Genomic DNA, 144179 nt, shown 5'->3' with positions numbered 1-144179 from the left:
TTGTGGAGGAGCTACATGTTGTGAGTAGACTCAGATAAGGTACCATGCTACTTGATATTGCAAAATATATGTTGTTATTGAGTAGGCTGCCACGAGTACTAGATGCCTGTGCCACACTCTAGTACAATCCTGAGTTCTACTATTGGTTTTTATCCTCACGAAGTGACATGGATCCATAAATGTGTACATAAATAAACAATGAGTTTTGTGACTGTGTATAGATAATACAAAAAAGAAAAAGAAAAAGAAGTCAACACACACACAAGCAATGATAATCAAGCGTAGGTGATATGCATCAAAGTCAACACCATGGGATTCAGATAAGTGATGCCTATTTGAGATGCACATTTTCATTATAGCTAAAACATATGACTTGCATGTACTCTCACAAGTTGTCAAGTGGATACAAGATGACACAAGTCTCTGTACAAAAGTGTTCAATGTCCAAGTTACCAAAAGACCACCAACCCCACAAATAGCCATTACTAAAAAAGCAACAGAAATACCAAGAACAAAGAGCCATGACGGAAGCCCCACTGTTAGAAGAGAAAATCACCCTTGCAGAAAGGCCACATTGCATTGTAGCATGGCCCAAAGCATAGTCATTGGGGCTACTCTCTCTTTCTTGGCCAAACTCTACATTTGGCTCACTATAGTTGCTACCTCAATTGTACCAATATCTCACATGTTACAAAGAGGTTTGCAAAATCTTAAGTGTATCTCTCCATCTCAACAACTGTTCCTCTAGCATCGAGGCTAATAACACAATCATCCTTGTAATATCCATTTTTCATTGCCTTTGGATCTTGACATTTCTTAGTCCAAAGGTTGATATCCTCAATGTATTGCATTGGTTATATTCATTTTATCCCAAAAAAAAAGAAGAAAAAGAAGAAGAGAAAACAAAAAGAAAAGAAAAGAAAAAAGCACTCATGATCACAACACAGCACCTAGGGGCCCTCAAATTAGGTACATCCAATGACCTTGGTCGGCTGGCTCTGTTCCTAATCCCCTAGCCCTTTTACATATCCCCCACAATTGTTCAAGGCACATCAAGGGTAGGACATACCTAGGGAGCTCATACATGTCACCTTGAACCATTTTCACAATTTTTTTCGCACTCTATCTCAGTGCCATTGCAATCAACAGTGGTAAGCAAGGCATGGAAGACCATGGAAAGTGCATTGTACTCTTCAACCACTACAAGTAGCCACGAGATACCAAAGCTAATGCATCAATGAGCTCAATTATGCTACATTGTGTTGTCAAAATCATAAATGATGTCTCGAGAAGCCTTCAAGTGTACTTCTCCTCAACATCGATAATTTTTTTCACTCCATCGAACCCTTGCTTCATCCATCCATTGCTACAAGGAACCAAACTAGTAGTCTTCTAACTATGTAATATCTAAGTATGCACGTGCACTCACATAATATCTGCACCACAATCTATACATAGTTTGGGTCCTCAAGTGAGCACAATACTCTCAGCTTGCTTAGAGTTCACGACCTATCTCCCAAACTAATCAAACTACATCTTGTGCACGATATGAAGACTAGCACTATCCCTAGGGAGAGACCACGCATGAGAGGTTTTCAATTGCAGCTATTGCAGAATCCAACGAAAGTACCGTTAGCTCTTCATCAACACTTAGCTCTGAATTCTTATCCTTTATCATCCTGCAAGCCCACCAAAGAAGTCGCATGTCATGGAATCCCTAGAACATTAATACATGTGCCAACTCATGCGTGCAACTCCCAACAAAAAGTGCACTCGTCTAGGAGAAAGGCACACAAGAAAAAGTGCAAGTCAATACTTTTGTAAATGAGTGCAAGGCACACCATGATTTATTTTAAGAGCATCGAGCTCTCACCCGTGCAGATTGTAAAAGTACATGGGTGGTAGGAAGGGAGGCAATGTTAACCCATGGTGCTAAAAAGTCCTAAATCAAGGAGAAAGGCACACAAGAAAAAGTGCAAGTCAATACTTTTGTAAAAGAGCACAAGGCACACCATGATTTATTTTAAGAGCATCGATCTCTCACCTGTGCAAATTGTAAAAGTAGATGGGCGGTAGGAAGGAAGCTAGGAAGATAGGAGGACAATGGGAAAAAGGGCCTAGGGCCACGGCCGGCCATGTGAAAAAGGGGATAAGGGGCCCAAAAGGGATTTAGGGCTTTGTATATAAAGTTGAAAATGGAATGACAAGCTCATTCTTGTGTGTGGCCAAAAGTAGCTCTCCTCCTCCTCCTCCTTCTCTTCTTCTTCTTCTTCTTCTTCTTGTTGCTTTCTTGAGCTTGTGCTTGAGAGAGGGAGTGAGTGTGTGAGGGTGAGGGACCGTGGTGGAGAAGCTCTCTATCTTCTCATCTCTTCTTCTCTTCTCTTCTCTTCTCTTGTCCTACTCGTGGCAATGGAGCTTGGAGTATGGAGCTTTCTTGAAACTTGCACTTGGTTCATGGAGCTATCAGAGTGCTCGGGAGAGGAGGCAACTCGATTGGGCATGGAGGTATGCTCACTACACTCGTAGAGATGGATAGCGCATCGGCTATGTGAGAGGTAGCTATTAGTGCTTGGCTTAGAACACTTGAACAATAAGTGGTCTGTGGGTCTTGGCGGTTGAGCTTGAGCTCGCCCATACAACAACATGAGTGCTAATGCTTGGATAAGATGGATAGGGTGGGTAGGGTTGGGGAATGGAATACACTTGGAAATTAATCCAAGAGTGCCCAATATGCATACAAAAAGTGTGGATCCAAATGTGGGCATGGGCATGGTAACCACATGAGGAGCCCATAGTGGAGAGATAAGAACACGTGGAGTAGAGGACAAGAATCCCTGTGTAGGAGTGACTCTTAAAAGTGTGATACCTCCTAGTCAATCCATGCCTAGTCTCCCATATGAAAATAATAAAATGATGCACTTGGGAGAACTAACTTTAATATGGCCATTGTTTTGGTATTAGTACTAACATGAGACCAATAGTTTTTATTTTTTGGTGTCAACTTTTGGTTCATTCTAGTTCCCCCATCCCCCCCCAACCCTCACCCCCTAGTAGTGAATAACTTCCTAGCTAGATATTAGTACTATTGAGTTTTCAAGTATATGTGTGTTTAAATGAAAAGTATTATTTTGTATGTATAGGGTGGGTACTTTATTTAGGTTTAGATGGTACTATGGCATCCTTGCACCATTCATAAAATTGAGGTTGTATAAGCATCATGCCATCAATGTTTGTAGCCCAATAATAACCACCGTCAAAGGAGCATATAGGAGAACATATCACCACAAAGAGAAGAAGAGACTGAGAGAGAAAGCAAAAAATTCAAACCCTATTAAGGAGCCAAAAAGTGAAAAAAGAAACAAAGGGAAAACAATAATCTAAGCTCATCATCATTCTTAAGAGAGTTAGAGAAGGGGAAGATACAGGAGTGATGAATGACAATTGGAGTTGCCAAAAAGAGATCAAGAAAAGAGTGGAAGATACTAGAGGCTCAGATGAAGTAGAGCCAAGAAGAGCATGAGAGAGCAATTTAGTAGGCATCACAGATCTTAGCAGAAAAAGGACACAGATTCAAGGGAAGGAAAAAATAATAAAAGAGTCACAATCATTTGAGTCAATAACTCTTCATGAGCTAATGTTAACCCTAACACGAAGAAAGCAAAATGAAGTAAAAAAAACGTAGGGCAAAGGCGGAAAAAAGGTAGCCCGACTGAAGAAAGAAGAGGAGAAACGGCCAAAAGTGCAGGAGCAACCTTAAAAAGTCCAAGGCAATTGCAAAAGGGGAAAGGTGCATTTTAAAATACAAAGGCACACCCTGAAATCTTGTAAAAGAGTGCAAGGCGGTGGAAAATCCGGAAAGCTAAAACAGAAGACAAGGACAAAGGCCAAGGCAAAGAGAAACGGAAGACAAAGGCGCACAAGGAAAAGCGCAAGTCAAAACTTTTGTAAAAGAGCGCAAGCGCATCATGGTTTAATTCAAAGAGTGCCGGGCTCTCACCTGCGTGCAATTTGTAAATGTAGACGGGCGGTGGAAAGGAAGCTAGGAAGATAGAAGGACAATGGGAAAAAGGGCCTAGGCTACAGCGGGCCATGTAAAAAAGGGAAAAAGGGGATGATCACCTAAGGGATTTTAGGTTTTGTATATAAACTTGAAAAGTGAATGAGAAGCTCATTCTTGTGTGTGGCCAAAAGTAGCTCTCCTCTTCTTCTTCTTCTTCTTCTTCTTACTTGCTTGAGCTTGTGCTTGAGAGAGGGAGTGTGAGAGTATGAGGGTGAGGGACCGTGGGGTGGAGAAGCTCTCCAACCCACTCGGACCCTGAAATTCAGACCAGTTGGGCCGAGTGTAAATTTCTATCAACTTCTCAGAAATTTGACCTGACTCGAGCTCAGCAGCACAAATTGTTGAAAGTCCTTCTGATGCTCAAAACTTGATTCTGGCACATGGAATAGACGAAATTGTAGGGAGCAGCCGCTTAGCAGCTTGAAGTAGGTAGCAGCGAGACCTAGAGACCTAGATGCAAAATGCTAAGCAACTAAAATTTGATTGGCCAAAAACAAACAAGGCAACATATTAGAAAAACCATGAACCTCGAAATTGACCCCAAAGGCTACGTAGAGCTAAAGGCACATCATAGACCAATCACTGGGTTGAAACTTAGAACATTAGTCCAAAATTTGGCTAAACGGTCCTCCAAATTGTGCATGGTGCTTATCGTAACAGCCCTGCGGGCCAGGGGGGACTGCCCCCCCGGACCCCCGCAGAGGGGGCTCTGCCCCCTCTGCACCTCCCCCAAGTAGGTTGGAGAGAAAACGCGCGCTGTGACAGGTCCCCCAAATTAGACCTTAGCGTAGTAATGGCTCTACAAGAACATGGATCCTCACTAGCAAAAGAGCAACTAAGAGCCCATACCCGAATTGAGAGAGACAGAGACCCTAGAACCTCAATGGGCTAGTCTAGCCAACAAGGGCAAGGAGGCCACACTGCAAAAACACATACGTGTTGCATTTCGAACTACATCTAGTCAAGGTGGAGGGCAACAACATCAGGCTACGATAGCCAAAATGACTAGATATGACAGTCATGACAATAGATGCTCCTTGAATAGCCCTGCATTGATGAGCCAAGACATCAGTGGAGAATCCACATGTGGTCGTGCAGTTGGGGACTTAAGGGCATTTGTTAGAAGGCTTAAATTTACAAGCCAAGACCTGGAAGATAAAGACATAGCACCACCTGCTTATCTTAGGGTCAAACTCACTGCGAAAAGAGAGCATACTATCGATGCTCTGATTGATGAAGGAGCAGATTTTAATGTCTTGACCTATGAGGCATGGACCCTACTAGGCCAACCAGAGCTGACACAAACCAATGCAATTCTTAGCCCTTATGGGGGACCTCCACAAGCACTCATAGGGAAGTGTTATATCCTTGCAACAATTGAAACTGAAAGCTTGCTTATTCTATTTCATGTTCCTCCAAACAGTGCTAAATATAGTAAGGAAACCCTCCTGGGAAGACCCTTCAAAAGGGTGACCAAATGTGAGGCTGACTATATAGCACAGAGGATACACCTGACACTACCTGGTGTGAGGATAGCCACAACCTTTAGTAAGGGTGACCTCATCGAACCTCGAGGGAAAGGCAAGGAAGGTGCTGACGTAACAGTCAAGCCTACTATCGAGAGTAAGGACTTGTTGGAAGAGCTGATACAAGCACAGGTCGAACAATGAGAACCAGTGAGTGAGGCCACGCTTGAAACAAGAAGGTCAAGAGACAATGCCAAGGAAGGGCTTTGGACTTACAAATATCATAGAAGACCCCAAAAGAAGCCCAAGCCTTATAGACGAAGGCATCGATGGAAGGTCAGCACAATGCCGCGATGGATATCTAAAGCGTTGCTACGTGCTCAAGGGTATTATGCAGGTAACCGATGGATGTGGATACCAAAATCCCCTGCTATGCATCAAAAGCAACGAAGAACAGGAGAAAATCTAAGAGAAACTCTAGGTCTCGAGGCAAGAGACCTGACATGAGTGTTCAAAAGAAAGAGCCTCAACCTAGCATGCTTACTAAGCAGATGCCATATGTAGCCATTGAGCGTGCACAAAAGCCATTAGTGCCCAAAGAGCCTTTGGCTTTCCAAGAGGATAACATGCATCATAGGCACAACATTGCTCATGGCAAGGCTGATCTCTCGACAAAGAAAATGGCACAATTGTCTAATAGCCTCGAGCAAATAATTCAACCAATGCCAAGTCCACCTAAGAGTCCTAGATCTCCTACATCCTCTTTTTTCGAACGGACACAGGAAGCACAATAGCGGTCGTCAATGGCGGCTGTTCACTCCCAATCTCTATCTCCATCAAGGCTTCCAAATGTCCAAGAGGCAGGACACAACACCACTCTTAAGTCTCAACCTAAGGATATGCCCGTGCAATCCACCGTGGCTAGCTCAACTGATACTCGATCTACGCAAGTGAATGCTCTAAGGGCAACAAAAGACACGACCACTTCCAATTGCCCTAAGGACTTGACACCGCAATCCACCAATAGTAGCAAGTCCACTGAACTAGCTGCTAGTACTTCAAATCAAGGATCACAGCAGCCACAACCCTTGGTCATGACAATGCCCCTTGTGGAACATGTCCTTAGTAGTTTACCTGTGGAGGAGGTGTCGCAACCAACTTCATTAACAACTCCAGCACTTCCAAAGCACCTAAAGCCTAGGCTGGAGGAGTTAACCACATGGGAATTGGTTGAAGAGCTAGACTCTCCCACAAGGGAGATAGTTGTACACTCATAACCTGGCGAGGCTAATTAGCAGGCCACGGTTGTGTCCCATGAGGACACACTAGAGAAAGGAAATGTTGAGGCCCAACCCAACACATCAACGGTTGATCTAGTCTAGGGTCTTGAGTTGTTGGGAGATGCACCTTCACTGACCAGGAAAAAGAGGAGGAAACAACAAAAAAAAACAACAGTTGCAGGTGGTTGTGGACCCCAAGAACATTGAGACAAAGAGCATTGGAGATCTGATGAATAAAGCATCGAGTCCATCCACCAATGAACCCATCGATGCCTCTCCTAATAGCGGTGAAACCTCAGACACATCCGTGTGCTCTGAAAAATCAAAGCAGTAGTTACCATCAATGGCTGCTTGCAATCCTCAATCCACCGACAATGGAACTTGCATTGACCAATCAAGAGTGGATATAACACTTTCACAACAAGGTGACAAGCCTATACCAGTCACATCCAAGGAGAACCATGACGCAATAACAAAGCCTCAAGAGACACATGGAAACCCCAAGGGCATAAGAAATCCTAGCATTAGCCAAACTTGCGCATTTAGACCTAAGCCCCCAGCTATGCTAAAACCCAGGCAAACTCCTAGAACCTTGCATGAGATAGCAACCGAGCAAGCCCTCATTGAACATAGAAGTGTCACAGAATGCTTAACTGAGTTGGATGCTAAGCTCAAAGTGTTCACACATGTCTATGTCCTGACAGACATGCGCGCATTTCCTAAAGAGCAGCTCGAAGAATACTTGCCATTTCCCTTATTTTGGGAAGAGCAAGAACATCTTGACGAGCACTATAATAGGCTCTTGTATGAATGCATGTGACTCATCTTTGGTGAGGAAGCCGACGAACTGTGCTTAACTATCACATTCAATGATGCGCTCTGCCAACCAAATCTCTTAGAGATAGAGCAACTAAAGTGACTATCAGAGGGCCAAAGTCAATTTGAACAGCATTGGTGTGAGAACCGTGTTGCAATGGCCGAACTAGGAGCCCAGATCATGACAGTCTTAGAGGAGCGATTGGCAAAATGGTGGTCTCAAAGAGACCCAACCTATATGGCACCAACTTCCCTTCAAGTGCTGACTGCCATTTGGGGTACGGACTTAGTTAAACCTAGCCAAGAGCACGCTCTGTTTGATAAGGTTCTCACTGAGGAGGAGTTACATGTTGCCAGTAGACTCGGACAAGGTTCCATGCTACTCGATGTTAAAAATAACTCTCGATATTGAGTAAGTTGCCACGAGTGCTGGATGCGTGTGCCACGCTCTAGTACAATCCAGTGTTCTACAATTGGCTTTTATCCTCATGAAGTGACATGGATTCATGGATATGTATGTAAATAAACAATGGCTTTTGTGACCCTGTATAGACACTATCAACACACATAAGCAATAATAGTCAAGCACAGGGAGAAGAGTTGGGGTCAAAAGGCTAATCTCATCTGGTCCTCCTCTCACCACATATTTAGAACTTGCGTGACCATTTCCACCTCCGGGCTGAGGGCATGCACCCCTCATTGCCACCATGGGAATCCCTGACCAACATCTCTGATGGTGTAGGCAGGGTTCAGTCCCTTTCTATACACCTTTTCCTTTCCAGTCTATCCTTTCGAGGATGAGCCTTGCCCCAATCCATGACCACCAGTCCACGTAACTCAGCGTGAGCCAAGATCTGCTAATGGCTGGAGGCTAAATGAACATCATCACAGGGGCCATCCCTCTACAACAAGCACTGCATGTCTCACCCCTCCTCTTCTTGTCATATGCGCTTGATAACCCACACTATAATCCTTTCCATGCGAACGGTTTTATTCCATATCAAAGCCTAACCCTTGATCGCATCTTGCAGGTCCCCCTACGAGGAAAACATGGAGAACCTAGGGCAGCTGGCTTGCAAAGATGTTCTCCGCTATCGACGGGAACATGCAGCACATGCCTCTCCGCCGGTGCGCTACGTGCCCACCCTCAAAAGGTATGCAAAAAAACGAGGTCCCAAGCGACACTGCCCTGGACGTAGGCTGAAGAATCCCCGCGCCAGGGGAGTAGAAGCTCAAAGAAGCACACAAGATGTGGCAACACTAGTCACGCAAACCCCCAACGGATGCTCGGGCAGCAGGTGCTCAAAGGCTGAAAGGGCTGCTTGAGACAAGGAAGAATTCGATGCCTTGTTCAAAAGCATCTTGAAAATGGTCGCGGCCAGAGACTACACCCTTCACTTCTCGGCCGACATCTTCCCTGCCCAACCACATAGGAGCCCCTCACCAGCAGAGCCTCAGTCGCCTAACCACCCGGACTCACCTTGCCTTGTGCAAATCCAGTAGCCCCTACTATACGCAAGCAGCTTAACAAGTCACCCCACCATAACTTTTTGTCTTTTGATGATTTAAGGGGTAGGCTCCCCACTTGTATACACTTCCTTTGCTTATGGTTAATATATGCCACACCTTCAACAAGCACTGAAATAGGCATTGCAATCAGCATCATAGCATTTTGAAAAGTTATATCTTGACATGATTGCATTTGTTCATTGTACTTGACGCATGTGACTTGCATATACTCTCATGAAGTGACAAGTGGATGCAGGATGATACAGGTCTTCGTGCAAACGTGTTCAACGCCCAAATCACCGCAAGACCACCAACCGCACAAAGAACCGCAACAAAGCCACGCTGCCGAATGCAAAAAATCACCCTTGCGAGTGCCCACATCACACGAACCAAAGCATAGTCATGGGCTAGGCTCTCTTCTTGGGTCAAGCTCTACAGTGAGCTCACTCAATCGTACCAACATCGCAATCACGACTTCTCTAACAATGGGGCTAGGGCACAATCATCACTGTCATGTCCATTTCTTGAGCCCTCAAAGCTTGACATTTCCCATAGCCTCAACATATTGCAATCGTTGTACTCAGGCAAGTCAAAAAAAAAAAATCAAAACAAAAGAACGAAAAGATAAGAAGCACCCACGATCACAGCACCGCACCTAGGGGTCCTCAAATTAGGTGCGTCCAGTGACCTTGATTGGCTGGCTCCGTCCTTAGTCCCCTAGCCCCCTAGCATCCCCCACAATAGTTCAGGGCACATCAAGGGCTAGACAAACCTAAGGAGCTTGTCTCACCTATGGTTAGGCCTGTCACCATGACCCATTCACACAATTCCCTCTTGCACTCTGCCTTAATACCATTGCAATCAATTGTGGTAAGCACTGCATGAATGGCCATGAATAGTACACTGTCCTCATCGCACAAGCCCAATGTCTACCAGCTACCGATAGTGCCGTATCCCTGTGTTCTATTCTGTTACGTCATGCAATCACAATGCACAGGATGTCACATACACCTTCACGTGTACTTCTTCCCACCATGGACGACTTTGCTTCATCCACCCGTCGTTATGAGAAACCAGCCCGTGGTCTTCTACCTACGTAATATCTAAGTATGCACGAGGACGCACATAATATTTGCACCGAAGTATATACACAGTTTGGGTCCTCAAGTGCAGGATAATAATCTCAGCTTGCTTAGAGTTCGACCTGTCTCCCAAACTAATTGAACTATGTCTTGTGCACGATAAAGAAGACTAGCACTACCACTAGGGAGAAATCACCTATGAGAGGTTTTCAATTGCAGGTATTGAAGAATCCAATGAGGGTGTCATTCGCTCTTCATCAACACTCAACTCTGAATTCCTATCCATATCACCCTGTAAGCCTGCCATTGTACTCCATCAGTGCAACCCCCCCAAAGAACAGCCCTACCACCAACTCCCATTGCCCTACCACCTACCACTTAACCCACCAACGTGCCCCCAATGACCTTCCTCCCCACCACTACCAACACTCAGCCATGGCAACCACAGACATCCTTGCCACCCACATCTTCGGTGCATGCTAAACGCCTGCTACCTACGACGGTGAGTGCCATGGGACTGGCACTTGTCTAGGAGGGGGGTAATGTTAACCCCGACATGAAAAAAGTGAAATGAAATAAAAAAAGACGCAGGGCAAAGGCGAAAAAAAGGTAGCTCGACTGAAGAAAGAAGAGGAGAAAAGGACAAAAGCGCAGGAGCAACCTTAAAAAGTCCAAGGCAAATGCAAAAGGGGAAAGGTACATTTTAAAATACAAAGGCACACCTTGAAATCTTGTAAAAGAGTGCCAGGCGGTGGAAAATCCGGAAAGCTAAAACAGAAGACAAGGACAAAGGCCAAGGCAAAGAGAAACGGAAGACAAAGGCGCACAAGGAAAAGCGCAAGTCAAAACTTTTGTAAAAGAGTGCAAGCGATTTGTAAATGTAGACGGGAGGTGGAAAGGAAGCTAGGAAGATAGAAGGACAATGGGAAAAAGGGCCTAGGCTACAGCCGGCCATGTAAAAAAGGGGAAAAGGGGATGACCACCCATGGGATTTTAGGTTTTGTATATAAACTTGAAAAGTGAATGAGAAGCTCATTCTTGTGTGTGGCCAAAAGTAGCTCTCCTCTTCTTCTTCTTCTTCTCCTTCTTCTTCTTCTTCTTCTTCTTGCTTGCTTGCTTGAGCTTGTGCTTGAGAGAGGGAGTGTGAGAGTGTGAGGGTGAGGGACCGTGGGGTGGAGAAGCTGTCCATATTCCCCTCTCTTCTTCTCTTCTCTTCTCTTGCTCGTGGTGATGGAGCTTGGAGCGTGGAGCTTGAGGATGGAGCTTGCTTGAAGCTTGCACTTGGATTGTGGAGCTACTGGAGTGCGCAGGAGAGGAGGTAACTCGAATGGCATGGAGGTAAGCTCAATACACCCATAGATATGGATGGCGCATCGGCTATGTGAGAGGTAGCCATTAGTGCTCGACTTGGAACGCTTGAAACAATAAGCGGTCCGTGGGTCTTAGCGGTTGAGCGAAAGCTCCCACAACTAGTGAGTCAATTAGGAAGCATGAAGGTACAAATGGATGAGTTCACAAAGGCAAGAGAAACCACAACAATAAGTTAAGAAAATAGACCATGTCTAAAAGAATTGTCCAAGAGCACCCATGTATCACCTATAGGAGGCCAGAGTGCAACAAGTAGAGTGGGAGCTCAGGAGGGGTTGTGTGAAGAGCTTCAGAGGGACAAGGTTGAAACCATAGCAATAAGGCAAGATCTTCAAAAGAGATTGGATGACTCAAGAAGCATATAGGAAGTTTGTGGTTGTGTTTGAAGACCAAGTGCAGGAGCTCCAAACTCAAATTAAGGAAAAAGACTTAGAGTTATAGGAGAAGTACTTTGAGCTCTGATAAAAAGATGAAGCACTCAAGATCAAGGAGAAAGACATGGAAAAGCTGTGCATGTAGCTACTTGACATGAACTAGAAGCTGACATAGACTTCTCTCAAGTTAGCTCAAGAAATAGCTAAAATAAACTTACATGAAAAACACACAAAAGAACATCAGCTGGCATTAGGCTAGTGAAAGACTGCATGTGCAAGATTACAAGAAGCAATCAATAATAGTTTGATAGGGGCTATTGGCCAAGTGGAAAGAAAAACACAAAGATTATATGAAACAACCCTGATGAAGATGTCCAACAACCTAGTTGGAACACTAAAAGCTAGCATAAGGTGCGATTGGAAGCTTATAAGAATGGCCAAGTAGTAGGAGCTATTTTGAGAAGTGGAATTGATGGCATGTGGCCCACATATAGAAGACTTTGAAGAACTCAAGGCTGATCTACTAGGGTTGATCTCAAATACCTTATAGAGCATGGAGAAAATCAAGGAGATCAATCTTATGAACAAGAAATCGACCAAGAAGGCCTACTCCACAACTTAAGGAAGAAGGGATATGAGGAGCATGAATTGAAGGCCACATGTCTCATATAACCTAGCACACCCCTATTAACTTCTTGCATCACTCTAGAGCCACCCACAACCATGATGCCCTCTAATGACATGCCAGAGCTACAAGAATTCGAAAAAGGGGGGTTAGAAGAGGACTTGATAGAGGAAGAGGAAGACCCAGAGAAAAAGGAGTCTTACACAACTATGATTGAAACCTTGAGACCTCAATTGCAAAAGGTAACAGAGCATCCCATTCCCCCTGAGCTTCTATCACAAGAAGAGGAAGAGAATCCAAAAGTGAGTGTGCATAGATACTAGGAGAGGCATGAATCAAGCACTATATAATGTTTAATTTTAAAGTTAATGCAGAAAGCATGTTCAAAAGGAGGCTACTTCCCTCTCGTATAGTATGACTGCTCGTACAAATAGCTAAAGATATCACGATGAAGTGGCTAGATCCCTTCGACCTCATAGTCTATTAAAAATTCGACGGAGCATAAGGAAGTAGGGGTAGATACTTAAAGTTGAAGCCCAAACAAGCATAGCCAAGTTTATCAAAATGGTGCTATCCTATCTTGGAAAGCAACAAAAGGGCTTGGAAAGGCTTTTGTTCTCTGAGAAGAATATCATGCAGATATTTCCAACATTAGAATAACCCACACAACCAAAATCTAGATATTCCAACCTATAGATCTAGTGCTCTCCTTTGGCTATTTTATAAGAGAAATTACCAACGGCCTTGATCTCTCCTTCATCACCACTTGCAATTATCTCAAATTCCTCACAAGGCTTCTACAACAATTAGTGTTATCCTATGGAGACGGGCAACTACCACTACTCTTTGATATAAACACATGCATTAATCGAGTGGCAATGGTCTAGATGGTTTGCCTTTACTCTCAAGCTCTACTATTGCTAACATTCTGTATACAATTACTAGAAGATACAGTGGACAATAGGCTTGTCATGTGTACACACCCCTTCTACTTGGAGTTATCACTTCAAGTATGCCAATCAACTAAGAAATATATTCTCAGCACAAGGGATGTCTTCAATGGATGTCTTCAATGTATACACATGCTAGTCCATGAGGAATGTGTCTTTTCTCATTTAGTCACTTGTATTTTGTTCATTTATTGTATCCAAAAATATGAAAAAAACAAGAAAAAAGAAAAAAAAGAAAAAAAAAAGAAAATAGAATATCACATTGTATCCTCACTGCACCTAGGCCAACTCCCTAGCCCACTCCCCCACATTATAGCACCAAGGCACATCAAAGGCATGATATCTTGGGCATGCTTGGACAACCTATCACCTTGAGAATAGCACAACAACACCACTTCTCACCAACTAGGTCCTCAAGTGTGGGACAACATTCCAAATTTACTTGGGATCATATCTAACTCCTAGTTCCACATGCATGCACACAAATCATTGCACAAGTAAAGTAGACACACCTTGTCGGGAAAGCACAAGTAGCTCAATAGGTACAATGGGGCCCTCAAGTCCCATCAACATCAAAGGCCTACAACCATAATGATACCTCGAGCACTGCCAACTGTTACTTCTTCCCTCTTTAAGAAAACCTACCAAGCATTAAGTATTTCAACGTCACCTTTATGAGCTTCTTAGTTCCTTTGCATCACCACACCATCCTTCCTCAACCACAAGATCTCTTAGCATTCATACTAAAGTCTCTTGCCAACAAGAGCAATATGATACCTCTGGCGCGAGTGCCATGGGACTAACACTCATGTAAGAGGGGGGATAATATTAACTACAATGAGAAAAAGACCTATAATTTTTTAAAGAAATATGTTTTTGTAAAATTTATTCTATTATTTTGCTAAGAATTGGGTTTCCTCTTATGCAAATCACAATAATCTAGGTTATATGCAAGCCTGGTGAGGGTATCCAATTCATTTCATTGAACCATAAGGATGCACAAGTATGATGTAAGGTTGCTAAGCAAGGGGTGTCTATTAAAGCAATTGGCAATGCGAAGCTCCTCTTCAATCAAGATCTATCTAGTAGCGGGTGATGAAGCAACTCTTTGGATGTGTTGAGTTTGCGGGCCTCAAGGATAGATCATAAGGATGTTGAATCACATTATGTTGAAAAAATACTCAGCAAATTGACTACACAATGCTGCTCAATTAATGTGAAAAGATGGTTGCCTTTAGTGGCCATTTTGCACTATTGGTACCAATTAAGTGTAAAGTGATTGGATGAGGTACACTATTGCTTAGTTTCTTCTAACTTGGAGGGCCTTGAAGCCTTATTGAGGTTGCATGGATGGGAAGAATGCAGCACTTTTGTAGTTGGCGTTCAGATAGTTCACAAGAAAGTTGCTATTAGATAGGAATGCTCCTTGATATAGGCACTTATGGGTATCAACATCAACTAGATTGAGATCTATCATAGCGAAAAGCTTTGAGAAGGTGCCAAATGTAGAGTCTAGCTACAAGTCAATGTGTATTAGGTTTGCTAGGCTAAATCTTCTACCATTTCATAGATGGAGTGGCAACACCCACTCTTCATTAGATAGAAAAGGGAAGTGGCTTGTGATCCATTGACTCTAAGGGGAGGTGTACTGAGTTCATGCTGCATGATGGGTAGATCAATTAGAGGTAGCTCATATACAATTCTTTTGTGAGGTGCTTAGTTATCAGCTAGGTTTATGGTTTCTAGTGTCATGGGGGTCTCAAGGAGGACCAAGGGGGTCTCAAGGGTTTTTTGAGGTCAATAAACCATGATAGGCCTAGTGTCCTTTTGGGTACCAATGGTGGTCAATGGTTTATGTAGTGCTTAGTGCAATGGGCTTTATAGCTTTGATGAGGAGGCGATTTTGGCATTATCGATTTGTAACATTTTTATGAGACATAGTGGTGACATGGAGGTATTTTCACCACACTATGCCACACAGTAGTGACATGGTGGTGATGTGGGGTTCTTGATTCTACCATACTATCCTAGCAAACCAATCTCACTGAAGTGATCCTCTTCTCACAGCTATGAATTGCACAAGTTCTAATATGGCCTATGAGCACCAATGCTCAATTGTCTCAAACTCAACAAAATTCCCAATCCACTTCTCATGCAAAATCCAAACCTTTGAATACCATTGCTAGTTCTAGACAAACATGTAGCAAGTGTCATCTTAACCATCACATAGCATGACTAATACCTTGTTGGGTTCCCAAGGCCCTCATATGTGCTATGGTTCCTAATTTTATGAGACATAGTGTGTGACTTAGGGCAAGGAAATGGTTCCTGATGGCTTGAGCACATTTGCATGGTTTGCTTAGGAAGCTAGAGGTATGTACAACCTTAATATATCCTTAAGCTCATAGGAGGGCCTCCGGAACCCAACAAGATATTCTTCATGCTATGTGATGGTTAAGATGACACTTACCACATGTTTCTATAGAACTAGCAATGGTCTTCAAATGTTTGGATTTTGCATGAGAAGCGGATTGGGGATTTTGCTAAGTTTGAGACAATTGAGCATCGGTGCTTGTAGGCTATTAGTTTAGAACTTGTGCAGTAAGTAGCTATGAGAAGAGGGTTGCTTCAATGAGATTGGATTGCTATGATAGTATGGTAGAAGTACTAGTTGGGGTGGGATATAGAGTTAGTCCCCTAGGGCTACTGGCTGAGATGACTTTGGCACTAGGAAAATTTAAGTGAATGCACTTGTTGGTGTAGTTGACATGGAAGTCGATGATGAATTTGAATGAGCGTCTAAACATGATCAATTCTAGCCCCTTCTCTACTCATTAGAATATAGAAGGAGATTGTTATGGCCTTGATTTCTACAATCAATTGTACTTTACACGTGCCCAGTAATGAATAAGGTTGGCCTCCATAGGATTGTAGTTTTGCTTTAATGGGTTGCAATGTTGGCCGACCTAGTTTTTGCGAGTAACAATACGAAGGGCTGTTGTAGTTAGTACCTTTGTCAATAAGCACATCAACAATGATTTCCTTAGTGATAGTCAACTGGATGCAAAGGTAAGCAAGTGGAATACAAATGTCACCCTTCAATCCTAAGTCATTGACTATGGCTACTCCAACATTGAAGTTTCTAGGGGGAAGACATGTAAGTTGTATGCGTTGCTCCATTTGTTCATAACAAGTTTGCTTGATCGCTGTGATGGATTGCATGGGAAAATTGATATTCCTTCATGGGAGACTCGTGTAAGTAATGCCATGGAGGGTAGTAGTGTTTAATATGACTTCTGTTGAAGTGAGCAATGCTTTGCCCATCCAAGGTTTCTAACTTAAGTTTCTGTTTATGGCCTTTGACTGAGTATACCAACACAATGTCACCTTTCTCAAAGGATTGCTCCTTAATATGTTTATCAAACTAGGCCTTTTCTTGAGCTTTCTCAAAAAAAGTAGGGGATGAATTGCAAGTAACGTTGTTTCAACCAAGCGTTCTAGTTATGTAACGCATTCATTCCAAGCTTTTATACCTTCCCAGCATTCATGTGCTACGGCACAGAGACTTGGAATGGGGAACTCGATTGGCATAGCCATGTCATCCTGTAAGTCAATTTGAAGGGTGTTTTGCATGTTGTTGTTTTATACACTATGGAATAAGCCCAAAGTGTAGCCATGAACTTATTATCCCAATCTGATAAAAAAGTTGAGATAGTTTTCATCAAAACATTAACCAATATTTTATTTTTTACTTCTACTAGGCCATTTTCTTATGGATAGTATGGATAAGAATCTCGATGCAAGACCAAGAATGTGGACGAAAGGTGTTCAATAATGTCATTTTGGAAATGAATTCCTTGGTTTGCTGACAATCTTTGGAGCATCTAAAGCATGAGATAACTTGATCCCATAAGAATTTAGCCATGGTTTTGGCATTATTCTTTCTTGTGGCTCTTGCCCTTGCCCACTTGGTCATGTAATCACGGTAGCTATGATAATGTAGCATGCTTGTGAGTACTTGGTAGCAAGGCTGATGGGTCCCATGAAGTGTATCCCCCACTTTTCCAAGGTTGGTGGGTGATTACAGGGGAGAGATCCCGTTTGTCATTTCTAACTCTATAAGTTTAGTGCATTGATGCTCATCACAGCCTTTGATGAGACAAATCATGTCTCGAAAGAGAGGGGGCCATCACAACCTAAGAATATAGATATTTTCCAAGGATTGGTGGGTGATTACAAGGGAGAGATCCATTTTGTCCATTTTGACTATAAGTTTAGCGCATTGACGCTCATCACAGTCTTTGATGAGACAGATTATGTCTTAGAAGAGAGTGGTCCATCACAACTAGGAATGTAGAACTTTAAACATTTCCTTGTTATGATGTTTGTGTCAAAGTGTGCTCTTGCAGATCCTTTGTGTGATTCTTGTAGCAGAAACTTGATTTGATGCTCACAAACACATCTATGAAAAAGACTATCTTGCCCTAATTAATAGAGTTGACTAGTAGTCATTTGATAGGATCGAGGCTTGATTAGGAGATGAGTGAGATGTGACTTTTCAATGGGTCTCTCTAGTAGTCCATTTTCTAATATATGGATGATGTTTTTCACCCAGTGAGATGTGAGGTCCACGTTGAAGAGTTGAGACTCTTCAAGGTGAGACTCTCATTGAATACGAAACAAATGGGTGTGGGGGAGATTATCGTCAACCGCAATTACATTCGCTCCCCATTGGTGATAGAAACATGTGTTTAGCAATAAAATTTTTCTTTCCCTTGCTTATGACCCTGGAAAAATAATATTTAGTAAAAGCAGAAGCCATCTAGTAATGGGCATGTAGTGCAAGGCTTGTTAACCAAATAGAGCAGTGATTGTTGATGGTCTTAAAAAACATGAATGGGGTAGCCAACTAGTATGAAACTTCTTGATGGTGCACACCATTGCTAATCCTTCCCATTCTATTATGGAGTAGTTAATTTCTACATCGATGAGATGTATGCTAGAGAAGCTAATTGGAAAGTCCATATTATGCTAACTGACTTGGCACAGTACAACTTCAATTGTAATTTTGGACACATCAATATGCATGTGGAAAGTGAGAGGCTCATAAAATCGGTGCAATCATGAGAGCTTTTTTTAGAGCTTCATATGAAGTTTGACATTCTTCAGTCCATTCCAAACAACTAGCAACTTGTAATTAGATGGCCCTATGGAAGTGTAGTTCAACACAAAGCAACATTACTAGCTACTATGTCTTTAAAAACATTGGATGCCTTTGTTGTGGCTAATGGGCTATGGGAGGTGCATGATCACCTTGATCTTAGCCATATTCATTGTAATGCCATTCTAAGATACCACATGGCCCAAAATGATGTTGTGTTTAACCAAAATTGGCACTTCAAGGGATTCAAAGATAGGCACTATTGTTGACATCAATCAAAGACTAGACAAAGCTTTTCGAGGTGTTCCTCCTAGCTAAAATGGACATAGAGGTCATTCATGAATACCTCGAGCTGACATCATAGCATAGCCTTGAAAACAGTACACATAAGTCTTTGGAAGTGCATGTCAAGCGAGGTGAACACCCCCCCCAATTCGATGGAAAAGGTAGTCCTAATTCAATCATTTGGGCGTACATGTACCTTAACTGAAAAACCATCCAAGAAACTGAAAGCATCCTTCCCTACTACACGTTCAACCATGTGGTCCATGTACAACATTGGATAATGGACTCATTGGGTTGTAGCATTTAATTTCTTGTAGTTAATGCTTACTCAAATTTTTTAAAATTCTTGAGTACTATGATGATGGTTGATACCCAATTGATATGCTCAATCTTGTGAATGAACCCTACTTTCTATAGTTTCTCTAGCTCTTCTTGTGTATGGTGTGCATATAGCAAGGATTCATAGGGCAAAGTCTTTGCTTTTAGTAGGCTTGGCATCTTGTTTCAAAGGAATAGTATGTGTTAGCACATAAGGTGGTATACCCTTGAGGCCAAAGTAATTCCATGCAAACACATCACGATCTCCTTAAATAGGTCAACAAGGTGTTGTTCATCTTTTACATTGAAGGGCTCAATAACATAGACTAGTTTAGGGGTTTCCCTTGGTTCAACAAGGTTTATCTCCTTTACCTTTGACGAGTCATCAATTTTTCTTTTTTATATCTTGTAAATCAATTTGGGATCTCAGTATATATGGTGTCTAAGGAAAGATGAGCATTGATGCAATTTATCTTTGATCTTTGAAAATATCAAATGGTATTAAGACCATGAGATTCTACAAATTTGAGATATTTTCATGCATCTGACTACAATGGTGACATGTTGAAAGAACTATCATTTAAAGGGCTATCTTACTTTTGTAGGAGTATATACTCCTTCTACCACTCCCTACACATAGGCAAGCATATCCTTATGCATGCTTTTATTACCTTATTGGATTCACTTCTTCATAAATTCTAAGCCAATCAAAAAGAATGCACAAGATTGTCAGCTAGAAGAAGTGGAAGTAAAAGTTGGAAATGAAAATATTTCTAAGTTAAAAACCCAAATTGGCATGATGTCAACATAAAATTCATAATTTGTCTCAATCTTGGTGTAAACCTAAAATCACAATACCTTTGTAATTTATTTTATTATTTCACATCTTATGGGTCATTCACCATTTATAATACATAATATTTAGCATATTTGATTAACCTTAGGATTGACTTGTGCAAATTATTCATGTTGGCATGCATTTTAGCATTTCATAATTTTAATTATGTATAGCAGCTCCACGAGTTGATTTTAGGTATATACATTGATTGTTTAGTTCACCTATGCTTAGGAAAATACCACTATTAAAAGTCTAAGCTATACCAAAGCTCTACAAGAACATCAAGGCTACTACAATTTACAAATAGAAAGATAAATACAAGAGAAGAGAAGAAGAAGAAAGGAGATGGTGGAGGGCTTCACCTCCAAGATCCCTCACCCTCACACACTCACTCCCTCACTCACATACACTCCCTCCCTTAAGCACTCACAAGCAAGCAAGCAAGAGAAGAGAAGAAGAGAAGAAGAAGAGTCCACTTTGCTACACACCAAATAATGAGCTCTCATTCACTTTTTGAACTTTATATACATGCCCTAAAATCCCATGGGCATCCATCCCCTTTTTACATGACCGACCATGGCCTAGTAGGCTATTTTTTCCATTGTTCTCATATCTTTCTAGCTTCCTTCTTATCGCCCATCTACCTTTACAATTCGCACGGGTGAGAGCTTGATGCTCTCAAAATAAATCATGATGCACCTTGCGATCTTTTATAAAAGTATTGAATTGTGCTTTTTCTTGTGCGCCTTTCCCCTTGATTTAGGATTTTTCTACGCTTCTTGTGTTTCCATATTTTTCTTAGCGCACCTTTGTCTTCCGTTTCAATTTTTCCTTGGCCTTGTCTTTTGCTTTAGATTTTTTTGATTTTCCACCTTGTTCCTTTGTTATGCATGATGTACGTCATGTACCTACATTGACATGCAGTCTCATGTCCGCTCGTCGACAGCCTGATGACACAGGATATCATGTATCTTTTGGAGACTCTGCATGGAAGATTACTCGTGGTAGGCTTGTGCTTATGAGAGGTGCCAAGGCTGGCACCCTCTACCCCTTAGTTGTTTCTGGATCTACAGGTGATCATGCTTTGTTTGTGGGGTCTTTATCTCATATATCTCTTTGGCATGCTGTTTGGGTCACATGTTTGTTAAGGGAATGAAAATGCTTCTAGTTTGCAGTACTTACCGTCCCTTGACTATTCTCATTTTGATTCTTGTGATCATTGTCTTTATGGCAGGTAGACTAGGTCTACGCATAAGAAGTCTGGTATGTCACGCATGAGTGAGCCCTTGGCATCGGTTCATTCTGATGTCTCTGAGCATATGCCCTGTCAATATATGGGCGGTGCAAAATATTTTGTTATTTTCATAGATGATTTTTCTCGTAAAGTATGGGCTTATCCCATAAAGCAGAAGTCCAATGTATTGGTAGTTTTTTAGAGATGGATTGCTTTAGGAGAAAATCAATCTGGGCATAGCAGATAATGGGGGTGAGTATGTCTCATGTGATTTTGAGTAGTTATGTGATGAGAGGGGTATCAAGCGTCATTTGACCGCCCCCTACTCTACTCCAACACTTTTGGGCTGAGGCACTTATGACTGTCATGCATATCATTAATAGATCGCCCCGTAGTGCCATTGATTTCCAGGTTGCAGATGAGGTATGGATAGAAAAGCCACCCCCTTAGGTGCATTTACGTATCTTATGATGTGAGGCATTTTGCTATGTGCCCAAGGACAAGCGTAACAAGCAAGATTCTAAGAGTGTTAAATGCATATTCCTTGGCTATGGAGATACAGGAGAGATGGGTTACCGTCTATGGGATCCGCATGTGCAAAAAGTCATAAGCAGCCATGATGTAGTCTTCCATGAAGACAAGATGTATAAGTAGCTTAAGAAGATAGTGGAGATACATAAGGTTATATTTCAGGAGGAGCCATGAGCTCTCGTACACCCAGCTAGACAGCCTACAGCAACAGCAGATACTCATGGCCAGTGTGTTGGACAAAATGTTGGATAGGCAACAGAGCCTACAGTGCGGCGTTCTACAAGAGATAGACCCCCTTGATAGATTTTAGCCCTCAATGCATTATGTCTTGGTTAAAGATGCAGGAGAGCCTTTCACTTATGATGAGGCTATGTAGTCTGAGATAGATTCCTTGCATAAGAATGAGACTTGGGATTTGGTTTCCTTGCCTAGTGGCAAGAATGCTCTACCATGCAAATGGATGTACAAGTTGAAGAGTACCCTTGGACACCCCAAGTCAGCTTGTAAGGAAAAACTTGTTGCTAAGGGTTTTAAACAAGAGCATGGAGTTGACTTTGATGAAGTTTTTTCTCCTGTGGTTAAGATGACTACCCTATGCTTGGTTTTAGCCTGAGTCACGCAGCTTGACTTGGACTTGTATCAAATGGATGTCAAGGTGGCATTTTTACATGGAGATTTGCATGATGAGATTTACATGGAGCAGCCTAAGGGCTTTGCAAAGCCTGGCAGGGAGCACCTAGTGTGCAAGTCGAAGAAAAGTCTTTATGGCTTGAAGTAGGCACCTAGGGAATGGTACCATAAGTTTGATGCTTTAATGCAGTCACAAGGCTATAGCCGTAGTGCTATGGATCCGTGCTTATATACGAAGAAAGCCCTGATGGATCTTTGCTTATTTTGATACTCTATGTGGATGACATGCTATTAGTAGGGAAAGCTCATGATGAGCTAGATGCTCTTAAGACTCAGCTCAAGAAGAGCTAGATGCTCTTAAGACTCAGCTTAAGAAGAGCTTTGAGATTAAGTATCTAGGACATGCCTCTCATATACTTGGTATGTGCATTAGATGCAATAGGCATCAGGGACTCCTCTACTTGTCACAGAGGGAGTACATTCATAAAGTCCTTGAGTGCTTCTGCATGCAGGACGTGAAACCTATTGGCTATCCATTTCCTTCTTATGTGAAGATATCACAGGCCAATTGTCTATAGACAATTGTTTGCAGACAGATGAGTAGAGGGACGAGATGGCCAAGATTCCCTATGCATCCACAGTGGACAATCTTATGTATGCCATGATAGCCACTTGTCCAGATATTGCCTTTGCAATTAGTGTTGTGGCACGCTATATGACTACATTTGGCAAGAAGCATTGGAATGCCATGAAGGGTATCATGAGGTACCTGAAGGGCACTGCAGATATGTGCATATGCTATGGCAGCCAGAATACAAGAGTCGTGGGGTACATTGACTTTGATTATGCAAGACAAGCAGATAGTAGGAAGTCCACTTCTGGCTATGTGTTCACCTTTGTTGGAGGTGCTGTCTCTTGGATGTCTATAGTGCAGAAGTGTACGTCTCATTCCACCACTGAGACCGAGTATGTTGCAGCCACTGAGGCTTGTAAGGAGGCCATATGGTTATGCCATTTGGTTCATGGCCTTGGTATTGATGCTATCCCTACACTGCATTCAGATTCTATGAGTGCTATTCAGTTAGCCAACAATCCCAGTCTTCCAAGCGAAGACGAAACACATTGAGATGATGTATCACTTCATACATGGGGTCATTGAGGACAAGTCTGTTGACCTTGTTAAGATCTTGACTGACTAAAATTATGCAAATCTACTCACCAAAAGTCTCTCTACGAAGCGCTTTGTCTTCCTCAATAGATTGATGGGCATGGGATGAGATGACATCTTTCCTCATTCTGTTGTACATGTGTGCATATTGTACTATCTTTTCTTTTTCTTATTTACTCCTTAGTGGGTCAGATTCTCCTTTAAGTGGGAGGTTGTTGGGGAGAAAGGTGCCTTCGCCTAGCCACCCATGTATTACTACACTGACAGTACTCGCGCCTGCACAGTGCATGCAGTGGGCGCTTGTCATCACCATTACTTTATTCTTTATTCTTTTAGTGACATATGAATAAAGGGAAGGCCGGTCATACATTGTGACTATTGGAGTTCCCACATTGTGAGTCTCTCTCTCTCTTGCTCGCTCTCCCGGCATAGCTCTCTCATGTAAGCTTTGATAATGACTCTCTCTCTCTCTCTCTCTGTCTCTCTGTCTGTCTCTCTCTCTCTCTCTCTCTCTCTCTCTCTCTCATCCAAGAGAATCCGGAGCTCTCTTTCAGTGAGGAGGGCTGTTGCGCCACTTAGGGACTCGACGGGGACAATGACTCTCTCTCTCTCTCTCTCTCTCTCTCTCTCTCTCTCTCTCTCTCTCTCTCTCTCTCTCTCTCTCTCTCTCTCTCTCTGTGTGGGCCAAGAGGATCGGGAGCTCTCTCCGAACGAGGAGAACTGCCATGCCACTTTGAATTAATGTTTAATTTTTATTTTTTGTTTAATTTTCATGTTTAATTTTTTATTGAATTAGTAATTTTAAAGCTAAATCACAGACACATGCATCATACCATCAATGTCATAGGTGCACTGACTTGAGTCATAGTAGTCAATACGGGAATACCTTTGCAAGGCATCATGCCATCAATGTTTGTAGCCCAATAACAACAATCGTCAAAGGAGCATATAGGAGAACACATCACCCATGAAGAGGAGAAGAGACTAAGGGAGAAAGCAGAAAATTCAAACCCTAGTAAGGAGCCAAAAAGTGAAAAAAGAAACAAAGGGAAAAGGTTAATCTAAGCTCATCATCATTCTCAATAGAGTCAGAGAAGGGGGAGATAAAGGAGCGACGAATGACAATTGGAGCTACCAAAAAGAGATCAAGAAAAGAGTGGAAGATACTAGAGGCTCAAATGAAATAGAGCCAAGAAGGGCATGAGAGAGCAATTAGGGCTTTCCTTGAGAAGGTCTTATTCAAGAAGGATAGATCAGTCTCTTAGTAGGCGGCAAATATCTTAGCAGAAAAAGGACACTCATTCAAGGGGAAGGAAAAAGTAATAAAAGGGTCACAATCATTTGAGTCAATAACTCTTCATGAGCTAATGAATCAATTAGGAAGCATGAAGGTACAAACTGATGAGCTCACAAAGGCAAGAGAAACCACAATAATAAGTTAAGAAAATAGACCATGCCTAAAAGAATTGTCCAAGAGCACCCATGTATCACCTATAGGAGGCTAGAGTGCAACAAGTTGAGTGGGAGCTCTGGAGGGGTTGTGTGAGGAGCTTAGGAGGGACAAGGTTGAAGCCATAGCAATAAGGCACGATCTTCAAAAGAGATTGGATGAAACTCAAGAAGCATATAGGAAGTTCTTGGTTGTGTTTGAAGACCAAGTGCAAGAGCTCCAAACTCAAATTAAGGAAAAAGACTTGGAGCTATAGGCGGAATACTTTGAGCTCCGATAAAAAGATGACTCTCCTATTTCTAGGTGCCTTCATAGAGTTATCAATGGAATTAGAGAACATTGCTTCCCACCATAGATTTATGACTGAGTTCATGATAAAAGCATTGCACCCATTAGGAAGAATACATCCTCTACAAGAGTACATCATGTTGAGTTGGCTCAGTGGCAATGGAGCTCATCCAAGTTGGAAATATTCTTATGGTTCAAGATGCACATGTAGAACCGACCATTCTATTAGCTTTTCCACTATCATATATTTTTCAACGTTAAGAGTAGCATATGTGCCCAATGCTCATCATACATACTATCACCACTACCTTACAATGGAATAATTGTTGTGTGCATCCCATGCAACCATCCCTACTATCATCGCCATCAAGATCATCTATGCCATCTCCTTGATCTTCACCATCGTGATGAGATCTTGGTGTGAGCAGTTCATCATACCTCAACGATCACTATCAGTGGCATATGATCATCGTTGATCGCCCTTCCATTGCATGTTTCATCGCTCACTACATGCACGTAGACTAGGAGTTGAATCATGCGTCCTTGTAGTTGAAAGGATTCATAATAGATAGTCCCATTTACCGAAGCTTTGTCTGCACCATCGGATCTAGTCATGGGTTTTGTCTCATCAAACTGTTTGACAGGAGTGGGGATATGATTTCCCCATAGGCTTTGAAGGAACACAAGTTTCTAATAATCACATCTCTATGCTAGTTTACAATGCTGCAATAGTAGGAAAAACTTTTGACGTTTGCTTAATGGGATAGGCCTAGAACTTATGTAAGTATTCATCAATGAATATAACAACATACTTTGTACGACCCAAGATTTGATAGGGCATGGGACCACAAATATACGAATGGACTAGAGCCAAAGGTTCACCCATGTGCATAGTGCCAAACTTAAAATCCAGGGACCGGAGATATTACAAGTGAGTCAAGGCTTTCATTCCTATTAAGAACATATCCCCAAGATAGTGATGCCAAAGAGATACAAGTGGAAGATCAATAACAACCAAAACATGATTAGTAGTATCAATTACAAGTAAGGGGTAAAGGCTTTAGACTTAGTACTCTAGCTAAAGTGAGGTTTCCACGAGTGATTTTCCATGCAAAATCACCAAAGGAAACATGATTACCAGCATCTAACTGTCCTGTAGAGATAAGGCTTTTAGTTAAAGTTTTGGCACATGGCATATATCATGGAATACAAATGAATTACCAGTAGTAAATTGTAAATAAACATCTAGGATTCCAAAAATATTACAAACATGATCATCTCCTAGTCTCACAAAACCTGTTGTAGGACAATAGGTAGAAAATCAAGCACAATGCAGGGTCACATGAAAGGAAGCCCCTGAATCAAGTAGTCAACACTAAGAGAAAGATGATTAAGTATCACTCAGGCATCACGAGAGAAATAAACCAAAATGTACTCATCAAAACTGTACTCCAATGCATTTATCTCCTCAATATTTACCGTTGACTATCTTGCCCCAATCCAAATCCTTAGCATTATCCTACACTTTTCTCTTGCCTTTAGCTCACCTATCTTAGTGCATTTTATAACACTATGACTAAGTATAACCCTACTAACTGCAATAATGATATACAAGAGATGATTTAGGGCCACAGGATTTACTAGGACCCTACCATGAGTTCTAGACTTTGATATGTCCTATTGTGCATCTTTACCACATCGTTCATTACCATATCTACTATACAACATCTAATAGTGAGTGCATGAGAGGTGTAGGCTCCCTCAATACTCTTCCTATTTACCTCCTCAATAAGCAAGGCACCCTCTATATCTTTGAGGGCAAAACCATCTATAGGAGCATTAGTACTTATGGCAGTACGGAAAGTATCACAACAAGACTCAGGAAGAGTAACAAGCAAAACCATAGCCCTGACATTCTCCTCAAAGGTAAATCCATGTAAAGTGAATTGGCTAGAAATGGAATGAAACTCGTTTAAGTGAGTAGACATACCAATGCCTTCCTTCATACGAAGGTCCATTAGTTTCTTGTGCTAATACAATTGTGAAGCATGGCTTTGCTTATCATAGGGACCACATATTTTCTCCCATAGCTCCCAAGCACCACCCTCTTTCTCAATGACATTAAAGTAAGCATGCTTTGACAAAGGCAAGATAATGGTGGACTTGCATAAATCATCAAGATCAGCCCAACCCTCTACATCAAACTCTTTGTGCTTTATGTCTTTGCATTTTAATAGTCTAATTTGCTTCTATGTTAAAAATGTCACTATCCTTGAAAGCAAATGCCATTACGACTACAAAGCAACAAAGAGTGAACATGCTACTCTAATAACAATAAATTAGTCCCCAAAATTAGACCAAAACTAAATGTAGGAGGTTGGATGCAATACAATGTATGGCTATCCACAAAATAAATGTACTAGAATTCCTATAACAAGTGTTTGCTCTCAAATAAACGGTTAGAAATCGAATTATAACATTGCTATCGATAAAACTGTAGTAAAAGAGTATATAGTTGTGGGAGACCAAAATCCAAAGTTCCCACTACCAAGAATATCCGGGTAGCAACCGAGATGTACAATGATTTTAGTAGTGTCAAGAAAGAGTGTAAACCACCAAAGTACCAACTATTGTCAAATATCCAAAGATGTTAGGTACATAAATACATCCCAACCAATAGGGTAACCACATATAGAAGCTGATTGTGCTTAAGAAATCTCTCAAGAAACATGGAGATTTATTAAATTGCAACAAAACTCACTACATATGAACAATGAAGCTCATGTACATAAACATGGCATGCATCAAAAGATGATGAAATGATCTAACAGGAGGAAGTACCAAGTGTACAACTCAAAGGTAGATTAGTCCACATCATCAGTGTTAGCCAAAGACAATGTATGCATAGACCATCTGAGCATATATGTATGAATAAGAGATTCCCGCTGTCTCTAATGAACCAAACTTTGCAATGATAAATGTCAAGGTACTCCCACTAGGATAAAATTGGAAATGGCAAAGAACAATGCAAGTTTAAGACAAAAGTGTCGTAACATTTGGGAACCCAAGAAGCATCAAAAGTACATCCGAGAGCATATGCGTAACATAAGTGACTAAGCTCGTAATTGATGAAGCTCTAAAGCAAGTAGCCACTATAAGTATGTAATGTCGAGCTCAAGATTAAAGCTCAATGAGAGCATATCCAAGCATGTACATCAATAGCAAGCATCTATCAGTCCATATTGCATCCTCAGATAGCACGTAGGCATCCAATACAACAAATAGATAAGCATTCACTGTGTATGCTTGCTCCCATAGGGGTACTATAACAATAAACCTTCCAAATAGTGAGCTAAACAAACGCTAATTGATTCAAGAAGCTTTCCCGAATATCAATACACCATCTAAGCATCATAAAATTGCCCCATAAGCATCAATGGAGCATGAAGCAATCAAATACTTGAATAAGGAGTGTTCCAAAGTAGTAAGAAAGCAACTAAGTAAAATCAACAGACTTTTATCATTTTCCTTGCTCTATCTTTTGAATGTCTAACTCCCTATATTTACATGTCTAGATGCTTTACACATAATGTGGACAAATGCTTAATATTGTTAGCACTTATTCAGCTCGAAGGTTGATTTGTTTTCTTAAAGTGTTTGGCATGTATTAAAAGACCGTATTTGTGAAAGTCCAAATTTGATGGACATAGAGCAAGGGATTCTCCCTATGAAGAGCATATCCCATGCCAAGTTGGTAATTTGTTGTGCATAACAAAAAAAGTTGCAATATTATTTGTGTATCACACTCTAACTCAGGTTTGTCTACCCATGTCAAGGATTTGGATGATGAGCTTGCTCGTGTTAATGTAGCTAGGTTTTTAACCGCATAAATATAAGGCGAGTTTTATGTGCTCCTAGAGTGTAATTAAAGAACACTAAGTTGGCTCCTCAATATATTAGCATTAGTTTTTGTCTAACAAATTTGTCTTGAGCTCTTAATTTTTTTTCTTAGTTATTTTGGTTTCATTCTTTGTCATCTTTTTGGTTGTGATGCAATTGTGCTAAATAATAGCACCAACCTCCTTCGAGGCAAACCTTGAGCTTTAACTAATGCTCATTGTTTGTATGTTATTTTAGACTACGCGATTGGTTCGATATGCCATGTCTTCATGCTTCAAGCTCTTAATTTAAATTTAGACATGAGGAAGGGAATAGGGTATGCCTTGAATCTTCTTGATAGATCCTATGATAAGATCTATCCAAGGTAGGGTTTTAAGGGAATAGGGTATGCCTTGAATCTTCTTGATAGATCCTATGATAAGATCTATCCAAGGTAGGGTTTTAAGAGCTCATCACAAAGAAGAGACATGAAAACAAATGTGTTGCTTACTTCACTTGCATATCTTTGTTAATAACTGTATGCCACTTCCATCATTAAGTTGGAGACTAGATGCAATTTTATTATTTGATTCAACCTTGCTTGATCACACGCTCAACCTCCACTATTCATCACACATAGGCAATAAACACCTTAAACATTATTGTTGATCACATTCATGTCAATCAAACAAGTGACAATGGATGCCCTAGCAAGTCATTGATGTTTATTGATCTTTCAAAAATAACGTCTACCCTTATCTTTCTCACATTGGGTTCAATCTCATCTATGGCTTCAACTTTCATGGTTCACAACCTCTAGCTTTTTCTTGCAATGAACACAAGTCATTCAGCCACCTTGGATTATACTAGTAAATGATAGGGTGATGTGCTTTGGTGGGGATAGGACAGAAACCAGGACTTCTCTTTGTAATCTTGTTTTGGATGAGAGAAATCTAATTGAATTGGTGGTGTTGCATTTCAATGGAGGCCTTCAAAGAGGAAAAAGGTTCGAGAAAAACACGCTCGATGAAAAAAGATAATGGCTTTGATTTATCTAGATCTTGAGTTAATGTGACATAATTTAATCAAAAACCATTGGGGCACCTTGACATTGATATGGGCATTGTAACAACAAAATCAAACAGAGAAGATAAAAGAAACATTGTTGAAGTGTTGACCCAAACTAAAGGCTACGTTTTTTGCGAAATTAAGATGGTCACTACTACCCACCGACCGATGTCATTTCACTTCTAGTTGATTAGCACAAGCTAACTATACATGTAGCATGATTTTGGGCATTCATACATCAGTAAACACTGATCTTACATAGTGTTCATATGTTTGGTGAAGCATAGATGACAAGCAACAAATATAAAATTTAAGACGTCAATTTTTCTCACAATGCTCACAAAAACTAAACAGCGAGCTTAAATTTGCAAAATTATTACATCATTCTCACACAAGCAAGATAGGGAAGAAGGAAAGGAGGAGCCTTTGTTTTCTGGACTTCATATGTTCAAAACCATAGTCCTCGAGGAGATTTGCATTAAACAATGATGTTGAGAAAAAATTTTGCAGATGTGTGATCTGTGTTTTTTTATTATTTACAAATTCTTTGGAACCACCATGTGGAGGACTAAGGCCACCACGCCCACAATGGGTGTGCTGCCCAAGGCAACTGCAGGCAAGGAAGATCAGCTGGGAGGCACCATGTGAATTTTGATACAGCTGCTCTGCTTTTACCATGTGCCATTCGCCAAACGCCATTGGTTTGAATTGCTCTGCTTCACTGCCTGAAAAAATGCCCTCCTTCTTCTTGCTACAACTTGCCCATCAGATTAACTCTCTGTGACTTTCAGTAGCCTGCAAGATGACATTCAAGAGCCGAGGAGACAAACAACACAGTTCCATATCACAGCTCCCACACCAAAGCAATAATAATAACTTGGACGGAAAGCATAAAATCAAATGAAAAGTGACTTTGGAGGTCTTTGGAAGTTTACCACATTTCTTTGAATGGAAATCAAAGATATATGCCAAAACCAAGTTGTTTGGGATCTTTTTCAATCATCCATGGTGACCTGTTTGGAAAGATGAAATGGCAATTGAACATGTGCACCACTCCACTCACCAACTAGCTTGTTCATCACAAAATTTGGAACAACGAAGTCGTAACTGAGCATATAGATCACTCAATTATATCACTAACTGCCAAGTTCCATGCCCATAATACTAACTTGTTCATCACAAAATTTGAAGTTCCTTCCGCAGCACGTTGTAACAACGATTCCCTTGCATCCACTGCTATTCCTTCAGGCTGTCCAACTGAAAAGTCAGTAAAATCTAGGTCTACAACCCAATTTTGCTTGTACATTACTGTACATGTGACTCACGAGGGAAGCTTATTTCAAATTAATAGACAAATAATAAGAGGGTGCATGACCTCCTCAGGAAACCAGACACCTGGCTGTGTGCTGCCTTCCAAAATGGCCCTTGCAAAAGCTGCAATTGCTACTCCTACACACCTGCAAATCAAGAGGAGAAATTTGTAATATGGCAATAGCGAGCAATGTGGCAGAAAACACAGCAGCTCTATCATGCACCATCCCCCAAAAGCAGCTACTTATAAATCTGTACTCATTCTCATCCAATGCCTACCCTACGCATAACGTTGTAAGGTGCAGCAGGTTCTTTCACAACTCTGGGTTTGAAATTTGGTTGTGTGATAATAAACTGATGTGGTGAAATCAAACAGGGTGCTGATCCATGGCTAATAGGGACATGGTTAAAACTTCTGTTTCACATGTTTTACTGGAGTCTCAAAAAGTTTGTCCATCTTCCTGAAATCGCAGAAGTCAAATAGGGTGCTGATCCATAGCTAATTAGACATTGTTAAAACTTCTGTTTCACATGTTTTACTGACATCTCAAAATTTTCATCAATCTTCCTGAAATCACAATTTGCATGGATTCAGGACTTCAACTTTGATGATGCGAATTTTATTTTCCTGAATTTCCAACTCATCCAAAGCTCGGCCCTTCTAGATCCATAGCCACTAGATGAGGTATGGGTCAAGTTGTGATGACTTCCCTTGTAGTCCTATGACTCAGATCCTCCTCCAAGGGAGGTTGGTGGAAAGCTAAGCCCTGCTGTCCTCTGCCCACTGCTAACCTGACACCCTCATCTATGATGAAGAATGTGTCTGTGGGAGGCACCTCTAAGTCTACTTGCCACCTGCACAAGGACTCCCAGTGGGCAAGATCTGGCTAAACTTTGAACCTGTGCAAATAAAGTGATTATTTTGGTTGCCAACCTGCATGCAAGCAAGCAAACAGTCTAATAACCTTAAAAATTGGGCTGCCCAGCCGAGGCCCACTTGCACAGGCTCTTGGTAGGTTCGATGCATCAACCTTGAGTAGTCTAGCCCCTACTAAAACATCCCCCTAGGAATCAATCTACAAAGAGCATAAAGGGAATGGACATCTGACTCACCTCCCAGCCATAGAGCCAAACCACCTCATCCCCGAGCTTGGGTGCTAATAGCATGGCAAGTCGCACATCACAATAGCTGGCGTCCCATACCACCAGCCCACAGTCTCAATGTGCACATGCATCCTCCTATGGGCCAAGAGTCCAAGAATCATGATCACACAATAATGTGCACAATAGGACCTTGATTCCTACAGATAGGACTTGCTTGCCATAACTTAAAACTGTCCCTTGTGGATTTGCACTAGGTCACTTTATGACCATTGTTCCCAATGCTACTAGCACCTATCTCAATGCGTAAGGATGTAACACTCCCCCCCAGCGCCCCCCAAACCCCCCCCCCCCCCCCCCCTGCCTCCCCCCGGGTTATGAATGATTGTTGTCCTTAGCTACATTTAGGATAGATGATCCAATGTGATCATTTAATCCTATAGTCCGGAACCAATTTGGATTCGAGTGAAATGTAACAAGCAATGTCTTCCACTCACAAAACTTATTGAGCAAGATGATCAGTTCACCTTGCCCCAACCGTTTTTTGAACAACTCACATGGAACATGGTGAACATGAGTCTAGTCTTCCAGAGGTAAATCCAATTGGTAAGACACGCTATTTATCTTCTTGGTAACTTGAGGTCCACGATACCTTGAAGTGAGGATCATCTTGGCAATGCCCCTTGAGAGAATAGACTCCTAGAGAAAGAAAAAGCATTGACTTCCGAGATCCAACAAAGGATGTTAGCAACCATTATTGATTGGGCCTTTCACTAACAAATCTTGAATTCAAACTCCTACATAAGCTCCGCCCATCTTGCCTGTGCATTCCTAGAAAATGTGTATGTCCCATAAGCCAAAACCTAATTAGCGAACATCCACTCATTTATATATAGATAGGCTGGCCACCACTCAACCTATTCTTGTTTTGCAAATTTCCAGCATCTATCTCTATTGTCCACACCGCGTTCGCAAAGAATATCTCGATTCAAGCTGCTATCTACTGCTATCCACATGTGGTAGCTGCTGTCTAGTCTCTTTCTCCTTATTGGTGACATATCAGCCTGCTGTCATCACCAGATCTGCTGCTTTTACTGCTACTGATCATCTTCCAGCCCATGTTTGACCTAGATCTGCTGTTGTCAGCTGCTGATGTCATCATCTGGAATCTGTACCTATGGTTTCTGTCCATTCTACTGTATCATCAACTACAGCCTGCGTTTTGCAGTTTATAGCAGTCGCCTGGCTGCCACACCATCCTCCCTAGTGCATTCAAAAATTTGTTGATGTTTTGCTCCATCCGCCAAATTTGTATTGTTTTGCTCCATCCTGTGAAGATATGCTAGGGTTTGCGATGAGGAAACACAGCATGTACAACCAAGATTGAAACACAAAGACTCATACATAGAGACAAGCAAAACTCAAACCCTAAACGCAAAACTCAAAATGCAAAAACTCAAAAATCAAACATAGGACAAACACAAAGAGAAGAAACTCTAAAGTGAATGAATGTTGTAAATGAATGTAAGAGTGTACAGAATGCCCAAGGGCAGAGCAATGTAGTGTTGGAGAGTAACGTCCACCAGAGACGGATCCCAAGTGTTGTGACCACCAGTCGAAGATGAGAGAGTGCTGAATAATGAAGGGCAGCAGGCTAGTCACCAAAACACAGTAGTTGGAGGCTGAAATCTGGTAAGCGTGGCAATGTACCACCAGAGAAGGTTAAAAACTGGTCACCAAAGGCAGAGAACTATCAAGCGACAACAAGAGAGGTGTGTGCTGATATAGATGGCCTGCTGGACAACAAAAACGCAGCTACTACAGCAATCACCCGGTGGGAGAGATGGTAGCAGCCTATTGCCCAACACCAAAAGCTGAAAACGCAAGCTAATCATGTGCTATGATGACGTAGCAGATGGAGACCTCCAAATAGCAAGGCGATGGCTAAAAACAGGTCACCTAAGGCTAGATAGTGATGGCTACACAACAGATGGTAGGTGTTTGATGGCTGAAATCTGCATGGTAGAGTAAAAAGCCTGCACCAAAGGATAAGGCTGAATGGTGGAAAGCCCGTCTATTTATAAATGTTAAAAGATGCCCCAAAAAATAGAGTTTTGGGGAACCACTGAAACTCTCACCGCGCACCAAATTTGAGATTTTCATTAATTAAGCATGTTTTGGGGCTATTTAAAAACGCTAATCAAGTGTAAAACGTATTTGAGCTTAACACCGAGCTCAAGCACAAAACAAAGCCTAAAAGGGAAGGCTGACAATATTTACTCCAAGGCATCCCACCCCAAAGCAACCAAGGCATTGGACAAAGGGTGCACATTGGCTACCAAGTGGCCTACCAAGACTACAAAGGCAATGGTTATCTTAGCAAGGGAATCTAAGTAGTCACCCCAAAGAGGATAGGGCATTGGACAAAGGGTGCTCCTTGGCTGCCTAGTGGCCTATTGAGCCCTGCAAAGGTGGATGGAACCACAATGAACTTCTTTTTTTCAAAAGTTAATTTTAGGGGTGGCACCCGATTAAGTAACAGTGACATAGAAGACGGAAGTAGGGATGGTACACCCAATACATCACAGAACAATATGAGCATACCCAACCACTCGAGGATGTCGATGACGAGGGAAAAGTGATGAAGTGTCATGTAAAGAAGGATGGTGGTGTAATCCACCAATGAAAACAGCTTAGGATCCATTCAATGGTGCTCTACACAATGGGATGCATAGTATACTACATGCTGAAGAATGCTTGAGCAACAAGTGCCACTTGGATAGTGGCTTTTATGAAAAAATTGTTCACTTGTCCAAGCACCTAGTACAAAGATGATAAAATCATGCAATGCATAGAGAAAGGTATAACAAGGGGAAAGGAAAATGTCGAAGACAATTGCCAAAACCTATAGAATACTAAGAAGGATAGGAACCCCCTCTCAACCTAGATATCAAGGCCAAAGAAGGAAGAGAGGCCTAAGGATATTGGGTTTCGTGTGGTACCAAGAACTATGGGGATGAAAATGATAAAGCATCCCAACTAAAAGAGCAAAGATACAAGACACCGCCATGATAGCATCGAGAGAGATGTTGCACAACCCGTCGCAAGAGGGAAAGCCTCCATACTAGTAGAATAGAAAAACTCCAAGTAGATAGAACCATGAAAGGAATGACGTGCAGCTTCTATCTCTAACTCAAGAAGAACTGGTGCAAGCCTGTATGTTAGCCCTACAATGAAATACAAAACCCTGCAAAAGAGATCAAAATCTCCAAGCACACAAATGAGTAGTGAGATACTCCAAAAACACAAGCGAAGTCTAAAAAGGGAAAGGCTAAGGGAAGAGGTCCTAGAAAGTGCAATAGATACCCTAGGAATGGATGTGTACAATGCAATAGGCGAGTCACTAGCAGACCCATCAGCTAATTCTTCAAGAGTAGTGAAGAAGATAGGCTACTGAGACTTCCGTATACCACATATCTAGTAGCAGCTAAAGCAGATGGTGCAACAGCGGGAGACATAGCCCCACTGGACTAGCTAGTCAGAGTGGAGGCAATAGCAACAATCTACAATAGTTCTCTAAGAGAAAGATCCTAGGCTTTGTTACGGCACTCCTCGTCCACATGGCCCGAAGGTGCAATAGATGCCAAAGAAATAGATACATAAAGTGCACTAGGCGAGTCACTAGTAGACTAATCAGCTAATCCTTCAAGAGTAGTGAAGGGGACAGGCTGCTGAGACTTTCGCATGCCACATATCGAGTAGCCGCAGGAGCAGATACTGCAACAACAAGAGGTGTAGCCCCATTGGACTAGCTAGCCAAAGTGGAGGAAATAGCACCAATCTCTGATGATTTTCTAGGAAGAAAACCCTCGGCCTTGATACAACACTCCTTGGACACATGGTCTGACCTTTGGTAGTGTGTGCAAAACCTATTTCTCTTAGGAATTTGCTGCCAAAGGGGGTCATGTTTCTTTGGTTCCATCAGAGGAAGTGTTGTCACTCTTGTTTTAGCTTGCCTTTACATCTTCTAAGTTATTGTCACTGTTGGTTTTCTCTCCCAAAGAAGAGGCAACCGATCCTCGCCCCTTTGAATGGATGTGTGTGGAGGACTTTTTATGGACTTCATCGTGCAGCCTCGCGTAACACAAGTACTGGCACTCAAACTCCTAGAAGGTTGGCAATCTAGATAGTGAGATAATGAGATGGATAAAATGGAAGTATCTATCGAGCAACTTGTTTAAGAAGAACGTGACCTGATTGTCATCTAACTTCGGGGAGCTAGTAGTAGCAAACTCGGTGAGTAACCACCAATATTCAGCCAACTTGACTTTTAAATCATCCCCTTCCTTAATGGAAAACTCATGAAGCTCAAAATCGAGATTGATACGTCAAGTGCGATCTTGAGACGCATAGCGATCAATGAGATGACTCCAACGCTCAGATGCAATGGGAAAATGCTATAATTGAGAGTGGAAGTCAAGAAGTGACCCCTATATTAACTCACCATTGGTTGTGGCATTGCGAGCTCTCCATTGATGGATGTGATCAGGGTGAGCTAGTTGAGAGTCCCCGACATCAGTACCAACAACGAGGTCCCAAAGTCCTTGAGATTCAAGCAGTTGTTGCATGAAGTTCGATGAAGTAATGAAATTCAACCCATTAAAACGAGTCTTATTCGTGAAGGAATTCTTAGCCATTGCAATAAGAGTAAGTGCTAGGAGATGAAAAATGTATGTAATGGGAAAAGGATAAATAGGGGGGGATAGGGTAGGGGAGTGGAGTACACTTGAGAAGAAATCTCAAAGTGCCTACCACACATACAAGGAGTGTGCATAGTGGATCCAAATGTGGGCAAGGACGGATTGGGTATGGGCATGGTAACCACCTATGGAGCCCAAGGTAGAGGAATAGGGACACAGGGAGCAGAGAATGGAAATCCCTGCGTAGGAGTGACCCAAGGGATGTGTGACAACAGTCCATAAGTAGAGGATGGATATCCTTGTATCTGAAAGGTCATGTGAAGGGATTGTGAGTGCCCAGGGATAGTGAGAGGGATACCTATCATAGCCGTCCCAGAGTCCAAAGATGTGGTAAAGTGGGGGTAGGTGGAATATACAATGTTAAAGGGTGGCATTCCCCCTAATGATGCACCGGGAGGTGGAGTGAATGGAGGGTAGATAGATGGTGGGATGGAGAAAGAGAAAGTGTTAGGAGTAAAGATGGAAGACCCAACTCCTAGTGGGCTTTGAGCACAAGTGAAATGTAATCCAAGTTTTTGGAATGAAGATATGAGTAGATCAAAATGTGGAGAAGATAGTGTTGGGATGAGAGGGAGTTGAGAAGTATGGTTTACTTGCTCAAATGAAACAGATGGTAAAGATATACCTAATAAAGAGTATCTACTTCGAGAGCCTCCTCTATTAACATTAACATATTGAAAAACATCTGGATCTTGCACGACAAAAGAAGAAAAAAGAGAGGATTTTGGCTCACGCGATTCAAAAGGGTTATACGAACCTAACATAAGGCTTGGCTGAAATAAAGGAGATGGATCGCCAAACGTGCAGAATGTTGTGGTTCCTCCAAGATCAAAGACGTGGCCAATCTCACCAATCAATCTAGACAAAGTAGTAGCACTAGTTGAAGGAGTGTAAATCGAATTGTACGTTATGCATAAGTCTGTAAGGTGGCCAATAAGAAGAACAAGACGGTAAAGGTGAAGGTGTGTCTACCTCCTTGAGACCATAATGCCTTCTCAGAGCCTCCAATGATGGAGTGGATCATAGGAACCTTAGAAAAAGGTGCCTAAGACGTTAAGAGTCAAAATCGAGTCATGTATGAGTCTCACATAAAAACTAGCCTCCACAATCACTGCAGGATACTCTTTAAAAGAGCACCAACTCTGATACCATATGAAGATATGCTAGGGTTTGCCCTGAGGAAACACAACATATACAACCAATACTGAAACACAAAGACTCGTATAGAGACAAGTAAAAATCAAACCCTAAACATAAAATGCAAACTGTAAAACGCAAAAACTCAAAACTCAAATGCAGAGATAAACATAGAGAAGAAACTCTGAAGTAAATGAATGCTATAAATGAATGTAAGAGTGTACAAAATGTCCAAGGGCAGAGCAATGCAATTCCGGAGAGTAACATCCAGCGGAGATGGATCCCAAGTGTTGTGGCCACTAGTCGAAGATAAGAGAGTACTGAATAATGAAGAGCAACAGGCTCATCACCATATCATGGAAGTTGGAGACTGAAATCTAGTAAACGCAGCAATGTACCACTAGAGAAGGTTGAAAACCGGTCACCAGAGACAGAGAACTATCAGACGACAAGAAGAGAGGTGTGTGCTAATGTAGATGACCTGTTGGTGGACAGCAAAAACGTAGGTACTGCAGTAGTCACCTGGTAGGAGAGATGACAACAACCTATTGTTTGGCATTAGATGCTGAAAACACAAGCTGATGTCCATCTAAATGGCACATCCTTCTTCTGCAAAGCATACAATGGAGATGCAATTTCAACAAACCCACATACATATTTCCTACAGTAAGAACTTAAACCCAAGAAGCTATGGATCACACATATCTCAAAGGTGGCCATGATTGTATTGCCTCCGGTCTATGCAAATACCATCAACCAAGGTTGTCAAGTACGAAAAGTACAATATGGTACGGTATGATAAAATATGGTACTAATTGGTATCTTAAGATTTTATAAGGTACGGTATGGTATTAGTACGAAATAAAAAATTGCCTTGGTTATTTTGGACTGCAGGTGATAGAGCACATGTTTAGAGCTAAAATAGCAATGGCACTTAAGTTAATAAGATGAATACACAAGGGTAACAAGGCAAAACCTAATGCACAATAAGTGCAACGTACTACAAGTAGATAGATGGCAGTGTATACATGATACCTCATACAAAAAAGCAAAGTATAGGGTGGATGGATGAAGAGGCTCTTCATTCTTCTCTGCATGTGTAGAGAGAGAGAGAGAGAGAGAGAGAGAGAGAGAGGCTTGGCAATTTGGAGAGAAAAGGGAGAGAAAAAGACGAGGAAGAGAGAGAGGCTTGGAATTGCGTATTCATTTTGGAAGTTGGAAGAGAGAGTGTAAGAGAGGCTTGAAATTATGATAATAAACATAAGTCTTGGAAGTTCAAAGATATTGTATAGTCCAGTATTCATGGGCAAGAGCAAATCTATTTTTTTATACAAATTGGTATGGATACGTACCGTACGATACAATACAAACTGTATGGAACAAACCTATTCATATACAGTACTAATGCAACCATGTCTATGTCCCAAAAAGTGAATTTCATGTAAGAAGAATTCACTTTTCTTATCATTGATAACCAACCTATACTCACACAGTTCATTGAACACAATGTCCAAGTGTCTTCTATGCTCTCCCTCATTCTTTGAATAGACAATCATGTCATCGGAGAAAGTGCCCACAAATCCTCTATGTGGCTTGAAGATGCAATGCATCATCTACTTAAAAGTAGCATGAGCATTCATAAGTCCAAAAGGCGTAACAAGAAACTCATACAATCCAAAAGATCTCCTGAAAGCTACCTTAGGCACATCTTCCAATCTAATGCATATCTAATGATACCCACTTTTCAAATCTATACGATTGAATATGGCTGCCCCTTGCAATCTATCCATAATATCATCGATCCAAGGAATCAGAAAGCAATTTTATATCTTGATCTTGTTCAGAGCACGATAATCAATGCACATACGCCATGAACCATCCTTTTTCTCCACCAAAAGTACTGCAGAACTAAAAGGAGACGAGTTGGGCTGAATCAACCCTTTTTCTAATAGCTCATTCACATGACTCGTAATCTCCTCCTATTAGGCTGCACTGACTCTATATGGTGACTTATTAGGTGGCCTACTTCCAAGGATAAGATCTATGCCATGATCTTCTAGCCTTTTTGACAGTAGCTACCCTGGAAATGACTAAGAGAAGCAATCAACATACATTTTCAGAAATGACATGCGATCCTTCTCTAACTTAGACATGTTTCCAACATTCTCACTATTATCTTTATCCTTAGTAAAAACCAAGTACACTGAAATATAATTTTTCATTACTTTAGAAATCACAGTTGCAGATAGAACAAGAACAAATTCGCCTTTCAACTTTACATCAAGTGTGAGTGCTTTTCTCTTACGTTGAATAGTGATCTTTTTTGCACAAGAATCAATCACAGCATGCATATGATGACACCATGGCATACCAAACAATACATCACAACGCTCAAGTGGAGCAATGAATAACTCTTCACTGTCCACATATCCCTATATATGTAACCGAAGTTTTCTAATGAGTTGTGTGAAGGGCTCTACATGGCCTTTACATGCCATTCCAACTTTCCCATGGGTCCCATCTCATCCTCTCTGATGCCTAGACAAGCTATCATATCAGTAGAGATGAAGTTGGCTCGCGCACCATTATCAAAGAAAATCAATGTGTGTTGATTCCTAATTTTGTCCCATGCTCTACACAACTTAGCAGCATTATTATTGGGCTGATCACTAAAAACATCGATCACTAATTCCACTAATGTTTTCGGCTTCTTTCCTTTAGAATCTCCTTGATTTTCTCATTTTCCAACTTGCTGCCTATTGGGACAGTCCCTTCCAATGTGAGCCTCCTGTTCACAAATAAAACATTTATTTGCAACCATCAATTCCCTACATTGTGCTAATGTTTTCGAGCCTTTTCTTTGCTGTTTTGACCTCTTTTCACGCTGATTTTCAAATCTACACCTTTTCTCTACCTTAAACAACTTTTTATTCAACTTTTCCCCACTCTCTAGAAAGCCCAAATCCTTTCCACACAACAAAGCATTAGCTATAGCAGCAATCTTTGACCTGAGACATGCTAGACACGGTGGATTTAATGCAAAAATCCCTGATTTCTTTGGGCAGCCCACACACATACTTTTCCACTTGCTTATGAAGGGGTACGGAATGAGAAGAAGTAATAGGCAACAATGCACCCCAAAACTTCTTATTATATTGCTATAAATTTTTACATCCCTTGGCATCCAACTTATTCCAAGTTGTCATGATGTCCACCTCAAAGGTACTTGTCAACCACTTTGATATAAGCATTTGCTTGAATTATACCCATGTTGATGGTGCTCTACCTTGCATTAAAAGAGTAGACCACCACTGTAATGCATTCCCTTTCAAGAAAGTGGTTGCCTTTTGAATCTTCAAGGACTCCATGAAGTTTCCCCTTGAATAGGCTACATGAAATTGCTGAATAAAAGTTAAAGCTTTCAACCTATCTTGTGCATCATTGAAACCCCATAGCATTTGGAGATGTAGATGCAGTACCAAACATGCTACTTTGTATCCAAGGCATTAAGCCAATGCTGCAATACATAGGGTTTTGCGTATTTCTAGTCATACCTAAATACATTGGGCCTTGCACACCATGCATTGGTTATTGCATACCATAGGGATTTGTGCCATACATTCCCATATACGATCCATGTCCAACTATAGCATAAGAAATCATGTTTCCACCAAAATATCTTGGTATCCCCATCATAGCATACATGCCTGACTATCCAAAATCCATTGGATTGGCACTTCCATGATGGCCTTGCATTTGCATTACTTGTCCCATAGGTACCAACTATTTTCTTTCATAAGCATCTTTGAAAGCCTCAAATGGAGGGTTTGGCATTACCTTTGGTGCCCCTTGCTGTCCCGAAGGTGTAGAAGATGGCTTCCTTTCCTTGCCTTTGCTGTCCTTCTTCGGAGCATTCAAAAATAGAGTAAACTAAGAATCCTTTTCCAATTCAATAAAGAGATTAGTTACTATCCTCATCCGATTCTTAAATTGTTGGTCATCAAATTCCTCTTCACTTTGTTTGTGATCAACCTCCGTATGCCCTAAAGGCCGTGTATCTTACCCAACAACGATATTTTCAGCTTGTTGTCCATGGTCTAAGCCTTGTCCAAGGTCAAGCATTGCATTTCCTTTACTGAGAGGCATCATCACTACTTGATTGCATCTCATTGTATAAAGGCATATTGTTGTAATTTCTTAGTTGAGAGAAAAAATCAGCACCAGCACAAAGCTTTGGCTTGCAATCAGGTGCCTCTGACCCACCAAATCAAGGGATTGAGTAGTTTTCTAGCAATGAAACTTTAAAACCAACCTTCCTTCTTGGAAAGGGTGGTAATCCCCTAATCAAACACTTAGTTACAGCAATCAACAAATGAACATAACTTAAATTGCACAAAGTACCTTAATAATCTCGAGCATTCGTTACCCTCTTGGCCCCAAAACTAGCACCCCTTTCAGTATTTCCTTAACTTGATTACAAATGAAATGAGTACAATCTGAAATTCACAATTTCCTTTGCTATTCCAAAAGTCCTTTTGCTGTAGGAACAATCAGCAAATCAATTCGGGCCAATTGCCCCTTGATTTTTCACCCAAGATTTGCACAAATGGTATAGAGTAGAAGCGGAAGCACAGAGAGAGAGAGAGAGAGAGAGAGAGAGAGAGAGAGAGAGAGAGAGAGAGAGAGAGAGAGAGAGAGAGAGAGCAGGCACATTAATCGGGGTGCTCAATAATCTTGAAGAGAACAATGTTGAACAGTGAGATAGTGTGAGAGTGAGTCAACGGATAGGTGTGTAGCAGTATGGTACACAAAAAGAATGAAATAATGTATTTATACTTAGGGTATGGTACACTCATACCCGCTAGGATGAGTTCACGTGTGTGAAGTAATATATACACGGGAGAGCGTAAAGGGCCTTTACACCCAACAACCTCCACTTAAAGATCCGAAGCGAACCTTTAACCAACTCCCACAAGTCTAATGTAATGCTCACGTTGAGTTTTTGCAAGACTTTTAGCGAGAACATCTGCAGGGTTATCCTGTGATTTGATCTTAGTCAGAGTGACTAGACCATCATCCAAAACTTGTCTAATAAAATGATACCGAACATCAATATGTTTGGTGCGTGCATGGAACATGGAATTCTTAGCCAAGCATACAGTACTCTAGCTATCATATCTAAGTATAGGTGTTTTGGTGGATCAAGTCAAACTGCTTTTTTTGAAGCTTCAGTAGTTGAAATATATTCAGCCTCAGTGGTAGAGAGTGCTACTATTTTTTGCAATCTAGAGCACCAAGAAACCGCCCCACCAGTCAAGGTAAAGATGTACCCGCTAGTAGACTTGTGAGTATCCAAGTCACCTGCCATATCTGCATCACAATACCCCTACAGATATAACGTACCATTGCCATAGCAAATACATTTTCTTTGTGTGCCCTTAAGGTACCGTGAGATACATTTCACTGCTTCCCAATGTGCTTTGCCAGGATTTGACATGAACCTACCTACAACTCCCACAGCATAAGCAATGTCAGGTCTAGTGGCAACCATAGTATACATGAGTGAACCACAAGCTGAAGCATAACGAACACCCTTCATAGAATTGGCTGCCTTATCGTCTTTTGGGCAATCTGCTTTACTAAGCTTAAGATAAGGTGGAAAAGGTACACCAAGAGACTTAGCATCAGTCATAGAAAAACGATCAAGTTCTTTGCTGATGTACTTTTCTTGTGAGAGAAATAAGAGCTATAGCTCTCTATCTCGTGTTACACATATGCCCAAAATATGTTCAACTGCACCCAAATCCTTTATGGAAAAGGATGAATTCAGCTGTCTTTTCAATGCATTAATCTGGCTTTTATGCTTACCAGCAATAAGCATATCATCTCCATACAGCACAAGTATAATAAGGTTTCGATCATCAGCCTTCTTAATATATAAGCAATGATCTGCACTACTCCTTTAAATCCATGTGAGAGCATGAAGACATCAAACTTTTTATACCATTGTCTAGGAGCCTGTTTCAAACCATACAAGCTTCTTTTAAGCTTACATACCAAATGCTCCTTTCCTTGTACAACAAAGCCTTCAGGTTGTTTCATGTACAACTCTTCTTCCAAATCACCATGCAGAAATGTTGTTCTAACATCCATCTGGCAAGTTCGAGATCCATAGATGCCACAATGGCAAATAACACTCGAAGCGTTGTCATTTTGACAACAGGAGAAAACAAAATCAATGCCCTCCTTTTGTGTATAGCCCTTAGCCACAAGTTTGGCTTTGTATTTGGGTTTGCCATCCACACATTTGATTTTATAGACCCATTTGTAAGAAATGGCTTTCTTATCCTTGGGCAATGCAACCAAATCCCAAGTATCATTTTGATACAATGACTTCATTTCTTCCTGCATAGCTAGCTCCCACTTTTTCTTTAATTCACGTGATAAGGCCTCTTTATACATAAGAGGCTCACCTTCATCTGTGAGTAAAATGCAATCCAAAGAAGGATCAAATCTTTGTATAGGTCTTCTAACACGTGTAGACCTTTTTACCCAATGATCTGTGTTACCAGGTAATGGATCTGCATCCAAGGGAATGTCAATGACCTCATTGTTTGGCTGCTGAATTGCATGTTCAGGTTGTTGTAATACAATTTCAGGCTGCTGTAATTCATTTTCAGCATGCTGATTTTGGTGCTCAAGCTGATGTTCAGCATCCCTTTGCTGCCCATTTTCATTCGGCTCAATAATGATATGCTGATTGTCATAATCAGCTTCAAAAGAAGCTGAATTTTCAATGGCTGATGGCTGCTCAAGTAACTGATCATGCTGAAATTTAACTTTCTTTTTGTCTGAGTCATTAGATGTGACATTTTTCAGTAGCTTTGACTCATTAAATACCACATCCCGGCTGCGTAGCACCTTTTTCATGCTTGGAATCCAAACTCTATAGCCCATTTCACCTTCATCGCCATTACCCATGAAGATGCCTCTATGAGATTTCATGTCAAGTTTGGTTTTGTTATCAACAGGTACATGTACATAGCATTTGAATCCAAAGACCCTTAAGTGGTCATATGAAGCAGGTTTGCCAAACCAAACCTCTTCAGGGATACCACTTTCAAGTGCATGATGTGAAGATCGGTTGCAAATATGCACCACGGTTTTAAGTGTCTCTCCCCAAAACGATTGCGAGAGATTAGCTGTGGACAGCATGCACCAAATCTTCTCACATAACGTACGATTCATTCACTCAGCCACACCATTAGATGATGGATTGTAAGGAGTTGTAAGCTCCCGTTTAATGCCATTGACATGACAAAACTTATTGAATTCTTTAGATACATACTCTCCCCCGTTATCTGTTCTTATACATTTTAATTTTAAGCCCTTTTGAGTGCTAACCAATACATAAAACTTTTTAAAAGCATCAAATGCTTCATTTTTCTGCTTAAGCAAGTAAACCCATAGCTTTCTAGAATGGTCATCAATAAAAGACACAAAATAATGGAAACCACTATGAGTTTTTATTGGTATGTTGCATACATCAAAGTGGACCAAATCCAAGATACATGCCTTCCTAGAGGCTCCATGAGAGTATGGACTCTTTACACGTTTACCAATAACACAATCATCACAAAAGTCAAGCTTTGAGTTTTTCACATCAACTCTTCCAAGTGAAAAAAGTGCTCGCAAACCCTTTTGGCTTATGTGTCCAAGACGCTTGTGCCATAACTCCATGTGTGACTGTACTTCAGCAACTGCAACAAACTTTCCAAGAAGTGCCTTGCAGTAGAGATAATACAGAGTCTTCTTTTTACCACCTCTAGTAACTAGCATAGACCCTTTCTGTATTTTCCACATACCACCACCAAAAGTAGTGAAGTAACCTTTGTTGTCTAGCTGCCTAACAAAAAGCAAGCTCTTCTTGATACCAGGTACACACCTAACATCACGAAGAATCAATTCCTAACCATTTTCTAGAGCCACGTATATGGTGCCCATTCCTTCAATATCACATGCATGATTATTGCCCTTTGCGACCACATTGATAACAAGTTATATCTTGCTGTTTTTCTTTGCTTTTGCTGCAATTTTTATTTTTATTTGCATCAATAGATCTTTTTTCACTTCTTCCTCTTACATTGTAGGATCATCCATTGTTTTTTCCACTTGCCTTGTGTCTAATCTCTTCATTGAGAATAGAACCACGCACACCATCAAATGTCAAGTTGGGGTTATTGCTCAATGACACAACCAATGCTTCCCATGAATCGGGTAAGGTCATGAGCAAGAAGACAACCCTCAATTTAGGATCAAAAGCTAGCAAACTTGCATCCTGTAATAACCGACTTAAAAATGGTATTTTTATTCATTTTAGCCCAATCCTCATCTGACAAAGCAACAGGCTTATGTTCTACTAAAGCATCATCACAATCCTTTAGAAAGAGTATACCCTGCATACGATCTTTTCAAAGATCAAAACCATCACCATCAAATTTACGAATCTCAAAGAGATTCTTTGTGTCAGATGTAGATGCACTTCCAACCATCTTCAACAATACACAACTGCAATAAGGGACTGAATGCTTTCTGCCAATAGCAAGGTTACTGAATTGTAATAGCGAGTACACACTCTTGTATTTTCAAGATGTCCAAGAAGTAGATGTTTAGCTGCAATTTCAGTCTCAAGTACTGATTACAGCATATACATGAATCAAAACTGATACTTTTGCATTAAAGACTGCTCCCATTTCACTAATATATCACCAAAATTCCCAAATGCAATGACCCAAATGTTGTATTTACCACTGTTTCAATGTATAGTGAGTATTCAACAATATATGTACCAAGAGAAGCTGCCCTTTTTTAACATTTCAAGAATCCAAAACTCAAAAGAGTCCCACTCAGCAATGAATCTGCTACAAATTTCACTGTCTAGTCTCAAATTAACTCAAAATACATCACCAATGTGAAAAGCCCCAAAATTTCTGTAGTGAATCTGTTCCAATTGCATCAATACATCTACAGAAGCATCAAGTAGGGGGTAATGTTGCGAAAATTTCACGGATTCTGCGAAAGCCCCAAATTGCAGAGTCCAAGAGTGCACAATTTCCAAGAAATTGGCTCAAACAAGTAAAAAATTTCACTTGCATCTGAAAATCCCCAAATTTTCTGAGACCCGTGCACTCAATGTCTACAATTTATGGATCAAGAGTCACTAAAACATGTGTCTAGCACCAAATCTGGGAAAAGCCCCGAATTTCCAAGAGCAAATTTGAACAGATTTGTGTTCTGCGAGCAAACACCCGAAAGAGAAGGAAATAAAAAAGGACTGAAATTCTCTGATTTATTAAAAAAAAGGGGGACCGTTGACCTGCCTGTCTAGGCCTTCGTCAGTCCACCATCCAGCCCCGTCAATCTGTCCAATCGTGCAATCTTCCCTCATCATGTGGCCTGAAACTCCGCTAGCGCCTATTGACATCGGGTGCGTCTGACGCACCGTGCTAGTTACGTCGAGCGCTGGTTCTGGGCACCGGTCTAGGTCGCATGAAGATCGCGAGTGCCTTTTGCCCCAATGACAACTTGCCGCTTCTCGTCATGCTCTGGTCAGCCTGTCAGGCTGTTACACCTAAAGGTCCCAATGATGACAACTACATTGTCTGCACTGACTGCCGGCTTGCACCGTCATGCTCTGATACCAGTTTGTAGAGGAGAAGCAGAAGCACACAGAGAGAGAGAGAGAGCGTGCACATTAATCGAGGTGCTCAATAATCCAAAACTAAACAGTGAGATAGTGTGAGAGTGAGTCGACGGATAGGTGTATACGAGTATGGTACACACAAAGAATGAAAGAATGTATTTATACTTGGGGTACGGTGCACTTACACCCACTAGGGTGAGTTCACATGTTTGAAGTAATATATACACGGGAGAGCGTAAAGGGCCTTTACACCCAACAAATGGAACCACTAACTGGCCAAATGCTGCCTCAAATTATAATGAATGTGCTAGCATCCGAATTCCTTGATAATTACACAAATTTCACATGCTGAATTTTGTGTACGCATCCTTCGCCAATTGGCATGGGTCTTGAGGTGGCTATCAAACCCTAATTTCTGCAAAATTTCAGGATTTACAGCAGGGATCTCTTTGCTATCTACCAAATTTGGCTGAGATCTACTCAAAATGACTGAGAAATGCTGAGAACTCTTGCGAATGGGCTAGAGAAGGTGAGAGAAAGCCAAGATGAGAGAGAAATCTCATTTTGTTTGCGAGAAAACCCTAAATTCTGCATGTTGCATACTCCAACTTACGTTTAATGCAGTCATCTACTGCCAAGCATCTCCAAAATGCTATCACCTAATCAATGATCTTGTTACCAGCCCTTGGAAAGCGATTTCCTACTATCCCCAGCCTACTGAGGCCCCAAGATGGCTGTCTTCTACAGCAAATTGTTGTTCTCTGATCAGAAAATGGACTAGCAGCTCTCTCTCTCTCTCTCTGTCTCTCTCTCTCTCTCTCTCTCTCTCTCAAGCTGCAAACTAACTCAATGACTAAGACCCAGCCCCCAAAAACGTTTTCTCAATTTGCATGGGCATTTTTACGAAGTGGCAACCTTCTAAACCCATTTTTTAGTATTAAATATGCCCATCCACAATTAAATTGGCCAGGCCATTTGCAACTCGGAGTGGTCCCCAAACTTTGTTGACCCTTAGACTGGCATTAATTAATTAATTAATGATAGTCCCTAGTGTCACCACTGACAATTATTGGCCAAAATAATTGTCCTAGGGTCAAAACTGACACCAACTAGCCCCCAAAGCCCAACTGGCACAGCTTATCACAACTTTTTCCTTTAACACCCATTGCATCCTCGGGGTCATTAGCCCGTTACCATGAAATAGATGCCATGTGTGTCACATGTGCTAAACAAACTTGCACATTTGATTAATAACTACTACACTCGCCAATGCTAATCAGCCACCCTCCTATATACAATGAAGGTGTCCAAAGACAAGGAGGTGCCGCTGACAGTGCCTATTAGCTACATTAGGATGTTGACAAGTGAAAATTGGCCTGTCCAAATCTGGCTGCCAAAGTGGCACACACTGAAAGGCTCTCAGCATTGAAGATCAATTAGCCAGGACTACTCCTAGATATCTAATCAAGCAATGTACGGGTCAAGTTGCCACAACTTTCCTTGGAGTCCTATGACTTGGATCCTCCTCTATAGGAGGTCGGCAGGCTCCAGGAAATCTGAGCAGTCTAAGTAGCCAACCTCCTACATGATAAAGGTGTCTAGGGGGGGCACCTAAATGTAGGCATTGGGATGCCAACTAGTGAAAACTGTCTTGTCAACTGGCTACGGAGGCACAACTGTTTGCTCCTCCCTTGCATCTTCACTGCCTGCAGAAGGACCTACAACCCTGTAAATCTCTCTCCAAACTCTGATAACAGGACAGACCTCTCATCCCAGGTTGCAACCTATCTTGATCCTGGACCTGCGGATTCCAATTAACTAGCAGTCTATCAATCTCGTTCTGACACCCTAGGGACCTCTACTTTACAATCTGTAACAAGCTCTGCCAAACTCATGTTTCTAAAAGATATTGTTTCAAAAAGTGGATTCGAATTGAATCCAATTTCCAGGAACTGCATGGCCTCTTTTAAGGTCCTCCTCCACTTATATGCTTTTGGCCCTGAAGACAAACTGGCCTCCAGCACACAGCAAAAGCATCAATAATGGGATCCTGAATATCTCAATGAATTGGGAAAGCGTTTAAAGCAGACAGATCATCTATTTGATGATATTTTTCTTACAAGCCATTTCTAGCTGATTTCAACATTTTTTACGGGAGACCTTAAATCTTAAAAGTTCCTTCCAGAAAGCACTAATTGAAAAATATTGAGTACCTTCCAGAAAGCACTGGTGAAATCTCCAAACGTTCCAAGCAACATCCTGATTGTTTGAATGTTCATTTCTAGATCTTGAGATAAATCAATTGATAGAGATTACTCCTACTTGTGCTATCAGCATGGTTGCGCAAACAGCATTCTTTGTCTGCTATCCTTCAGTCTGTTAAATGTCCTTATGAATGGGCTTTTATGCAACTGATCTATAATGATCATTAAACAATCCACAACCCATTCCTCATGTAGTATCAATGGCCTTTTTGTTTACAGGCCAGTTCTAGCTGATTTCAAATGTTTCTTTTCTGGTGAGACCTCAAACATTAAAAGTTGCTTCCAGGAAGCATTAGTCAAAACTTCAAAAGATCTCTAAAGAATTAGTTATAAACGCATTCAATGTGTCAATAATTCTGACAGACATTCAGCTGCAGATTTGGCATTAAACTCATTGATGCTCAGAAGTGGACAGTAATAAGATAAGCTGCTCACACTGAAAGCTTCTTGTGGGTAAATAATCCCACAGATTTTATTCCGTCCTTTGTTTCCAAATCAACCTGCAGCAGCACCCCCTCAAAACAAAACAGAACAGAAATAGAAACAAAGAGTCAAACCACACAAGCAAACAACACACAAAATCAGCAGTAGAAGCAAACATGGGTGTTTAAACAACAAACAAAATCACATGGAAAGCATAGATGTTTAATTAAGGCATACTCTCATGGACATCAGTTCCCCAACGAGTCCGTCAACAACACGGACCAGAGGATTCGATAGTCTAACCAATTTCTCCACCTTAGATCTGTCTTGTAAGAACCCCTGAAAATGCCAGAGTATTTTCTAACATCAAATTGCAAGATGACAGCTTTGTTTCAATGTCTCTGATTTTTTTAAAATAAAAACTGAACCCTGGTAGAAGTAAACACGACAATATTAATTTTCCTCATGTACCCAAAGAAACTAACAAATGGAAAAAGGAGCACTGAGCAGGCAAATGTCCATACATTTCCAAGATAAATACAACATATAAAACATCCTGTCTACCTGGCTGAATTACCATTAAAACACAATAAAAATATTTGAAAATGTAGTTGCTGACCTCGGGGGCCAGTCTTGCAACAGCACTCATAGCCCAATTCCAGAAGAATGGTGCAGTTCCAAAACGAGCACTCACGCTTGGAACGCCCAAGATCTTGTAAGCACTTGCAACCTCTGGCAAATTTCTGTTACAGAAAACCAGATGAACTTCTTATACCAAAAAGACCTCTTTCTTTTTCTTTTGTGAAGGAGTATCAATTAAATAGAAAATACTTACAAAACCTCTCTTTTTTTTTTCGTGAAGATAATTGAATTAAGTAGTAAATATTTACATCAGACCATCAGGTCAGCATTCACTCTGTATCTCTTACATTCTATTACATCAGACCATCAGGTCAGCATACTCAGTCTCTCTCACACTTTCTCTGTAGAATTTTACATAAGGCGTGCAGGCTCTCAGAACAACCTATTACATCACCAATTCTAATAAATCACACAGAAGGAACAGCTGGAGTACAGCAAACAATCGCCAGCTAGGGAGCAGCAATATCCAAAAGGACCAGGTCAACTGACATCATAGAAGAGATTTTCCATAACACCAATCCACGCACTCGGGCCACATGCCCATGGACGCCCGATGCCGAATCAAAAATAAAGGCATTGCGAGTACGCCATATATGCCACAAGACAAAACCTCTCTCTCTCTCTCTCTCTCTCTCTCTCTCTCTCTCTCTCTCTCTCTCTCTCTCCGCCCCAACCCTCCAAAGAAAGTCTTTACATTTGATCGGAGTCTTGTTGAACCAGCCTTCCATCACAGTCATTATCTGCCAAGCCTTAGTTTTGTACAAGCTCCAAACAGCATTGGCTTTGGTTACCAGCCAATGGTAATCTTTGATCAGGAGATGCTACATCCAATTAGCTAAAGCCTTTTCAAGATTCAACCATCCATCAAGATCCCAATCTTGCCAAGGACGATCACTATCAAGGGCAAGAAAGGACTACTTAGGCAACACCACCATCAAAATCTAGCCCAGTGAGTCACAATATCCCTGAGGGATCCGAAAAAGTCATCTAGCTATGCTAAAGGATATCAACACACTGTGGGTCGCCAAGGTGGCATCACGAATAGATGTTAAACCCCTGATGTGCCATGCGATAAAATTTGGATTAGTTCTCATATTTCCCATCCCAAGAGAGCAGCCTTGATATTGCCAAAAATTATATCTAGAAAGAGTTAGCAGCCAAACGATCCTCCACTAGGTGCCATTGCAATTTTTGCAAAACTAGCTTCCACAAGCATACAAAATGTCATGGAACATGAAATTTTGAGATGCTTTAACCTTGCTAGTAACTTTTGATTATGTTACTAATCAAATGTGCAATGTTATTAAGCACGTGTTGCACATGACAATTATTTCATGATGATAGACCAATGACCGCGAAGATGCAATGGGTGTCAAAGGCAAAAGTTGTGATAAGTTATGCCTACTAGATGTTGGTGGTCAGTTGGAGTCAATTTTGACCCTAGGATAGTTCTTTGGCCAATAAGTATCAATAGTGATACTAGGGATTAGTATTAATTAAATAATAAGTGTCAACGGTGACACTAGAGACTAGCATTAATTAATTAATTAATGTTAATCAAATGTGCAAGGTTGTTAAGCACATGTTGCACATGGCAATTATTTCATAATGGCAAGCCAAGGACCACGAGGATACAATGGGTGTCAAAGACAAAAGTTGTGATAAGTTAGGCCAACTGGATTTTGATGGTCAGTTCATGTCAGTTTTGACCCTAGGATAGTTATTTGGCCAATAAGTGTTAGTAGTGACACTAGGAACTAGCATTAATTAATTAATTAATGCCAATCTAAAGGTCAATCTAAAGGTCAATAGAGGTTGAGGACCACTTGAGGTTACAAATGGCCTAGCCAATTTAATTATGGATGGGCACATTTAATTTTGGGCAGGGTCAGAGCACTGAAATTAATTTTCAGAATTAAACAATTATGAAAAGTAACCTGATGGCTGGATAATGTTGAAAATTGAGTTTAGAAGGCTACCACTTGGCACAAATACCCATGCAAACTAAGAAAATATTTTTGGGCTTAGTTTGAGCCATTCAGTTCAATTTTCAGAGAGAGAGAAAGAGAAGGTACTACTGATCAAATTTCAAGCATGTTCTCAAACATTGGAGGCAAGAGACAACAACCAAGAGACTAGGAGCTATAGGTGACAGCATTTACAACATCACAAGCTGCTGGCGACAACATTTATTGGGCAAGTCTTGGGGCTCCAAGCAATAGGCAGTAGGCAATTGCATTTAATGCAGTCTGGTACAGGCAACAGTCAGAATTCAGACTTTTCCTGCATGGAAATCAAGAATTTCTCTCTCCTACAGCATTCTCTCATCTTCTCCACCCCATTCTCAAGTTATCTCAGTAAATCTTAGCCATTTGGAGAAGATCATAACCAGATTTGGTGGACAACAAGAGAAATTCTGCTGTAAACCCTAATTTACAACAATAATTAGGGTTTAGCAGCCATCTCGAGACCCATGCCATCAGTCAAAGGCATCGTACACTAAAATCAGCACCTGAGATCCATGCAATTGTCAAGGATTTCAAATGCCAATCTATCCATTGTGAATTTGGGGCAATATTTGGCCAATTGGGATTCCATTAGAGCAACTCCCGCGTGAAAATAGAGGGGTAATTGTCCTATTTGTTTGCTAATTGTTGGTACAGCAAGGGGCTTTCGGATCAGCCAAGGAGATTGTGAAATCTCAATTTGTACCCAATCCATTAGTCAATAAAGTTAAAGAAATATTGAAAGGGGCACCAGTTTTGGGGCCAACAAGGTGTCCACTGTTCAAGAATATTAAGGTAAAGTATACATTTCACTTTGTGATTACTTACTAATTGTTGTGATTAAGTGCTTAATCAAGTATTACCACCCTATCTAAGAAGGAAGGTTGGTTTCATGGTTCCATTGCCAGGATACCACTCTATCCTTTGATTTGGTGGGCTCGATGCACCCAATTGCAAGCCAAAGTTTTGTGTTGGTACAGATTTTTGTGTGCTCAGCTGAGAAATTACAGCAAGATATCTTCATACAATGAGAAGGAATCAAGCAGTGATGATGCCTCTCAGTACGAACATACACATAGGGAAGAAGGAAATGCAATGTCTAATCTTGAACAAGGCTCACATGATGGACAGCAAGCTGAAAATGTTGCTATTGGGCGAGATATAGGGCCTTCATTTCCACCATGTCTTGGCTCATAAAGACTGCTGCTATAGCTGATTCTCTTCTGTGTGGGAAGGATTCGGACTTCCGAGAGAGTGGGGAAAAGCTGAATACAAGGTTGCTTAAGAATGAAAAAGGGAAAGACCTGAAAATCAGCCTTAAAACAGGCCAAAACAGCAAAGAAAGGTTTAAAAATCATTGACACAGTGTAGGGAGTTGATGACTGCAAATAAACACTTCATTTTGAACAAGTGTCACATTGCAAAGGACTGTCCCAACAAACAGCAAGCTAGAAAGGCAAAAAATCAAGGAGATCCTAAGGAAAAGAAGCCCAAAATGTCAATGGGATTGGTGCCCGATATTGTTAGTGAGCATCCCAATGATGATGCTACTGAGTTATGCAAAGCATGGAGCAAAATCAAGGAGCAGTATGCATTGATATTCTTTGATAATGGTGCATGAGCCAACTTCATCTCTATAGACATGGCAACCTGTCTAGACATCAGAGAGGATGAGATGGGAACCATGGGAAAAGTTGGAATGGCATGCAAGGATCATGCAAAGCATGGAGCAAAATCAAGGAGCAGTATGCATTGATATTCTTTGATAATGGTGCATGAGCCAACTTCATCTCTATAGACATGGCAACCTGTCTAGACATCAGAGAGGATGAGATGGGACCCATGGGAAAAGTTGGAATGGCATGCAAGGATCATGCAAAGCCTGTCACACCACTCATTTGAAAGCTTTGGTTGTACATTCAAGGATATGTAGACACTGAAGAGTTCTTCATTCGTCCACTTCAAGATTGTGATGTGCTGCTTGGTAAAACCAGCCTTCCTTCTTGAAATGGCTAGTGATAACCTGATTTAAAAGTTAATTACAACAATAAATAAATGCACATAAAATAAAATACACACTTTACCATAACATTCTTGGACAGTAGACACCCTGTTGGCTTTAGCTTTCATTCAATCGGAAGGAGTACAACTTGAGATTCTTCAATCTCCTCCTGCTAACCAATTGCTCTTGCTGTCATAAATGACCAACAAGCCTTTTGGGTCATTTGCTCCTTGATTCACCCAGGACTTCTTCTCCAATTTCACCCATGGTTGGCCAAATGCTGCCCCAAATCAATTCAAGATGGGCTGGCTCCTGAAATCCCTTGATAATCTTCAATTATCAGCTGCTGATTTCAGTCCCTTGAGCATTCAATCTCTGGCACGGATCCCAAGGAGACTGCTAAACCCTAATTTCTGCTGTAAATTAGGGTTTACTACAGAAATTACAAATCAGCCCACCAAAAATGTCTGAGATCTCCTCTGAATGGCTAAGAATTGCTGAGAATGGCTGAGCATAGGCTGAAGGAGATGAGAGAATGCTGTAGAGAGAAAAAATTCTGAGATTTGTCGCGAAGAACTAATCAAAATCAGCTACTGCCCTGCTGTACCACCCCCAAACAGATGCACCAACAACAATAGGAACATCAGAGACTGTGACCTTCAAGAGAAAGTGCATCAGCAGCAATTGCCAGCTTTCCAAGGTCAAGAATACGCAATCTCCATCACCAAAATGATCTCCAACGGCTGGGAAATGGCCCCAAAAGCTGGCAGCAACAATCCAACAGCTCCAAAATGAAAAAACGAGATTTTCCTCTCCCTTCAGCCCTATTTAGACTTTCCCCCACTTGCATGGGAAAGTTTTGCCAAGTGGCAGCTTTCTTAATCCATTTTCAGCAATTTTCAGCCATTTAATTAAATTAATTCAGCCCTTAATCCATTCCCAAAAAATTGACCTTGCCCATTCAAAAATTAATTGGCTAGGCCATTTGCAACCCAAAGTGGTCCCATGCATTAATTGACCCTTGGACAAGCATTAATCCATTAATTAATGCCTAGTCCCTAGTGTCACCACTGACTCTTAATGGCCAATTAATGGTCCTAGGGGCAAATTGACACCAAAATTCACCTAGAATCTAATAAGTGTAACTTCTTACAACTTTTGCCTTTGACACCCATCGTTTTCACAAGGTCCTTTGGCCTTCAACTTCTGTGAAAAAGTAGCTTGCACCTCACATGTGCAACACATGTGCATCTTTTAATTGCACATTTGATTAATCTTTTCATCAAATGCCAATTAAGCATAAGCAAAGCATCAAATTTTCACGTCCTCGTGACAAACCGCCCCCTTGAAATCATTGCAATCGTCCTCGATTGCACTGTAATGTGTCAAATAAAACAATATTGCACTAGAATTTTCACAAGGCATCATAGTCAACACAACATTGGCCATTGTTGGCTCACTATCTCATATGCCCACCATTTGCTGAAAATTTCCAGCCAGCATAAACATAGCATAAAGCTCAACAATAGTCCAAAATTGTTGCCAGAAACTCATCGATGCATCCCAAACTCTTGTTTCTCAACAATGCTGACTATACAACCATAGTAAAGCATAAACCGAGCCGAAACCATGGCTGAATAGTCAATGGCATTCAGTACACATGCTGTTGTCCATAGAACCAGCTGAATACCACTGAAACTAATGATCATACACTGAAAACTAGCACTCAGTTATCAACCTCTCATGATCATAACTTGATGCAAATGTACAGTTTCAGAGCTGCAGTGAAAACCATACCCATCTACATACATACCACAGTGACTAGTACACTGAATAGTGACCTCATGGCAGACATACTGTCAGCATAGTACCTTGGATGCATATTGAATACATTCGAGATCCACTATACACGAGAGCTGTCCATTCCTGGAGGAGTGGAAGTGCTACCTTCCCCTTGAGTATTAGGTGGTACTCTGGACCCTTGCCCTGCTGAACCTGAAAGAGCCTAATCCAAAGTCGGCTCTAACTGAAAGGCATCAAGGTAAAGCTGCAACAACTGAGGATGGTCTGCCATGTCATCCTCTATCCATCCATTTAGCATCCATTGGTAAACAGTTGTGAAACTTCACCCCATAGCTTATGGAAGCTTTACCTTTGACCTTTTCTCTTTATGTGCCAAAATCTGTTCAGATACCAATATCTTATTCAACTTCTCTACATTGGACTAAATTTCAGCAGATACATCCTTAGGCACATCACCATAAAAAAGGCCTCAACAAGCTCACATGAAAGACATAGTGTATCGGCTAGTGTAGAGGCAATGTCAACCGATATACCACATCGCCGATCCTCTCTAACACCTAGAAAGGTCCATAGTTCCTCATTCTAAACTTTGGATACATTTCCTTTTGCCCTTTCATCTTGTCATCCTTGCCTTTTCAAAACGCAGCAATATACAATCACCCTCTGGAAAATACAAAACACATCCATGGCAATCAACTGCTCCCTTTTACGTTCCTTAAGTTCTCTAAAACGCATACTTTATCCTTACATAAGCTGTAATAAACTACGGCATCTTTTGCCTACCACGCTTCACTTGCTAACATACAATGCATGTCCGATCTTTCATCATATGCAATCCAGTGTGATATTCCATACATCACTGATTCTCTCATGTGCTATCATCATTATCAGCTTGTTGTTGATTAGGATAGTTCCTAGCAATGTGTCCCTCCTGTTCACATATGTAACATTTATTAGCAGCCCTCAATTCTCTATGCTATGCCACACTTTTCGAAGGTCTTTGCTGCTGTTTTTGCCTCTTTTCAGCCTGATTTTCAGATCTGCCATTTTTCTAAGCCTTCATTTCCTTGACATTTGACTCATCATGGTCTTGAAAGCCGGCATCTTTTCCACACAGCAATGTATCCGCTGTAGTAGCAGTTTCTATAAGCTGAGACGTGCTTGAAACAGTGGATTTAATGCAAAAATCCATGATTCCTTTAGGCAAACCACATACATACTTCTCCACCTGCTCATGAAGGGGAACTGACAAATAAAAAGTGACGGGCAGCAATGCATCCCAAAACTTCTTATTGTATTGCTCTAAATTCTTGCATTCCTTTGCATCAAGCTTGTTCCAAGCTGTCATGATGTTCACCTCAAAGGTACTAGTCAACCAATTTGATGCAAACATTCGCTTAAATTGTACCCATGTTGACAGTGCTCTACCTTGCATCAAGGGCGTGGACCACCACTGCAATGCATTTCCCTTCAAGAAAGTGGTTGCCTTTCGAATCTTAGAGGATTCGGTGAAGTTTCCCCCAGAATAGGCTGCATCAAACTATTGAATGAAAGTCAAACCTTTCAGCCTATCTTGTGCACCACTGAACAGTTTGAATTTCACACTTTTACCTCCCTCATCATAGTCCTTTGTTGGACCTATGGGGGTCAAATTGTCATATACGGGCTGCTGCAAAAAGGGTGCATTTGCTGTTTTTTCATGATAGCCAATATTAAACAGAGCATTTGCATGACCAACACTTATTCTTTGAGCCCCAAAAGCACGACGGGGTACCGATGCTTGCCCATATGAGTGATTTTGCACACCATGCATCATACCAATGCCGTCATACATCGGATTATGCATTCCATGAGCCATACCCGAGTGCATTGGGTTATGCAAGCCATGCATTGGTTGCTGAAAATTATGGAGAGGTGTGCCATACATTCCCACATTCGGTTGCTCACCCACCATAGCACGAAAAATTGTGCTACCACCAAAGTAAGCTAGCTGCCCTAAATTCTCATGCAAACCTTGCTGTCCAAAAACCTTAGGATTAGCATTTACATCATGAACTTGCATATCCATTTCTTGCCCAATTGGCACCAACTGCTTTTGACCATGAGCACCTTTAGGAGCATCTTGAGAAGGCTTTGGCTTGTTCTTTGGTGCATCTCACTGTCCCGAAGTTCTACAAGAGGATTTTCTCTTCTTGACCTTGTTGTCCTTCGTAGGAGTGTTCAAAAACCGAGTAAACTGAGGATTTTTTGCCAATTCAGCAAAGATATTGGCTGCTGCCCTCATTCGATTCTTGAATGCATCATCAAATTCAATTTCCCCTTGCTGATAATCATCTTCTTTCTACATTGAGGGTCCAACATCTTGGCCTTCAACCACATTTTCAACATGCTGTCCATGATTCGCGCCTTGTCCAAGATCAGGCATTGCATTTTCTTCTTCCCCATGTGAATGTGCATCATGAGAGGCATCATTACTGCTTGATTGCATCCCACTCTTGCTGTAATTTCTCAGCTGAGCACAAAGATTAGCACTAGCACAAAGCTTTGGCTTGCAATCAGGTGCCTCGGGCCCACCAAATCAAGAGATTTGAAATATCCCGGCAACGAAACCATGAAAGCAGCCTTCCTTCTTGGAATGGGTGGTGATAACCTGATTTAAGAGTTAATTACAGCAATAAATAAATGCACATAAAATGAAATGCACACTTTACCATAACATTCTTGGATAGTAGACACCCTGTTGGCTCCAAAATTGGTGCCCCTTGCGGTATTTCTTTAGCTTTCATTCAATTGGAAGGAGTACAACTTGTGATTCTTCAATCTCCTCCTGCTAACTAATTGCTCTTGCTGTCATAAATGACCAGCAAGCCTTTTGGGTCATTTGCCCCTTGATTGACCCTTGGCTGGCCAAATGCTGCCCCAAATCAATTCGGGATGGGCTGGCTCCTGAAATCCCTTGATAATCTTCAATTATCAGCTGCTGATTTCAGTCCCTTGAGCATTCAATCTCTGGCACGGATCCCAAGGTGTCTGCTAAACCTTGATTTCTGCTGTAAATTAGGGTTTACTGCAGAAATTACAAATCAGCCCACCAAAAATGGCTGAAATCTCCTCTGAATGGCTGAGAATTGCTAAGAATGGCTGAGCATAGGCTCAAGGAGATGAGAGAATGCTGCAAAGAGAAAAAAATCTGAGATTTGTCGCGAAGAACTAATCAAAATCAGCTGCTGCCCTGCTGTACCACCCCCAAACGGATGCATCAACAACAATAGAAGCATCAGAGACTATGATCTTCAGGAGAAAGTGCATCAGCAGCAATTATTAGCTTCCCAAGGTCAAGAATATGCAATCTCCATCACCAAAATGGTCTCCAATGGCTGGGAAATGGCCCCAAAAGCTGGCAGCAACAGTCCAACATCTCTTTCCAACAACTTCAAAATGAAAAAACGATATTTCCCTCTCCCTTCAGCCCTATTTAGCCTTTTCCCCACTTGCATGGAAAAGTGTTGCCAAGTGGTAGCTTTCTTAATCCATTTTCAGCAATTTCCAGCCATTTAATTAATTTTCAGAATGAATTAATTCTGAAAATTAATTCAGCCCTTAATCCATGCCCAGAAAATTGACCTTGCCCATCCAAAAACTAATTAGCTAGGCCGTTTGCAATCCAAAGTGGTCCCATGCATTAATTGACCCTTGAACAAGTATTAATCTAGTAATTAATGCCTAGTCCCTAGTGTCACCACTGGCACTTAATGGCCAATTAATAATCATAGGGGCAAATTGACACCAAAATTCACCTAGAATCTAACAAGTGTAACTTGTTACAACTTTTGCCTTTGACACCCATCTTTTTCACAGGGTCCTTCAGCCTTCAACTGTGAAAAAGTAGCTTGCACCTCACATGCGCATCTTTTAATTGCACATTTGATTAATCCTTTAATCAAATGTCAATTAAACATAAGCAAAGCATCAAATTTTCACGTCCTTGTGACACTTGGTATCCCATGGTGTCACAGTATGCATATAGTGATTGATTCACCTACAAAAGAGATCACAATTCAGCATAAGGGAAAGACTCACACTTGATGTAAAGTTGAAAGGGAAGTTTGTCCCTATTGTATCCTACAACTCCTATTTCTAAAGTAATGAAAAAACATCTTTCAACATACCTAGTTTTTACTAAGAATAAGGATGATAGTGAGTGTTGGGAACATGTCTAAGTTAGAGAAGAATCGCATATCATTTTTGAAAACGTATGCTGATTCTTTCTCTCAATCACTTCCAAGGCAGCTACCACCTCAAAGGCTTGAAGATCATGGCATAAATCTTATCCCCACAAGTAGCCACCCTACAAAGTCAGTGGAGCACAACAGGAGGAGATTATGAGCCGGGTGAATGAGCTGTTAGAAAAAGGCATGATTCAACCCAACTCATCTCCATTTTGTTCTCCAATGCTTTTGGTGCAGAAAAAGAATGGCTCATGGCTTGCGTGCATTGACTATCATGCTTGAAATAGAATCACGATAAAGAATCAATTTCTAATTCCCTCAAATTGATGTTGTTATCAATGATTGCAGGGGATAGAGCCATATTCAGTCATGTAGATTTGAAAAGTAGGTATCATCAAATACGCATTGGACCGGAGGATGTGCCTAAGATAGCTTTCAAGTCATCTTTTGAATTGCATGAGTTTCTTGTCATGCCTTTTGGACTTACGATTACTCCTACCACTTTTAATCGGATGATGGATCACATCTTCAAGCCAAATAGCACATTTGTGGACACTTTCTTTTATGACATGATTGGGTATTCAATGAATAAGGCAAAGCATAGAAAACACTTGGACATTGTGTTCAATGAATTACGTAAGCATAGGCTGGTTATTAATGACAAGAAAAGTGAATTATTTTTGCATGAAATCCACTTTTTTCAGCATATTGTATTGGCTGACGGTATTCATATGGACCCCGCAAACATTGCAACAATATGCTCATGGCCACCTTTGAAGAATGTGTATGAGATCCGTAACTTCATGGGTTTATGTTTTTACTACAAGAAGTATGTACATGAGTTTACTGAATTTGCATCTCCATTACATGCTTTGCAAAACAAGAATGTGCCGTTTGGATAGACTGCAATGGAAAATTCAGCATTTAAAAAGTTAAAGAAAAATATGACTTCAAATCCTGTGCTTGTAATACCTGATCTAAGAAAGTCATTTTTGGTTCAATGTAATGCATGTCGCAACAGCATTGGGGTTGTTCTTATGCAAGATGGCCCATTTGTGGCTTATGAGAGCCATCTTCTCCACAATATAGAGAGAAATTTGCAGGACTTGGCTGTAATTCATGTACTATCTACGTGGAAACATTACTTGTTAGGGGCTGATTTAATAGTACAAACTGACAATCAGACTTTAAGGTACTTTTTTATGCAAACAAAGTTGTTAGAGAAACATATGAGATGGGCAAACTTTCTCTCTATATTTCATTTTCAAATTATACACATTGATGGTAAAAAGAATGGTGTGGTTGATGCACTGTTACATAAGCCACAAATTTCAACCATCAGCATGGTTTATCACACTGAATTGGATGCCATAAGAGCAATATGTTGTTGATTTGGAATATGTTTATGATCAACTTTGCAATGGCCAAAGGCATGAACACTTTATGCTAAGACATGGATTTCTAATGATGCATGGACAACTATGTGTCACAAAGCACTTGAGGCCTAGAGTAATCATTGAAAGTCGTGTTTCTCCCTACGTAAGGCATAGAGGTATTGATGCTACAGTCAAGGCAATGGAACATTTTTTTTACTCGCTAGCTTTGAGGTATGATGTAGAGCAATTTGTCAAGACATGCATCACATGTCAAAAGGTAGAGCATGATAGGCAAAAGATGCCGAGTTTGTTGCAACCCTTGCCCATTCCAGACAAGCCTTGGCAGAGCATTGCAATGGATTTTATTTTTAAGCTTCCTAGGACACCTACAGAAAATGATGGGATATCGACTATCATTTTGAAGTTTAGCAAATCGGCCCATTTTATTCAATGAGAAAGATGATAAAGGCTGCTCATATGGCACATTTGTTGTTGCAACACATCTTTAAGTGACATAGTATGCCAAAGTTGATCGTTAGTGATCAAGATCCTCAAATGGCCAGTTTATTTTGGAAGGGATTGTTTGAGAATATGGATACCACACTGAAATTCTCATCCTCCTTCCATCCACAGACAAATGGTTAGTCTGAAGAGGCTAGTTCCGCAATGTTGGATCTCTTGAGGTGCCATGTATCAAACCATAAAACATAGTGGGAGCAATATTTGCCATTGGTTGAGTTGGCATACAAGAACACAGTGCATAGTTTCAGGCAAAGCTCCATTTTACGTGATCGAGGGTGGCAAGAAGATACCACCTATCTTTCACACTAAAGATAAGATCTTTCAGGCTAATTGCTATGTCGAAAACTTGGATGTAGCCTATGTTGAGCTAAAACATGCTTTTCAGCTGATTAGCTTTCTTAAACAGCCCCAAATCACACTTAATTAATGAAAAACCGTAAAAAAGGGGAGCGGTCCGAGAGAGTTTCAGCGGTCTCCCAAAAACCCTAATTTTTGGGGCACCCTTCTACATCTATAAACAGACACCCTAATTTTTGGGGCACCCTTCTACATCTATAAACAGACAGGCTGCCCCCATTGAGCATTATTCGGTCTGTGCAGGTTTCACGCTCACCTGTGCAGGTTTCACACTCTCCAGTGCAGATTGTAGCCATCAGTCTACCTCCACGTAGCTGTCCAATCTTCGTGACTGCTGCCACCTCTCCCTCCAGCCTCACAATGCCCTAGCGCCTTCTTCAAGCTGTCACCCACTGTCTACCACCATCTCCCAGTTTGCATTTGGCCTCCAGCTGCTATCACCAGCATCTCCAACATCAGGCGACATCCTACAGCCTGCGTTTGCATCTTTCTGGAGCCGCCTGGTATCATCTATCCCCTCTGCACCTGTCGCCTCTGTCTCTAGCAACCCTTGGTGTCAGTGTTTTGCAGTTTCCTCTCTCTTCACACTTCGACTAGTGAATACAAACTTGGGATCCGCCTCCGGTGAACGTCACACTCCGACATTGCTCTGCCCTTGAGCACAATGTACACTCTTACATTCATTTACAGCATTCATTCACTTCAAAGTTGTGTTCTCTTTCCCTTCTTCTCCTTGTGTTAGTTTTGAGTTTTGCGTTTCAGGTTTGAGTTTTGAGTTTTGTGTTTAGAGTTTGAGTTTTGCTCTCTATGACTGCGTCTATCTCTTTGTGTTTCTATCGTGGTCGTACACTCTGGTGTGTCATCAGTGCAAACCCTAGCAGTTTTCTTCACATGGTATCAGAGCCAATACTCTTAAAAAGAGTATCATGCGGATATTGTAGAGAACTAGTCTTTGTGCGAGGCACAAGATTTGACTCGTAACCGAATCACAATGTCCCAGACACCTTCTTCTTGTGTTCCTATGATATCCTATCAGGCTTCTCCATCACTCGAGGCCTTGAGATGGCATTATGAACTCGGTGAGTAGGACGACACTCCACTTTCACCCTTACCTTCTTTTTCTACTCCTATTTTGGATTTCACTAACATGATAGAGGACTTTGAGGAGTACTATTGCAACAAGTACAGTGATGTTTATACCTCTCCTACAAGCTTTGCTACCACATTCGGACCGATTGGTGAGGCTTGCCACCTCTCCGATCATGGAGGGCATAAGGCATTCAGAACGTCTAGTGATCCATCTTCATCATCTCAAATAGGTTTAATTTCAAGTTTTACAATCCTTTTGAGTTGCATGAATCAAAACCCACACCTATTTCTTCTTTTGAGGTACAGGATCCGGATAACTTTGCGTATGTGAACTTTAATAGAGGGGGCTCACGAAGCAAACGGAATTCAAGTATATCTACAGCTTCTGTTTCAATTGAGCATGTCACACACACTTTTCACTTCCCTCGCATCCCACCCTCTTCTATATCACACCTTGATCACCTCTCATCATCTTTCCAAAACCTTGGATTACACTCCACATTTGCAAGACACACCCTAGGGGTTGGATCTTCCATCTCCGCTCCTAGCACCTTCTCCTTCTTCACCCATTCTCTACCTCTTTGCACCATGGTACTTTGTTAGGGGAAATGCCGCCCTTTAACACACTGCCTCTCACCTTTCAACAAATGAGCACACCCATAGCACCTGGAACAACTGTGATGGGCACCCCCCTCACTATATCCAGCTTCCCATCTCACATGACCGCTCTAATGCACGAGTTTCCATCCTTAACTTATGGTGCAATTTCACACTCTCCTTGGGTTACACCTACACAAGGATTCCCATCTTCTGCTCCTCGTGTTCCACTCCCACCTCCTTGGGTTACTCATGTGGCTACCGTGCCCATGCCTAGTCAGCCCATCCCTACCTATGGATCCACCTTGCACATTACCCGCATGCTTGGTGGGCACTCTGGGGCCCATTTCCAAGTGTACTCCACTCCCCCATCTTTCCTATACTACGCTTTTTCACACTATCCATCTCTGAGCACTACCAGTCCTGTTACAACGGCCAAGAATGCCTTCACGGATAAGACACGTTTTAACGGGTCAAATTTCACCACTTGGTTAAATTTCATGCAACAAGTGCTTGAGTCTCACGGTCTTAGGGACCTCGTCATTGGTCTAGAGCCTATGCCGGACCCTCGACTAGCTTACCCTAACTACATGCGTCAATGGAGAGCCGGCAATGCCACAGCCAATCTTGAGCTGATGCAAGGACCGCTTCCTGAGTTTCACTCTCAGTTGCAACACTTTCCGCTCGCGTTAGAGCATTGGAGTCACCTTGTCAACCGCTATGCGGCTCGAGATCGTACTCACCGCATCAATCTGGACTTTGAGCTTCAAGAGTTCTCTATTAAGGAAGGGGATGATCTGAAAGTCAAGCTAGCTGAATATAGCAGGTTACTTACCGTGTTCACTACTACTGGCTCTCCAAAGTCAGATGACGATCAGGTTACATTCTTCTTGAATAAGTTGCCCAAAAAGTACTTCAATTTCATTCAACACATCATCTCCCAATCCCCATTGACAATCTTCTACAAGTTTGAGTGTCAGTTCTTGCATTACATGAGGCTGTATGATCAAGTCCACAAGAAATCCTCATCACAGTCTTATTCAAAGCAGAGGGAGTTGGTTGCCTCTTCTTCGGGAGGGAAAGCCACTAGTGGCAAGAACTCGCAACATGCGAAGGCAAGCCAATCAAAGGGTGACTCCTCTTCCTCGAATGGAACCAAAGAATCAAGACCTATTTGGCAACACCTCCCTAAGAGAAACCGATTTTGCACACACTGCCAGGGAGCAGGCCATGTGGACAAGAAGTGTCACTCCAAAGCCCAAGGTCTTCCTAAAAAGCCTCTGCAGACCGCTACGACTGCACAGTTCAGTGGAGCTACGCCTTCCGCTCCTGCTTCATCTGCGCCTTCAACATCCGTTGTTACTGCTGGACATATGGCTCAAGTATAGCCTCAGCAGCCCATCTCTTTCACTACCCCTGAGGGACTGGCTGATTGGTCTACAAGTTCCAATCCCGTTGCACTTCATGCATCCATCTCACCTTCCTCTCCACCTCGTTAGGCATTCCCTTGGTAGAGCCCTGCTACTGGACGTCCACGATGGTGGGCACCTTCTTAGACTAGCATATCTCTAGGTCCTTTCAGATACCCTAGGTCAATTTAGCATTCATTTTTCGCACTCTTAGAGTCGGGCCCATAGGATTCATTGTCCTTAGCTTTTCCATTCTTTTGTCTTCCTTTGCATACATTCATTGCTTTTATTTTCAGTAAGATTTTCTTTTTGTTATGTTTTGCTTTGGAGCATCTCACCAGTGACCTCTGTGTTTGCAGTTTCTCATCTCTTTTGTAGGGTTTTGTCTTTCAGTGTAGAGCTAACTTGCAAATTGCTTTGGTCCTACCTGGGCTAGAAACGTGGGGATGCGCACCGTTCCTTTCATGGTTTCATCATCCTAGGAGTGCTTGCTCTTCTTCCAGCATGGCGGTTTCCCCTCCTGAGCAGATCGTGCAACATCTCTCTCGATGCTATCGTGGCGGTGACTTCTACCTTGCATAGTTACTTGGAGTTTCGGAAATGGCAAAACGAAAACGGTGGGGAAACTATAGAAACGGAGTTTCGTCTCCAGGAAGAAACGGGGAAACAGGGAAACAGGGATACAAGGAAATATATAACCCCGATTTAATATATAATATAGATAATAGATGACAATAAGCCACACTTGTCACTTGATCGAGAAATACTTGACATACATGATTAACATACAATTGATTATTGACATTGAAATTTGATACTATCATACTAGGTTGGAGGTCCTAAATACTAACTTCTATAACCTGTTACCTACAGCCTGTACCAATTTTCAAAATCGAAAGATACATCGGGATTCATACAATATACTTAAACTTTGAATTGGCAAGTGCCAAGCACACTAAAGATATTCATAGATCACACTTTAAAGATTAGATCATTACAATTTACATGTAACATGATAATAGATATACATGAATCACAAAAACACCTGGAGGCTGGTGTTGGCAGTCATGTTTGTCATGCTTTGTTATCTCCTGTATGTGAGCCTCAGTCTGAGTCAGACGAGGACTTTAGGAGCTTTGGCTTGTCTATCACTTATTTTGACGGAGGAGGTAGCTCATTTTAGAGCACTCAGTTTATTGATTTCAGTGCATTTTCTCCTCCAGTCAGGATTTTATGTGCATTTCCCGGGGCAGTTTCTGCATTCTTCAGCCTACCTCACCTGCCAGACATTGTCCACCCTTTCCGGGATTTTTCTGAGCATTCCTACCATTTTTACCAGCATTAAATACTGGTCGGACATATTTATGGCCTCAAATTTCAAGTCGGCCAGTTTTTGGGTTTTTTGGCTATTTATAGCCATTTCCCACTTGGCAGTCAATTGTATTATCATCTTCCCTCCTTCCTTGGCAAGTACACACTCCGACTCCGTCATCTTCCTCCGTCTTTGGTGTTGCCATCATCATCAGCCTGATCTAGTGCCCTCACTGATGCTTCGGGCTGCGTGCAGGGACTGATCAGTCCATTTCAGTGTATTCAGCATTCATTTCAGTCAGTGCAGATTTTCTTCCTTCATTTTCTGCTTTCTCTCTCTCTCCCTCTGTGTTCGTGTTTCTTCTTCCATTGCACATTCTCACATGGTATCATCGCCTAAGTGAGAGCACAGAGGAGAGCTTCCATTGCAGAGGAGGACACCATCAAGTGCAGCCTTTCTTCCCTCCTTTCCAGCCCTTGCCGGTGCTGTCCAGGCTGAAACGCAGTCTTCCATACCTGCGTTTTGTTGTTTTGCAGCATCAGGAGGAGTAGGCAACAGTTTTCTAGGTGTTTGCAGCCTGCGTTTGCATCAAACACAACCAACAGGAGGTGGTCAATATCAGCAGAGGAGAAGGCATCATCATCTGGAAGATAGGCGACAGTTTTTTTCTCCAGGTGGTAGCATTTTCTCTCTCCTCTTGCACGTGACAGCATCTTCTGGGTCTTTTCTGACATAGGCGGCTCCATCTTGACTGTCTGTTGGTTGCAAATTGTTTGGTGATTGCACATATATACGAAGATGTCTTATCACCAGTTCTTTGCTGATTCAAAGGATGAGGTCTCTATTCCTTCCTCTGAGAGACGGAGAGACTTTCGTGCTAGTTCACGCGACGACCGGAGGTCACCTAGCCCATTTGACCGAGATCCCTCTATTCCCCGTTCTCTCCATGTTTCACAGAAAGCTCGTTCTGCTGGCCTTCATATGCCTTCCATGGCACCCTCTATACAGGTGCCCGTACTTCCTTCTTTGCCCAAAGAAGACCGGCTTGATGGTTCCAACTACTCGCTTTGGTCGTATAAGGTGGAGTGTATCCTTGATACCTTCGATCTTTGGGAGTTTGTTACCCACCCTATTTCCCTTCCAGTGGAGGATCCCACCGTTGGATCATCGATGGATCGTGCGGCCTTATGGGATCGGCTCAACTCACGAGCTCGATCTTTCCTCTTTATGAGCTTACAGGATCCTGTCCTAGTGCATATGCGCAGGTTGCGGAAAGCAGCGGAAGTGTGGACAAAGCTTGCTTCTTTGTACCATTAGAAGACTTTTGCCCATCGGATTACTCTCGAGAAGAAATTACGGATGCTCGTTGTTGATGATTCTTCTTCCATGAAGGATCATATCAACAGGTTGGAGGACATGAGGGATGAGCTTGCGTCCCTTGACAGGATGATCTCTTCCGAGGATATGGCCATGATTCTTTTGACTCAGCTGCCATCTCCCCGTTTTGATGTCTTCTACACCAGCCTTCTTACATCAAGGACCCGTGAGAAGCTTCTATGGGAGGAGCTTGCCCTGCTTGTTTTGGAGCATGACGAGCGCGCCAAAGAGATAGCCAGTGGATCCACCTCCATCAAAGCTTTTGTTGCAAGTTTGAGAGAGGGGACACAAAAGAAAGGGAAGTCACAGGCTAAAAGACAGGAGAGTTCTTCAGGTTCTGACTCCGACTCGGAGAAGCCTAAATGCCCATACTGTGGGAAGGGGACACATCCAGAGGAGAAATGTTGGAAGAAGTACCCTCACCTTCGTCCATGAGCGAAGGATGGAGCTAAAACATCTAAGCCTTCTACCTCTACTCCAGCGGTTACCCATGAGTCAGTGTTCCTTCATATTGTTGACTTGGAGGAGCCTTCTTCAGTGGTTGCCTCATCTTCTAAGAGGCCTTGGCTAGTTGATAGTGGAGCTTCTAGTCGTATGACTCCCTGAGGTGATTTGTTGCAGGATCTATGCCCTTCTGAGGGTTCAGTCACTGTTGGTAACATTGTTTCGGTGCCTATTTGTGATGTTGGCACTTTGCCTTTATTTCCCGACCGCGCGTCGAGCTCCCTTTCCCAAGCTCTTTATGTTCCTGACTTGGGCTTTCCACTCCTCTCAGTCTATGGCCTTACAAGGCTTGGTACCCGGGTTATCTTCATCGAGCAAGCCGTTTGTATTGAGGATTCTTCTACAAGGGCTGTTATTGCGACAGGTTGGTAGGAGAGCGGACTTTATAGGCTTCATTCCCCTTCTCTTATGCACGGACCTCCGAGGCAGTTGTCTATTGCTACACCCATTCCCGCTTGTGCACCCTCTTTTCCACAGGTTCCTCCCCATCCCCCACCCTCTCCTCTAGTGGTTCCCTCATACCCCCCATCCCTTTCAGAGGGAGACGATCTCGATGATGCGGCTGTGGATTTCTTGGCCCCTACTGTTTTAGAGGGGGCTTCCCAGGATCGCGAGGAGTTTCTTCATCAGCAATCTTCATCGACGGACTTCATCGACCTTGGCATTCCTCTTGCCACCCTAGGATTTGTTTCTCCCTTCCTTCCGCCACATCCAGGATCTAAGAGGGGGTGTTAGCAGTCATGTTTGTCATGCTTTGTCATCTCCTGCATGTGAGCCTCAGTCTGAGTCAAACGAGGACTTTAGGAGCTATGACTTGTCTATCACTTGTTATGATGGAGGAGGTAGCTCATTTTAGAGCACTCAGTTTATTGCATTTCAGTGCATTTTCTCCTCCAGTCAGGATTTTATGTGCATTTCCCGAGGCAGTTTCTGCATTCTTCAGCCTGCCTCACCTGCCGGACATTGTCCACCCTTTTCGGGATTTTTCTGAGCATTCCTACCATTTTTACCAGCATTAAATGCTGGTGGGATCAGCATTAAATGCTGGTCGGACATATTCATGGCCTCAAATTTCAGGTCGGCCATTTTTTGGGTTTTTTGGCTATTTATAGCCATTTCCCACTTGGCAGTCAGTTGCATTATCATCTTCCCTCCTTCCTTGGCAGGTGCACACTTCGACTCCGTCATCTTCCTCTGTCTTTGGTGCTGCCATCATCATCAGCCTGATCTGGTGCCCTCACTGACACTTCGGGCTGCGTGCAGGGACTGATCAGTCCATTTCAGTGTATTCAGCATTCATTTCAGTCAGTGCAGATTTTCTTCCTTCATTTTCTGCTTTCTCTCTCTCTCCCTCTGTGTTCGTGTTTCTTCTTCCGTTGCGCACTCTCACAGCTGGATCATATTCATGAATCATGAAAAAAAGATACAAGAGCATAAAAGATAAGTTGATAACTAATGATCCATAAAACACCACGGTCCACTGAGTCCTCAGTCAATGACCATAAACATAAATGATAAGGCACAATCACACAAGAGAGCATCGGTCTGAACTCTGAAGAGTCAAGACTCAAGTCTCATCAGTGATCACCCTCCTCGGCATCTGCATCACTACCAGTAGCACTGCCAGATGCACTGACAGAAGCAATATCTGGCTCAGAGTGGTCATCGACACTACTAAATGAGGGCGAGGGTACATTTGCTGAAGTGCTGGCGCCCCTCCTTGTCGACCTTGACCTCCGTGATGAAGCTCGTGTGTGGTGCGCTAGAGCTGACATCTCCTCATATAGCATGGTATAAATGTCTAGCTCCTCTCTGGGAATGTCTGGAATGTCCTTCATTTTCTCAATGTCAATCTTGTCAACATTCACCTGGCAAGGCTCAAGAGATGAAGATGTGTGCTCGAGGAGGCGAAGATTACAATGACAGTACACAAGTCTCTCAAGCTGTGCTGTAGTCAAATGGTTCCTCTTCTTTGTATGGAAGAGGGCCCAAGTGCTCTAGTTTCTTTCACAAGGACCTGAGCTGCAGTCTTGTGAAAGAACTCGAATGGCAAGACGTTTCTGCCAATCACATGACAAAAACAAGAAAAAAATATTATAATTGATTCTTGTATCACGATTCATGTTTGTCCTGAAGCTTGAAAGTTGAGTCTAGGCTATGGTTTATGGGTTAGCCTACTTACCAAGGTAGGTGCTGATGTCCCATATTTCTCCCACCAAGACACAGGTTGCAACTGTGTCTCTCAAAGCTCTGCTGTAGGGCGACCAAAAGAGAGACTCCTATTTCGAAAGAGAAGAAGATCATCCTCTAGCCTTCTCAGCATCTGCACATCTCCTCCTGCCCACTTTGAGAAGTACTCCTCAATGCCATGCTCTAGCTCCTCATTCTCGTATTGCATCTCATCACGCCATAGAGGATGCAATACGTGTGCAACAGCATGGATTGGTCTATAAAACCAATCCCATCGCATGTTCCACACACATTGAAGCTCCTCAATCATACATTGACACATGTATAAGTTTATAACAAATTACAATCATAAATATGCACACAATTAGTGTCTTCTAGACTCTAAAAATAAGTTAATACCCCAATGGAAAAAGTTAAAACTTTAAAAGTAACTTACTTTGAGCGAGAAAGATAGGCATTGCTCTCAAAAGCCTCTCCAATCTTATCCATGTACTCATACAACAATCCCATGGTACTCCCCTCCATGTCAGTGATGTGTAAAACGGAGTAGATAGGCTTGATGGAACTTCACAAAAGCTTCAGCCTCCAAGAACCATGTCTCATCCATAGCCTGTCGTGCAAAAGCCCTATAGTGTGTATCTTGATGCTCAGGCATGGCTGACCACTCTATGGACACAACTGTGAGCATCAAGCCCTGGCACACTCGCACAATCCGCTCAACAACTATAAACATATACGCAAAGCGTGTGCTAGATGGCTTCAGCAACTCAAGGTCACTGTGTGCGCAATAGATGCTCAACACTTTAGGCCTCTTCGTGACAAAGTTCACCTTGGACTTTGCAGTAGTAAGAATAGTGTCTACCCAATTCAATTTTTGCAAGTCCTCCACCAATAAATCAAGAGAGTGCGATCACACGGAGTCCATCTAATCTTGGGATAGGCAGCCTCAAGCATTTGCCCCATGGAAACACATTGGAACCATTATCCGTAATCACCTGCACCACATTTTTTGGCCCTATCTCCTCAATGGCTGTGCATATATGCCCATAGATGTACGAGCCTATGATCGCTGTACCAGGAGCTGAAGCATCAATGGCTCTCAAGAACATTGTCCCCTTGCATGAGAACACTAGAATGTTATAGACACTGCATTTACGTACATCTGTCCACCCATCACATAACACAGTACATCCATACTTTACCTAAGTGGCCTTCAATGGTTCTAACTGAGCCTGTATACGCATCTTCTCATTTTTCAGTTCTCGTGTGTGCATACCATCATAGGATGGACCTTCCCACTCCCATCTAATACGGCTAACGGCCCTCATGGCTGATCTCCATCATGGCGTTCGCAATACATAAAAAGGTATAGCACACTGTATAAAGCAGCGAGAGAGCTCCCTAATAGCCTCTTGAATAGCTTGCTTTTGCAAGCTTGCTTGAATGCTTGCCTTCTAAAGTGACCCTTTTTCCGGCCCTGCCACTGTACCTGTACCAACTCCACTTCCACTACTAGTGGACCCTGCCAATGGAGTCCTGTGCGCCCCAGCCCCTCCCACTGAAGCTGCATCTGACTCCAATGTAGCTCTACTCCTCTTTGATGGCCCTATTGCTGCAGAAGCTACATCATCTACTCCCCTCTCCCCTATAACTGATGCACTTTGATTGCCTAACCGACTGAGCTTCCACGCTTGAAGAGAAGCCTTCACGTCTACGGGTACATTTGGGCACGGGCCTATGTCTTTATTTGCCACATGTACAAGATGATCTTTGATCCTTGTGGCTGCCCCTCCTCTTTCAATGCCACAATAATTACATCTCCATCGCTTGGAGCCACCACCACCTCTGTACTGGGTGAGAATCGTCACATGATCCCATGCAGCATCCTTCACCATGATGAGTGCAGGGCCTAGGCTACAACGTGAGATGGTCACAACTTCACGAATTAGAATCACGATTCACAAGCTACAACCTACAATCACACAAAATTTTGAGATAGAAGATTTGAGATGAAAGAGTGAGAGAGAGAGAGAGAGAGAGAGAGAGAGAGAGAGAGAGAATGTGTGTGTGTTTGCGTGGCTCTAGAGTCCTCGGTCAACAAGGGAGCAGGCCCGACAGAGTGGAGAGAAGAAACGTAGGCAAGTGAAAAGTCGACTGAAATGTGGGAGTCGGGGCGCGCTCACATTCGGGCCAAAGTTTTTCCCCAAATCGCAATCTACAGAAACGTCGTTTCTTGGCCGTTTCCATTTCTAGAAACGCTGTAGCGTTTCTAAAACGCCAGAAACAGGGTTTCGTGTAACTATGCTACCTTGCTCTTCCAACAAGGTGCTTCATCCACTTCATCTTCTTTCATTCCTTATGGTTCTCGGTACCATACAAAGACCAACATCAAGCTCCTCTTCCTTCTTCGGCATCTATATCCAGGTTAAAAGGGGGTTTCTATCCTTCTTGGTATTCTACAGGCTTCAGCACTTTGTCTTCGACATTGTTTTCTTCCCCGTGTTGTCCTTTACCCTTTGCATTGCATAATTTCATCATCCTTGTACTAGGGCGCTTGGGCAAGTGAACAATTTTCCTACGAGGGACACTATTCAAGTGGCACCTATTGCATGAGTATTCTTCAGCATGTAGCATACCTTGCATCTCATTGTGCAAAGCACCACTTGAGCGGAATCTAAGTTGTTTCCACCCACAGCTGTTGTCACACCACACCACCATACTCCATCACATGGATACCTCATCACCTATTTTTCCTCATCATGGACACCCTGACTAGATGGGTAAGCTTGTACTGTTTTGTGATGTGTTGGGTGTACCCTCCCTACTCCCGTCTTCTGGGTCACTATTACTCAATTGGCCGCATCCCATAGAATTTAACTCACTTATTCAAAAAAAAAAAAAAAAAAAAAACACACAATGTGGTTCCGTCTGCCTTTGTAGGGCTTGGTAGGCCACTGAGGAGCCGACGTACATCCTTTGTCCGATTGCCTTGTCCTCTCTCAGGTGACTACTTTGATTCCCTTGGTAAGATAACCATCGCCTCTATAGTCTTGGTAGGCCACTGGCCAACCAACATGCACCCTTGTTCAATGCCTTAGCTGCTTTGGGATGAGATGCCTTGGGGTAAGTACACAACATAGTGACTCACCTCACCTTTCGGCTTAGTTTTGGGCCTCAGAGAGGGTGTTGAGCTAAAACACGCTTTTCATCTGATTAGCAATCTTAAACAGCCCCAAAACACACTTAATTAATGAAAACCCCTAAAAAGGAGAGCGGTCAGAGAGAGCTTCAATGGTCTCCCAAAAACCCTAATTTTTGGGGCACCCTTCTACATCTATAAATAGACAGGCTGCCCCCATTGAGCATTATTCCATCTATGCAGGTTTCACACTCTCAAGTGCAAATTGCAGCCATCAGTCTACCTCCACGTGGCTGTCCAGCCTTCGCGACTGCTATCACCTCTCCCTCCAACCTCGCAGTACCCTATCGCCTTCTTCCAGCTGTGACCCACTGTTTGGCGTCATCTCCCATCCTGTATTTCCATCTTTCTGGAGCCACCTGGTGCCATCTCTCCCCTCTGCAGCTGTCGCCTTTGTCTCTAGCAGCCCCTGTTGTTAGCGTTTTGCAATTTCCTCTCTTCACACTCCGACTCGTGTTTAGAGACTTGGGATCCACCTCCGGTGGACGTCGCACTCCGACATTGCTTTGCCCTTGAGCACACTATATACTCTTACATTCATTTACAGTATTCATTCACTTCAGAGTTGTGTTCTCTCTCTCCCTTCTTCTGTTTGTGTTTCAATTTTGAGTTTTGCGTTTAAAGTTTGAGTTTTGCTCTCTGTGCCTGCATCTGTCTCTTTGTGTTTCTGTTTGGTCATAAACTCTGTGTGTCCTCAATGCAAACCCTAGTAGTTTTCTTCACATGGTATCAGAGCCGATGCTCTTAAAAAGAGTATCCTATGAATATTATTGAGAGCTAGTCTTTGTGAGAGGCACACAATAGGACTCATAACCGAATCACAATGTCTCAAACACATTCTTCTCCAATTCCTATGATATGCTATCAGGTTTCTTTATCACTCGAGGCCCTGAGACGGCATTATGGACTTGGTGAGGAGGATGACACTTCACTTTCACCCTCACCTTCTTTTTCTACTCCTATTCCAGATTTCATTAACATGACACAGGAGGACTTTGAGGAGTACTATCACAACAAGTACAGTGATGTTTACACCTCTCCTACAAGCTTTGCTACCACATTCGGACCAGTTGGTGAGGCTCGCCAAACTCTGATCATGGAGAACATACGGCATTTGGAATGTCTGGCGATCCATCTTTATCATCTCAGCCAAGTCCAATATCAGGTTTGTACAATCCTTTTGAGTTGCATGAATCAAAACCCTCACTTGTTTCTTCTTTTGACGTACAGGATCCGCATGACTCTGCCTATGTGAACTTTAATAGAGGGGGCTCATGAAGTAGACGGAATTCAGGTACATCTACAACTTCTGTTTCATTTCAACATGTCACACACACTTCTCACTTCCCTCCCATCCCACCCTCTTCTATATCACACCTCGGTCACCTCTCATCATCTTTCCAAAACCTTGGATTACACTCCACATCTGCATTATACACCCTAGGGGTTGGATCTTCCGTCTCCGCTCCTAGCACCTTCTCCTTCTCCACCCCATTCTCTACCTCTTTGCACCCTGGTATATCATTAAGGGGAATGCCACCCTTTAACACAGTTTCTCTCACCTTTCAGCAAAATAAGCACACCCATAGCACTTGGGACGACTGTGATGGGCACACCTCTCACTATCCCCAGCTTCCCATCTCACATGACCATTCTAACGCAAGGGTTTCCATCCTCAGCTTATGGCACAATTTCACTCTCCTTGGGTTACACCTACGCAAGGATTCCCATCTTCTACTTCTCGTATTCCCATCCCACCTCCTTGAGTTACTCATGTGGCTACCATGCCCATGCTTAGTCAACTCATCCCTACTTATGGATCCACCTTGCACATTACCCGCATGCTTGGTGGGGCACTCTGGGGCCCATTCCCAAGTGTACTCCACTCGCCCATTTTTCCCGCACTACACTTTTTCACACTCCATCTCTGAGCACTACCACTCCTGTTGCAACAGCCAAGAATGCCTTTACGGATAAGACACGTTTTAACAAGTCAAATTTCACCACTTGATCAAATTTCATGCAACAAGTGCTTGAGTCTCAGGATCTTAGGAACCTCGTCATTGGTCTAGAGCCTATGCTCGACTAGCTTACCCTAACTACATGCGTCAATGGAGAGCCGGCAATGCCACAACCAATGTTGAGCTAATGCAGGGACTGCTTCCTAAGTTTCACTCTCAGTTGCAACACTTCCCGCTCGCATCAGAGCGTTGGAGTCACCTTCTCGACCGCTATGCAGCTCGAGATCGTAGTCAACGCATCAATCTCGACTTTGAGCTTCAAGAGTTCTCTATTAAGGAAAGGAATGATCTGAAAGTCAAGCTAGCTGAATATAGCAGGTTACTTACCGTGTTCACTACTACTGGCTCTCCAAAGTCAGATGACGATCAGGTTACATTCTTCTTGAATAAGTTGCCCAAAAAGTACTTCAATTTCATTCAACACATCATCTCCCAATCCCCATTGACAATCTTCTACAAGTTTGAGTGTCAGTTCTTGCATTACATGAGGCTGTATGATCAAGTCCACAAGAAATCCTCATCACAGTCTTATTCAAAGCAGAGGGAGTTGGCTGCCTCTTCTTCGGGAGGGAAAACCACTAGTGGCAAGAACTCGCAACATGCGAAGGCAAGCCAATCAAAGGGTGACTCCTCTTCCTCGAATGGAACCAAAGAATCAAGACCTATTTGGCAACACCTCCCTAAGAGAAACCGATTTTGCACACACTGCCAGGGAGCAGGCCATGTGGACAAGAAGTGTCACTCCAAAGCCCAAGGTCTTCCTAAAAAGCCTCTGCAGACCGCTACGACTGCACAGTTCAGTGGAGCTACGCCTTCCGCTCCTGCTTCATCTGCGCCTTCAACATCCGTTGTTGCTGCTGGACATATGGCTCAAGTATAGCCTCAGCAGCCCATCTCTTTCACTACCCCTGAGGGACTGGCTGATTGGTCTACAAGTTCCAATCCCGTTGCACTTCATGCATCCATCTCACCTTCCTCTCCACCTCGTTAGGCATTCCCTTGGTAGAGCCCTACTACTGGACGTCCACGATGGTGGGCACCTTCTTAGACTAGCATATCTCTAGGTCCTTTCAGATACCCTAGGTCAATTTAGCATTCATTTTTCGCACTCTTAGAGTCGGGCCCATAGGATTCATTGTCCTTAACTTTTCCATTCTTTTGTCTTCCACTGCATACATTCATTGCTTTTATTTTCAGTAAGATTTTCTTTTTGTTATGTTTTGCTTTGGAGAATCTCACCAGTGACCTCTGTGTTTGCAGATTCTCATCTCTTTTGTAGGGTTTTGTCTTTCAGTGTAGGGCTAACTTGCAGATTGCTTTGATCCTACCTGGGCTAGAAACGTGGGGATGCGCATTGTTAGGAGTGCTTGCTCTTCTTCCAGCATGGCAGTTTCCCCTCCCGAGGCGAATCGTGCAGCATCTCTCTCGATGCTATCCTGGCAATGACTTTAACCTTGCTCTTCCAACAAGGTGCTTCCGTTGAGCTAAAACATGCATTACTTGCTAATTAGCCTCTTAAACAGCCCCAAAACACACTAAAAAATGCTCTTTTAGAGTAAATCCCTAAAGCGGGAAGCAGATCAAGAGAGTTCAGAGGAAACCCTAAAAGAGGGAGCGGTTCGAGAGAGTTCAGTGGAAACCCTAATTTTTGGGGCGCCCTTCCACATCTATAAATAGACACGCTGCCCCCATTCAACCTCAATTCCGTCTGTGCAAGTTTCTCACTCCACGTGCAGATTTCAGCAATCAACCTCCTCCCATGTGGATGCCCTCGAGATTACTGCCACTCCATCCATGTTTGCTCCTGCTGCTGGCGCCTTCATCCATACTGATGTCAGCTACTAGTGACATCATCATCTGTTGTGATCTGATCATCCAATCATCGCCAGCCACATCAAACACTATTTCAGCTTGCTGTTTACAGCAGACTCTGCACAGTTTCCAGCCTCCGATCGGTGGTACACTGCTGCGTTTTGGTGACCAGCCTACTGCCATTCACTATTCAGGACTCCTACACTCCAACTGGTGGTCACAAACTTGGGATCCGTCTCCAATCGACGTCACACTCCGACATTGCTCTGCCCTTGAGCACACTGTACACTCTTACAATCATTTACAGCATTCATTCACTTCACAGTTGTGTTCTCTCTCTCCCTTCTTCAATTTTTGTTTGAGTTTCTGTGTTGAGTTTTGAGTTTTGCATTTAGCGTTTGAGTTTTGAGTTTTGTGTTTAGGGTTTGAGTTTTGCCCTCTGAGTCTGTGCCCATCTCTTTGTGTTTCTGTCGTGGTCGTACACTGTGTGTCCTCTATGCAAACCCTAGCAGTTTTCTTCACATGGTATAAGAGCTCGTGCTCTTGTAAAGAGTATCCTGCAGATTTTGTGGAGAGCTAGTCTTTCTACGAGGCACACAATACGACTCATTACCGTATCAAAATGTCCCAAACACCTTCTTCTCCAGTTCCTATAATGTCTTATCAGGCTTCTCCATCATTGGAGGCCCTGAGACGGCATTATGGACTCGGTGAGGAGGACGACACTCCACCTTCACCAAATATCACTAACATGACAAAGGAGGACTTTGAGGAGTACTATCGCAACAAGTACGGTGATGTTTACACCCCTCCTATCAGTTTTGCTACCACATTCGGACCAATGGTGAGGCTGGCCACCTCTCGGATCATGGAGGACATACAGCATTCGGAACGTCTGGCGATCCATCTTCATCATCTTAGTCAGGTCCAATGTCAGCTTTCTACAATTCTTTTTTGATGCATGAATCAAAACCCTCGCCTGTTTCTTCTTTTGAGGTAGAGGATCCGAATGACTTTGCATATGTGAACTTCAATAGAGGGAGCTCAGGAAGAAGCAGACGGAATTCAAGTACATCTACAACTTCTGTTTCATTTGAGCATATCACACACACTTCTCACTTCCTTCCCGTCCCACTCTCTTCAATATCACACCTTTATCACCTCTCATCATCTTTCCAAAACCTTGGATTATACTCCACATCTACATCACACACTCTAGGGGTTGGATCTTCCATCTCCGCTCCTAACACCTTTTCCTTCTCCACCCCATTTTCTACCTCTTTACACCATAGTACTTCATTAGGGGCAATGCCATCCTTTAACACACTGCCTCTCACCTTTCAACAAATGAGCACACCCATAACTCCTGGACCGACTGTGATGGGTATCCCCCTCACTATCCTCAGCTTCACATCTCGCATGACCACTCAAATACAAGGGTTTCCATCCTCAGCTTATGGTGCATCTTCACAGTCTCTTTGGGTTACAGCTATGCAAGGATTTCCATCTTCTACTCCCCGTGTCCCCATCCCACCTCCTTGGATTCCTCATGAGGCTACCATGCCCATGCCTAGTCAGCCCATCCCTACCTATGGATCCACCTGGCACACTAACCGCATGCCTGGTGGGCACTCTGGGGCCCATTCCCAAGTATACTCCACTCCCCCATCCTACCCCTGCTACACTTTTTCACACTATTTGTTACGAGGACGTGAAAATTTGATGCTTTGCTTTTGTTTAATTGACATTTGATTAAATCATTAATCAAATGTGCAATTAAAAGATGCACATGTGTGGTGCAAGCAACTTTTTCACAGTTAAAGGCCAAAGGGCCCTATGAAAAATATGGGTGTCAAAGGCAAAAGCTGTAACAAGTTACACTTGTTAGATTCTAGGTGAATTCTGGTGTCAGTTTGCCCCTAGGACCATTAATTGGACATTAAGTGTCAGTGGTGACACTAGGGACTAGGCATTAATCAATGGATTAATGCTTGTCCAAGGGTCAATTAACGCATGGGACCACTTTGGGTTGCAAATGGCCTAGCCAATTAATTTTTGGATGGGCAAGGTCAATTTTCTAGGCATGGATTAAGGGCTGAATTAATTTTCAGAATTAATTTACTCTGAAAATTAATTAAATGGCTGGAAATTGCTGAAAATGGATTAAGAAAGCTGCCACTTGGCAAAACTTTCCCATGCAAGTGGGTGAAAGGCTAAATAGGGCTGAAGGGAGAGGGCAATCTCGTTTTTTCATTTTGGAGCTGTTGGAAAGAGGTGTTGGACTGTTGCTGCCAGCTTTTGGGGCCATTTCCCAGCCATTGGAGACCATTTTGGTGATGGAGATTGCATATTCTTGACCTTGGGAAGCTGGCAATTGCTGCTGAAGCACTTTCTCCTAAAGATCACAGTCTCTAATGCTCCTATTGTTGTTGGTGCATCCGTTTGGGGCTAGTACAGCAGGGCAGCAGCTGATTTTGATCAGTTCTTCGCAACAAATCTCAGAATTTTCTCTCTCTACAGCATTCTCTCATCTCCTTCAGCCTATGTTCAATCATTCTCAGCAATTCTTAGCCATTCGAAGGAGATCTCAATCATTTTTTGTGGGCTGATCTGTAATTTCTGCAGTAAACCTTAATTTACAGCAGAAATTAGGGTTTAGCAGTCACCCTGGGATCCGTGCCAAAGATTGAAGGCTCAAGGGACTGAAATCAGCAGCTGATAATTGAAGATTATGAAGGATTTCAGGAGCCAACCATCCCGAATTGATTTGGGGCAGCATTTGGCCAGCCAAGGGTCAAATTGGAGAAGAAGTCTTGGGTGAATCAAGGGGCAAATGACCCAAAAGGCTTGCTGGTCATTTATGACAGCAAGAGCAATTGGTTAGCAGGAGGAGATTGAAGAATCTCAAGTTGTACTCCTTCCAATTGAAGGAAAGCTAAAGAAATACCGCAAGGGACGCCAATTTTGGGGCCGACAAGGTGTCTACTGTCCAAGAATGTTATGGTAAAGTGTGTATTTCATTTTATGTGCATTTATTTATTGCTGTAATTAACTCTTAAATCAAGTTATCACCACCCATTCCAAGAAGGAAGGCTAATCTCACTATCCATCTCCAAGCACTACCACTCCTCTTGCAACGGCCAAGAATGCCTTCACGGATAAGGCACGTTTTAACGGGTCAAATTTCACCACTTGGTCTAATTTCATGCAACAAGTGCTTGAGTCTCAGGGTCTTTGGGACCTAGTCATTGGTCTAGAGCCTATGCTAGACCCTCGACTACCTCAACCTGATTACATCCATCAATGCAGAGCCCGCAACGCCACAGCCAATGTTGAGTTAATGCAGGGATATCTTCCTAAGTTTCACTCTCAGTTGCAACACTTCCCACTCGCGTCAGAGCGTTGGATTCACCTTCTCGACCACTATGCCGCTCGTGATCCTACTCAGCGCATCAATCTCAACTTTTGAGCTTCAAGAGTTCTCTATCAAGGAAAGGGATGATCTGAAAGTCAAGCTAGCTAAATATAGCCAGTTACTTGCCGAGTTCGCCACTACTGGCTCTCCAAAGTCAGATGACGATCAGGTTACATTCTTCTTGAATAAGTTACCCGAAAAATACTTCAATTTCATTCAAAACATCATCTCCCAACCTTGATTGCCAGGCTTCTACGAGTTTGGGTGTCAGTTCTTGCATTACGTGAGGCTGCATGATCAAGTCCACGAAATCCTCCTCACAGCCTTATTCAGAGCAGAGGGGGTTGGTTGCCTCTTCTTCGGGGGGGAAAACCACCAGTAGCAAGAACTCGCAAGATGCAAAGGCAAGTCAATCCAAGGGTGACTCCTCTTCCTCAGATGAAACCAAAGAATCTAGACCTATCTAGCAGCAATTCCCTAAGAAAAATGGGTTTTGCACACATTGCCAGAGAGCAAGCCATGTGGACAAGGAGTGTCACTCCAAGGCCCAAGGTCTTCCACCTAAAAAGCCTCTACAGACCGCTGCGATTGCACAGTCCAGTCAAGCTACGCCTTCCGCTCCTGCTTCATTTGCTTCTTCAGCACCCGTCGTTACTGCTGAACATATGGCTCGAGTACAGCCTTAGCAGCCCATGTCTTTCACTACCCTTGAGGAACTAGCTGATTGGTTTGCAATTTCCGATCCCGTTGCACTTCATGCAACTATCTCACCTTCCTCGCCACCTCGTTAGGCGTTCCCTTGGCAGAGCCCTGCTACTAGACGTACACGATGGTTGCCACCTTCTTAGACTAGCATGTCTCTAGGTCCTTTCGGATTCCCTAGATCAGTCTAGCATTCATTTTTCACACTCTTAGAGTCGGGCCCATAGGATTCATTGTCCTTAGTTGTTCCATTCTTTTGTCTTCCGCTGCATTTACTCACACACATACACATTCATTGCATTTATTTTAAGTTAGATTTTATTTCTGTTATGTTTTTCTTTGGAGAATCTCACCACTAAGCTCTGTGTTTGCAAATTCTCATCTCTTTTCAGTGTAGGGCTAACTTGCAGATTGCTTTGGTCCTACCTGGGCTAGAGACGTGGGGATGCGCACCGTTCCTTTCATGGTTTCATCATCCTAGGAGTGCTTGCTTTTCTTCCAGCATGGCGGTTTCCCTTCCTGAGGCAGATCGTGCAGCATCTCTCTCGATGCTATCATGGCGGTGACTTCTACCTTGCTCTTCTAGCGGGGTGCTTCATCCAGTTCCTCTTCTTTCATTCCTTATGGTTCTCGGCACCATCCAAAGAGCGACATCAGGCTCCTCTTCCTTCTTCAGCATCTACATCCAGTTTGAAAGGGGGTTCCTACCATTCTTGGTATTCTACACGCTTTAGCACTTTGTCCTCGACATCGGCTTTTTCCCCGTGTTGTACCTTACCCTTTGCATTGCATGATTTCATCATCTTTGTACTAGGGCGCTTGGGCAAGTGAACAATTTCCCCATGAGGGACACTGTCTAAATGGCACCTACTGCATGAGCATTCTTCAACATGTAGGATACTTTGTATCTCATTGTGCAGAGCACCACTTGATCGGATCCTAAGCCGTTTCCACTCGCGGCTATTGTTACCCCACCACCATCCTCCTCCATCACATGGATACCTCATCACCTATTTTTCCCCGTCATCAACACCCTAAGTGGATGGGTTAGCTTGTATTGTTTTGTGATGTGTTGGGTGTACCCTCCCTACTCCCGTCTTCTGGGTCACTATTACTCAATCGGCCACATTCCATAAAATTTACCTCACTTATTTCAACCAAAAAAAAAAAGTTCCATGTGGTTTCATCCGCCTTTGTAGGGCTTGGTAGGCCACTGGGCAGCTGACATACACCCTTTGTCCGATGCCTTGTCCTCTCTGGGGTGACTACTTGGACTCCCTTGGTATAATAGTCATCGCCTTTGTAGTCTTGATAGGCCACTAGGCAGCCGACCTGCACCCTTTGTCCGATTCCCTCGTTGCTTTGGGGTGGGACGCCTTGGGGTAAATAAACATCACAATGGCTACCCTGACCTTTCGGCTCAATTTTGGGCCTGAGAGGGGGTGTTGAGCCAAAACATGCATTACTTGCTAATTAGCCTCCTAAACAACCCCAAAACAAACTAAAAAATGCTCTTTTAGAGTAAATCCCTAAAACGGATAGCTGTTCGAGAGAGTTCAATGGAAACCCTAATTTTTGGGGCGCCCTCCTACATCTATAAATAGACAGACTGCTCCCATTCAGCCTCAATTCTGTCTATGCAGATTTCTCACTCCACATGCAGATTTCAGCCATCTACCTCCTCCCACATGGCTGTCCGACCCTCGATATTGCTGCTACTCCATCCGTGTTTGCTCCTGCTGCTAACGCCTTCATCCATGCTGACGTCAGCTGCTCGCAACATCATCATCTGCTACGATTTGATCATCCAGTCATTGCCAGCCACACCACCAGTTTCCAGACTCAAGACTACTATGTTTTGGTGACCAGCCTGCTATCATTCACTATTCAGTACTCCTACACTCCGACTAGTGGTCACAGACTTCGGATCCGTCTCCGGTGGATGTCACACTCCGACATTGCTCTGCCCTTGAGCACACTGTACACTCTTAAATTCATTTCTGTTTGTGTTTGAGTTTCTGTGTTTGAGTTTTGAATTTTGCATTTAGAGTTTGAGTTTTGAGTTTTGCATTTAGGATTTGAGTTTTGTCCTCTATGTCTGTGTCTGTCTCTTTGTGTTTCTGTCGTGGTCGTACACTCTGTGTGTCCTCGCTCAAACCCTAGTAGTTTTCTTCATAGCTTCATCCACTTCATCTTCTTTCATTCCTTATGGTTCTCGGCACTATACGAAGACCGACATCAAGCTCCTCTTTCTTCTTCAACATCTACATCCAAGTTGAAAGGGGGTTCTTACCTTTCTTGATATTCTACAGGCTTCAACACTTTGTCTTCGACATCCGTTTCTTCCCCTTGTTGTACCTTACCCTTTGCATTGCATGATTTCATCATCCTTGTACTAGGGCGCTTGCGCAAGTGAACCATTTTCCCAAAAGAAACACTGTCCAAGTGGCACCTACTGCATAAGCATTCTTCAGCATGTAGCATACTTTGCATCTCATTGTGCAGAGCACCACTTGAGCAGATCCTAAGCTGTTTCCACCGGCGGCTGTTGTCACCATACCACCATACTCCATCACATGGATACTTCGTCACCTCTTTTTCCTTGTTGGGTGTACCCTCCCTACTTCCGTCTTCTGGGTCACTATTACTCAATCGACCGCAACCCATAAAATTTAACTCACTTATTCTTTTTTTTTTTAAAGTTCAATGTGGTTCCGTTCACCTTTGTAGGGCTTGGTAGGCCACTGGGCAGCCGACGTGCACCCTTTGTCTGATGCCTTGTCCTCTCTTAAGTGACTACTTGCATTCCCTTGGTAAGATAACCATCGCCTCTGTAGTCTTGGTAGGCCACTGGGCAGCCAACATGCACCCTTTGTCCGATGCCTTAGCTACTTTGGGGTGGCATGCCTTGGGGTAAGTACACAACATAGTGGCTGGCCTCACCTTTCAGCTCAATTTTGGGCCTGAGAGGGGGTGTTGAGCTAAAATACGCTTTTCAGCTGATTATCATTCTTAAACAACCCCAAAACACACTTAATTAATGAAAAACCCTGAAAATGAGAGCGGTCCGAGAAAGTTTCAGTGGTCTCCCAAAAACCCTAATTTTTGGGGCATCCTTCTACATCTATAAATAGACAAGCTGCCCCCATTGAGCATTATTCCATCTATGCAAGTTTCACACTCTCCAGTGCAGATTGCACCCATCAGTCTACCTCCATGTGACTGTCCAACCTTCGCGACTGCTGCCACCTCTCCCTCCAACCTCAGAGTGCCCTGGTGCCTTCTTCCAGCTGTCACCCACTATCTGGCGCCATCTCTCATGCTGTGTTTGGCCTGCAGCTGCCATCGCCAGCATCTCCAACATCAAGTGACATCCTACAGCCTGCATTTGCATCTTTCTGGAGCCGCATGTTGTCATCTCTCCCCTCTGCAGTTGTCGCCTCTATCTCTAGCAGCCCCAAGTGTCAGTGTTTTGCAGTTTCCTCTCTCTTCACACTCGGATGGTGATTACAGACTTGGGATCCGTCTCCGGTGGACAACACACTCTGAAATTGCTCTGCCCTTGAGCACATTGTACACTCTTACATTCATTTACAGCATTCATTCACTTCAAAGTTGTGTTCTCTCTCTTCTTTCTTCTGTTTGTGTTTAAGTTTTGAGTTTTGCGTTTAGGGTTTCAGTTTTGAGTTTTGCGTTTAGGGTTTAAGTTTTTCTCTCTGTGTCTACGTTTGTCTCTTTGTGTTTCTGTCATGGTCGTACACTCTATGTGTCCTCAGTGCAAACCCTAGCAGTTTTCTTCACAGTCTATGCATATAAAGTATACACTTTTGAGATCATAGGAAAAGCAAAAGAGGACACTTGATCGTCATAGATGTGCTTTGCAATTTGCAGAGGGCGATTATATTTTGTTGTGTTTTGAAAAGGCAAGGCTAAAAAAGATAAAAGAAAGAGAGAGGTTGTATCCAAAGTTGAGTATGAGATACTATGGGCCTTTCCAAGTGTTGGAGAAGATCAACAATGTGGTATATCGTCTGAAATTACCTACACATTGGCCCATACACAATGCATTTTATGCCAGTTTGTTGAGGCCTTTCGGTGGTAATGTGTCAGAGGATGTATCTGTTGAAATTCAGCCTGAAGTTGAGAAGCAAGATGAGATCTTGGTACCCGAGCAGATTTTAGCACATAAAGAAAAAAACAGTCAGAGGTAAAGTTTCTAGGAGATATTTAGTGAAGTTTCAAAACTATTCACCAATGGATGCAAAGTGGATGGAAGAGCATGACTTGGCAAACCGTTCTCAATTGTTGCAACTTTACCTAGAAGCCTTTCAGTTAGAGCCTCGGGGTCAATCAGGTTTAGCAGAGCAAGGGTCCAAAGCACTACCCGATGCTCAAGGGGGAGGTAGCGCTTCCACTCCTCCAGTTTTGGATAGCTCTCATATGTAGTGAATCTCGAATGTATTTAGCATGCATCCAAGGTAGTATGCTGACAGTATATTTGCCATGAGATCACTATTTAGTGTACTAGCCACTATGAGATGTATGCAAATAAATATGGTTGTTACCACAGCTCTAAGACTATACTTTTGCATCAATTTGGAACCGATTCATGATCAATTTAGAGAGCAGTTTTTGCCTCAATTTGAAGATCAATTTTACTGATCACTTTCAAATCAGTTTTGATCAATTTAAGAACAGTTAATAATCACTTCGGGATCAATTTTTGCATCAATTTCTGATCAATTTTTGCAACGAGTTTGTGATTACTTTGATGTCACATATGCAGCAGTTTGTGATCAGTTCTTAGATCAGCAAATGATCAATTTATGCTTAGTTTTCAATGGTTCACAGCTGGTTCCATGGACAATAGCATGTTATTAAATGCCATTGATAGTTTCAAACATGGTTTATGCTGAGAATATGCTTTACTGTGGTGGTGAAGTCAGAACAATTGAGAAACATGAGTTATGGATCCATCCAATGGGTTTCTAGCAACAGTTCTAGACTGTTTTTCAGATCTATGTCATGATTGTGTTGGCTGGAAATTTTCAGCAACTTTTGGGCATATGACATGGTTAGACAGCAATGGTCAATGTTGTGACTATGATGCCTTATGGAAATTCCAATGCAATACACTTTGGCTTTGGCACAATGCAATGCAATCAAGGACGATTGTGGGGATTTCAAGGAGGAGGTCTATCATGTGGACGTGAAATTTTGAGATGCTTTAATCTCGCTAGTAAGTTTATAACATTTGATTAAGTTACTAATCAAATGTGCAAGGTTGTTAAGCACGTGTTACACATAGCAGGCCTCAAGGAGGGTAGAATGTATGTTCTTTAAAAGTTTTAGACTCTAAATTCTTTAAAATTACCTACACATACCATGTAGACTTGGGAGCAACTAGGAGGCTCATCAAATGTTTTAGATATAAAAGAGTGCCATGGTATTTTTGAGAGAATTTAGGAGGCTTGATATTTAGGTATTATAACCTCAATCGATAATACGATACAATATTATAGGTTTGTTATTTTTATTCTTTATTTTGAAATTATGGATATTGGAGTGCTTATTTTTTCCTTTGCTTGTATGTCTTTTTGCCTTTTCTTTTTGCACAAACTTAACCTCTTGATATAACATTCTATATAATGACCTTAATTGATAATACAATTTAGTACTCCACTAAGGTACTGTGAGAGTGCGCAACGGAAGAAGAACACGAACACGGAGGAGAGGAGAGAGAAAGCAGAGAATGAAGGAAGAAAGTCTGCACTGACTGAGAACAATGCTGGACTGACTGGGGGGGCTGCTATAAATAGCCCCCCAGGCCAGCAAACTGGCTGACCAGCCAAACTGGCCGACCTGGCCAGATTTGGCCGACCAGCCAGATCTGGCCGACTTTGGCCAGATCTGGCCGACTGCCCAGAAAAATGGGCAGTCTGGACAAAAACAGCCCAGTTTGGGCTGTAACAAACCCAGGACTGCATGCTGACTAGGGCAGCCACAAAAATGTCCTGACAGAGCTCCTCTGTCTCCTGTCAGACTCTGACAGGAGCTCACAACCAGGAGATGACAGACTGAGACTGAAGAAGAGCAGGCTAACACCCCCTCTCAACTCCTCGGAGAGTCTAAAGACCCAAGAACCGCATGTGATGAAGCAAAGAAGCCTGAGGCAACGGCTTCGTAAAGAGATCAGCTGCATTGGCCGCCGTAGGACAATAGACCACCACCAGCTCCGAATCCACGATCCGCTCTCGAACATAGTGATACTGAACCTCAATGTGCTTCGTGCGAGCATGAAACACCGGGTTCTTGGCCAGAGCAAGAGCACTCTGGTTATCCACGCGCAGCTCCGTAGGTCCGGTCTGGGAAAAGCCAATCTCCGCGAGTAAGCGACAAAGTCAAACTGCCTCCATAGCAGTCGAACAAAGGGCCCTATACTCAGCCTCTGTAGAAGAAAGTGCCACAGTAGGCTGCTTCTTGCTGCTCCAAGAGACAGCACCAGATCCAAGGGTGAAAGCATAACCTGTAGTGGATCGTCGCGAATCCACATCACCTGCCCAATCAGAATCACTCCATCCAGAAAGGGTAATCCCATCTCCATACATGATCCCGAAGGATCAAGTCCCCTGTAAATAGCGAAGAACCCACAAGGCCGCCTGCCAGTGATCCTAGGTAGGAGTCTGCATAAAAGAAGACAATAAAGCCACCACAAAAGAGATATCCGGTCGAGTGTGAAGCAGCCAGATAAGAAAGCCGACAAGGCACCTGTAACGGGTGGGATCGGTAAGAGGAACTCCAGCTGTCAAAAGCTTGGACTCAAGGTCCATGGGGCATGAGATAGGCTGACTCTCAGCCATATCAAACTCTGAAAGAAGCTCAGAGATGTACTTGTGCTGCGAGATAAAAATGCCCTGTGCCATCTGATAGATCTCCAGACCTAGAAAGAAGTGAAGGATCCCTAGATCTGTCATGTCAAACTCCTGCTGAAGAAGGGACCGTGTATGCTCCACCTGCTGAGTGTCGCTCCCTCTAATGATAAGATCATCCACATACAAGATAAGGAACACCGAAAGAGAATCCACAACCCGTAAGTAGAGGTTGGGATCATAAGCGGAGCGCGCAAAGCCACTCTGTAAAAAGAAGCGGTCAATCCGCTAGTACAAAGCACGAGGAGCCTGCTTTAGGCCATAAAGAGCCTTCCGCAGCCTGTAGACATGATCCTCCTTCCCCTGCACAAGAAAACCAGGAGGCTGTGAAACATAAATCTCCTCCTCAAGAACGCCATTCAGAAAAGCAGACTTGACGTCCATCTGATAGACAGACCAACGATGGTGAGCAGCAAGAGCCAAAAGAACTCGGATGGTAGACATCCTGGCTGTAGGAGCAAAAGTCTCAAAGTAATCCAACCCTGCACGCTAAGCAAAACCCTTGGCAACAAGCCTAGCTTTATGCTTGTCCAAGGAGCCATCTGCAAGATATTTGGTCTTAAAGACCCATTTCACACCAATCACCTTCCGTTTCGCGGGACGTGGAACAAGCTCCCACGTATGGTTTCGCTCGACGGAATCGAGCTCGGCCTGCATAGCCTGTCTCCAAATATCCTGTGCAAGAGCCTCCTCCACAGTGGAAGGCTCGGAATCCTGAAGAATCTGTGACATAAGAGCATAGTTCACACATAGTGAACTGTCCCGCTGGGCCTGTAAACGTGCTGATCGACGTGGACCTGAAGAAGAAGCAGGAAAGTGAGTAACACCTGAATCTTGCATGAGCCGGCGATACCATAAAGGAATCCTGAGAGACTCCTGCTGCTGTGAGAGAGACCGGGGGGTCTCCGGAACTTGTAAAGCACCCAAATCGGAGAGGGACTCCCCCTCACCGAGTGAAGGTAGATCCTCCGCATCTGAAGAAGGCTGTATATCCCGTGAAGATCCCGAAGTGGCTGTAGAAGAGCTCGTAGAAGATGAAGGCACATCCATCAAAGGGGAAAGAGAAGCCGAAGGAGGAGGAATAGGGGGGGTGCTAAGGGGCATCCTAGAAGGAAGGGAAGGAAGAGAAGGTGGGGGAGGGTCCGTCGAGGATGAAGAAACATCTGTAATAGAACCATCAATCGGATCCTCAGAGGCCGAAGCCTCATCAAAGATCACATCCCTGCTCACCTCAACCGTCCGCGTCGTCGGGTCATAGAGCCGATATCCCTTCGTGGTCGTACTATAACCAACGAAGATAAGTTTTCGCGACTTAGAGTCGAACTTCGTCTTCCTCTTCTTCTTGTCCACATGGACAAAAGCATCGCACCCAAAGATGCGAAAATGGGACACGGAAGGCTTCTTCCCAAAGAAAGCCTCATACGGAGTCATGTCCTGTAATGCCGAAGTCGGAGAGCGGTTGCGAATATGCACCGCTGTAGCCACCGCCTCACCCCAAAGGAAATGAGGAAGACTCCTATGCTCCAGCATAGATCAGGCCATCTCAATCATGGTCCGATTCGCACGCTCCACCACACCATTCTCTGATGGTGTGTTCGGATGGGAATACTCCACCCGAATACCATGATCCCTGCAAAACTGACAGAAAAAGTGAGAAGTGAACTCGCCACCGTGATCAGCTCGAACACCACGAACCTTGGAAGCTGTTTGGGTCTCCACAAACACCTGCCACTCACAGAAACGGGAGTACGCCTCGCTCTTGTACTCCAAGAAATAAAGCCACACATAACGACTAAAGTCGTCCACAATCAGCATCAAATACTTGGCCTTCCCAAGGGAGGCCGTGCCCATCGGTCCGCAAAGGTCGGTATGAACCAACTCAAGCGGAGAAGTAGCCCGCCTAGAAGCAACCTGCGGGTGAGGCTGTCGATGCTGCTTGCCCCTCAAGCAGCTAGGGCACAAAGTGTGAAGAGGAGGGAAATCAGGAAGTCCCTCCACCATCTTCCTCCTAGAAGCCCGGCGAAGAGAATCAAGGTTCAAATGACCATACCGAGCATGCCAAAGCAGCCCGAGCTCATGGGAAGTCCGCGCAGCCAAGGCTGTGAGCGTATAAAGCCCACCCTCCTGTGTACCTGTCCAAAGAGCATCACCTGTAGAAGCATCCTCCACTGTGACTACATCCTGTGTAAAAATGAGTTGGGTACCTAACTGAGTAAGGCCATGCACAGATAATAGGTTAAAGCCCAAATCAGGGACATAGAGAACTTTGGCTGAGGAAGACCGCCTGTCAGAAAACATAGGTAAAGTCCCCACGCCTCGAATAGGAACTGTAGAATTGTCACCAATGGTGATTGTACCCCCTCTGGAACGAAGATCCTGAAGCCAATCCTGACGGAAGATCATATGTGAAGATGCTCCACTGTCGACGAGCCAAGGCTTCTCCTGAGTGGTAGAAGCTAGGGCAGTGTCTTCCTCAACAAAGACATGCACAAACGCAGATTCTGTTGTGGCTGGGGCCGCCTTCGAGTCCTTCTCCTTAGGCTTCAAATGGGGATACTTCTGCCAACACTTCTCCTCGGGATGAGTGCCCTTCCCACAATGGGGACATATGGGCTTTTTCTCCTTCGCATCCTTCTTGTCCTCCTCCTTCTTGTCCTTGGCCTTCTCCTTCTTTTGTTTCTTCTTCTTGCCGCCACCTGTGCCGGCCGTAAATGCCTTGGTGGAGCCACTGGCTCCCACCTCTTTGAGTCGCTCGTCATGCTCCAAGACAAGCGGGGAAAGCTCCTCCCATAGGAGTGTCTCACGGGTCCTCGAAGTGATGAGGCTGGTGTAGAAGGCATCATAACGGGGTGATGGCAGCTGAGTCAACAGAGTCATCGCCATATCCTCAGACGATATCAGACGACCAAGAGAGGCTAGCTCGCCTCGCATATCCTCCATCTTCGTTATGTGCTCCTTCATGGAAGAAGAACCATCAAGACTGAGCATCCGCAACTTCTTCTCCAGGGAAATCTTGTGAGCAAATGTCTTGTGCTGATACAAAGACGCAAGCTTTGTCCGCACTTCCGCCACAGTCTGTAACCTGTGAACATGTACAATAACAAAATCATGTAGACTCATAAAAAGAAAAGAACGGGCTCGAGAGTTGAGACTATCCCATAAGGCTGCACGGTCCATAGAGGTGCCATCGGACGAATCCGCGGGGAGTCGGTCGATGGGCGAAGAAACAAGCTCCCAAAGATCAAAGGTATCAAGGATGCAAGCCACCTTGCACGACCATAGGGAGTAGTTGGAACCATCCAACTTATCTTCCTTCGGAAAGGAAGGGAGAATTGGCACCTGGATAGAGGGAATCAAGGAAGGCATCGCACATCTGAAGCAGTCTTCACTGAAGAAACCTTCCCAGTAGATGGAACCCTCTGAGATGCATGGACTGAAGAAGGACGAGTGCGAGGAGGTTCTTCCCGATGTCGAACTTCACGATAATCCCGCCTCCGCTCAGAGGAATGATGAGAGAGAAGCTCATCCTCTGAGTCTTCAAAGCCTGAAAACTGGTAAGACATCTTCCAATCTGCAAAATACCAAAGAAAGTTGTGCCACAATCGAAATAGGACCAGCAATGTGGTCACCAACCACCAAGGCGTAGGCAGAGAGTACCTACAAACACCTGGATCTGCAAAACGCAAGAATACTGATGTCGAACACCAGAGAAGAGACCACCAGCACCAGGAAACAGCCCGGACAGAGATCTCCAGCAGGAACAGAGCCGCCTGAGGTGGAAGCGACCTACAGAACAGCAAAACGCAGCCTGTAGGGAGGTCGCCCAGCAGCAGGAGAGGCCGCCTGGTGGAAAACGCAGGGTTGCTGCGTCGCTGGATGACGTGGCAGCCTCTGCAGTCAGCGTGGGCAGCAAACGCAGGCTGTACAGCCTCCTGATGAAGTTGCCTAGCTGTGGTTGATCTGTTGGCAGCAGCAGTAAGGTATTTCTCTCCTGAAGGTGTGTCCTCCGTGCTCTCAATTAGGCGATGATACCATGTGAGAGTGCGCAACGGAAGAAGAACACGAACACGGAGGAGAGGAGAGAGAAAGCAGAGAATGAAGGAAGAAAGTCTGCACTGACTGAGAACAATGCTGGACTGACTGGGGGGCTGCTATAAATAGCCCCCCAGGCCAGCAAACTGGCCAACCAGCCAAACTGGCCGACCTGGCCAGATTTGGCCGACCAGCCAGATCTGGCCGACTTTGGCCAGATCTGGCCGACTGCCCAGAAAAATGGGCAGTCTGGACAAAAACAGCCCAGTTTGGGCTGTAACAAACCCAGGACTGCATGCTGACTAGGGCAGCCACAAAAATGTCCTGACAGAGCTCCTCTGTCTCCTGTCAGACTCTGACAGGAGCTCACAACCAGGAGATGACAGACTGAGACTGAAGAAGAGCAGGCTAACAGGTACCCACCTCTTAGTTTAGTGAGGTACCCTCTTAATAGGTGGTTGAAGCTATTTTCCATGATTAGGATCATTCTATCCCTTTTTAAGAGCCTAGTGGACTTAGTTCAACCCTATAGTGTTAGATTTAGGGTTGTAGGAATGCAAGTAAAGACTAGGAGAAGAAAAAGCTTAAGAGAACACAACTCAAAGTTTATCAAGATATGTGTAAGGAGAAGATTTACATGACTAACCATGCCTTAAAGTGAAGTGGTCAATTGGTGTTAGTTTTGACCAATAAGTTGTTTGGCCAATAAGTGTGAGTGGTAACACTAGGGACTAGCACTAACCAATTAATTAATGCCAATCTAAGGGTCAACAAAGGTTGGAGACCACTCTAAGGTATAAATGGCCTAGCCAATTTAATTATGGATGGGCACATTTAATTTTGGGTAGGACCAAAAGGGTTCGAATTAATTTTCAAAATTAAGCAATTCTTAATTTTAAGAATTAAGTAATTCTTAAAATTAATTTAATGGTTGGATAATACTGAAAATTGGATTTAGAAGGCTGCCACTTGGCACAAATGCCCATGTAAACTAAGAAAACGTTATTGGACCTAGTTTGAGCCATTCAATTCAGTTTTCAGCCTGAGAGAGAGAGAGAGAGAGAGAGAGAGAGAGAAAGAGAGAGAGAAGGTGCTGCCGATCAAATTTCAAGCCTGTTCTCATCCACTAGAAGCAAGAGACAACAGCTAGGAGGCTAGGAGCTATAAGCGACAGCATTGGTGGCATCAAGAGCTGCTCGCGACAACATTTATTGCAAGCGACAGCAAGTTTTGGGGCTCTAGGCAGCAGGCAACTACATTTAATGCAGTCTAGTATGGACAGCAAACAGAATTCAGCCTTTTTCCACGTGAAAATCAAGAATCTCTCTCTCCTCTAGCATTCTCTCACCTTCTTCAACCCATTCTCAAGTTATCTCAGCAAAGCTCAAGCCATTTGGAGAAAATCGCAGCTAGATTTTGTGGACAGCAAGAGAAATTCTGCCATAAACCCCAATTTTCAACAGTAATTAGGGTTTAGCAATCATCTCAAGATCTGTGCCATCATTTAAAGGCATCGCACCTTGAAATCAATACCTAAGATTCGTGCAATTGTTAGGGATTTCAAATGCCAATCCATCCATTGTGAATTTGGGGTAGCATTTGACCAATTGGGATTCCATTAGAGCAAGTCCTACATGAAAATCAAGGGGCAATTTGCCCAATTTGTTTGCTGATTATTGGTACAGCAAGGGGCTTTTGAATCAGCCAAGGAGATTGTGGAATCTTAATTTGTACCCAATCCATTAGCCAATAAAGTTAAAGAAATACCAAAAGGGACGCCAATTTTGGGGCGGGTGTCCACTATCCAACAATATTAAGGTAAAGTGTGCATTTCAATTTGTGATGATTTACTAATTGCTGTAATTAAGTGCTTAATCAAGTATTACCACCCTATCCAAGAAGAAAGGCTGGTTTCACCAAGTGATTCACCACGAAAGAGGAAGATGTGGAGAACGGATCATCAAAGTTAAGGATGTGCCACCACAAGCCATCATAAACAAGTCCGTTTCCCCCTTTGGACCAAGACACCCCTTGGCAAGACTAGATGATTAATGATCGGCTAGGTTTGGGCCATGTTTCAATGAATCAAACATACCACTTGCTTATACACGATAAGGATTGACTTGCCCAAAAGGGCAACAACACTTGGGGTCTCCATAAAGGTAAAACTTGGTGGAAATCTATGGTGAGGATAGACTAGCTTAACAAAATACCTTTCAAATACAAGGGACCTTATATGGCAAATGTTGATTAGTGCTCTTCCTCTTGCCTCTACAATCCCCAAACATCAAATTTCCAATGATTGTTGTTTCTTTTGTGAGACGTGAAAACTCTCCCCATCAGTTCATTTCTTGTCTAGTGGCAACCGGTCGTCGCTATCAACCATTTGGTCTCAAGTGATAGGACTACCGATGCTTCCAAAGGACTAGGTCTTTGGACATCCTAAGTTCGTGAATCCTGTGTAGCCCAATATGAAAGTGCTCTTTCATTTTTACACTTATGAGGTTGTTGGCACATGTAGACCATGAGGAATGCATTCATTTTCCATTCTTGCAAACTTATATAGCCCACTTGAGAGGCATTCTTCATTGGCATCTCGACGTGATTGGGCTAGCGGATATTCTCCCTCAACACGATTTGCTTTCTTGGCACATTGCAATTTCTTCGATCTCCCTACGGGCCATCTAGTCCCTTTGTAACGTTGCTCATGTTGTATCTTTATACTTTTCATCATGCTGTACTTTTGAGATTATGTTTTGGTAATTAATACAATCACCCTTTGCGGAAAAAAAGGAAAGAGAGGAGAGGCTAATACTGCTGCTATAGAGTCACCTGTTTTGGAGCAGATTGCAGCCATCCAAGAGGTGAATTTGGCGTATAGCAGCCACCAGAAAGCACAAGAACAGCAGGTGACTGCATTTCTGGCCCTTCCAGTAACTGGCGACAGCAAGTATAGCACAGCAGCAGCATTTATGATGCTCTCATGCATGAGTTGGCAGCATTAATTGCTATTTGGATCAGTCACTATTTTCGCAACAAATTGGCAGATTTTCTCTCCCCTTAGTTCTCTATTATCTAGAGCCATTCTCTCAAAGTTTGTCAATCATTTTCATCATAAATTCAGCCATTAAAGGTGTACAGCAGGAGCATTTCTGCTGTACCCCCGAATTTACAGTGGAAATTAGGGTTTACCAACCACCTTGGGTCTCATGCCAAGAATTCAAGGAATTGCCAAAGATTTCAAAAGGCCAACTATCCCAATTGGGTTTTAGGTTCATTTTGATCAGCCAAGGGTCAATTGGAGGCCCATCCCCTATTAGATCAAGGGGCAAATCAAATTGAAAGCTTGCTAGTCGTTTTTGACAGCAAGAGATATTGGAAAGTGAAAGAGATTGGAGCCAAATTTCGATTGACTTCATACAATTTTAATAGAAGCTAAAGAAATACTACAAGGGGCATGCATTTTGGGGCCAACAGAGAGTCTACTATCCAAGGTTAATTGGGACGTTTATATTTCCAATTGATGTGAATTTTATGCTTGTTATAATTGGTGCATAAATGGTCATTACCACACTTTCAAAGAAGGAAGGCTGGTTTCATGGTTCCGTTGTTAGAATTCTATCAATTCCTTGATTTGGTAGACCCACGATACCTAATTGGAAGTTAGAAGCATTGCTTTAGTGCTGAAATTGTGATCGTGTGAGCATTATAGCAAGAATGTGTTCTTGCTATGAAATAGAATCAATCAGTGATGATGCCTTTTACTGAAAATTCACCAAATGTAGGGGGAAATGCATTGCCTAATCTTGGATAAGGCACTCAACATTGGCAGCAAACTGAAAATGTTGGTGTAGACCAATATTTCGGTCCTTCTAGACCTCTTGATATTGATGAACAGCAAGAAGATGAAGAATATGATGGCCAGTTCAAAGATCGATTGAGAACAGCAACTAATATCTTTGTTCAATTGGCAAAGATTCTTAGTTTACTCAATTTTTTAATTCTTCAAGGAAGGACAGCAAAGGCAAGAAGAGAAAGTCATCCTCTAGAGCTTTAGGACAACAGGATGTACCAAAGAAAGAGCCAAAAAAGCCTGATGATGCTCCCAATTTAGACAATGAGCCTTTCTATATCATACTCAAAACTAAGGCTTCTTGGGAAGTGGCAATGTACTGAATGGAAACTATTCTAGGTGAGATAACTTAAAAATTCCTAGCACAAATAGATTGATTGTTAACTAGAGAAAGGTGCTTCACACACAATTCTTTAAGAATGAAAGAACAAAACACTTTTGAATCCATTGCCTTTTTCCTATGCAAGCTTACATTGCATCAAACAAAGAAATTCAATTGAATTAACAACTGACTCTCACAAAAGTGTAGTTTCATCTTTCCGGGTACACATTATAGGGCTCTTTGCCATAATCAGAATTTTTTGCAGCAGATTTAGGTGATTACTCCTATCTTACAAAATCTGAAATCACTATGGAACATGCACAAGACAAGTGACTGAAAGCTGAGTTTTGACTGAATTCAGGCCAATTGAAGCAAATAGTTTTTAACGTGCGTTCCCTTGTGAGACTATTCAACCCCTCTGGCTAATTGGAGAATCACAATGCATTCATGTCACCTTGCAAGATCACAGCATAAGGTTGTCCCATTTACTTTGCACTTGTCCACACACTTAAAGACCTTTTATACAAATGATAGGATAATCTGTTTGACATATTTTCACAAGGTCAATTCTCTGAGAAGTTCTAGCTGTTTAGATAACATCATAGCTAACCAGATGGTTATGCCCACTTTGTATCTTAGACACTTACAGGATACTCTGAACTACTTCAAGCAATTGCAGCCATGCGGTCTTTATTACATTCAACTACTCTTACTTATTTCAATCACTATAAGAAATCTCTTAATGATTTAATGGAGTGGAGGGCCTTGGTAAGTGTCGGTCTAAACATTTGCTTAAACACTAAAAACCTTGAGAGCATAGACATGTGCCAGTTTAGAGTACCAAATAGCATCAGATACATCAGTAGTTCTTATGCACATCATAAATAACTCCACAAGTACCACTTGTTAACAGGATGTGATCAGATGGCATACAGAAGATAAACACTTCTTCTTCCCACGCCTTTTCCAAAATCAATATCAAGTCGTCCAGTGAATGGTTTGAGCTGCAGTTTTTCTCCTGAAAACCAACAGTGTCTTGCATCATACAGTTGGAGCACCGCTATAACTGCAGCACATTAACCAGAACATATGGATACCTCTTCGATAAGCAACCACCTCCTCGCCTAGGAGCAAAAAACTAGTTGAAAGTATGGTTGGCCCTGCCCCACCAGATCCTGCAGTGAAATATGAAAATCTGAAATGCACAGTTAGAAGCTGCACCCGTCAAGAAAATCTGCACTTTAAGAATATAAGAAGTTTTTGGAAGATGTCAGATGTGGTAATCCCACACACTATTGATTATGCAAGTTCTCTTGCCAACCAGATGTTAAAAGACATGTTTGCACAAATTATATGTATTCTTAAGGCTTGGATCTCACAGGCCGTCATCATAGCCTCTCCCTTCACTGTGCTGCCTCATAGAATTATTGACGAAACCTTATGCAATCTGTCAGGGGTGGAAATTTTTCTATTTTCTGATTTTACTGAGCAGTTTAAAATGCAGCACAAAGTAATCTTTTGGAAAAAAGGATGGGTACATTGAAAGTAATGACTACCTATGGCATGAGTGGAGAGCCTAAAATTTTTTCCCATTCCTCACCCTCCCATGACGGATGAAATCCCAGGAAGCAGCTCAAGTTGACAAGTTGGCATGGATTTGGTAAAACTCCAATTATGAATGTAAATCTTAGAAATGAGCACCTGGAGATTATTGAGAATAAGGGGCTAAAACAGCCAGAAAGTTTATAGGCCTGCATTCATCACAAAATCTCATGTTTTCCTCTATCATACAATCTGAAAGTTCAGACTCCATGTAAGAGAGGCCTGTTGAAAACCCTTCATCAAAATCATTGGTTTCAAACATAGAATACAACATGGAGCCAAGGCTCAAGCCTGCTGAACTACACATGAAGATAAAATCAGACTGGCTAATGAACAGGGTACTACCTCAGAAAGTCCGGCTCACTTTGAGCATCTAAAGATTTGGATAAACGTACAAGCTCAGCAGCCATCACTGCTATTGAATAACACAAATTATCGTAAGAACGCTTCAATGTGCAGAATATTGATCATATCAAATAACCAAGTTTGAAATGACAGTTTCCAAATCACAAATAAGATGGAAAGAAAAAGACAAGCTCATGTCACAAAATGCCCCACAGCACCATTGCTAACTCCAGGATAAATTCCAGCAGTTGTTATTGCAGGAACTCCTGCCCGTTTTGCCTTCTCATTGAAACTCTTTGTGCGGCAAGAATAGTCTTGATCATCACACACATCAACATATGCAACCTGCCAATTTTTTTTAAGAGTGATGCGGGTCATGATGCAAGCAATGACTACATTATATCAAACACCATTATTTACATTTTGTCTAACCTTTCTTGCAATAGCAGCTTCCAGAACATTGCAATGCTCTTTCTGCTGAAATGGTCCCGCTGCATGAACTACAAGGTCTACACCTGTGTGCCTTGAAAGAGACAACTGTTACTACAATTTACTCAAAAAATGTGCATCACAAGACAGGAAAAACAATCCAGCATTCTATGACCAGAGTAAGATTTAGAATTGAAAAGTACAAGGCATAGGGATCCAAGCACCATCAAATGCTGTTGCAAGAGCTCCTGAATTGTTGATGTCAACTTGACAGAACTCAGCATTTCCTCTAAGCTCTGATGAAAGCTGCTCTCCCTTTTCTCTTCCCAGCCAACCACAGCCACCCCAAAGTTGTCAATATCATGCTGAAGTTGTCTGTGCACAATTCTAAGCTCAAAAACATGCAGAGCCAGGAACAAGATCTAAACACATAATGATGAGTAGAAGTGATTGAAAGAGATTGAAGTTTGAACACTACTGACTAGCTGATTAAACACAAAACATGCTGCATAGAACTGAATCTGCTGAAAACATACAAATCCACTCAAAGAAGAAGAAGGTGAGCAAAGAACCATACAAGTGCCAGCAGCTTAAGCTGGTTGAAAATCTCAATATGTCTGCCCATTGACATGTGACCCACTTGACAATATAGATGCAGAATAGCAGATAGGAGCCCATATTTTGTACATGTGCAGATAGCTCTCTACAAGCAGTGAGAATACTGGAAAAACTGCAACAGCAACAACTGTGTACACTCCAGAACATTTGAAATGGTGTTTTTCAAATGTTTTTCAACAATAGAGATTTGTTTTTCAGCAAATCTGAAACATGTCAATATGCCAGTTTCAACACATTCAAAGAGGAAAATAGGTTATATGCAAAACAATTGCATACAACAAAGAAATGCTAGGGCATATACAAAGACATGCAGAATGTACAACAACATGGTGAACACGATCTGTAGAATGCTTAAATGAAGGATGAATGTATGAAAATTTGAATGATAAAATGTATCATTCAAGGAGAGCCTTCAACCTCTTGATCTCGAGGAGTAAGGCAAAGGTGAGTAAAGAATGATGTCGAAGTGTGTCACACTTGTGACAGATCCCAAAATGCAGCAACAGCAGTCCACTGATGATAATAATATCATGGGCAGCAGTGGATAGAGCAAACTATAGTCCTCCAGGCACTCCACGCAGTAAAACTCAAGGTTTGCCGGCTGAGATGGCAGCTCCACAGGCAAGGGGCAGCAATATGTGAAGAAAATGAAGGCATTAAATGGCTGTCCTCTTGGCAGCAAAAATTGCAGAATGCTGAAGCGAAAATGGAGCAATGATGCCATTAGCAGGGGCAGCAAGCAGGCAACTGTCCTCCGAAGCTGGGTGAAGGGGCGAGACAGCTGAGCAGCAGCTATTCAGACTGGGCAACACTTCTGGGTGGTTGGCAATGCAGGCAGTCAGCATTAGCAGTGTACATTTCATGAGTGTTAGGCACATTTATTAGACTATTATTTGGACACCTATATGGGCAGTTGGGCAGCTCATTTAGGGTTAGCTTATTTGTCTTACATCTCGATTCTCATCCTGTAATTGTTGAATATACTCCACTCATCCACTCTTATTGTATCGGATCACATCCACTTGGAGAGAGGGAGACGGAGGGTACTGCTGGTTATCACAAGTGCCACCACATGTGATTTGTATGGTACATCTCATGTGTGGAGTTGTGGATTCCATTGCCTGTTCATTCATTCTTTGAGTTCTTGAGATCTCTTTCATTATTCATTCTTCTGAATGTTCAGCTTTTGTGTTCTTCTGCTTCCATCACTTTGCTCACCCTCACATGGTATCGGACATCCAATGTTGCTACTCACTGGTTCTGTGCTTAGTGTGCTGCTGTTACTGACTTTATTGTTAGAGATCAGATCATAGCCTGATCAGGGGCAGCAGGCTGGTGCAGTCGGACTGGCAGTCGGACTGCACAGTCGGACTGCCACGTGGCAGTCCGACCTGCAGCAGCCAGTCGGCTGCATTTAATGCAGCCACCCGCCTGGCTATTTTTGGCGCCCTCTTTCCCCCGGTTTTTCAGCTATTTATACCTGGCACTTTCAGCAGTCTGGCACACTTCTCTGCTCGCAGATTACAGACCGGTGACACGCGCAGATTCCGTCTCTGTTCGCAGATTTCAGACAGCAGACAGTGCAGACTGCAGCGGACTTCGAGGTGAACAGCAGGTTGCATCGTCAAGGTGGAGACACCTAGTCCAACGCACTGTGCCCGTGTATATATCTGCATATCTTTGTATTCAGCAATCTTTATACAGCAGATCTTCATCGTCCACTGTCTCTTTCTCTGTTTTTTTTTTTCGTAAAAGGTAATTGTATTAATTATGAAAAAAGTACAAGATTACATGATTACACGAGTACAAGAGACACGAGGGCCGTAGGCCAACGTGTGGGAAATCCCCGGACTAGTATACTAAAAAGGCTACACCAATCACAGCAAAGACCCAGAGGCAATTGCCAAATGCCAGGAATGCAAATCCTCCCGAGGGAGCAAGTCAGAGTACCTGATGAGATCTAGCTGCCAATGCAAGAGCCCTTTAAGCCTTGCAATATGTCGCGGTACATTAAAGGCCGAATCAAAGAGAAAAGCATTTCTGGTGGTCCAAATGTGCCAGCATCCCCAGTATCTGAAAAAGGGAAATAAGATCTTCATATGTAACGGTGGCAGCGTGGGATACTTTGGGCGCACAAAAACCCAATCGAAAGGAGTCAGTGAGGACCCCACCACTGTGCGCCAGATTTGGGACAAGAGAAACCAGATATTCTTGGCGAGGGGGCAAGAAAGAAAATGATGTCGGGCCGATTCCGCCGTAGTGGTGCAGAAGAAACAATTGCCATTCGAGATTCGACGCTTGGAAAGGGCCGAGGCAAGAGGAAGACCACCAATCATTACCCGCCACAGAAAGACCTTGCATTTGAAAGGTGCCCTATTCTGCCATCCCTCCATCAGCGTTGCCTGCCACCATGAAAGTGATTTCCGCAGGCCCCAAACAGTATTAGCTTTCACACCCAGCCATTGGTGATCTTTAATAAGAAGATGATACACCTGATTAGTAGAGGCCTTTTCCAGAGTCAACCGGCCTGCAAGGTCCCAGTCCTGCCAAGGGCGATCCATAGCCAGGGCCGGAAAGGGTTGCCTACCCTGAAGTTCCGACGAAAGCTTCCCCCATAAATCACGGTATCCGCGCGGGATCCTGAAAAGTCTCCTAGCAGTCCGAAACGATGCGAGGACATTGCGAGTAGCAAGGGTAGCATCCGCAATCGAAGTCACACCCAAACGGGCCATGCGGTTAAATCTTAGTCTGAGCTGATGTTTATCTTCCCATGAAAGTAATCTGGATACTGCCAACAATTCCAGCTGGAAAGAATTAGTCTGCAAGCGGTCCCCTACAGGATGCCAACAGGCCTTTTGGAGCACCACTTTCCAAGAGCCGACCAAGTGCAGTAATAAAGAGGAAGAGGGACTGGAAAATCGAGAGTCAGCATTAAGGACATGCCACCATGAGGCCCGAAGCCGTGTGTTACCCTAGCGGAGCCCGCTATCCTCAAGAAAATAACGGGCTATGATGGTCCAGGGGTGATGATCCACACACATGGCACGAAAAAGAGACCAACGAAGAGCCAGCATATGAGTTTCTGCATCCAAAATAGCTCCACCACCCATGCGCTTAGGGGAACATGCATGTGACCATGAAATCCAGGAAATGCCTGCCTGCAGTGAATCTTTCTTCCATAGCATGAAACGAATGGGATGGGTGAGAGCCTTCAAAGTAGTGGGCGTCCATGGCAGTAGTGGCAGGAAATACGTCAGCATTGGTAGCATAATTGTCTGAGCCACTTTGAGGCGGACATGGAACGGCCAGGCTTGCGACTTCCAATACATAAACTTCGCGGCCAGTTTTTGTGAAATCCACTCCAGCAGGTCCTTTGGCCGTACATCCACCCCCAATGGGTATCCAAGATGCCTGACAATGGAGCCACGGGAAACCACCTAGCCCTGCCAGCCTAACGACTGTAAATCCGGCTCCATGCAACTAAGAATGGCTGACTTAAAGGCATTGATGCGAAGACCGGAGGCTTGACCAAAGAGCGTCCAAACATCTAATGCCTTGCAAATGTTGTCCCTGTCCGCCTGCAAAATCATAAAGGAGTCATCAGCCAAAGATTGGCTAATGAAGTGCTGCCCCAAAGGAAGAGATAACCCTGCCAGCTGGGCAGAAGCCGCCATGGAGGATAACATTGAAAGGACCGGGTGAGTCGCCAGGGCAAAGAAGAGAGGGCTCAAAGGGCAACCCTGTCTGACCGAGCGTGCAAGGACAAATGGCTCTGTAACCCCACCATTAAGCATAACTCTTGAAGAAGCCTCAGTACTAATGGTGTAGATCAATCGGGACATCCGGATACCAAAGCCCATGGCAGACATAAGATCTGCAAGGAAAGACCAGTCCACACAATCAAACGCCTTTTCCAGGTCCAATTGAATCAAGACCACTTGCTGATTGAAGTGCCGCGCATAGTCAATAGCCATTTGCACATTTAAGATATTATGCAAAATGTTGCGGCCCTTAATGAAACCATACTGGAGAGGGTGCACAATAGCTGGAAGGTGCTTGTGAAGCCTATTTGCCAGCACTTTGGAAAAGATTTTATACATCGCGCCCATCAACGAAATTGGTCTCCAGTGTTGCAGCTTTGACGGCGAAGGGACCTTGGGAATCTGTTTGATAAGGCCTTCTTTCCATGAAGAAGGCATGACCCCTGTTTCCCAAACCTGCTGAAACATGACCACCAATGGCTTTACCAACTGCGTGGCCGAGTGCTCAAAAAATTCATTAGTGAGACCATCCCAACCAGGACTTTTATCCTTAGGCAGGTGCAACAAGACATCCATAACCTCCTCTTCGCAAATATCCGCCTCCAAAGTGGCTTGCATATCAAATGGAACCTGCTGGTGGACCACATGATAGAAGACCGAGCGGGCATGCGTAACCTGGCTAGACGGCAAGGAAGAAGAACCAAAAAGATTCATAAAATAATTTCTGCACATATTGATAATGGTCTGCGGATCAGTGACCATGCGACCTTCCGAATCCTGGAGTCAAGTCATATTTTCGCAAGCCGGAGAAGCATGCAAGGCGCGAAAGAACTTATGAGACTGGCGGGCACTATCTTGCAATGTGTCAGTCAAGTTTTGCAGCTTGGCCTGCTGATAAGATTTCAAGCTAAATACTTGAATAAGATGGGCCAAACGCCGCTCCAGGGACAGCAGAAAATCATCATCTAGGGAGTCCAGGAGCAAGGAACGGACCAAGGCCAATAAGTCCTCTGCTGCATGTCGACGACGGCGACAAAGAGAGGCATTATGAATCCCATACTGCCGAGCAACCCGCTGCACATTAGAGAGCAGGCGTGCGAACGAAGCCAAGCCCTCAGAGGCGAAGTCCAATAAGAACCTCTCAATCAATTGCTGCATATAACCCTGAAAAATTGGATGCTTCAAATAAGAGGAATTGAAGCGTAAAGGAAGCTTATTCAGCAACTGCATAAAAGGTGCAATGGATTGTGCCCGCATCTCAAGCTGGAGGGGGAAATGATCCGACAACGCATATTGCTGCAAGACCTTCATCTCCAGCATCTCGGGAAGAAAATCATCCCCCTGCATGATATACATTCTGTCCAATCGCGACCAAGTGGTTGCATATTGTGCGGAATGAAAAGTGAAACCTGAAACAGAAGGGTGAAGCCACGACCAAAGATCTTGCTTAAGTACGTGCAAAGCAAAGGAGTTCCACACCCGGCTTTCTGGCGTATCCATGACCGAATGCCCTAAGTTGGACTGAGAAGAGTCAACACACATATTGAAATCTCCCATCAAAAACCCCCTGCGGCCAAGTGCCATGGAGCCCTGCAAAGTCGACCATAGATCCCGTCGGGATGCGGGATCATTCGGAGCATAGAGTCCCAGCAACCATAAAATCTCTCCTTCAAATAAGACTTCGATTACCAGAAATCGGCCCTGCACATCATTTTTAACAAGAACAGGCTGGTATTTCTCATGGACAATCATCAGCACGCCCGAGTAGTCCTTAGCAGGTGTCCCTGCATAAAACAGACGGAAGCCATGGCAATCCACAACTTTTCCTGCCTCACCGTGACTTTTAAGCTCCACTGCACACAATACATCCCACTGGTTCTCATGCAAGACAGACCACATGGTATGTTGCTTATGGCGAGAGCAAATGCCTCGCACATTCCACGTGGCAATCTTCGTATATTTTCAAAAAAGGAAGTCAGGAACAAGGCGCCTGTTGCCTCGATTGCACCTTTTCCGCGAGGGCATCCAGGACACCCTCATCCAGAAAATCAGCCAATACTGCAAACGAATTCGGGCGACCTGCTTTAGAGGTAGAAGGGAAATCCACTGCCTTGGGAGTAGGGCGGGGATAACGCCTATCCCAAGGTGTAATCACATTACCTTTTGCATCAAATGCCAGCTTAGCAGGTGGGCCCTTGGGGCCCTCTGAATAGACTTTCCTTGAAGACGGATGACGGGGGGCGGACGGGGCCATAGTACACGCATCCTGCTGTGAGGTGACCATGTCTTTCCTGCGCGTGTACGTGCACACGGAATCCAGAGAAGCATTAGGCCCAGGATCTGCCAGGCCTGCGTCCAACTTTTTACCTTTTTTTTTGTCGTGCCTCAATCCAGTCAGTGTTAGGAGAATCCAAACCCCGGACCTGTTGTTTGCCTTTATCCATGATAGTAGGTGGCTGAAGGTTCTCCTGTGCCGGGGCATCCAGCACCATGTCATCCTTGGGCTGCACAACCTGCGCCTCCTCAGAAGACGGTTGCCGTTCCGGGCATTCGGCCACAAAATGCCCTAATTTACCACATGAAAAGCAGTGTCCGGCAAAATTGCCCCATTTCAGGCGAAAATGCAAAGGATGCATGCCTGAACAATTGAGGCGAAGCCACGCAGGCCTACTGTCTCTTTCTCTCTCTTCTCTCTCTGCGTTCTCTCTCTCTCAGTCCTACGCTTCCGCACCGCTGCACTCTGACATGGTATTAGAGCAGTGTTTGAGGGCTGACTGAGCGCAGAATCAACCTGAAGAGGAGTTTCCATCGCGACACAAATTTGTGTTTTTTGCGTTTAAGGGCAGACAGGAGGGCTGCGCCTTGGAACAAGGCTGAAACGAGTGTGGGCGCACAAGAAAGGAGTACAGGTGGTGGATTTGCTACTGTTTACTACTGTTTGACGTGGAGGAAGTTTGAGTTTTCAGCCTACAAGTGCAGGTTTTGCTTTTTCATCGCCTTCGGCGGGTGAAGAAGGTTCAGGTTGCGGAAGAGCCTTAGCAGGCGGAGTTTTCCCAGTCAGAGGGGGCTGCTTTTGCGTATGTGAACGCATTGCAGGTGAAGATGTCTACAGAGATTGACTTGGAGTTCCAGGCGATTATGGACCGGAAGGTGCCTGTCTTACCGGCTCTTCCTGCAGATTAGAAGCTCGACGGCGACAGCTACCGCATTTGGCGTGTCATGATGTTGGCCATTCTTGAGTCCTATGATTTGGCAGAGTTGGTACAGGAGGAGATTGACCGGCCCTCGGTAAGAGATGAGTCCAAACTCTCTTCCGATGCTCGTGCGGAGTTGGCCAAGGCCCAGTCTCATTGGGACAAACTGAATGCCAGGATTCGATCCTTTCTCTTTCTATCATGCACTACAGCCGTGATCGCTCGCATCGAGCACTTGACGGTGGCTCGGGAGATATGGCTGGAGCTTGATCAGATGTACAATCGGATGACCCTAATGAAGCGGGTTTCTTTGGAGGTACAGATGCGGACCTCGTCCGTAAATAAGTCTTCTTCGCTGCGGGAGCACATTAACAAGCTAAGGCAGCTTCAGATGCACGTTCAGAATGCGGGGAAGCCGATTTCCTCCGAAGACATGGCAATCACACTATTGTCCCAGTTGCCGCCACGATTCGGTACATTTTACTCTGCCCTTATAGCTTCGGGGCGAGAGTCTACTCTTCGGTGGGAAGAGTTGGTTCCTATGGTCTTGGACCAAGAGGAACAGTTAAAGGGACAGAATGCTTCCAAGTCGGAGGCGTTGACAAGTCAAGCCTCTCAGAAGAAGGGGAAGAACCAAAAGAAGAAGAAGGGGGATAACAAGTCTAAGAAGGACAAGGAGAAGGACAAGGACAAAGATTCCACATGCCATATTTGTGGAAAGACTGGCCATTGGAAGAAGGATTGACCTGACAAAGACACGAAGGACACCAAGAAGAAGGACACCAAGGATTCTGGAGCGGTGGCTGCACCCTCATCAGCTGCATTTCTTCATCTAGCTGTCATTGAGGACGCTTCACCGAATGCTTCTGATACTGCAATGACAGCTCCCCAGGCTCGAGAGTGGATTGTTGATAGTGGTGTCTCACGGCACATGACTCCTTCATCAGATGGTGTTGCCCGGTTGCGACCCTCGCGTGGGCAGATTCTCATTGGAGACAGCTCTTCAGTTTCTATTGCAGGTCGGGGTAAGATGCAGCTTATTCCCGATGGACGAGGTGGTACCCATACCTCAGAGGTTTTGCATGTACCAGAATTAGGGTACCATCTCCTTTCAGTTCATAAGTTTGCTCCCTTGGCCTTTTGGTGGAGTTTGACAGTACTACGGTGCGAGTCCTTGATCGTGGATCGAGGAAGGTTCTCTCATCCGGATATGAGGAGAATGGCATTTACAAACTGAAGTCTTCCACCGCCCTCTCTACTCTTCTTCTTACCTCTCAGTTACAGTCAGAGTTATGGCATGCTCGGTTTGGTCACCTGAACTATGACTCTCTTCGGAGGGCATCACATGGACAGCTTGTTCGAGGGTTGCCGGATATAGTGGTGAGCCAGCAGCCATGTGTCTCCTACATATGGGGGAAGCAGCATAGGGATGCCATTCCCCACACAGCTTCACGGCGGTCTACTTCACCAATGGAGCTAGTATCTACGGATCTATGTGGCCCTATGAGGAATGAGTCCTTGCGTGGGAGCTCGTACTTCATGCTGATCGTGGATGACTACAGCAGGATGACATGGGCCTACTTTTTGGCACTACAGTCAGAAGCTTTCTCGCACTTCAAGGATTGGCTTCTCTTTGAGGAGAACCAATCGGGCCGGAAGTTGAAGACCTTGTGATCCGACAAGGAAGATGAATTTGTTTCTAATGAGTTTGCTCGGTTTTGTGCAGATAGAGGAATTCACCAGGAGTTTGCCAATACCAACACTCCTCAAGAAAATGGTATTCTTGAACGGAAGAACCGCAGTGTGATCGAGATGGCGCGCACCATGATGGAGCACCGACAGACCCCTCAGGTTCTGTGGGCCGAGGCTGTGGCTACTGCAGTTCACATCCTTAATCAATCCCCTACTTCGGCCGTGGAAGGGATGACCCCATTTGAGGCTTATTTTGGGACGAAGCCAAATGTTTCTTACTTTCGAGTCTTTGGGTGTGATGCCTATGTTCACATTCCCAAGGCTCACCGTGATAAATTTGAAGCAGATTCCCGAAAACAGGTATTTGTTGGCTACAGCTCCCAGTCCCAAGGCTACCGACTATATGATCCCGTCAAGCGGAATGTGTACACTAGCCGTGATATGCGGTTTGTGGAGGTTCCGGCTACTTCAACGGGTGAGGAGCATCCCGTTCTTGGAGATCCAGGGGAGAGTTGGGCTCCTTCTACAGTTCCACTGGAGCCCATGCCTTTTGATTATGATTTTGTTTCTGACACAGAGTCTACTGTTCCACCGGACACCTCTGAGGAGTTACCGCCGATGGATATTCCAGAGTCTTCTGCTAATGGAGAACGTCGAGGGGAGGTTCGGCCTCCTCCTCGCTGGGCCTATGACACGCTCCGTGATTCAGGGATCGAGGGGGTTCTTGAGGAGTGGGGACCGCAGGATGGTCCACGGCAGTCACGGAAGCACCAGGCACATTCTACGGAGCTTGTTTGCTCCAACTATTGTTTGACCTGAGAATGGAAGTATTGACAGGGGACTGAAGCCTACTATGGGCAAAACGGATGATTATCCATCTATTTGTGTGAAACAATTTAGTATCCAAGGTCTTACTCTTTAGTAGGCTGAATCTCACCTGGACTCCCACCGCGAAGATCTTCAAATGTCTTTTCTCTTTTGGAACGGGTTCAGAGGGCTTCCTACTTAGATGCTTTCAGCAGTTATCCGCTCCGCACTTAGCTTTAAAATAGGTTCCTCTTCAAGTAGTAATTAGTGATACCAATAGGCTCATACCGACTCGTCAATCTCCTTTACGTGGATTTTTTATCTCAAAAGAAAGCGTGATGACCCGTGTTATGCAGGATCGAGAGCCCACCTCCGTAAAGGAGGCTTTACAGTCCGCACCATGGAAGAAAGCTATGGAAGCTGAGTTGGAGGCTATTGAGAGAAATGGCACTTGGTCACTCGTGCCCCGCCCCTCGAAGAAGAAGGTGATTGGAGTCAAGTGGGTCTTCAAGACCAAATACCTTAGCGATGGTTCTTTGGATAAGCACAAGGCTCGCCTTGTTGCTAAAGGTTTTGCACAGCGCCCAGGTATTGACTGTCATGATACTTTTGCCCCCACAGCTCGTATGGCGACCATTAGAGCTGTTCTTGCTTTGGCTGGCCATAGGCAATGGCCTGTTTATCAGTTGGATGTGAAGTCGGCCTTCCTCAATGGTGATTTGAAGAAGGAGATCTATGTTGAGCAGCCTCCTGGCTTTGGTTCTTCAGATGGGAAAGTCTACAGGTTGAAGAAGGCCTTGTATGGCCTCAAGCAAGCTCCGCGTGCATGGAACGAGAAGATTGATTCGTTCCTCCAGTCTCAGTTGGGATATCGGCAGTCCAAGGCCGATCCGCAGCTGTATGTTCACACTTCCGAGGATGGTTATGTGCTGTTTGTCTTATATGTTGATGATTTGATTGTCACAGGTGATGATGCACAGCAGGTCCAAGAGACGAAGTCAGTTTTACATCAGACGTTCGAGATGACGGACTTGGGTCTACTCCATTTCTTTTTGGGCCATGAGATTTATCAGTCTCAAAGGGGGATCTTTATCTCTCAATAGAGATATGTACAGGAGCTCTTGGTGTCTTTTAAGATGGAGGATTGTCGGGCCCTATCTACTCCTATGGATCCGAATTGGAAGGCCACTTCCCATTCAGCTTCTCCTTTAGCGGATACGTCCCGCTATCGACAGTTGATTGGGTCTTTGATTTGGCTTCTTAACACCAGGGTTGATCTATGTTTTGCTGTTGGGCTCTTGGCAGGGTTCATGAGTGACCCTAAGACAGTGCATTGGCAGGTTGCTCAGAGGATACTTCGGTATTTGAGGGGGACGTCTGATTTAGGGATTCATTACCCCGCAGGGACAGATGGGTCAGATCTTGTACTTGCAGGTTGGAGCGACTCGGATTGGACCGGTGATGTGGACCACAGGCGGTCTACTATAGGTTATTGTCATAGTTACCAGGAACAGGGAACGGGAACGGGAACGGGACCCCCTGGAACGGGGGGAACGCCCAAAGCGAGGGAACGGGAACGGAGGGAACGGTATATATATATATATATATATATATATATATCCTCTAGAGAGAGAGAGTCAACACTAGTCTTAGAATCTAGAGAGACAGATCATATCTATTATCAACCATGAATTATAATTCATGAAATTAGACTCTAGAGTCTAGAGACATAATAATCAAGTTTCAACTTTCAACAATAATAAAGATTCAAAACATTGTAACCAGCAATGGATTGTCGCATTCATAATTCAACACTGTAATCAACAATGTTGCATAAGTCCAACTAGCAACAAGTGTGCATTGCAAAAACACAAAATATGCACTAAACAGTAAACTTTAAAGCCTAAATAGTAAAGATCCAAGTTACAAGAGCTCCAATTTCCAAGTCAATACTCTAAAGTTCCAAAAGGCTAGCTACTAAGTGCTCTGATTCATGGAAGATGGCTCCACTGTGCCTAAATGCTCATCCTGCTGAACAACATCCTGCCCATCATCATCACCATCATCATCATCGTCATCTTTTTCCCAACATATAAAAGAATCAGCCTTTGCAACTGATGTACGAGCTAGCAAGCGAAGATTGGAGCTCACATAAACTAAGTCATTCGTCTTCATTGTACCAAAACGATTTCTCTTCTTTGAGTGAATGTGATTGAAGGAGCTCCATAGTTGCTCTAAACAAGAAGAGCTAATTGTTTGGCTAAGAATACGAATAGCCAAACTCTGCAACTCTGGAGCTTCTGCACCATAGTCCTCCCACCATAAAGCAGCCCCAATATTTGTCCTGTCCTCTAGTGCATCCTCTGTACCAAACATCCCTAATGTTTGTCGATACACAGAGAGCTGATTTTTAATTTTGCGTTGCATTTCACGGCTAAGATAAAGCCTTGCAAGCAATGTGTTCCAAGCCTTGACCACCTCAAGGTCTCTTTCTTGCATCTTTCCTTGAAACTCAGGATCAAGCACATATGCTGCAGCATGCATAGGAGAGTCATACTCATTCCATCTGCTAATGCATAACTCCTTGATTTGCTCATACCTATCTGCATTTGGTTCCAAACTCTCCAACCTCTCAATCATGCGATCCATACCTTCATAGATCTTCCCAATGCATGGATCCATGCCATCTGCAAGCCTCAACATGTGCATAATAGGATCAACCATTTGGTTGGTGCGATTAACCTCATCCCAAAAATCTCTATCAAAAACATATGCATTACATAACACAGCAGTAGCAGTGGCAGCCCCAGTCCAATTTTCATACTCATCACTAGCAAATAGCTCCCTAATTGCACCTTTGAAATAGTGCAATCGACCAAGCATAAGAAAGTTATATGCAAATCGTGTATCCGAGTATTTAAGAAGTTCTTTGTCACTTCTCTTGCGAAACTCAGCATGCAAGTTCTGATGATTACATATAAATGTGATAATCTTGTTGCCTTTCGCAACAAGAGATGCAATCCATGGCAAGTCCCCAATATCCTTCAACAAGTTATTCAAGCAATGCGCCATGCATAGACTAAAGGTGATATGTGGATACATTGCCATTAAAATGTTTCCTGCTGCCCTGTTTGTAGGTTCACCATCTGCCACAAACTGCACTACATTTTCTGCCCCAACAGCCTGCACTGCCTCGCACCACTCGGATGCCAATACATCTGCACTCTTTCCAGTCTCTGAAGCATCATGACTACCAATGAAGTATAAATCTCCATGAGAATATCCAACAATACCATGTATGGACCTATGGCGTGTGTCACTCCATCCATCTGCTATCAATGTCACTCCATTTCTTACCCATTGATTGCGAATATTTGCTGTTGCAATCTCTATGGCTACTTTCTCCTTTTGAAGCAATGTAGTCCTGATAGTTTCTGATGAAGGGGGCTTATATGTGGGTCCATACTCTGCAATCTTTGTCACCATATTTAAAAAATAAGGTGACCTGGCTGATTTGAATGCAATATGGTCATGGTAAAAAAAGCGTGCCACTGCTGCATCTGTTTCCTCTTTTTTCTTTGGTTCCCATGAAGTGTGCAATGAACTCTATTTAGCACCACGACCTGTTGCCATTGATGGCCCACGAGAAGGCTGCGTAGCCACTAATCCTGGTGGTCTTCTGCATGAAGCACCATGCCCTGCTGGTCTTGGAGTCCATGTTGTTGGATCCACTGCTATATTTGGAGTCCTCCTGGCATGTGAATTCCCCATAGATGTGGCTATGCGGTCAAGTAACTCCTGCCTTTTCTCAATTGATACATTGGTGCAAAAACGCACCTCTTTCCCCTCCTCATGTAGAAGATGGGCTCTCACTTTATCAGCCCCACTAGTGCGAGCATAAGGGCAAAGTTTGCATTTCCAAGGGCGAGCCCCTCCACCTCTCAATGGCACCCCTGCATCTACCTCATCCCACCATGACCAAGTAGTGCTTCGACTTTGTCCAGTTGTTGACGAAGTACCTGCTGAGGATGATGAAGATCCCATAGATGTCAATGCTGCCATCTATATAAAAGTGACAAATAATCAGTAAAGTTCAATAAAATCGCAAAAATTTGCAACCAAAATTTCAACATGTGTGTGTTAAATTTTTAGCAATGCTAAAAATGCCAGCTTGCATTCCTTTTACTGAAAATGCCACAAATTTGGGGCATTTTAGCCTGCATTGAACATTCCCTTGCTGAAAATGCCCCAAAATTTGGAGTATCTTCAGCTCCCAAACTTGGGGCAATGACAGACTCAAAATGCCCCAATTTTGGGGCATTCCAGCCTACAATTCCTTGCTGAAAATGCCCAAAAATTTGGCGCATTTTCAGCTCCCAAATTTGGGACAATGACAAATTTGAGAATCGAGATAATGAACCTCGGACCTTGAGACTTCACCTAATCCCGGGGAGAAGTCACGAGATAGTCGGGAGAGGTAGACGAGTCCCGAGAGCAGGTGGGAGTAGGGCCTAGGCAGTGGGGGCAGGCAGGGCAAGCGAGATGGTCGGCGGGATAGTCGGAAGGGCAGGCGGAGCAGGCGAAGTGGGCGGGGACAGTCGGCAGGGCAGGCGGAGCAGGCAGAGTGGGATGGGATAGTCGGCAGGCGGACTGGGTACTGGGCGGACAGGCGCAGGCGACCTAGGCGAAACACGCGCAGGCGACGTAGGCGAAACAGGCGCAGGCGACGGGTGCAGCGACGTAGGCGAGGACAGACGTGGGCGAGGCGAAACAGGCGACAGAGTCCAGACAAACGGGCGCGAAACGGGCGACGCGCGGGCAATTCGAGGCAGCGCGGGCGACAACAGAAAAAAAAAGTTTAAAGTTAAAATTTAAAAAAACTAAAAAACTCTTGAGCTGGAACGGCCGTTCCAGATAGGGAACGAACCTGGAACGGCCAAGGAACGGACCTGGAACGGGAGGGAATGGGCCACGAAACGGGCTGGAACGTTTCGCCAGCATTTCCTTGGCCCGAACCCCTCGGAACGCGTTAATCCGTTCCTATGTGCCGAAACGGGCGTTCCCTGTCTCTATGGTTATTGTTTTACCTTGGGTACAGGTGTTATTTCATGGAGTAGCAAGAAGCAGCCCACGGTAGCCCTTTCGTCTACTGAGACGAAGTATCGGGCCGCGTCTTCCACCACATGCGAGGTAGTGTGGCTTTGGAGATTATTGGAGGAGCTTGGGTGCCCCCAAACTCGTCCTACATTGCTGCAATGTGACAATGAGAGTTGCATTGCCTTGGCAAGGAACCCTGTTTTTCATGCCCGGACGAAGCACATAGAGATCCAGTACCACTTCATCCGAGAAAAGCTTCTGGATGAGACCATCACTGTGAAGTACTGCAAGACGGAGGACAATCTTGCGGATTTGTTTACGAAGGCGCTTCCTCAGACTCTACTTCGGAGACATTCCAAATCCCTCAGGCTTCTGCCCTGCCCAGGCTCTGAGAGGGGATGTTAGAGATCAGATCATAGCCTGATCCGGGGCAGCGGGCTGGTGCAGTCGGACTAGCAATCAGACTGCACAGTCGGACTGCCAGGTGGCAGTCCGACCTGTAGCAGCCAGTCGGCTGCATTTAATGCAACCACCTGGCTATTTTTGGCGCCCTCTTTCCCCCGGTTTTTCAACTATTTATACCTGGCACTTTCAGCAGTCTGGCACACTTCTTTGCTCGCAGATTACAGACCGGTGACACGCGCAGATACCGTCTCTGTTCGCAAATTTCAGACAGCAGACAGCAGACAGTGCAGACTGCAGCGGACTTCAAGGTGAACAGCAGGTTGCATCGTCGAGGTGGAGACACGCAGTCCAGCGCACTGCGCCTGTGTATATATCTGTATATCTTTGTATTCAACATTTTTTATACAGCAAATCTTTATCGTCCACTGTCTCTTTCTCTCTCTGCGTTCTCTCTCTCTCAGTCCTACGATTCCGCACCGCTGCACTCTGACAGTTTCAAGCCTCAAAGTGCTAGCTTTGCTGGTCCCAGACCCGGTGCATACCGATCAGCCTATTTCTACGCTGGGAGATCTGTTTTACTACTGGTCTGAGCTGCTAAATTTTGCATTTTCACTGCTAGAGTTTCTTAACCTTGCTTATTTTGCTCCTCAGCCATTCCTCCACCCTTGCCGACCTGTGCAGCTGCTGCTGGATGACATCATTCTTGATGCAGGCTGTTAAGAAGACTGCTAGGGTTTGCACCGAGGACACATAGAGTGTACGACCACAACAAAAACACAAAGACACAGACACAAACACAGAGGGCAAAACTCAAACCCTAGACGCAAAACTCAAAACTCAAACCCTAAACGCAAAACTCAAAACTCAAACACAAACAGAAGAAGGAAAAGAGAGAACACAACTCTGAAGTGAATGAATGCTGTAAATGAATGTAAGAGGGTACAGTGTACTCAAGGGCAGAGCAATGTCGGAGTGTGATGTCCACCAAAGACGGATCCCAAGTCTATGACCACCAGTCGGAGTGTAGGAGTGCTGAATAGTGAATGGCAGCAAGCTGGTCACCAAAACGCAGCAATTTGGAGGCTGGAAACTGGTAAACGCAGCAATGTATCACCAATCGGGGGCTGGAAACTGATCACAATCTGCTGTAAACAGCAAGCTGAAACAGTGTCTGAGAGTGTTAGGGCCTGCAATGCTGAAAACGCAGGCTGGCTGACCCTGGAGATGATGGACAGCAGGCTGAAATGAACAGCAGTCTAGGACAATTTGGAGCAGTCGCCAGCAGCTAAGTGCTGTCGCCTACAGCAATGGACAAGCTGAAGATGATGTGGCTGCAGTCGATGATGGCTGGACAGCAAATGGAGGCGGGCTGCAAGCTGGAAACTGGGCGCCAACAGCAGCAGAGGGTGTGTGCACTGGTGTAACCTGCAAACAAGGATGATAGCTGAATGGGGGCAGCCTGTCTATTTATAGATGTGGAAGGGCGTCCAAAAAATTAGGGTTTCCACTAAACTTTCTCGAACCGCTCCCCGTTTTAGGGTTTCCACTGAACTCTCTTGAACCGCTCCCCGTTTTAGGGTTTTACTCTAAAATAGCATTTTTAGACTGTTTGGTGTAACCTGCAAACAAGGATGATGGCTGAATGAGAGCAGCCTATCTATTTATAGATGTTGAAGGGCGTCCCAAAAATTAGGGTTTCCACTAAACTTTCTCGAACCGCTCCCCGTGTTTTAGGGTTTCCACTGAATTCTCTTGAACCGCTCCCCGTTTTAGGGTTTTACTCTAAAAGAGCATTTTTAGTATGTTTTGGGGCTATTTAAGAGACTAGTCAGCAAGTAATGCATATTTTAGCTCAACACCCCCTCTCAGGCCCAAAACTAAGCCAAAAGGTTAGGCTAGCCATGGTGATGTTTATCTATCCCAAGGCATCCCACCCCAAAGTAGCCAAGGCATCGGACAAAGGGTGCACATCGGCTGCCCAATGGCCTACCAAGACTACAAAAGCGATGGTTATCTTACCAAAGGAATCCAAGTAGTCACTCCAAAGAGAACAGGGACAAAGAGTGCATGACGGCTACCCAGTGGCCTACCAAGTCCTACAAAGGCGGATGGAACCACATTGAACTTTGTGTGTTGTTTTTTTTTTTTTTGAATAAGTGTGGTAAATTTTATGGGATATGGGCGATTGAGTAATAGTGACCCAGAAGATAAGAGTAGGGAGGGTACACCCAACATATCACAAAACACTACAAGCTAACCCATCCACTTAGGGTGTCGATGACGAGGAAAAATAGGTGATGAGGTATCCATGTGATGAAGAAGGATGGTGGTGTGGTAACAACAGCCGCCAGTGGAAACAGCTTAGGATCCGCTCAAGTGGTGCTCTGCACAATGAGATGCAAAGTATTCTACATACTGAAGAATGCTCATGCAACAGGTGCCACCTGGACACTGTCCCTCATGGGGAAATTGTTCACTTGCCCAAGCGCCTTAGTACAAAGATGATGAAAGCATACTATGCAAAGGGTAAGGTACAATAGGGGGGGAGAAACCGATATTGAAGACAAATTGCTAAAGCCTATAGAATACCGAGAAGGGTAGGAACCCCCTCTCAACTTGGATGTAGATGCCGAAGAAGGAAGAGGAGTCTGATGTCCATCTTCGTGTGGTGTTGAGAACCATAAGGAATGAAGAGGAGAAGGAAGCATCCCAGCTGGAAGAGCTAGGTAGAAGTCACCACCATGATAGCATCAAGAGAGATATTGCACGACCCGCCTCGAGAGGGGAAGCCTGCATGCTGGTAAAAGAGCAAAACTCCAAGGATGATGAAACCATGAAGGAACGGGCCACATCCCAAGTCTCCAGCCCACGTAGGACTGGGCAAACCTGCATGTTAGCCCTACACTGAAAACAAAACCTGCAAAGGATATCAAAGTTTGCAATCACAAAGGTCAGTAGTGAGATGCTCCAAAAACAAAACAAAACTAAAATGAAAAGCTAACTAAAGAAACAAGTGCAAAGATGCAAATGTGTATGTGTGTGTGAGTAAATGCAACGGAAGACTTAAAATGTCGAGACGAAAATCCTATGGGCCCGACTCTAAGAGTGCAAAAAATGAATGCTAGACTGACCTAGGGCATCCGAAAGGACGTAGAGACATGCTAGTCTAAGAAGGTGGCCACCATCGTGTACGTCCAGTAGCAGGGCTCTACCAAGGGAACGCCTGACGAGGTGGGGAGAAAGGTGAGATAGATGCATGAAGTGCAACAGGATCGGAACTTGCAGACCAATCAACCAATCCCTCAAGGATAGTGAAAGAGATGGGCTGCTGAGGCTGTGCTCGAGCCACATGTCCAACAGCAACAACGGGTTGTGAAGGAGCAGATGAAGCAAAAGCGGAAGGCATAGCCCCACTGGATTGTGGAGTCGCAGCGGTCTGTTGAGGCTTTTTAGGAGGAAGACCTTGGGCCTTGGAGCGACACTCCTCGTCAACATGACCTGCTCTCTAGTAGTGTGTGCAAAACCGGTTTTTCTTAGGGAGTTGCTGCCAGAGAGGTCTTGATTCTTTGGTTCCATCTAAGGAAGAGGAGCCACCCTTGGATTGACTTGCCTTCGTATCTAGCGAGTTCTTGCCACTAGTGGTTTTCCCTCCCGAAGAAGAGCCAACCAACCCCCTCTGCTCTGAATAAGGCTGTGATGAGGATTTCTTGTGGACTTGATCATGCAGCCTTGCATAACGCAAGAACTGGCACTCAAACTCGTAGAAGGTTCCCGCAATCGAGGTTGGGAGATGATGTGTTGAATGAAATCGAAGTATTTTGCGAGCAACTTATTCAAGAAGAATGTAACCTGATCATCATCTGACTTTGGAGAGCCAGTACTGGCAAACTTGGCAAGTAACTGCATATAGTCAGCCAGCTTGACTTTGAGATCAGGCAACCTATTTTTCTACTGAAAAGAAGGCTATACCCTGCATTTTCAATGTTGCTCCTGTCTTGGAATGCTAGGACTGCTTTCCCAAGGCAGCCTACCCTATTGCCTGCTGTTTTTGACCCTCCAAGGTCTGGTGTTTTTGACTAACCAGCTCTATACTGCCATACATACTGTGATTTTGCTCATCTGATATATTCACAATTGCGTTTTGCATTCTCAACTTTAGAAAGGGATCTCAATGTGTTGGTGGTTGTAATCTCTCACTTCATCCACTTCACAATTGCGTTTTGCATTCTCAACTATAGAAAGGGGTCTCAATATGTTGTGATCTCTCACTACATCCACTTCACTATATGTTATGTCCCTCGACATCTTGATGGGCACCGGTAGCACCATCCATTGTGACCAGTGCTACCGGTGCCCATCCAGATGTCCAAGGACATAACAATTGGACATCAAACTCACCTCCCAGCCATAGAGCCAAACAGGCTCACCCTCGAGCCTAGGAACTAGCAGCACTCTGGGCCACTTGTTATGTCCCTCGACATCTCGATGGGTGCTAGTAGCATTGATCACAGTGGTCATGAGGTGACTAAGTGCGAATGCACCAAGGGCACCTTGGGGTTAGGGCAGCCAAGTCCTATAAATAGGACTCAAGGCCCTATTGTGTGGATTCACTGTGTGATCACCACTCTTGGACTCTTGGCCTATTGGCCAAAGCATCCCTACACCGGAATGGTGTGGGCTCGTGGTATGAGACGCCAACCCTTGGGATCTGGTCATGACCTAGAGTACTGCTAGACATCCAAATGGACGCTAATAGCATTGGTCACAACAGTCATGAGGTGACTTGGTATGAATGCACTAAGGGTACCTTAGGGTTAGGGCAATCAAGTCTTATAAATATGACTCAAGGCCCTGTTGTGCGCATTCATTGTGTGATCACTACTCTTGGACTCTTGGCCCATTGGCCAACACATCTATACATTGAGATGGTGTAGACTGGGAATATGGGATGCCAACCCTTGGGATTTCATCGTGACCTAGAGTGCTACTAGCTCCTAGGATTGGGGGTGAGCCTGTTTGGCTCTATGGTTGGAGGTGAGTCTGATATCCAATCCCTTGTATGTTGAGTTTAGCTTGTGTCATGTATCATGTGTAGGTTGAATCCTAGGGGAACGTTTCATTGAAGAGTCGTTTTTCTCACTTCGTCCCTAAGGATATTGCTAAGGACAGTAATCATTCATAAGGGGGGAAGTGTTATGTCCATGGACATCTAAATGGGTGCTAGTAGCACTGGTCACGGTGATCATGAGGTGACTTAGTGCAAATGCACTAAGGGCACCTTGGGTTTAGGGCAGCCGAGTCCTATAAATAGGACTCAAGACCCTATTGTGCGGATTCACTGTGTGATCACCACTCTTGAACTCTTGGCCTGTTGTCCGACGCATCCATACACTCGGATGGTGTGGCCTGGTGATATGGAACACCAACCCTTAGCATGTAGTCATGACCCGAAGTACTACTAGCTCCCAAACTCGAGGGTAAGCCTGTCTAGCGCTTCCCGATAACAGAGCACCAAGGTGCAAAGAAGTATACCTCTAAGTGTCACATAATGGCCTAAAGCCCAAATGTGCATCAAAGACAATGTGGACTAACGCTAGATACTCTATGGTAGATCTAAAATAGGAAAGTGGAAGGGAAGGGCAAGAATTGTGAATGTGAATCTTTGCATCTAACTCATACTCCAATGAAACAAAGGATAAAATATTACCTTGGGAACATATTGCCACCATCCAAAGCAACATTAGACAACCTATTTATCAAATGTATAGTAGTAGCCATAGCCTCAGCTAAAAATCCTTAGAGTAAGACCAGCATTAAACAACATACTCAATATCCTTTCATTTTAATTTTTTCATCCTATTCATACGCTTTGCAATGCCATTTTGGGTAGTATTACCAAGTGTTGTGAGTTCCCTCTTTACCCCACATGCTTCACAAAAATTTATGAACTCGTGAGAGACATATTCTCCACCATTATTACTTCTCAGACACTTGAGTCTCTTGCCAGACTAATTTTATACAAGTACCAAATATTTCAGAAAACAAGACAAAGCTTTTATCTTTCCTACCCATAGTAAAAGCCTATACTTTCCCACTTGCCTAAATCTCCATGGTGACTAACAATCAGTCTCCCCACATAAAGTTGATAGTCTTTCCTCAATTGAGAAATGATCATTCTTGTCAATGGAGTGCCCTAACACTGAGATGCACCTTATGAATAAATATAAGGCGAAGAAGAGTTGAACTTCAGTCACAGATGAGAGAATCCTAGAAGCAAAGCTAGTAGACAATGATAATGGAGTGTTCTTCTTTGAAATGCCTTAACAGAACCCCCATTGAAGGAGAGACCTAATAGAACATCAAAGGATCCCAAGATGAAGTGGTTTGAACCATCATGAATCAGCATGTGACATGTAGTGTAGCCAAGAACAAACTAAGCACTTCCATGGTAGCCTCAATAAAACATCTACCCACGATCCAACCTACACACAAACATGATACAAGCTATATCCACAAACATAAAGGGATTGGACATCAAACTCACCTCAAGCCCTAGAGTCAAATAGGCACACCCCCGAGCTTGGCAGCTAGCAACACTCCAAGCCATGACCATGTCCCAAGGACTAGTATCCCATACTACTATTCCACATTGTTGACCTAAAAAATGCATTATAAACTTAATAGCTCTTTAAAACACCCCCAAAACATGTAAATTACCTAGAGTTTCATCAAACAATGTGCCGTTCTAGAGAGTATCTATATCTCGTAATCCAAAGCCTAATTTGAGAGAATCCACTCATCTATAAATAGACAAGTTGTCCACCACTCAGCCTTATTCCTTGTCTTTCAAGTTTCAACCGTCACTCCCTCTAGTGGCTGTCCAGCCCATTATGACTATTACCGCATCATCAACAACCCCTAGTACCTTGTCCGCTGATGTTGCCTACTGACTCCAACTGCTGGTGACCAATTTGTGCCCCTCATGATAGGTGCACTTATAGTTCGAGCAGGCCATCCTACTATCCAACCACTTTCAATGTATGCCGCAACTTGTGTTTACTACAATGCAAGCCCAATCAACATTGTCTTTACCTTCATCTACTGTCACCCAACTTCCTATAGTCTTAGATGATTGCCTACCATCACCTAAAAGCGATTACTTGCCACATTTACCAATTCCAACCCCAGAGACTACTGTGTTTTGGTTTTCGGTCTGCTGCCCTTCCACTTTCAACATCATCTATCATGAGGACATGTATTTTTGAAACCTCATTTAACATGTGGATTAATTTTTAATTACATGTTTAAGTAAATGTTGCACATGTGAGGTATAATTGGGGTTAGAGTAAATTTACAAGCCCGGGACCCAACGAAATCATGGGATGTCAATGGCAAAAGTTGCTATAAGTTATGCCACATAGGTACTTAGTGGTATCTGGTGCTAGTTGTTGACCTAGGTCATTCATTTGGCCATAAGTGTCAACTGGTGATACTAGAGAAGTAGTGTTTAATGGTACCTAACACCAATCTAATGGTCAAAGATGGTACAAAGACACTCGGGAATGGAAGTTGCCTAGCCAATTTAAATATTGGCCAGTCAAATTATTTTTCAGGACATCGAAATAATTATTAGATTCATTTTCAGTTTTAAAGACTGAAAATTAATATTTAATTATAAATAAAGCTGAAAAAACCATTTGGGAAGGCTGACACTTGTCAAAAATGCCTATGCAAGACTCAAAAACGTCTTTAGAGGCTGGAGAGAGGCATTATAGTATATTCAGTCTACAAGAGAGAGGGAGAAGATGTTGTTGGTCTGATTTGCAGCCATTGGAGAACCTTCTGAGGCAGCCAGGGGCAAGAGAAGACCAAACAATAATAGGTGAATTTACAAGCTATTGAGACAGGGCAACAATAGTAAATGACTGATTTTCTTTAGTTCTTTGCATCTACAAGCTATTGAGACAAGGCAACAGTAGTAAATGATTGATTTTCTTCAATTCTTTGCGAAGTCTGAATTTTCTCTCTCCTCAGCATTCTCTCTCATCTCTCAACCTTGCTCCAAAGATTACAACATTGAGATTACCATAGGCTGATAAATTTCAGATTTTTCTATGGTAAACCCTAACCTATAGAGCAGGAATTAGGGTTTAGTAGCGACCTCGAGAAGCGTGTTAAAAATTGGAAGATCCAAGACTTTGATTCAATAGGTTTTCAATCAAATTCAAGTGGAAGGACCAGCAAATCAATGAATTTGGGGCCTTTTCCATCTCCATTAGAGCGGTCAAGGCCAATTAACAGTCAAGGGGCAAATCAAATTGAAGACTTGTTGATCATTTTGGACAGCAAGGAGGGTTGGAATACCAAAAGGGATTGGGAGAATCCCATTGTACATCAACTTCTTCTTCAATTAAGTTAAATAAATACCAAAAGAGGCGCCCATTTTGGGACCAACAAGGTGTCCATTGTCCAAGATTGACTTAATTTGCATTTCTCAGTTTTGTAATAAATGTTACTGCTGTAACTAAGTTGTAACCAGGGAATTACCACCCATCCACCACGGATGGAAGGCTGGTTGCATCATCTCAACTCTAATTGGTGATTACAAGACTTGGAATCTGTCTTCGGTAGATGTCGTACATCAATACCTTCCTCATCCACTCCCAAAAGAGTTTTATAATAAATGTTACTGTTGTAACTAAGTTGTAATCAAGGAATTACCACCCATCCACCACGGATGGAAGGCTGGTTACATCATCTCAACTCTAATTGGTGATTACAAGACTTGGGATCTGTCTTCAATGGATGTCATACATCAATACCTTCCTCATCCACTCCCAAAAGAGCCATCAGCTATTAAAAAGCTCTGCCCTTAACCATCTTGTACACTCTTTCCTTCATTTACAACATTCATTCACTTCAGAGTCCTCTATCTCCTCTCTTTGTATTTTACATTTTGCATTTGTGTGTGAGTTACACTTAATGTTTTCATTTACAAAACCTAGCATACCATCTTGTACACTCTTTCCTTCATTTACAACATTCATTCATTCACTTCAGAGCCCTCTTTCTCCTCTGTTTGTATTTTTGCATTTTGCATTTGTGTGTGAGTTACACTTAATGTTTTCGTTTGCAAACCCTAGTATATCCCCACATGGTATCAAAACCGGTGCTCTACTAAAGAGTTACTTTTGGGACTATCATGGATTGCTTGATCTATTCTTGATATACATCACATGCTGATTTACGATCACTCAAAACCACTCCATCTTCGGATTCTCTAATGTTCTCTCAAGTATCTCCCTCACTGGATACTCTATTGAGGTATTGGTCTTGATTTGGAGAACAATACCCTAACTACTAACCTTTCTTTAACTATCACAAATTACTTGGTTTGTTCTTGATTACACTTATAGTTTCCATGTGTTTCGGAAGTAGGACTTTCAGTTACTCCAAGAAACGGAGTTTCGGAGTTTTGACCATTTGATATTTCTGTGGAAACAATGTTTTGAAAATTACCAATAAACTATAATATAAATAATAATACATGTGTTTATGCACACACACACACACACACACACACACACACACACACAAAGCATACTAGAACTGGAGTCACTAAACAATCTTAACTTTTAACACAATAATCCAAGATCCATGATTCACATTGTGCAATTTCACATCATTATTAATTTTATAAGTTGCAATCCAAAATAACTTGTAATATTTTGAAACAAAACAATCATTGTGACATATCACATAAAACCCAAATCAAAAGTGTAACATCATAATACCTGTCATCTAAAAATCAGGACTCAAAACTTAAAAGTCAAGTTTATGAGACTCATGAAAATGTGAACACCAATAGATCATAGTAGATACATGATCATTTTAAAAAAGGCAATCTAAAGAGTCAAGAGTAGATGTCAAAATAATAAGAAATCACAGGCCAACCATGGAAAAAAACATAAGCAAAGGAAAATCAAGCATACGCAAAAGCATCATCTATACCAATGGAGGTGCTATCATCCCAATCCTACTCTAGCTTATCACTATCCACATCAATAGATGAGCTAGAAGCATCAAAAGTCCTTGAATCTCTTGGAACAACTCAAGTGCTAGCTTCATCTATGGCTCTCTGACACTGTGAAGCAATCCTACTACACGTGATATAGCTCGGATCTATCCTCTTCTCATAGACCATGGTGTATATATCGTGCTCCTCTAGTGTCATATCTGGAATATATGAGAGTGAACAATGGAAGAGGGAACACAAACACTTAGAAAAGGAAACTATAAATAGCCAAAGTCCACCAAATCTGATCAACCTACCATAAATGGCCAAAAATTTGGCCAACCCATTGCAAATTACCATAGCCTTGCAATAAATACAGTCTGATTGCATAAGAAAATGCGACAAATGATGACATGGCATCCTAGGCAGTCTGGAGGCAGGTACGTACTAGTAGGAGGTGTAAAACAACTGACAAACATAAGAAAAATGCCTAAATAGGGAAAATGCACATTAAAATGCCAGAGCTCCCATGTCTCTATCAAACTCTGACAAGAGCTCACAAGCGCGAGATGACAACTTAATCACACTGAAATAGATAGGCTAAGACCCCCTCTCATATCTTGTGAGTGTCTGAAGACCCAACAAGCTCATGTGATGAAGCATAAAAGCCTTGGGCAAAGACTTTATGGAGAGATCTGCTACATTGTTCTTAATAGGACAATAGGCCATCATTAACTCAGAATCCATGATCTCCTCTCTCGAACATAGTGACACTGAACCTTGATGTGCTTCGTGCAAGCATGAAATGTCGATTATTTGCCCAAGCAAGGGCACTCCGGTTGTCTGCGTGCAATTTCGTAGCTTCTATCTAAGGAAAGTCAATCTTCACCAACAAAGGACAAAGTGAAACTGCCTCCATAGCTATAGAATAAAGAGCATGATACTCAACCTCTATAATATCTTTCGAGTCCGATCAACCTCCTATGTGTCACTCTCTGTGATAATGAAGTCATCAACATACAAGATGACCAAGACGCACCTGTCCTCCTCAACCTTGTAATAAAGATTGCGATCATGATCTAATCAAATGGAAGCCACTATCCAAGAAAAATCAATCAATCCATTGATACCAAGTCCGAGGAGCTTGCTTCAAGCAATAGAGAATCTTCCACAAACTATAAACATAGTCCTGCTTCCCCTACAAAAGAAAACCCAGAGACTGTGAGACATAAATCTCCTCCTCCAAGATGCCATTCAAAAAGGTTGACTTCACGTCTATCTCATAAATTGATCAATCATAATGAGTGGCTAAAGCCAAGATAGCTTGAATAGTGGACATCCGAGCTATCAGTGCAAAAGTCTCAAAATAATCCAAACTTGCCTGCTGAGAGAATCCCTTAGCAACAAGCCATACCTTATGCTTGTCCAAGGTTCAATTTGCAAAATACTTGGTCTTATAGACCCACCTCACAAAAAATCACCTTCTGCTTCTTTGGGGGCAAGGAACCAACTCCCAAGTTTGGTTCTGCTCGATAGAATTCAGCTCAACATGCATACCACTGCACCAAACTGTTGGGATAAAGGTCCTTTATTTACCTTGATGTATTGTGCACGTGTATTATTTAGTTGTACATATGAATGCACCCTTATGTGCCCTAAGTATGAATACTTTTTATTCTTTGAGTACCAACACATTATTGGTACACCCGAATCATATCGTACTCTCTCCCTCTCTCTCTATTGCTCACACTCACCTGCTCACTCCTCCAACTGCATCACTCTCTCTCAACAACTGGTATCAGAGCACAGGTTGTGCACACTTCCTAAATCAGACTAGCTGATGGCACGGACTACTTCACAAGTCAGGTGTGACCTGATGAGACCAACTGAAGAGGCTAATGGCAGGTAGAAGACGTGACAAGAGCTGGGCGATGGCAAGTCGACGGGAGGATTGCCGCAAACTCTTAGTCTAGGTGATACGCAAACAGGTCACAACCAACACAGACAGGTTGACGCACGGACCTGGCAACAAGGACCAGGCGACAAGTACTGCTCGCAGGACGGAGTCAGCCGTCAAACCTAACAGGTCAACGGGCCTCCCCCCCCCCCCCCCCCCGCAAGGTCTTTTTTTTTCAAAAATTCCAGCAAGAGCAAAGGAAAAGAAAAGAGTAATATTACTTGCTATTAGTGTGGTCAAAAGGGCCACAAGAAGCCTGATTGCAAGTACTACAAGAAGGAACAAGAGAGAAAGCAGAATGCAGGAAACAAATAGAAGAAAGAGGATAAGACAGTGTTAGCAGAGTATTTGTCAGCTCATGTGTGAGTCTGAGCTTGATCTGGGCTGGGCATTTTTTTTCGGTATTTTAGGTATTTTTCTAGTGTGGCATTTTATGCCATTGGGGCATTTTATGCACCAGTCGGCCAGCATTAAATGCTGTCCGACCAGCATTATTGCTCCCCACTTTTTCAGCCTATTTATACTCAGTGGCTCCTCCTCAGTCAGTCACTTCATCTTCACCATCTGCAGACTCTGTGGAGAGAGGAGCCAGTGCCAGTACTGGGCCCACGCAGCCAGTGACTCACTGTTGTATGCGACTGTCTCGTGTTCAGATATATGGATTCCATTTCCCGTGCATACATCTGAGTTCTCATCTGTATCGTGTTCTTTCTTTTCTCTTTTTGTCTTGTGTTTCAGCAGTTTATTTCAGCACATGTTTATGCTTTCACCGCTGCTCCACTTCTGACATGGTATCAGTTTTCAGGATTTGTGTTTCTGTTGTGTTTTCTTGCTGATTTCAGGACTGTTTTGTACCCCTGCTGATCAGACGACTGCTGTCGCAGCCAGGTGACCTGTTTTGGGGCTGTTTTCAGCCTGCGTTTTTTGCAGTTTTGCCATCGCCTGCTGCCTCCGCACCCTCTGCTGCCTACGCACCCTCTGCTGCCTGCGTTTTTCATCTACAGCTGCTGGCGACAGTTTTCTACCTGTTTTTCTCCAGTTTACAGCCTGCGTTTTGCTGATTCAGCATCTCTCGTGGCTGGGTGGCTGTTCCTTTAGGCCGTTTTCTCTGTTTTTGGCAGTTTTTGACTTCTATTGATCAGATTTTGGGTTCTATTGCATGTGAACTCTCTTTTTCTGTAGTCTGTGCTTGTGTTTTGGCTGTGTTTCCTCTCTAAATTCCATCTCTTCTCTACTTCTCTTCTTCTCCTCTCCATATGGCTCCTCCGTGCACTTCCCCTGATGATAAGTTGCATGAGACATCCTTGAGATTACAGGGGCGGCTTCCGGCACATTATGGAGGTGAGGCTTATGTAGCTTCAGAGAGGGGTGACGGAAAGAAGTCGAAGGCCCACTGTTACCACTGTGGCAAGAAGGGACATTTGCGGAAGGACTGCAAGAAGTTAGCGGCTTCCAGGAAGAAGGAGCAGAAGACGAAGCGGGATGCTGACTCTACCGATGAGTCCTCTCCTTCATCAGACTCCGACTCCGATCCTCCGACCAAGGTGAAGTCCAAGGCACGGAAGGGATCCTCTTCTTCGGATCGTGGGAAGGGCTTAGTGGCCCCTTCCTCGGCTGCTTTCTAGTGGTGGTGATGAGGTCATCCCTCACGACTCTCTTGTGCCAGAGAGGGAGTGTGAGCGGGTGTTCAGATGGGGCAGCCGCGCCTCATCTATATTTTTATACAGGTGCACAGGTTCCAGAGAGGGACGTCCCTGACGCATCGACTTCAGTCTGGCGGAATCAAATCCTGGAGCTGGGATTGACATCCAGGTTCATACTGAGCTGGTTATCTGACAGAGAGAGGGAGGCTTTCGTCTGGAGCTCACATGAGGGGACACTTTGGCGGTTTGGCCAAAGGCAGGGAATCCATGGTCACCTATGTTCAGAGGCATTTTTGACAGGATGGTCTTGTATGCTACTACGAGACATTAGTGATGGACACACAGACATGCTATGATCTTCTCTATTTTCAGGTGTTTGGTACGATCGACATCGACATCAGGTTCTCTTCGAAGCACCTTGGTGGTGGCTTGATCACCCACTGCTTGGGTATCCATGGTTCTACTTGGTGGTTCTATGTTGTATAGTTTCTGATCCCTTTTCATTTTACTATTGTATTGTATCAGATCACTCATGATCTGAGAGAGGGTGTTAGCAGAGTATTTGTCAGCTCATGTGTGAGTCTGAGCTTGATCTGGGCTGGGCATTTTTATTCGGTATTTTAGGTATTTTTCTGGTGTGGCATTTTATGCCATTGGGGCATTTTATGCACCAATCGGCCAGCATTAGATGCTGTCCGACCAGCATTATTGCTCCCCACTTTTTCAGCCTATTTATACTCAGTGGCTCCTCCTCAGTCAGTCACTTCATCTTCACCATCTGCAGACTCTGTGGAGAGAGGAGCCAGTGCCAGTGCCCACGCAGCCAGTGACTCACTGTTGTATGCGACTGTCTCGTGTTCAGATATATGGATTCCATTTCCCGTGCATACATCTGAGTTCTCATCTGTATCGTGTTCTTTCTTTTCTCTTTTTGTCTTGTGTTTCAGCAGTTTATTTCAGCACATGTTTATGCTTTCACCGCTGCTCCACTTCTGACAGACAGATGTATCTAAGGCAACCAAAGGCAAGGAAAAGAACAATCTGGCCTCCAGTGTAGTCATAGAGGAGCTCTCGGACGTAGAGGCTGATGTATTATGTGTTGTCAATTATAATACCCTTGTATGTCACATACAGGATATGAAGATTACCAAGGCTGATGTGATTGATACACTTTCGTCAATTGATGATGGTGTCACTCAGACTTGGATTGTAGACTTTGGTGCCTCCTTCCATGTAACTCCTTGCTTGAAGTGTTTCACTATGTTCAATGCAGGTAGTTATGGAAAAGTATATCTTGGAAATGACCATGCTTGCAGCATTGATGGGATTGACACTATACACTTTTCTTTGGATAATGGGCAAGAGCTTGTATTGAAAGAAGTCAAATATGTGCTTGGCATCAAGAAGAGTTTACTATTTGTTGGTCAGCTTGACTTGCATGGTTACACTATATTGTTTGGTGGTGGTTTGTGGAAATTGAAAAAGGGTTCTATGCTGATTGCAAAAGGAACCAAGAAGGGCACTTTGTATTGTTTGCACTATAAAGCTTTGAATGGCAAGTTTCTTGCAGTTGCTGAAGTTGACTGTTATCTGGAGTTGTGGCACAAGAGATTAGGGCATACGAGCCAAAAAGGACTTGATGTCCTTAGCTCTTTGAAGAGGGCTGATGGAAAAGGCTCTAAACTTGATTTTTGTAATGATTGTCATTTTGAAAAGCAAATGAAAATTTCCATTTACTTTGGTGTCTCCCGTAAGTCCAATGTCTTGGACTTAGTGCATTCTAATATATGTAGTATGCCGGTGAAATCGTTGTGGGCGGTGCTATATATTTTGTCTCTTTTATTGATGATTGTTTCAGGAAGATTTGGGTTTATCTGTTGAAAAAGAAAAATAAAGTGTTTGTTGTTTTTAAAACTTTTCATGCATTTGTGACCACTCAGACAGGTAGAAAGCTGAAATGCTTGAAAACTGATAATGGGGGTGAGTTCACATCTACCGAGTTTTAAGTCTTTTTATGACTTGCATGGAATCAAGAGGGAGCTTACAACTCCTTACAACCCTTCTTCAAATGGGGTGGCTGAAAGATACAATAGGACTTTGTATGAAAGAGTGAGATGCATGCTGTCCACTCGTAATCTCCCTCATGAATTTTGGGGAGAGGCACTTAAAACCGCGGTTCATATTTGCAACCGCTCTCCAAACACGTCCTTAAGTAATGGCATTCTTGAGGAGGTTTGATCTGGCAAATCGGCCTCATAGGACCATTTACAGATATTCGGTTGGATGCTTTTGTGCATGTTAGAGATGAGCTGAGGAGCAAACTTGACCCGAAATCCACCAAAGGCATTTTCATGGACCATGGTGATGAGGGTGAATTTAGATATAGAGTGTGGTTACCACAGTCCGAGAAAATTGTTCGCAGTTGTAATGTTTTGTTTAATGAGGCAAAGTTGCTGAAGAGTACTTTAGCCTCTAATGAAGACATGAAAAAGCCACCTATTACTTCAAATGATGAGCCTCATGATGCTGTACCACAAGCTGAAACTGATGATCAGCTGGTTATTTTTGATGCTGTACCCAAGTACAAGGCAAGACTGGTTACCAAAGGATATGCACAGAAGGAAGGGATTGACTTCCAAGAGGTCTTCTCACCTATTGTGAAGATGACCATTCTACGTGTGCTTTTTGCTCTCACTGTTGTATTGGACTTGGAGCTGTACCAAATGGATGTGAAAACAACTTTTCTGCATAGTGACATTGATGAGGAAACCTACATGAAACAGCCCAAGGGTTTTGTAGTTCTTGGAAAAGAGCAGTTGGTGTGTAAACAAAAACGCGGCTTATATGGGCTGAAGCAAGCACCACGGCAGTGGTACAAAAAGTTTGACACTTTTATGCTCTCTCATGGGTTTACATGCAGATCATTGTTTGTACATGAAAAAGAATATAGATAGCAACCCCATCATACTTGTTTTGTATGTGGATGATATGTTGCTAGTTGGGAAAAGAAAGACTAGATTGGATACTCTCAAAGATCAGTTGAAATCGGTTTTCTCCATGAAAGATTTGGGGAATGCAAAGCATATATTGGGCATGAGGATTCGCAAGGATAGAACGCAGATATTGTTGTTCTTATCTCAAGAGAAGTACATTGAAAAGGTACTGGGCAGATTTAACATGGCTGAAGGTAAGCCTCTTCGAGTGCCCTTACCTCCATATCTTAAGCTTAGTAAAGCCAACAGCCTGAAAGATGACATGGAAACCAATGCTATGAAGGGAGTCCCTTATGCATCAACTTGTGGCTCTCTTATGTATGCTATGGTTGCTACTCGTCCAAACATTGCTCATGCAATGGGAGTTATCAACAGGTTTATGTCAAATCCTAGCAAAACACATTGGGAGGCTGTCAAGTGTATTCTTCGATGCCTAAAGGATACACAAAGAAAGTGTATTTGCAATGGGCAAGGTGCACTTAGTCTGCAGGGTTATTGTGATGCAGACATGGTAGGTGACTTGGACACTCACAGGTCCACTAGTGGGTATGTCTTTACAATTGCTGGTGGGGCCGTTTCTTGGTGCTCCAAGTTGCAGAACATCGTAACACTAAGTACTGCTGAAGCTGAATACGTATCAACTACTCAAACTTCTAAGGAAGCTATATGGTTGAGCACACTTGCAGAGGATCTCGACATGTCAATGAGTACTCCAATGTTGGGATGTGATAGCCAGAGTGCTATGTATCTGGCTAAGAATGCCATGTATCATTCATCGCACAAAGCATATAGATGTGCAATATCACTTTATCGGACAGATTCTGGAAGATGGTCTAATCACATTGATTAAGATCAAAACATAGGACAACCCTGCAAATGTTCTCACTAAAAGTCTAACCAAGGCTTTAAGTGGGAGGTTGTTGGGATAAAGGTCCTCTATTTACCTCCGTGTATTGTATACGTGTATTATTTAGTTGTACATGTGAATGCACCCCTATGTGCCCTAAGTATAAATACATTTTATTCTTTGAGTACCAACACATTGTTGATACACCTAAATCAAGTCGTACTCTCTCTCTCTCTCTCTCTCTCTCTCTCTCTCTCTCTCTCTCTCTCTCTCTCACACACCTGCTCGCTCCTCCAACTGTGGAACACACTCTCTCAACACAAACATCTTGTGCAAGAGCCTCATCAATTGTAGTAGAATCATGGTCCTAAAGAATCCGTGACATAAGAGCATAGTTCACATAGAGTAAACTATCCCATTGGGCCTAAAGCCTAGCTGACCTACATGGGCCAAAGGCATCTCAAAGAGCTGAGTAATCCCCGAATCCTACATGAGCCTTTAATACCACTAAGGATGGTAAGAGGCTCAGCCTACTATGAAGGAGACCAAGAGGCCTCTAGTCTCTATAAAGCACCTATCTGTGGAAGGGACTCCCTCTTACTAAGGGAAGGTAGATCCTTCTCATCTAATAAAGAAAGCTCCCCCTTTGACGGTACAATCCCTCCACAGGAAACCTGCTTGATGACAAAGAACTAGATGAAGGAGCCATTGAGAGAGGAAGGGGAGAAGGTGAGAGAGAAGGAAAAGGAGTCACAAGCGAAGAAGGGGTGCCAAGGGGTAACCTAGAAAGAAGAAGGTGTGCCAAGGGATAACATGGAAGGAAGGGGAGGGTTTGATGGGGTGGGGTGTCACTCAATGACAGTCCCGGAGTCCATTCGAATGTCCAAGGACGTAACACTTTTCCCCTTATGAACAATTGTTACCCTTAATAATATCGCTAGGAATGAACTAGGGAGAACAACTCTTCATTAAACATACTGACTCTTGAGTAGCCTCAATCTCTGAGCAGTTCTTCCATAATACGGTCGGATTGTTGAATCCTATGTTTAAGAACCACTTTGAGTTTGAGTGGAACGTATCGAGTTGTGTCCTCCAGCTACAAGACTTAATCAAAACTATAAGCGTCCTCCAAACTATTAGTGTCCTCCAGCTACAAGACTTCCTCAATCCAAACTATTAGTTCACCCTATCCCAATCGTTCCTTTAAATGACTCATCTTGAACATAGGATGAAGTCAAATATCCAAAGGTAAGTCGAGCTTGTAAGATACACTACTTATCTTCTTAGAAATCTGGAAAGTAGTCTAGAAGCAATCACAATACCTTGAAGATAACTTATAGCGCTTGTGAGTAGTTATTGAAGTTACAAGTTCCTTAGCCTCCCCAGTTGGGGCCTGCTACCGGTTACACATTGGCAATTTAAAGCTCAAATGTAGCATGCATTACAGGAGGAAGAAATTGAATGAGCACGAGCAAATTAAGGACCCAAATGAAGCAAACTACCTGTTGCGGCCGCCCAAGAGGAGCTTGAGATTGGGGCAGGCCTTCAACAGGGCTCGGGCTGTGGACCCACCGACGCGACCAGTGGCGCCCAGGATGAGGACCGTGGCAGTCAAAGACGAAGAAGGAGAAGAGACAGCAGCAGCAGCCGATGATGATGATGATGGCACAGACGACGACGATGAAGGGGACTCTGTAGAAGAGGAAACAGACGTTGAACAGACAGTAGGTAACCGCAGAAGAGTGGGATATGGCGGGGCAGGCTTGGAAGAGGACGCGAAGTTCCTCTCGCAAGCAGGAAAGAAGGATGAGGGCAAGAAGGATTTTTGATGCACAGACGATATCATCTTTCCTTCCTTCCTTCCTTCCTTCTTCCTGTACTCCCCTCTTCTTCTCCTCTTCCTGCTGCTGCAATCCTGATTACTCGTATGCGTGTCACCTTATTTTGCCATATCCATAGTCTCTTACAATTTTGTATTATATAATTCACAAATGAATTTTACTACAAATTTTGTATTGAATATTCAAAGACGAACGGTGACCACCCAACCTAATATTTCACTCGTGGGCTACTACAAAAAGCTTTAGACAAAAGGGTCCACAACAGCGTGCCCCTAACATTTCACTCATGGCTGCTACTAAAAGCTTTAGACAAAAGGGCCCACAACAGTGTGCCCCTAACTGCGCCTAAGTGCCGTCCGTTTCACTAGCTAGAGTTCAATAAGTTGAAGTAACCTAGGCATAGCTATAGTGCTTTGACTTTCATTGCCAAATTAGGGACTCTATGAGGCTGTGTAAGGATGTCTAAAAATGGATGTAACTTCCTCATCTTGATAGCCACATTGAGGGAGAAACTTGCACTTTTCTCCTTCTTCTATCATGTGAGAGAGAGAGAGAGAGAGAGATGCACACACACAGAGAAAAGATCAGCCATGCTGGGGATGAGGCCCTATCGCTAGAGCTTGTAGTGTTGCTTCTGCAAGAGATCAAGAGATCAGTCCCAGGGGAGAGGATGCTCTAGTTGAATGTTATAAGGTGATCATACACTACTTTGGAATCAACCCTAACCTTGCTAACAAGATTCACATTCCAAGGTGCCAAAATCTAAAACATTGAAGTGGACCTTATCAAAGGGGATCTTGCACAAAGACACACACAAAGCAAGAGAGAGAGAGAGAGAGAGAGAGAGAGAGAGAGAGAGAGAGCCTTCAACCAAGAGTCATTGAGGGGGCATGGGAGAGAGAGAGAGAGAGATTCTTTTGTTGTGTTCGACCAGGATAACTACAATATTTTAATAGAACTTTTGATGATGCACTTTTTAGAGAAGCGGCAATATGGGGAGAGAGAGAGAGAGAGAGAGAGAGAGAGAGAGAGAGAGGGATGTGCTCCAACTGGTACAATTATTAGTTTGGCAAGGTATGTGTGGCTATCTTAATAAGTCTTTCACCACACCTAGTGAAGTCATTAACCTAGGCATTGCATGGTTCTAACTAGGCATGTGGTGGCTCTAGAGTACAAGCTCATGATGTTGAACATTATAGGGAAAACAAGGTAAAGTCTTTTCCCACATGGGAGAATTTCTAACCTTCTTGTGTAGGGTACTGGAGCCACTGGCTCATGTGACATGAAGAAATTGTTCCTTTCAAAAAGGTCATACATTTCTTTCGTGGTCGTGATGATCACAAGGACACTAGAAGGTCAAATTCAGAAATATCCAAATAAAGCAACACTACTTTAAGAAAAAGGATCATTCCTCTTTCACATTTATATAAATGATAATCTAAATCTGTAAAGCATTCTTCTCTACATGTTGTTTAAAGATGAGCTTGCTAGGAAGAGAAATGCCTCATAATGTGAAGCTTAAATGGTTCATGTCTCCAATTTCACCATTTTCAATGTGTGCAAAACCTAAACAATGATGACGAGTTGGATGAAATTTTACATAGATATATTTTTGCATTGTCATGTGCTTGGCACATGATGCCCACACATTAGTATGCTTGACATGTCTAGAGAGGTGAGCCTTGCCTAATATTGAGAATGTTTCTCCTAGTGCAATGGAAGAACTAGGCCGATAGAGGGGACATGCAAACCAACTAGAGGCTTCTGCAACAATCTTCAACCAATTGAAATGCATACACTATTGGGGTTTAAGGTGTGTCTTCGTGGGGGTGCTACTCTCTTGGATCTTCCTCTACTATAGTGGTTATATGGTATTCCTTTGCTTGAAAAGTTAGGATCTAGGGTAAAGTCATTAAGGGTAACTAATGAGGAGCAGTTAAGCGTGTGTTCATGCAGTATATTTTAGCTACATTATTTTGTTAAGTCTTTTTAAATTCATTGTCTTGTTTCTCAGGTGTTTTTTAATAGCTTTTTTAAATCATATACCTATATGGTCTCAATCATTCAATAGGATAGTCTTTTAATCATTACTTCTACATATAGCACAATCATTTAACCATCATGCACATAAAGATTTTATTTTGTACTCTTATTTATGTCATTTTCATATAATGCTTTTTAGAAAATCTCTTTAATTTTCATAGCATACTAATTTCTCAATTTTCTATGAGAACTCTTATTCACATGACACCCTTAGCTTTTTATTTCCCTCTCTCTGTACATGGTAAGAACATAGACAATCTTTGACTTTCGTCGTGATGGGGCTAGGGACCATGGCAAAAATTTCACACATAAAAACATAATACAATCCATATTATATCTAGTGTGTTGATAGTTGCCTTATAGTAAATTAGTAAATAGTGGATGGAAAAGGATTATTACAAATATAACTCCTTGCTCAATCATCACGAAGTAGTAAGACTCTCAAGACTTTACAAGGTAAGAGATAGATATTGTTGATTAGCCATTGGATGAGGAAACAATAAGGTTGGTATTGGTAAGGGAAGTACTAAAAGGAAATGTGTATGGATAACCCTTTGTAGTCATGGAAATCAAGTCCTACTTGTGGTGCAATATAAGAGTTGAAGGTCAAGATAAACAAGTATTGTATTAAATTGAGTCTGATGAGGTTATGACAAGTTAATTAGAACCATGTTTTGGAAACAAATATGAGTTGTATTTAGAATGGCTATATTCTGGCACATGAAGGAACTTGATGTTTGCACAATGTACCAACATGGGTACATGAATTGAATGACATAGGTGTGGTTCATGAAAACTTGAATTGGTTGATATGGTTATTACTTGAGAATAACATCATTTGATATACTTCAAGCATGTAAAAATAATTTCAAGGGCAATACACAAGTAGTTAAATGCTAATCTGGCCTTTAATGAGAGTTTACACATTATAGCCAACAAAGAGAAACATCACATTCAAGCCTATCTTAAATCCTTTAATATGCTAGCATTTTGTATGTGAAACGCCAGGCCGCTTTGCTGCTCGAAGCGGCAAGTGAATTTGCCATGTATGGCAACTTTGCTCAACAATCCATTTCTCATGTTTCTCTCTCCTCTTTTCCCTCTCTGTTTATAATTTTTTTCTTCACTCTCTTTCTATCTCTCCCCCTCCCTCCCACCCAATTCCCTATGTCTAATTCTCTCTCTCTCTCTCTCTCTCTCTCTCTCTCTCTCTCTCTCTCTCTCTCTCTCTCTCCCCTTTTTTCTCTCCCTACTCTCTCTCTCTCCCCTTCTATTATCCCCCCTTTCTCCTCTCTTTTCCTTCTCTCTCCCTCTCCTTTTTTTCCTTTTTTTGTTCTTCTTCTCTCTCTCTTTATTCTCTTTTTAACATTTTTATTCTCTCTCCCTCTCTCTCTTTTGAATTTTATCTTTCCTCTCTCTTTTATTCTCTCTGTGTGTGTTTATATTCTCTCTTCTTCTCTCCTTTTCTTCTCTTTTTGCTTTTCTCCCCTCTCTCTCTCTCTCTTTTCTCTTTTCCTTCTCTCTTTCTTCTCTATTTTTTCTTCTCTCGCTCTTTAAATTTTATCTTTCCTCTCTCTATAATTCTTTCTCCATGTTCCCTCTCTCTCTCTCTCTTTCTCCTCCTCCTCCTCCTACTTTCACTTCCTTTCCTCTCCTCAGTCTCTCTTAAAGTACGTAAATTTTATCTTTTCCCAATATATAATTCTCTCTCTTTTCTCCTCCCTCTCTCTCCTTTTATTCTCTCTCTCTCTCCGCCCCCTTTTCTTCTCCTCCCCTTTCTCCTAATTTTCCTTTTTTTCTCCTCTCTCCCTCTCTCTTTTAAATTTTCTCTTCTCTCTCTCTCTCTCCTCTCTCCCTTCCCCCTCTCTCAAAAAATATTTAAATAAAAAAATGTTTTGATCTTTCCTCTTTCCCCCATCTCTCTTCCTCTTTTCCTCTTTCTTCTTATTCTTCTCGCTCTCTTTCTCTCTCCACTTTTCTTCTCTCTCTACCCCCTCTTCTCTCTCCCTCTCCTCTTTTTTCCTTTTTCTTCTTCTTCTCTCTCTCTCTTCCTTCTCTCTTTAAAATTTTTTATTTTCTCATTCTTTTAAATTTGATTTATCCTCTCTCTATAATTCTCTTTCTTTGTGTTCAAATTTCCTCTTTTTATTATTCTTTTTTTTCTCTCCTTTTCTTCTCTCCCCGCTTTTCTTCTCTCTGTCTCTCTCCTCTCTTTTAAATTTTATATTTTCTCTCTCTATAATTCTCTTTCTCTCTGTTTCCTCTCTCTCCTCTTCTTTCTTTTTTGCTCTCTTTGTATCTTTCTCTCGGTATCTCTCTCTCTCTCGCCTTATATTTCTTTTCCTCTCTCTTTCTCTTTCAATTTTTTTTCTTTTGCTCTCTTTTTTCTCTATATATTTTTTCTTATGTCTCTATTATCCATTTCCTCTCTTTCCCTTTCTCTCCCCTTATTTCTCTCGCTTTCAAATTATATATTTCCTCTCTATAAAAAAGGCTTCAATTAAAAAAGACTATTTTCTTTCTTCTTTCCCCCTCTCTCAGTATTTTTCCCTTTCTTATTCTTCTTTTTTAATCCTCCTCCTTATTATTATTATTATTATTATTATTCTCCTCCTCCTCTCTCTCTCTCTCTCTCTCTCTCTCTCTCTCTCTCTCTCTCTCTCTCTGTGTGTGTGTGCTAACTACTCTTAAACGAACAATGTGGAAAATTCAAAAATTCTAAAGCAGAAGACAAGGCTAAGGCAAAAGTGAAACGGAAGATGAAGACACACCAATAAAAAATGGAAACACAAGAAGCACAGAAATGTCCTAAATCAAGGAGAAAGGCGCACAAGAAAAAACGCAAGCCAATACTTTTGTAAAAGAGCGCAAGGCACATCATGATTTATTTTGAGAGCATCGGGCTCTCACCCGTGCAAATTGTAAATGTAGATGGGTGGTAAGAAGGAAGCTAGGAAGATAGTAGAACAATGGAAAAAAGGGCCTAGGCCATGGCCAGTCATGTAAAAAGGGGATGGATGCCCATGGGATTTTAGGGCATGTATATAAAATTCAAAAAGTGAATGAGAGCTCATTCTTTGGCGTGTGGCAAAGTGGACTCTTCTTATTCTCTTATTCTCTTCTCTTGCTTGCTTGCTTGTGAGTGCTTGAGGGAGGAAGTGTGAGTGAGTGAGGGAGTGAGTGTGTGAGGGTGAGGGATCTTGGAGGTGAAGCCCTCCACCATCTCCTCTCTTATTCTTCTCTTCTCTTTTCTCATCTTGCGTGTGGCTATGTGGAGGATGGAGCTTGGAGGAAGAGGCTTGAGGATGCTTGAGCTTGCATCATGAATCTTGGAGCTATCGGAGTGCTTGAGAGAGGAAGCAACTCAATCGGGCATCGAGATAAGCTCATTACACTCGTAGAGAGGGATAGTGTCTAGACTATGTGAGAGGTAGCCATTAGTGCTTGCTTGAAACATTTGAACAATAAGCAGTGCGTGGGTCTTGGTGGTTGAGAGTGAGCTCACCTCTACATTTTGGTTTTGTTGCTGAGACAATGGATTCAAGCTTGAGCCCTTGCATGTTTCAAATCGAGTATCAAAGTAAGGGTTTCATCCCCGAACTGGAGCTTGAGATAGATAGGAGGTTTTGGGTTTTTAATCTGTGCTACAAGTTAGTATTTTTTGTTTTTTATGATTAGTTGAGTAGGAGAAATCATTTTAGTACTTTGCTTTTGATTTTAGTTGCATTTAGAGTAGGATAGGAGGGAAAAATCAGAGTGGAAAGCTTAGGGTTCGCTACTATAAAACGGGCATGAACATGGCACTAACGGGAAAAAAAGAGTCCTTAGATGTGTCGGGGTAGCAAGGGGAGTGATCGGGAAGGCTAAGGTGGTACTTAGCAAGGGTTTAAGGTCCTTGGCTACTAGAGAGAGAGAGAGAGAGAGAGAGAGAGAGAGAGAGAGAGAGAGAGAGAGAGAGAGAGAGAGAGAGAGAGAGAGAGAGAGAGAGAGAGAGAGAGAGAGAGAGAGAGAGAGAGAGAGATTGCAGGTCACGAGTCCACATCGGATCGATCGGAACATGTCAAAGTTTTCTGCGAGATTCAGGTATCGGATGCCCTTGGCCTATACCCTTGCTTGATTTTTGGAGGTTCTTGGAGGTAGTGGCAGCATTAGAGTGGAGATTTTTAGTAAATCGTAATCAATACGCATTTTCGACCAGTGGAATCAAATGCTCTTCCCAGTGTCCGATTCCGTGAAATTGGACGCTCGGACCAAAGACCTTGTCCGATTCCAAGAATCGAACACATAGAATTGGACACACAATTTTTGTCTGATTCTGAGAATTGAACGAGAAGAAATTGGACACACCACTTTGTTCAATCGGATGCTTGACCCGTCAGATCGCAATAATCAGACCATAGAATCGGACCTAGTGACTTGTTTGATCAGATATACATTCGAATTGGACTAAGCACCCCTATCCGATTTCAAGAATCAGACATATCCCAATCGGATCAATCCACACCATCCAATCGAATACACCTTTTCAATTGTGACAATCGGACCTGACCCTGTTCGATTCCTAGAATTGGACACTGCTAAATCGGACACAGCCTGAGAAAGAAAATCTAGAAATTTGACAAACCCCGGCCAACGAGAAGCGTGACCCGCGTCGGAAGAACCTACGGAATGCCTCATACATAGTTATAGACCTAGAAATAGTCTAGAATCATGCAGTAGTGTGTTTCCACAAGCTTGGCGTGTCTGGTGTGGTGGGCTGGTTGTAAGACCCCAACTTGACCCTGAACGAGCAGAACAGAATAGCACAGCAAAAACCCTATAAGCCGGCAAGGATAGCTAGAAACAGAATACACAACCCTATCAAGCCAACCCATAGACAAGAGCGCTAGAGTTGCTTAGACACTTTGTTTTCTCACTCACTTTGATTTTTAGCCTCAGGTAAGTTACTCATGAATATATATATGTGTGCATCACGTGGGTTCAAAACAAGGCATTTTTAAAATACCATTTTTATACATTTTTTACAAATAGAAGGGTGTAATATAAAGGGGTTATTTATAGATTGAATAGAAAAGGGCTATGTTTCATTTAAGAAAAATTCACAGATAAGGATACACACGCATAGAGTGAGGGTGAGTTGAGGACTAGTTGCAATTAACAAGGAACTCATTTAGACATAAAACCTTGAAGGAATACCAGTAAGAGAAGATCCCAAGATATAGAAGGGTGATCGAATCCCCAAAAGTAGGACCAAGCGAAGAACACAGCTAAAAAGCCAGACACAACAAGGACAGACACTATCATGGAAGTGAATCTACATGGCCTCATCAACTTGATTGACAACTTGGCAGAGCGTGAAGTCTTGGACATGGATAGCTCAGGCTATAGAAGCAACAAAGAACTTGACCTAGGAGATTTTCCTGAGGCTGACCTAGTAGTTAGTGAACAAATACGATGCTCAAACACGACTAAAACACCGTGGTAGACCTGTAGAGGACATCATGGCAGATCTTGAGGTGGAGAGGAAGTTGGTACGTAGGGCTTTGCAAGGCCTAGCCACGTACAACCAGGATCAGCAAACTAGGCGCTTGCACCAAAGCATGGAAATGCAAGAGATCGAGAGAGTGCTAGCCCTAGCAGGCAGAAATCGATCAGAGAGCGAGAGAGTTCTAGAAGGAGACCTCTTATTGAGCGAGCTTCTGGTGAAGCGGCTACTAGACAACGCGAAAGTAGAGCAAAGGGATGCAGCATTAGCAACATCGCTACTAGTGGGGTTAAGAGTCAACCAAGGCTCTAAGAGCCAATAAAAAATTCATGTGGTGGTGAAGCAGATGGACAACTACCAAGCAAACAACATCCCGTACAGCTTTATGGAGCAGTTCGAGCAGGTCTGCAAGGCCAATGGCCTCACTGATCCTACTCAATGCTCCCAAGGTTTTGGATTGTGCTTAGGTGACAAGGACCGGACCTGGTACATGAGTTTGGATGTTGCAGAGTGTGCCAATTTCAATGGCTTGAAAAATCTATTCATTAAGAGATTTTTTGAACCTGGGTATTGTGATAAGTTGTTAGTGTGACTCATAAACATCAAGCAGAGAGAGAAAGAGGATA

At 43.2% G+C, this 144179-nt stretch overlaps 1 protein-coding gene and 1 pseudogene across 5 annotated transcripts; both read right to left on the bottom strand.

The window, feature by feature from the left end:
• Positions 1-30714: 30714 nt before the first annotated feature.
• LOC148018168 (Saccharopine dehydrogenase) lies at positions 30715-136133 on the bottom strand. 5 transcript variants are annotated; one of them, XM_087661687.1, is made up of 14 exons: positions 135687-136133; positions 101359-101477; positions 101159-101241; positions 100945-101071; positions 100727-100796; positions 99877-99974; positions 99713-99797; positions 51699-51822; positions 51317-51418; positions 51092-51171; positions 31756-31837; positions 31550-31629; positions 31316-31393; positions 30715-31175 (listed from the first exon to the last, which is right to left on the bottom strand). In XM_087661687.1, exons 1-13 carry the CDS (start codon positions 136028-136030, stop codon positions 31336-31338), a joined length of 1452 nt encoding a protein of 483 aa, XP_087517813.1. In that variant the 5' UTR covers positions 136031-136133; the 3' UTR covers positions 30715-31175; positions 31316-31335. The 5 variants fall into 5 exon arrangements, with proteins under 5 accessions (XP_087517813.1, XP_087517815.1, XP_087517814.1 ...); XM_087661689.1 differs by having other exon boundaries at positions 30716-31175; positions 51092-51156; positions 135687-136132; XM_087661688.1 differs by having other exon boundaries at positions 30716-31175; positions 100727-100793; positions 135687-136132.
• LOC148018169 (uncharacterized) lies at positions 71882-73603 on the bottom strand (annotated as a pseudogene).
• Positions 136134-144179: the final 8046 nt, after the last annotated feature.

Source organism: Lygodium microphyllum, chromosome 21, assembly GCF_053477565.2.
Source record: "Lygodium microphyllum isolate KBCC chromosome 21, Lygodium_microphyllum_v1.1.10, whole genome shotgun sequence".
In the NCBI taxonomy this organism is placed as follows: domain Eukaryota; kingdom Viridiplantae; phylum Streptophyta; class Polypodiopsida; order Schizaeales; family Lygodiaceae; genus Lygodium; species Lygodium microphyllum.
This window is presented reverse-complemented; position numbering and strand designations above follow the sequence as displayed.

What these genes read in the sequence shown, in the direction of transcription:
- LOC148018168 (XM_087661687.1), bottom strand. Translation starts at nt 136,030, where the DNA reads ATGATATCGTCTGTGCATCAAAAATCCTTCTTGCCCTCATCCTTCTTT. An exon ending in CTCTTGGGCGGCCGCAACAG is followed by an intron (nt 101,478 to 135,686) that starts GTAGTTTGCTTC and finishes TTGGCTGGGAAG; the next exon opens with AGAAAAGGGAGAGCAGCTTT. An exon ending in GTGTCTGGTTTCCTGAGGAG is followed by an intron (nt 31,630 to 31,755) that starts GTCATGCACCCT and finishes TCAGTTGGACAG; the next exon opens with CCTGAAGGAATAGCAGTGGA.